The sequence below is a fragment of the Tubulanus polymorphus genome, chromosome 6 (assembly GCF_964204645.1).
Source record: "Tubulanus polymorphus chromosome 6, tnTubPoly1.2, whole genome shotgun sequence".
In the NCBI taxonomy this organism is placed as follows: Eukaryota; Metazoa; Nemertea; class Palaeonemertea; order Tubulaniformes; family Tubulanidae; genus Tubulanus; species Tubulanus polymorphus.
Window position 1 is genome coordinate 4,144,874 of NC_134030.1, and position 136,838 is coordinate 4,281,711.

The 136,838-nt window shown below is 39.0% G+C and overlaps 16 protein-coding genes and 2 non-coding genes across 21 annotated transcripts; 8 read left to right on the forward strand and 10 right to left on the reverse strand.

Moving 5' to 3' along the window:
- Window positions 1-12,579: 12,579 nt before the first annotated feature.
- On the reverse strand, window positions 12,580-14,823 carry LOC141907212 (membrane-associated transporter protein-like). The gene is made up of 3 exons (XM_074796792.1): window positions 13,380-14,823; window positions 12,932-13,107; window positions 12,580-12,807 (listed from the first exon to the last, which is right to left on the reverse strand). Exons 1-3 carry the CDS (start codon window positions 14,821-14,823, stop codon window positions 12,580-12,582), a joined length of 1,848 nt encoding a protein of 615 aa, XP_074652893.1.
- A 2,320-nt stretch (window positions 14,824-17,143) lies between these two features.
- Window positions 17,144-19,678, reverse strand: LOC141907650 (alanyl-tRNA editing protein Aarsd1-A-like). The gene is made up of 12 exons (XM_074797364.1): window positions 19,635-19,678; window positions 19,208-19,333; window positions 19,099-19,116; window positions 18,873-19,014; window positions 18,687-18,744; window positions 18,391-18,550; window positions 18,188-18,304; window positions 17,935-18,065; window positions 17,795-17,861; window positions 17,570-17,716; window positions 17,392-17,486; window positions 17,144-17,307 (listed from the first exon to the last, which is right to left on the reverse strand). The coding sequence occupies exons 1-12, from the start codon at window positions 19,671-19,673 to the stop codon at window positions 17,166-17,168; spliced, it is 1,242 nt and encodes a 413-aa protein (XP_074653465.1). The 5' UTR covers window positions 19,674-19,678; the 3' UTR covers window positions 17,144-17,165.
- Window positions 19,679-19,914: 236 nt separating this feature from the next.
- On the forward strand, window positions 19,915-22,605 carry LOC141907651 (D-ribitol-5-phosphate cytidylyltransferase-like). The gene is made up of 7 exons (XM_074797365.1): window positions 19,915-20,363; window positions 20,477-20,637; window positions 20,889-20,989; window positions 21,232-21,381; window positions 21,468-21,618; window positions 21,905-22,269; window positions 22,352-22,605. The coding sequence occupies exons 1-7, from the start codon at window positions 20,197-20,199 to the stop codon at window positions 22,439-22,441; spliced, it is 1,185 nt and encodes a 394-aa protein (XP_074653466.1). The 5' UTR covers window positions 19,915-20,196; the 3' UTR covers window positions 22,442-22,605.
- A 173-nt stretch (window positions 22,606-22,778) lies between these two features.
- Window positions 22,779-26,372, reverse strand: LOC141907658 (uncharacterized). Of its 2 annotated transcripts, XM_074797377.1 has the most exons (6): window positions 26,221-26,372; window positions 25,652-25,708; window positions 25,464-25,532; window positions 24,617-24,675; window positions 24,199-24,411; window positions 22,779-23,849 (listed from the first exon to the last, which is right to left on the reverse strand). In XM_074797377.1, exons 1-6 carry the CDS (start codon window positions 26,261-26,263, stop codon window positions 23,721-23,723), a joined length of 570 nt encoding a protein of 189 aa, XP_074653478.1. In that variant the 5' UTR covers window positions 26,264-26,372; the 3' UTR covers window positions 22,779-23,720. The 2 variants fall into 2 exon arrangements, with proteins under 2 accessions (XP_074653478.1, XP_074653479.1); XM_074797378.1 differs by lacking the exon at window positions 25,464-25,532.
- Window positions 26,373-31,614: 5,242 nt separating this feature from the next.
- Window positions 31,615-31,687, reverse strand: Trnav-aac (transfer RNA valine (anticodon AAC)). Its single transcript has one exon. It is a non-coding gene; the product is annotated as a tRNA-Val (tRNA).
- A 9,198-nt stretch (window positions 31,688-40,885) lies between these two features.
- On the reverse strand, window positions 40,886-43,564 carry LOC141907653 (aquaporin-9-like). The gene is made up of 8 exons (XM_074797368.1): window positions 43,511-43,564; window positions 43,124-43,242; window positions 42,870-42,999; window positions 42,638-42,775; window positions 42,330-42,448; window positions 41,977-42,197; window positions 41,649-41,782; window positions 40,886-41,539 (listed from the first exon to the last, which is right to left on the reverse strand). Exons 1-8 carry the CDS (start codon window positions 43,521-43,523, stop codon window positions 41,448-41,450), a joined length of 966 nt encoding a protein of 321 aa, XP_074653469.1. The 5' UTR covers window positions 43,524-43,564; the 3' UTR covers window positions 40,886-41,447.
- Window positions 43,565-44,327: 763 nt separating this feature from the next.
- Window positions 44,328-54,074, forward strand: LOC141907649 (glucose-6-phosphate exchanger SLC37A2-like). The gene is made up of 16 exons (XM_074797363.1): window positions 44,328-44,530; window positions 44,963-45,044; window positions 45,809-45,893; window positions 45,975-46,053; window positions 46,784-46,919; window positions 47,836-47,912; window positions 48,096-48,262; window positions 48,901-48,941; window positions 49,284-49,406; window positions 49,886-49,987; window positions 50,287-50,383; window positions 50,516-50,664; window positions 50,901-50,949; window positions 51,110-51,262; window positions 51,680-51,780; window positions 53,050-54,074. Exons 1-16 carry the CDS (start codon window positions 44,460-44,462, stop codon window positions 53,152-53,154), a joined length of 1,617 nt encoding a protein of 538 aa, XP_074653464.1. The 5' UTR covers window positions 44,328-44,459; the 3' UTR covers window positions 53,155-54,074.
- A 6,058-nt stretch (window positions 54,075-60,132) lies between these two features.
- On the reverse strand, window positions 60,133-61,200 carry LOC141907660 (dynein light chain Tctex-type 5-B-like). The gene is made up of 3 exons (XM_074797380.1): window positions 60,852-61,200; window positions 60,427-60,643; window positions 60,133-60,336 (listed from the first exon to the last, which is right to left on the reverse strand). Exons 1-3 carry the CDS (start codon window positions 60,890-60,892, stop codon window positions 60,133-60,135), a joined length of 462 nt encoding a protein of 153 aa, XP_074653481.1. The 5' UTR covers window positions 60,893-61,200.
- A 1,558-nt stretch (window positions 61,201-62,758) lies between these two features.
- On the forward strand, window positions 62,759-64,618 carry LOC141907659 (uncharacterized). The gene is made up of 7 exons (XM_074797379.1): window positions 62,759-62,810; window positions 62,949-62,985; window positions 63,463-63,561; window positions 63,656-63,706; window positions 63,838-63,867; window positions 64,050-64,082; window positions 64,211-64,618. The coding sequence occupies exons 1-7, from the start codon at window positions 62,808-62,810 to the stop codon at window positions 64,429-64,431; spliced, it is 474 nt and encodes a 157-aa protein (XP_074653480.1). The 5' UTR covers window positions 62,759-62,807; the 3' UTR covers window positions 64,432-64,618.
- Window positions 64,619-64,734: 116 nt separating this feature from the next.
- Window positions 64,735-66,919, reverse strand: LOC141907214 (uncharacterized). Its single transcript, XM_074796794.1, has one exon. It carries the CDS (start codon window positions 66,917-66,919, stop codon window positions 64,772-64,774), a length of 2,148 nt encoding a protein of 715 aa, XP_074652895.1. The 3' UTR covers window positions 64,735-64,771.
- A 2,213-nt stretch (window positions 66,920-69,132) lies between these two features.
- Window positions 69,133-80,558, forward strand: LOC141907216 (uncharacterized). The gene is made up of 26 exons (XM_074796795.1): window positions 69,133-69,373; window positions 69,509-69,643; window positions 69,769-70,069; window positions 70,174-70,306; window positions 70,556-70,690; window positions 70,784-70,887; window positions 70,969-71,093; window positions 71,302-71,414; window positions 71,567-71,695; window positions 72,066-72,165; window positions 72,558-72,658; window positions 72,758-72,925; window positions 73,034-73,114; window positions 74,845-75,082; window positions 75,752-75,886; window positions 76,026-76,326; window positions 76,419-76,551; window positions 76,776-76,910; window positions 76,993-77,096; window positions 77,178-77,302; window positions 77,379-77,491; window positions 77,633-77,761; window positions 77,936-78,035; window positions 78,293-78,393; window positions 78,767-78,934; window positions 79,034-80,558. The coding sequence occupies exons 1-26, from the start codon at window positions 69,145-69,147 to the stop codon at window positions 79,181-79,183; spliced, it is 3,786 nt and encodes a 1,261-aa protein (XP_074652896.1). The 5' UTR covers window positions 69,133-69,144; the 3' UTR covers window positions 79,184-80,558.
- A 250-nt stretch (window positions 80,559-80,808) lies between these two features.
- On the forward strand, window positions 80,809-85,769 carry LOC141907648 (sodium- and chloride-dependent glycine transporter 1-like). The gene is made up of 13 exons (XM_074797361.1): window positions 80,809-81,208; window positions 82,265-82,399; window positions 82,496-82,796; window positions 82,901-83,033; window positions 83,176-83,310; window positions 83,394-83,497; window positions 83,565-83,689; window positions 83,773-83,885; window positions 84,100-84,228; window positions 84,500-84,599; window positions 85,002-85,102; window positions 85,212-85,379; window positions 85,551-85,769. The coding sequence occupies exons 1-13, from the start codon at window positions 80,974-80,976 to the stop codon at window positions 85,653-85,655; spliced, it is 1,884 nt and encodes a 627-aa protein (XP_074653462.1). The 5' UTR covers window positions 80,809-80,973; the 3' UTR covers window positions 85,656-85,769.
- A 700-nt stretch (window positions 85,770-86,469) lies between these two features.
- On the forward strand, window positions 86,470-89,844 carry LOC141907217 (sodium- and chloride-dependent glycine transporter 1-like). The gene is made up of 10 exons (XM_074796796.1): window positions 86,470-86,701; window positions 86,879-87,013; window positions 87,082-87,382; window positions 87,488-87,620; window positions 87,828-87,962; window positions 88,043-88,146; window positions 88,222-88,346; window positions 88,580-88,692; window positions 89,030-89,158; window positions 89,839-89,844. The coding sequence occupies exons 1-10, from the start codon at window positions 86,470-86,472 to the stop codon at window positions 89,842-89,844; spliced, it is 1,413 nt and encodes a 470-aa protein (XP_074652897.1).
- A 2,696-nt stretch (window positions 89,845-92,540) lies between these two features.
- Window positions 92,541-95,357, reverse strand: LOC141907218 (acid-sensing ion channel 4-B-like). Its single transcript, XM_074796797.1, has 5 exons — window positions 95,209-95,357; window positions 94,515-95,067; window positions 94,295-94,393; window positions 93,920-94,094; window positions 92,541-92,749 (listed from the first exon to the last, which is right to left on the reverse strand). Exons 1-5 carry the CDS (start codon window positions 95,355-95,357, stop codon window positions 92,541-92,543), a joined length of 1,185 nt encoding a protein of 394 aa, XP_074652898.1.
- Window positions 95,358-117,547: 22,190 nt separating this feature from the next.
- Window positions 117,548-123,270, forward strand: LOC141907219 (allene oxide synthase-lipoxygenase protein-like). The gene is made up of 15 exons (XM_074796799.1): window positions 117,548-117,783; window positions 118,272-118,521; window positions 118,611-118,742; window positions 118,844-118,944; window positions 119,265-119,397; window positions 119,656-119,751; window positions 119,934-120,030; window positions 120,169-120,286; window positions 120,661-120,753; window positions 120,842-120,902; window positions 121,170-121,275; window positions 121,393-121,487; window positions 121,756-121,929; window positions 122,015-122,178; window positions 122,263-123,270. Exons 1-15 carry the CDS (start codon window positions 117,548-117,550, stop codon window positions 122,375-122,377), a joined length of 1,971 nt encoding a protein of 656 aa, XP_074652900.1. The 3' UTR covers window positions 122,378-123,270.
- Trnav-uac (transfer RNA valine (anticodon UAC)) lies at window positions 120,526-120,598 on the forward strand. Its single transcript has one exon. It is a non-coding gene; the product is annotated as a tRNA-Val (tRNA).
- A 257-nt stretch (window positions 123,271-123,527) lies between the features above and the next one.
- Window positions 123,528-125,709, reverse strand: LOC141906968 (transmembrane protein 45B-like). Of its 3 annotated transcripts, none has more exons than XM_074796475.1 (2): window positions 125,581-125,709; window positions 123,528-125,256 (listed from the first exon to the last, which is right to left on the reverse strand). In XM_074796475.1, the coding sequence occupies exon 2, from the start codon at window positions 125,208-125,210 to the stop codon at window positions 124,314-124,316; it is 897 nt and encodes a 298-aa protein (XP_074652576.1). In that variant the 5' UTR covers window positions 125,211-125,256; window positions 125,581-125,709; the 3' UTR covers window positions 123,528-124,313. The 3 variants fall into 3 exon arrangements, with proteins under 3 accessions (XP_074652576.1, XP_074652577.1, XP_074652575.1); XM_074796476.1 differs by having other exon boundaries at window positions 125,491-125,694; XM_074796474.1 differs by having other exon boundaries at window positions 125,539-125,693.
- Window positions 125,710-128,610: 2,901 nt separating this feature from the next.
- On the reverse strand, window positions 128,611-132,471 carry LOC141907221 (uncharacterized). Its single transcript, XM_074796801.1, has 2 exons — window positions 132,165-132,471; window positions 128,611-129,030 (listed from the first exon to the last, which is right to left on the reverse strand). Exons 1-2 carry the CDS (start codon window positions 132,469-132,471, stop codon window positions 128,735-128,737), a joined length of 603 nt encoding a protein of 200 aa, XP_074652902.1. The 3' UTR covers window positions 128,611-128,734.
- Window positions 132,472-136,838: the final 4,367 nt, after the last annotated feature.

Genomic DNA, 136,838 nt, shown 5'->3' on the forward strand with positions numbered 1-136,838 from the left:
CGTTCTCATCAGACAGGGTCACGTGTTGTTGGTATCGCCACGAATCAAGGTTGTTCACCTGATCACGAGTTTATGTTGACTCTCGGCAGCACAGATTCATTAACGGAAACCGCTGCAATTACTTCAGCTACATCAAAGTCTTTCGGTTACGAGACGACAATTTCTGTCTCGGCCGCAGCGTCAGCCTCATTTCTGGGTAGCGGAGGTTCGGTGTCGTTTGGTGTCGCTCAATCGCTCGGCGGCTCGACTACGTGGGAATCGTCGTACACGAAGGACACTTCGACCGGTTCAGAAAGTTCAACATCAACAAAAGTAACATTCACCGGTCCCGGGGCGGCTTTGATTATGGGGGACGTCAAAGAATATAAATTCCAATCTGACCAGGTCGATGTAGAAATTGACGTGTCGTGTGACGACGGAAGTCGTTTTAAGCAAAAAGACGTCGTCGATTTGAAAATGAAAACGTACGGTGTTACGCACTTTTCATCTTACACTGGAACCTATAAGCCGGATGAATGTTCAAGGAGAACTAATGAATGCATCAGGAATCTCGAGGGAGATAAAGTAAACACTCCGTATTATATTGTCGACCAATTTAAGCAATGTTTCGATAAAATCGGGAGTGTCCAGAGAGTAAAATAAAACATTTATACAAATGAACACATATTTTGATTTAGATATGCTTAACAATAAAGTTCTAGAAATAAATTTCAATTATAGTTTATGTAATTATAAATCTTGGCTGAGTTTTTAAAGTACTTTTGTGAACATCAAAGCTAATGACGTGCTGGTTTTTCGCATCCTCGCTTGCCGGGGTTTGATTGTCAGCCAACAAAACTCCCGCCAACACAAACCCTGCCCAAAATCCTTCTTTGGTTTATTACATTGGCCGAGATTTCTTGGGCGGAGAGATTGCCGCTAAGCAATCTCCCGGCGGTTTTAGTTTGGATATTTGTAAAATATGCGACCACAATATCATTCTCCACGCTAATGAGGTATATTTTTGGGCAAGTTCGTAGACAACGAAGCTGCTCCGGAGTCATAGAATACATTCAGGCAGCAAATGACAATAAGCATGGTAGAGACGAACCAATACAGACGAATGACATGCAACATGGTACATTTATTACAAATTTCAAGACATGGATATCAAATGATTTCAACATGCAATATGGACGCAAACACGGAGTCATATACGTAGGCCTATATTCATTGAATTGATCTATTGATAATATTTCGTAATTTTCATGAGCGTTCACAAAACTTTCAAGAACATGTGTATAGCCGATATATGAGGCTATACCAGATTTCAGCTGCCCGTTTAGTCAGGTATCTACAGAAATAAGCCTCTTTCTTGTAGGTTATTCGGAATAGAGCTTGATTTAGGAAACTTATGTCATACAGGTTGTCCACGAAAAATGCCCTTCCATAGGGCCATATTGTCTTACTACTTAATAGTTTGCTAGCCAACTTAACAAAAGGATTTCATTGCGTGAGATGTTTACCAGCAATCTTGAGGATTTTAAGCAAATTAAACGAAGGCATGACGTTTCAGCATCCATTGACCAACTTAGCAATTTTCCATATCATTTGAATGGTCAAAGTGACCTCCCAATGACAGTAGTTAGACTACTAATGACCATTCTTGTTTGTTGTAATGAGTTCCACAGTGATGAGGCATCACATCAGCCAAAGAAAAAAATATGATTGGTGCGCAGTTTACACCTCGCGAACAGGTGTGTATTGTTCTAGCTTGCGTGGTAACAAGTCTCCGACATCCACGACCACCAAAAATACTGCTACGAAACTCAATAAAATGACATTTATATCAGATCCAAAAGTGCGAAATAAGCTGTTGCCGGGGTTGATAAGATCTTAATAAGCGAAACAAGATAGAAATTATTATAATCATAGTAAATCCATTCTAATGACCGGACAATGTTCCGGGGCTACGTGAAAATCAGATAAGGTTATCAGAACATTATTCAATTCATCATTTTGTCTCAATGTTAACAACGCAATGAATTCATCTCATTTTGTCTTGAACCATTTAGGAAAATATGAAAACTATCTTTTCATTCTCAATCACTATACGTGAAGTGTTTTATTCTAAATGATTATAATTGGCAAATGGTACTTTTTACGTTTCTCGGGCAAAAGCCTCCCATTCGTTCAAGCTCCAATAATTTGAGCGAAAAATTGTATTGGATCTGGCAACAGACAAAACCTCAGGCCTGTGTGAAAATGAGTCAAATGCCAATCAATATCTCTGAATGAGAAGGACACGAGAAGGACAACCTGTATATATGCATATGTACTTTCCTCACAAATCCCCGCCCACTTTCGACAACTTATCGTCCTTCAAACTTGTAAACAACAGGAAATTGTGAAATGTATATCCTGAACATTCATTGTCAGATCATAACCAGTGATTTGATTAATTTTACTCATCCGTTAAAATGTGTAATGATAACATATTTCATCTATTGGTGATTAGATCGGTCAGCTGGTGATTAGGTCGAGTAGATAGAGTAGATTGGTTTTAGGATCGCGGTCATTGAGACACGTATGGAAGAACTTAATCTTATTCAAACGATGAAATTGTTTGCGATAGTGTTGGTGGCTTCAGCAGCGACAGTTTGCAACGCCTCCTATAACTGGAATAATGACTGGGATCAGCCTTTAGACTTTCAATGCCCTATCGGTCAGTACATTAATTTCATAGCGAGCATACACAACAACAAGAAAGAAGATCGACGCTTTAAACTCGAATGTCAACGAGGATTCGTCGGAAGTGAATGTAGTTGGGCGAATTTTCTTAACGACTGGGATCAGTCGCTGCGTTTTACGTGTCCGGACGACGGTATAGTGACTGGTTTATACAGCTATCATAGCAATCATTATGAGGATAGATCGTGGAGAGTGCGATGCTGCAAGGTACGTTTATAAGTATAATTCTTTCGAAACTGTTTCGTGTTTTATTCGCATTAAATCAAATCCATATCGAATATTGACAACGAAGAAAGAAAGATGAGTTTCCATTATCAGAAATGTCTTAAAAACATGGCATATGAATGAAATGTATCTTAAGGATATTTTTTGCTAAATCCTAAATCTGTATATTAGCAAATTTGCTGATGATTGTAATTTAGAATTTGGTGTGCATTTCAGTTGATGACCCGACCGGGGCGAAGCTGTTACTGGACTAGTTGGCTCGCAGATTGGGATCAGGAGATTAATTTTCGTCTAATCAGCGGAGCGGCTATTGTCGGCTTAGCCAGTATCCACAATAGTAGAAAGGAGTAATTAACAGTCATTCAGTTACTAAATTGGAAAAAGAATTCTCAGAATTATCTTCTCGTAGAGCGGTAATAAATCAATCGTAAGATATTGCAATAACGTACTAATACATGGATGTTTTGTTTCACTACAGGGACCGTCGTTACAAGTTACAAATATGTAATTTTGCCAACTGCAAAGCTGTTCATATGAAAATCCTGAGCGAGATACGTTCTCGTCTCACAGGGTCACGTGTTGTTGGTATCGCCACGACTCAAGGTTGTTCACCTGATCAAGAGTTTATGTTAAGTCTCGGCAGCACAGATTCATTAACGGAAACCGCTTCAATCACTTCAACTACATCCAAGTCTTACGTCTACGAAACATCAATTGCTGTCTCAGCCACATCCTCAGTCTCATTTCTGGGTAGCGGAGGTTCGGTGTCGTTTGGTGTCGCTCAGACGTTCGGCGGCTCGACGACGTGGGAATCGTCGCGCACGAAGGAAACGTCGACAGTGGCAGAAAGTTCCGCGTCAACAGAAGTGACATTCACCGGTCCCGGGGCGGCTTTGATTATGGGGAACGTCAAAGAATATAAATTCCAATCTGACCAGGTCGATGTAGAAATTGACGTGTCGTGTGACGACGGAAGTCGTTATAAGCAAAAAGACGTCGTCAATTTGAAAATGAAAACGTACGGTGTAACGCACTATTCCTCTTACACCGGCAAATTCAAACCCGATCAATGTTCGAGGAAAACTAATGAATGCATCAGGAATCTAGAGGGAGATAAAGTAAACACCCCGTATTATATTGTCGACCAATTTAAACGGTGTTTTGATGAAGTTGGGACTTTCTACGGTAAATAAAACGTAATTTTCTACATTGTGTAGTTAAGGCTTTTACCCCTGTTGCAGAAACCAATTCCACACACATTTCCATCATGAATATTTATTCCATAAAAATGTGTTATATATATATTTTTTTTCATTATAAATCATTGGTGATAGAAAAGCTGAATATTCATGTATTCTTACAACAAAAGGGAATTCATAGTATTTAACATATATTATAAATTTCACTCCAGCAAACACATTTAGACATTAAGACGTGTGTCTAGAAAATATATTTTAAGATCTAAGGAATTATTGAGGTGTAGAGCGGATATGTTTCTGCTGGACGTTCCAGTGGACGGTTAGGAATACATGAATGACATAAACAAGTAAAACACATTATAATGAATATCTTATTTGATGTATGATTCCATATTAATCTTTTTATAGAACTTCAGATACTTCCATTTGTGCTTATATCTCGAATGAATAAAAAAAAAGAAAAATAACATAATAAAATGTGTTATATCATATTAAATCAAACTATTGAAAATGAAGGGAGAGGACTCATCATTTAAGAATCTAAGATCAAACAAAATCAAATGCAATTGTTAGCGTCCTGGGCCCAGTTTTATAGTTGTAAATTAAGAGTTAAAATCAGGTCATTTTCTTTGCTCTATCGTCAAATTTAACTCAGAACTGTGGAACTTGATCCAGTGTGCCATTTATTTTTACTACGATACAATCATTTCCGTGAGTGATGTCTTTCCGGAAAATGTCTGAACAATGTTTCATCCAGCTTTCGAAACTGGCAATGATCATTGTCAAGCCCAATGCCAAGAGACCGAGAGCAGCAAGCGCGTTGCCGAGGAAGGCAAGACCTGTCACACTAGAACCCGTTACTTTCCCGATGAAACCTGAAATTTAGAATAAAACTATAATGCGAGAAAATGAACATTTTCATCAAATCCTTTTAACCGAAATTTCACTCTTGATCGATTCATCATCTTTCATAATAACTACGAAAGAAGATACTTACTTATGGATGCTGGACCGATGAAGAGGGACAATACATCCGATTTGATATTACATACGTAAATATCGTAGATCGTAACGACTTGATGAAGACGCGACGTTCTAGAGTAGTGAAAACCCATAACTAAACCAACGAACACGCCGCAAATACACGCCATAATAACAGTCGAAATGAAATGCATATGTAACACGAAATACAAGATGGCCGACATGGACGCGATCAGCGCTATCCATAGATAGCCTTCGTCGAAGTCTGCGTAACACGTGGCTAAAGTTTGTCCCAAAGTTCGGCCCAGAAACTGCGGTACGTGACTAACGAAGACCATCACAATCGTGTAGAATACTGGAGCACGTTCGGTCAACATCATCTCTGACATCATGTAGTATAGAATGATAGCGTCGACCGCCCATAACGTTTCAGCTATAGCTATCGGGCCCAACGAACATGTTTTCAACGAGTTATTCCGACAAGTATCCGTATAATCGAAGGAAACGTCAGCTTTCGAAACCGCACTTTGCGCCTTTTTCGACCATTTCCAAATGAATATTACAGAGAAAATCATCGATAAGGCCAAAGGTATGAATATATGTCCGTGCCATCGGTGTCGCTTCTTCGCAAGTTCGTACACGTAGGGAAGACCGATTTGGGCAGCGCCGCCCCCGGATAACACGATGCTGTCGGCCGCCAGACGATATCGCTCGTCTACTGTGCGCAGTGCTGATACGACGAGCACTGGTAGCATTACGACTGCTGCTCTCACGGCTACAAACATAACGAGATAATTAATCCACTGATGAATAACTCCATATTGCTTTAATTGTCATCAACAAATCTTAACGATATTAAAAAAATTAAATCGAAATTCAGCAATACTGACAGCCGTAGCACATCGAGAAAAAGATATATACTTACTCAAAATTATTATGTAAATTGCATATTTCCAAACGTGAACCTCAAAACTCAATCCGATGATGAGTACCGTATATGCTAGTATTACGATTAAACGTAGCCATAATCTTTCAGTATGATAAACTACAAAAACTGAAATCAAAATGTCGATACATCATTACGTACCTTCCAAAATCATTTTAAATGTACATTCTGGTTGATTGGTTCAGAATTGCATAATCGGTGTCGCGCAACTTACCAAATAATACTGGGATAACCAACACCAAAGAGTTATACCATATTTCTGTCGCTGGAATTTCTAGATATCTATCCAGCCATTCCGTCTGTAGTATCCCCAAGAACGAGGCCACTATCTGGAACGTTAGGGCTATCAACTTCGTGACGAATATAATACAGAAACTACGCCAAACCATAGCGATTCACATCACAAAATAACAGTTCACGAAAATTACCCTAATTTGCGTCGAATATCTTTAAGGATTTATTTCTCCACCCGCAACATCATATCCGCATAATACTTTATGTTCTCCAAGGTGATCTGTTTCCAAGCTGAGATCGGATATATTGTGATTACCTATGTATTGACAAGTACAGACTGACGCGTATATTTCATGTATATTACATAGACTAGCCTCGCTAACAATTCATTGTAACCATTTCCCACTGACCATTGTATATTGTGGTGTTAATAAACCTGTTTGTGGTGATTTTAATGCGCGCTGTGCCCAGCATAGCGATGTGAATCATTACGGATTTTCATTGTAATTATCGAAATATTGTTCGTCCCCAACGTACATCTGAACCCTCAGGTAGCGCGTATGAACGTGCACGGTCTTTTATCTGCCTGTTACCGGGCTAGCAAAGAAATGACTCTAAGAAAATGATCTCAATGTCAGTGACCATTCCATATTATTGAATAACAAATGCCACGACCCAAGCGCCAAACGTGGAAGCCATAATGATGTTAATATTTAAGATTTATATAAAGCGCATGTTTTATTTTTAAAAAAATGTTCACCAGCGCACCACAGAAAAGCAGCTGTTTTAAACTGTGTTTAAATGTGTTCAGATTTTTACAAATTTTCCGAATTTCTGAATCCAAAGGGTTTCAGGGGAAATAGATTGGAAGCAACGTCCACCAAATCTTTTAAGACGGTTGGACGGGACGTGCATATGGAACTATCAAATCTTGTATGTAACAGGAGCCAGGTTGTTCAGAAACTTGAACACAAAAAGGAAAATTCTAAATTTGATTCGCTGTTGCACAGGTAGCCAGTGAAGGGAAGCCAACACTGTAATGTAATCGTAATCTCCTTGAAATTCATTTGTGAATTCATTCACTGTTTTTCCAAGCAGATGATGTTACTAGGATATTTTTGAGTGATTGTAATTCTTTTCCATCGCAAAATTCAGTGAAATACTCGTTTTGGTAAAAAACTCGGATATCTTTGCTGACTGTATCTCAACCATTGCACTCGGCTCGACTACGTAATTCTGAAATGGACGATTCGAAAACAAAGGCTATAATGTAAAAACTCGGTATATTTACTTATAGATTCTATCTCTTCTGAACGTTCGACAGTCTCTACCATAATGTCAATACGCGGGTTACACGGAAATAGCGCCGCTATAAATCCGTGTGTGTCAATTACTAGTATTGATATTTTTGTATTATGTAATTAACATCGTTTCCTCAAACCTACAAAACTCCTTCGTGCTAATGCAATATGATACAAAAAAATATGCTCATTTTCATATTATAATAAATGATTGTATAATTGTTTTGATAAAGTGACTCAAGCTGTTTGATTTCTCCCGAGTCCAATTAAAATCATAATATGGAAATGAGGAATAGATTGTTACTAAAAAGAGTGTATATCATGTCATACGTTTATAGCCATATGCGAGAAAGACATCGGAGAACGTAAAAAAACATCTATTAGCGGCTTAGCAGGGAAAAGTCTTGTTTAAATATTGACGATGACAATGTACATATACAACAAATGAAAAGTACGGTTCTCGCCGATATTAATTGGTTACAGCGCGCGATCAACTGCATTGCGAGTAAATCGCGTCGTAGCAACAGTGTATGGCGTAAATCGGGTTCAAAGTGTGTTAGAAAATGCGGAAAAAATTCTCAATGAAAGGTAGGTCTATTTGATGTTTTGATCGAATAAGTGAAGAAAAAAAACAAACAGACTGGGAGAGTGATACCTAGTTAAAATGTTAAAAAATACTAAATCAATGATAGAGTAACAAAGTGACAGAGAAACAAGTTATGTATAGATACGAGATCACCGGGGATCGAACCTGATACGCACAAGACAATCGATAACCCATTGGACCAGTGATCAAATAGCTCGCTCGATATTGTAGCATTGCGTAACACACACGACGCTTGAGAAACACGGAAACAGAGAACAGAATCATGTTTCCAAGCGTTCCCCTGTGTCGTGTGCGTTGGGCTCCAGGAGCCGGTTGCATAGTCATGGCTTAGACTTAAGACCAGTCTAAGACCAACTTAGTTCTATAGCCAATCTAACAACTTGAGACCAGTCTTAAGATTTAAGACTACTTTCGGACTTAAGTCACGACTGTGCAACTGGCTCCTGGAAAGTTTGCTTTTCATTCAAAGACTGACTTCTAAGTTCTGTACATTTTAGACGATGACAGAAACAATGTTGCTTCAAGTCAGAGGCCTTCCGTCTACATCGATTGAGAATCATACTAATAATCCCGAACAACAACAGGGCATCGAATATCTTAAATCGTTCCTGCAATCACCCAAACCACAGATTCCAATCTCTAAATGTTTCGATTTGTTTAAAGCGATCGTCAACGACGATGGCGATTACGTGAGGAGAGTTTTCAGGCAACTTTCCTCGGATGAAATATCCGCCATACGAGACGCGCGGTTCGTTTACGACCCCGACGACGATAACGTAATGAATTGTGGAGCGAACAAGCCAAAGATGGTCGAGACCGGATTCAGCAGTTTCGTTGTACTGGCTGCTATATTCACCGCTTATAACGTGTTGAAAATACTGCACGATTACGAATTCGATTTTTCTGCGTCGGACACTGGCGGGAATAACCTGGCGCACGGTCTCGTGCACGCCGCTACCGAACTGCCGCAAATTGAAACCAAACTCACCGACGTTTACTGTTGGTTGGTGCGCGAAGAACTCGTCCTACCAACCGAGCTACTTCTCCGCGAAAACGAAGCCGAATTTCGACCGTTGGAACTGGCCGCTAAATTCGGCACGTTCGAATTATTAGCGAAATACGTTGACGCGGATGGTGTGTACAGACGCGTCGTGTCTAGACGCGGCTTCATCACCACGTACGAATACGATTTCTCCGACTACGAAACGTTTCAATGGTCGAATCGTCGCAAACATTCGCCGTTGCGTCTGTTGAGTTACATTCGAGAATCGGAGATCGGCGCGTTCTCTCGTTTCCTGATCGAATGTCCGGCCGTCCAGAAATGGATGTCGCGTAAGATAACGCGATTCCTGCCTATATCTATACCGTTCTCACTATATACGTTAGTGTCCGTGTTTTCCTATATTACGGTCGTGTTCGGCGTCGAAGTGACTATCGACACGGCTGATAAGCCCGGCCCCAGTCCGGTGAGTTACCTCAGTAACGCGAGCGCGTTTTCCATCGGTTCGACGTATAACGCCCGCGTGGCCATGTCCATATGCGTCGTCACTAGTTTCTTTAACGTTCTCGGATTCATTTTTGTCGCCGTCTTCATCATCAGAAACAACACGTGCGCCACGACATTCAGACGACCGAATATCCGAACCGGAGGATTAGTCGTCAAATCGGCGTTTTTTATCGTCTGCTCGTTTCTAGTCAGTCTGTCGATTCTGTACACGTTCATACCGATACTAGTGCAGGGCAGCATCAAAATTAACGGCCGTTTAATGTTGACCTTGTTTAACTTATTGCTCGCATTCAATACGACCGTTTGTGTTTGGGATCTGATGTCCGTTTTTCAATTACTGCCATTTTGCGGCCATTTTATCATGGGCTTCAAACGCATGATGAACGAACTGGCGCAGTTCTCTATCGTCGCCGTCCTGCTGTTCGTATCATTCGGGTTCGCATTTTACGCTATGTTGCACGGTCTTTCCAGCAGTTTTACGAGGTCCGATTTCAACAGCCTCCAGAACAGCCTATACTCGGTATTTCTAATGATGCTGAACATGATCGACATGAAATATTATTACGACCAAAAAGCGTTATCGACGAGTATCGCTTTATTACACGTCGGCTTCGTTCTGATCGTAAGCGTTTTGTTGTTGAATTTTCTGATCGCTGTCGTCATCGACGCGTTTGGTAAAATACGCGACCACCAGGAATGCCTGAAGCTTCTACTGCGGTTCCAATTCACGACCGTGTGTGAACCGTTCATTTCCGTGCTCTGCAGGCGACGAAGCTGGGATTACGCGAATGACATCGCCATTTTCACTTTGACAGAGTATACTACTGATATAAGAGACTGATCAGCCATTTGAAAAATCTAGATCTCAATTCCCCTGTTTCGTTCCCGGCAAGTGTGGTGGGGTTGTAAAAGGAACACAACACCAATTCATGTATCCATATGCACATTTTGCGCCATCCCTTTAGCCATCTGGTATGAATAATTATCTTTGCTCATTAGAGTATTTTGTAAAACTATGTCGCAAATAATCTTTGAAACTTACCACTCCCCATTTCGCGATCAAAAAGTCTGAAATTATGCGAACGATTTTTGGCCGGGGCCACAGTTCATTTGAGTGCAATCGTTATTATACTGCGTGGTATCAATTAAGCTGTTTCTTAAGACAAACACGGATATCACTGTTTTACCGCTACGGTCGATATATCGGTGTATTAACGGATCTGAATTAATAGGCCTCGATGACAGCAATTCAAACAAATCCGCATTAACAATTGACAATATTAACTCGCGACAGAAAAACACGCTTCGATGCCGTTAGAATTCGAAGTCTATTCAAAAGGTTGAGATTATGTTGCCATTTTTATATCAGTGCCGGGAATTTTTTTTCTTTTTCCACACTGCTGCGCATTCACCGACAAGTCAATAACATACCTCACACATAAAACACATATCTGTGAATATAAACTCGCAATGATTAACGATATCAACGAAGCGTTTCAGCTGGAAAGTTAATGTTTGGCTACGTCAAGTGGCCCGCGAGGTGAGGTTTAAGTGGCACGGTTAGTTCATATAGCAGAAAGGGATCTCTCGCTCTTGAAGCACTCTCGAGTATCGCTGTGGATAATGTACACTTTCCGCGGACCGGAAATTCTACCAGAAAAACTGAAAATCGAAAAGTTCAAACGGGAATTATGCGCGAACGCGGAAACAGCGCGAAGTAACAATTATCTAAATGTGAATCAGTTAAAGTTCAACGCGAAACCGCGGCAATTTGACAAATTGCCATCGATTCATCGATGGACCGATTGTGAAAGCAACGTTAGCCTCGCTAGGTCGACGGATAGCTCCGTACAGTTAAACCGACAGAACAGTCACTCGGAGATAAATACTGAACCTCTAACACAATCGACGGACAAAGCGATATCATGGCGTCTACCAGCTTTGAATACTCATCGCTCAAATAATATCTTGTCTGATAGTTCGAGCTGGATTTTCAACAGTAAATACAACCACAGTTTCCGCAATTTTCTACACATCACCGAAAGAAGTTGCCCCGTTCACACGAGGTCGCAACCGGTCCTCGAGCGACTCATCACCAAACTAGATTCGCCGACCGCCGTTGTCAAACGTGACGTCATCAAGGTACAGTTGCCGAACGCGAATTATCCACAGAGCGATGACGATACCCCACCGTCCGAAAATATCGGGCATCAATCTGCGAACGGTACTGATGAAGGTGCGCAAGTGATGAAATCGGACAACGTGGGCGAAAACCCGAAATTGCTCGGCGTCCGTGGCTACGTCGGGCGTCAGGGGCGTCAGAAAACATCCATAGAAAAAGAACTATCCTTTAAAGATCTGTCGTCGATCAATCGGGAAAAAAGAGTTACGCTGCAAAATAATTGGATATTGTACAACAAGAGGGAATCGGCGCGGAAGTCATATAACGGAAGCAAATTACCGAAGGTAATCCGCGGATGTCGCCAGACGTTGAAAGATATCGACACCGAACACGGAGAACTTAATAAATTACACGATTTGGTGAAGAGATACGTAAAAACACACTGAAAGACAGAGTTTTTATCATGCGAAGCGATACTCTGTTTATTCAACTAAAATTCGTGTTTTATTTCATTCATTGTTAATTAACGAGACGAAGATGTACGTATACAATGTGCTTTATAAGTATATACATTTAACCGCTTGCTGTTTATCGTGGTGTGCATACGTAACTAGATCTATTTCGCCTATACGCGCATACAAACATCAAATCTGTGTGATTTAATTGTGTAATATGTTTGAAATGAAACAAACTACAGCGCGTATTCTTCGTTTGCATGTTCTTCGACCTACATGTCGATATATTTGATACCGAATGCAGAAATCGCCGCTAACAAGCTGAATAAAGCGCTCGCCCAAACAACGACTGCGGTCGTTCCGACTGCGTGAATTATACTTCCCATACACGCCGATAGGAGGCATTGTCCTACAAAGACCATACTTCCGACGACGGCGACATCAGTTCCTAGGCCTCTCACCTGGCGACCACTTTTTGACTTTTCTAGCAACTCGCCAAACTGCAAATTTAACCAATTGACTGATAATAAAAACATCATGACTATGTACTTGAGCACACGTGTATCTGAAATTATTACCCTTGGAGTTCGACTCCAATGATTACTCCAAGGTACAACAACTTACCTCCTGGTTGCTGTGGTAGTTGGCTAGAATGATATACGGCATCGTAAACAAAGCCGCATATATAATACCCACACTGGGAGACAGTATAATTACCGTTAATCTTGAAGGCATTAACGACATTAAAATCATTCCAATTGTCGTCGACAACAGGCTCAAAACATATACTTTCTTCGCACCTGAAATACGTGTCAGAAAATGAATTGAAGTATAAATGTAAGTAACGAAATCCGTCGCCAATATGTAGATTGTTCTTCGATAATACGGATGCACATCACATGGGATCGTTTGAAAATATAAGTTAGCATCGCTGGCGTAACAATAAGTGCTACTGACCAGGGGCCGGGTGCTCGAAGCTTGGTTAAACTCTAAACCGTTGGTTAAGAACTAAGTCCCAGGCTTCAAGTGAAACTTATAAAAATCATGGGATCCACTTAGTTTTAGTACTTACCAAAGCGTACTACTAGATACTCTATGGTCAACGAATATAAAGAGCAACTTAATGAATACAACGACATGGACCCGGAGCCAAATCTTACTCCGGCGGCGTAAAGTTCTTGTTCTTCGCTGCCATCTGGAGCTGTGGGTAGCCCTCCAAAAACTACCTGACCAACGTAATCAGTGAAATACAACGAGTAGCATAACAAACTCATCCAACTGAATAAGTTCGTAACGCACAACATAACGAGCGATTTGGGCATTTTGATTATTGAAATTAAGTACATTTTCAGGGAAACCTCTGATTCTAACACAGGCCCGGGAAGTGTAGCCTGTAGATCGGTTTCTTCAGTGACCGGAGTCGGAAGAGGAAATGTTCTCTTCTCAACAATGTCGGTATCCGCTTGTGTTACGGTCGTTTCTGTTGCAATTTTCGCGTCTGCCCGATTATCAGAATCGTCCGAATCATCGTCCGTGAATTCTTCATAACCGAATTGCGATTTGGCGGACTTTGATGATTTCTTCGTTTTGACATCTGATGATTTTGGCTCTATTTCGGTGAGGGATATTTCGGCAAAACTAGTTATCGATATTCCCATTAGAGCTATTAGAAGAATCAAAACTACTGTGAATATAATACGCACGTGACTCATAAATGATTCTCCTGATTTGGACACGGTGCCCCAGTTAACAGCCCCCAAAAGGTACCCGATAGCGCCACCTATCCCTGACACCACGGTAAACATAGTTAAACCGGCTTTGTGGTCTTCTGGTATGCAAATATCCAAAAGGTACGTCCTAGCAGGTGATTGGCTAGCGTCACAGCTGAAATCTAACAACAACACTCCGATTACTGTAAATAGGACTCCCCACACACAATGTAGACGTGTAATCGCCAAAACACCGCCGCTAACCTCACTGGGGTTTACTGTATCTTCAGTCATATTTTTGGCGAAAACGTCATCATCCGTGGTGATTCTCGTGTGATTTGTGACGAGGGTAACATTATTCGGAGATAATCTGCAGGTATCGCCCAGTAGCAGTCCGATATCGTGACTGTTTGCTACGAGGGCCAGTCCGATTACAATAACCGCGGTATACGCGATGAGGAACGGTCGTCTGCGACCGAGACGAGAACGACACCGGTCGCTCAGAGATCCTAACAACGGGGTTAGAATAAGCCCTAATATCGGACTTAGACACCACGTCAGTGTCATATAACGATAGGGCACGTGAAGCCGCAACATGATCGGGCTTACGAACGCAGTTTCAGCCGCGTAACACAATTCAATACCGGCAATCATTACACATATCCGTACCAATTCAAATCGGGATTTCCTGCGAGTCAGATGTTCTCTTTGTTTACGAGATCCGTCGTCGTAAACTTTTACGATATCAGTCGCGTTTATGTTTCGTAGTTTGTTTTGCAGGCAAGCCAAAGAAAGCGAACCAACCATCTTAAAAAGAAATGACGACACTATCAAATAGCTTTAGGACCGGTTATGATAATCCTTTTAGGTTTTTCAAATTTCGCTCAGAAACGAACAATAGCTGTACACATGTGTGGAAAATCATTTTCATATTGTACGGAAGCGATAAAGGGCCTCGAGATGTCGCGTTCCAACTCGACAAGTCGTCATATTTATGTCGATATATCGCGATATATCGCGTCAAGTCGACATGAATATGTCGACATATCGTGACGTTTTGACGACATATTTCGTTTTCTCGACTATTTTCCTCGCGACAAGTCGACATATTCATGACGACTTGAAACTCAGTCGTCATATTACTGGCGTCCTCATCTTACATTTAGACGTGTCTTCAAATGACGGCTTGTCCCGTGGAAAATGAGCAAAAAAGCGAAATTTGTCGACGATATGTCGACATATTCATGTCGACTTGACGCGATATATCGCGATATATCGACATAAATATGGCGACTTGTCGAGTTTGAACGCGACATCTCGAGGCCCTTTATCGCTTCCGTAATATTGAGATATAATAAAAATAATCCGTTTAGAATTCCTGAAAGATTCGTAGAGAATTGAATTGAAATTTGTTACAATTTTTTCGCGAGTTCATTACTCGAAGGAAAATGATTTTGATTTATCTTCCACCATTTTTTCATACTTTTCTTGACACATGATATCATTCATTATATTACGTCCTACTTTGACACCATCAATCATTTCAAGATGAAATTTTCAGCCGTCACGACAAATTGATGGCGCCAAATGATAGGACATAAACGCCCTTCTTGTTTCTAAATCGGAGTAAAATGGAAATTTCATGGAAGATATTAGTGTCCCCAGTTTCCTAAAAAAAGAAAAACTACCCTACCTTAAATGTTTTGTTACAACTCCCAATCGGAAATACTAAAACTTTGTTCTTTCTTGATGTAGATTTTCCGTAAATGAACAAACATCACACGACGCACTGTCGCGACCAATCGCCCGATGCATTTTCTATATTGTTCATAAATGAGATTACTGCTACGTGACTTGTTGGATTACTGATGATTACAGGTGGTACAGTTTCTGATGACGGCGACACTACCGCCTTCAAATCCGTTCAGTCAATAAATACTCTACAAATACATCGACGAAAAAACATCGCGTTCCAACTCGACAAGTCGCCATATTTATGTCGACATATCGCGATATATCGCGTCAAGTCGACATGAATATGTCGACATATCGTGACGTTTTGACGACAAATTTCGCTTTTTCGCCCATTTTCCACGGGACAAGCCGTCATTTGAAGACACGTCTAAATGTAAGATGAGGACGCCAGTAATATGACGACTGAGTTTCAAGTCGTCATGAATATGTCGACTTGTCGCGAGGAAAGTGGTCGTGAAAACGAAATATGTCGTCAAAACGTCACGATATATCGACATATTCATGTCGACTTGACGCGATATATCGCGGTATGTCGACATAAATATGGCGACTTGCCGAGTTGGAACGCGACATCTCGAGGCCCCTTATCGCTTCCGTACGAAGGTATTAATCGAATAGAAAAGTAAGCGCGAATCTATCTTCACTTATTTTACTTTTCTATGCTGGAGACTTATTTGGTCAGCGAAATGTGCGTAGACTTCAGACAGTGTTCTTAATCTTAATGCATGAAGCTTAGAACTACATGTAGCACGCTTGCACGACCTTACTGTCCTCTTAGTCAATTTCACATTTCCGCTAATCAATTATAGTAAGCAAAACACCAAGGCGAACATTTCAAATCTTTCTTTTCTTATATTAACATAGAAATATATTGTTGACATGTTTCGGTTTAACGCATGTTGCCTTCATCAGAACCAAATCAGAACTTGGTTATAAACCATGAGAAGAATTTGACAGAATAAAAGACAAGGTAATATAGCGATTAGAAGATTAATCTTGTTCATCTTTGTTCAATCACCTATAACTCATATTGTATATCTGCTATGTAGCAAGTGGACGCCTTGTCGTTACTATATTTCATCAGGTTGCGTGCGGCGGCCATCAAAAACAGCGCGGCTTTCAGAACACGTTCAATATAATCTAATCAACTAAATGCATTTGTCTTATTTATGTACACCGAACGGATTTGTCACCACCCGAAGAAATCAGCGCCGTGTCGTGAAACTGGCGACTACATGTTGTCTATCGAATTCTACCAAGAAACAATTCTTTTACGAGCTTTGTACGATTTCCAATGCGTGAATTCCTCTAGTATTGAATCCTTTTTTGAAAATAAAAAGGAACAGAAGTCATAGTTAAACACACGATAAAACATAATTTATTTCGTAAATACTTCATTGTACGTCTACAGATGTTTTTGATTGTAACAATTCAGTCACTAGTTTTTCAGCTTCGATGCTTTTTGAGAGTTTATTTGCTTTTCCTTGAAAACGACCGTTCTTGCCCGCCCCTTTACCATCCAATAGCTCGGCGATCCTGGAAAATGAAAACGGAACCAATTCCACCAATTACATTTTCTTTGATTAAATTTATGGAAACACAAGACACGCGGTAACATACCTCGGGGCGAGCTCTGAGACATGTTCAACAGGGCCATCGATCAAAAACATTCCTTGACCTTTTTCATCACCAGTAGTAAGAAACTTGAACACATTCTGAATAGAAACAGATTTTCTGACTCACACATGAATTGAAAAAGGGGCTGTGCAAAAAATCGACCTAACGAAATTGTTCACACCTTATCATTTATTCCATTTGCTACAGTATTCATGAATTCATTGTCACCTTCTTTCCTATGAATCCTTAAGTATAACGGTTTTGGTGTTTGATTCTTGAATCTTTCGACTTCTGCTTGAGCTAGTTCTCGCAGCAGAATAGTAACATTCTGAAAACGGAGAAATCATATGAAACATGAGGTACCGTATTTAACCCGATTCATCAATTGTATTATGAACAGAAATACCTTATTGGCAGCTCTGTAAGACTTCTGAACTTTATCAACAAGTTCAATAAACTGTTCTGCTGGACCTCTGAAAGAAAATATCTAGAAACTTAGACATCATTTATGCTTAAGATTGTTTCATTTATGATCAATTAAATTACTTCAGTAATGATGTTAGTTTCTTTTCAATTTCATAACTCTTTCCCAAGTATTGTAAAACGCGGTCACCGGCAACAAATGTCAAATTTGTTTTTCCTTTCTTTCCTTTTTCAAATGCGAGTAATTTTATAGCCTGAAAGTAGAGTTCAGATTCCACATTATTGGAAATAACTGGTTACATGATTCAGTCCATATCCATGTTATCAGTTATATTTTACAAATTCTACTTATTCATTATTTACAGTTTGATCTAACCTGTAAATGACTAAGATTGCGAACATGAGTTCCGCAGCACATATTAGTTTCAATTCCTTGTATTGTGACAACTCGAACTGGTCCGCAATGATCGTCTGGTAACCCACGAGTTCGTACCTGAAAAATGGATAAAAGCAAACATTTTCAGAGAAAAAAAGGTTGACCGCGTCCAAGTGATCGTAAATCTACTTATAATGCAATACCTCATTCAGAGCTGGGTCATCTTTACTGTCGAATAACTGCGGAAACATTTCTACTGATTGTCTGATTTTTTCGTTGACCACTTCCTCGAGTCGTTGCATTTCAGTATCTTTCATACTGACAGTATCTAACTCGATAAATGAAGTGTTTGCTCCGAGATTCCTGAAAAATGACACCATAAAATGATGTACGCTTTGAGTAATGGAAAACGATAGTGATAATAATTTTCCCTTTATGAAAAGGCTGAGAAGCCTACAACATAAAATCGATGACATCTACCTTATCTTTTAGTACGTACCAAGATGTTGTTTTATATCCAAACATGGAATCTGCTATGGCAGTCACAAGATGCTGTCCTAAACATTTTAACAAAATAAAAAGGCTCAATTATGTTTTGGATGTCTCAACTCACTAAGCAATCATCAGCAGGTACAAAGTCACTTAATTTATGACTCCAAAGCTCTAAACACTTGGCAAATTTTACCAGAATGTTGTTGCATGTGGTCGAAACGTCGCGTCCAATCAACAGTCACTGAAACATTTTCACCGACGCTTAATGGGGTGGTGCAGAAATGAACGGCATCTTTTCCTCGACGCGATACTTGTAAAACTTCAATACCATTCAACTGCGAATGCAAAAAGCGTAAAGAAACTATCAGGTAATGACATGAATTTTCAGTTAATTTTCAATTATGACCTTAAATACCTACAGTTCCTCTATCATCCGGCTGAAAAAAATGTTGAAATTTTGTAGTTTCTTCATTTGATCAAAGTAAAAGCGACCATTAAAATCGATGCTTCGATCCTAGTAAGACCTACTTGCCCTCCACCTTCAGGAAAAAGCACTGTATCTTCCAGTATTATTTCATATCCGTCAATTTTCTCTTTCTTATTACCATTCAATTTCACCGATGCAGCTTCGCAAGATACAACTTCAGTGTGCAACTAAAAAACACGGCATATTGATGAATAGAAGTGGGTTGCAAAAACTGTAACAAATAGTGAAATGGTCGAACTGTCACGGTCCTGTGGTGTAGCCCGCAGAAACGGGACAAATAAGTCTGTACCGTTCGGTGCTGCCACCAAGCGGAATAATAGGAAATATCTAGGCAAATAACGTTTTTCAGGACTTTCTAGGACCAACAACACAATGACAGCAGCGATATGTAATGATCAGTAATTCCTTAATCATTTGCTGAAGTAAGACAAATTTTCTATGAAAACCTGTTGAGATATCATTACTTACTTCACGTAAATAGCTATCTTTTTGACAAGCTAACGCCATCTTGGATCTTGAAAATCCAGCTGACGAAATATAATTCTTAACCGATTGCTAAACAACTCATTCTCAATAAACAACAGATAATTTAATAGAAAAATACAATATACTACATGTATGTATTAACATATGAAATATTCAAATGTTTAAATAGACATTTTACCTAAAATTAGGCCTATAGTACATATCGTCTTTTCATCAATCTATATATAATCCGCATTTCAATTCAATAAGAATTTATTACGTCCACCAAGAAAACCGCGATCTACACTGGAAAATAAATAAAGTCTGGAATTTAGGTATAATACCCTTTTACAATTTTACCAAACTGAAACTGGGAAACTGGATACAGGGATTGGTTTACTGGTTTTATCTGAGAATTCTTTCAAGAACAGACCAGGAATCAGACTCCACACGGGCCCAGAGGGCCTGTATTTGTATAGAATAGAAGAGACTGAAGAGAGGGACGCAAAAAATGACAAATGTCAAAAATTATCCTCGGACGGTGTGTCGTTTTTAATAGGTGAAAATGTCCGGTGAAACCCTAGAACAAATGCCCGATATGTCATCTATGCGGAGTAATGTCATTTTACCAGCCGGCGGAACTGGTCAACGGATGTCAATATCGACCCCTAAACAGTATTGTTTATTGCGAGGCAGACCGCTAATCAGTTACACAATTGAACTGTTTGAAAGGTACGAAAATATCGCCAGCAGCAGATATTGCGGGCTAATTCATACTATTATCAGCAATTGTGATGAGTTGAGGTGTATTGAAAAAACGATTTGTTTTACATTTGTCTTTATAGGATACGTTGGATTGATTGTATATATGTTTGCGTTGCTCACTCGTGGTTAGACCACACCACTGACATCTTAATGAAATACAAGCACAAGAAAGTTCGACTCGTGGAAGCTGCTGAAACGAGACACCTTTCGATTTATAACGGCATCAAAGCTATTGATGAAGGTATAATCGAGTCAACCCTAACAGTTGAAGTTAAAACCAGACCTACTGCTAATGGTCACAGGGGCTGCAGTTGCTCAAAAGTTGGTTAGATTTCAGTAATGGATGGATAGTTGACATTGTGAAAATTAAAAGTTGATTGTTGCTGTGGTATTTATCCGCCAATTATCTTCAACCAACTTTTGAACAACTGGCCCAAGGACTTGACTGATCTTGATGGTGGAAAATGGTGGTTTGCTCTTTTTCATTCACAGATGACAGTGAATCTAAAGTGGTTATCATCCATGATGCCGTTCGTTTGTTCGTTGATGAACAAATTATTGAAGATGTTGTAAATGCTGCATTTACTCATGGTGTAAGTGTATTTGTGGTGTCTTCAAAATGTCTTTGAAGTGGCTTAATCCCGAAAGATTGATCAGAAAAAGGCAAATTTTTTACCTCTATAACCTGGTATTACCGGGGTAACCAGGCCCTGGATTTAGTTTCCATAGTTCTGAGTAAAATTTGAGCAAAAAAATTGAAAAGGAACTGATTTAAACTCGTACAATGAACTGCGGAACTGTGTCCAGTATCCTAAGATGTTTCATCTTTTCTCAGGCCGCTGGTGTTACTAGACCTTTGATCTCAACCGTGATCGCATTAGATAAAGATGACTTTCTCGATCATTCCTTGGATAGAACGAAATATCAGGCGAGTGAGATGCCGCAAGCGTTCCAGTTCAACATCATTAAAACTGCCTATGAGAAGGTAATGAGGACGATATACATTTCATGTACCTGAGAATCCTATGAGTTTGAACTTTAATAACACACTTTTATGTATCATTTTGTAAGGCGACTGACTATGATTTTGAATATGGTACGGAATGTCTCCACTTGGCTCAGAAATACTCGGAATGTAAAGCGAAAATCATTCGAACAACTGGAGATTTATGGAAAGTTACTTATAAACGAGATTTGTACGCCGCTGAGGCTTTACTCAAAGGTAGAATTTTTGAAACGATTTCTCTATTCGCAAAAACTAGCATGCCAGTCTCCTGTTACTGTCATCCTCCCTGGTAAGGGTTCGAACCAGATGGTATTGCGAGTCATTGTCACAGCATGGAATATTGTTTGATTCGCGCGAACGCATAGGTACTAACAGGTACTAATGCACTCGGTTCAATCAGGCAGGGGTTCATGCTGTGGCAGAGTGTCTCGCGATGCTATCAGGTTCGAATCCCCGTTGGAGAAATATGGCTACCGTATGTATTTTGTCATATGTATTTCAGAGAAGTCGAATTCGGTTGCTTTTGTAAATTGCTGTGAGGATAATCAGTCCCTGGTCGGTGAACTCAATAAATCATTGGAAGATATGATACAAGATTCTGCGAATAATTACGTATTCATCATGAACTCAGTCGACAAAAACGAGTTGAAATTGATTCTTGAAACGTATGAACTTGAACTCACAGGTGGTGCATCTCACGCAGAGTCTGTAGTAAACGGGTTTTCTGCCTCGCATGAAAGGAGAGGATGTTTATTGTTTCTGTTTCCCCGAGAAGCAGAATCGTTTTTCCTCGAAATACGCGATGTATTCCATGAATTTACGAACTCGTCAGCAGTTGTGATGTGTCTAGCAGTGATAATGTCTCAGGTATTCAATGAAGAATTTTCTCTTTAGTTTCAAATGTCCTGAAGTAGCTCTATGATGAATGCTCAGTTTGTTCTCATTTCAGAACTATTCTCAGGTTGCGTCCATGGTTCGAAGTCTGATATTGGATGGTAATTTGTCGCTAAATGGACAAGTCTTGTTTGCTGCTGGATGAATATATACATTCTGCATGAAAACGAATGCGATTTGTAGTTAGATATTGTGTAGATTCAATCTTGGACACAGGGTAGTTTTATTTTCCCTTTGTCTGAATAGTGCCAAATGTTTGTTTAGAATCTTAAAATTCTCAGCGTACTTGAATACTCAATATATATCATTATTTTATCGATATCTATGTATTTGTTTTCTACAATAAATTTCAATCTACTCTATAGAATATGATTCATCTATTACTTAACGAGAGTTTTTGCTGCACAATACAGGGATTTCCCTGGATATGAAACAATTTGTCATCGAGAAATGCTCGAATCTACTAAACACAAGTAATAATATATAATTAAATGTATTTATTTCGGTAAAATGTGAACATTTAACAAAAAGTAGACTTTACATAAAGATTTGTGTTACATGATATAAATTTACAACAGCTTCAATTTCGGATCTTAATTAATACAAAATGAATAGTCATTATTGACATAAACTAATAGATCTTCAAGTAGGCTAGATCTTAAATTCTAAAATAATGTGATTCAAAAGTAATTCTTCAACATATTAACAGCATGCATGTTTTTAATGTGCATATTAATTATAAGGTATGCCATGTATTTACAAATGTGGAGGTATTGCGGAATGTTACAATATTGTAGTAAGGCAAATTCTAGATACCGACAGTATTTTACCAGGTAAGGTGTGAATGGGGACGGTCTGCAATTCGCTAGTTTTCTTCATTTACAAGAACATTAACAAGTCTGGTGCAAGACATCGAAAAACTTTCATGTAAATTTGACCAAGTTTTTTTTTAGTAAAATGACCCATTTTAGGCTATCATTATCACAGTGAGTGCTCGCAAAGATTACATATGAACGAGTACTACATTGAACATCTAAGGGATCATTCATTTATTACGTACGCATGAATTTTTGACTTGAATTTTTTCTACCCCCCCTCCCTGTTGACCATTTATTCATATACATTAAGCATTACAGTACGCAATTGCACTTACCACTCCCCCTCCCCTAATGCGTATGTAATAAATGAATGATCCCTATAAAGAAATTATTCTCGAAATATGTAGTACACCTTTACCATGATTTTTAGCTTGAATACATCAAAATATATACTGTTGTATACATAAAGTTACATTAGGGTTCCACAATAAATCATATATAACGAAACTCACGTGCTATCGGCTAACAAAATAGTCAAGTAGGTCTGCTATTATGAAACTCAAGTTCACCAAAAATTAGCAGTATCGTATCTGTCATCATCCCACCTCACCATACAACATAACCAGCATCAGATCCTCCTGTCATCCAGTCACTCGGGCGCTGAGTAACAACCACATTAGATCCTGACTGAGCGGCCATCTGAGCAGCGTTGGGCATGCATCCCGGAGGAGGAGGCTAAACAACAAAATACATACGTTTATATCTATCATGAACAATTCGATCCTTCAATATAGAGACAGACCTTGCAACCATGAGCTTTTAGACTGATTGGCAAACACACTGCACAAGTTAGTAAATCCCCTGAATATTTTTTGTTGTTGTGTATGCAATGTATCGGTAAACTATCTGTAATGTCATGTGCCAGATCTCTTTAGCAAACTACAAAAGACCTGACCAACTCCAGAGATAAACATTTTACAAGGAGGATGTTCCCGGTACCATCCAATCTCAAGTTGATGCACATTTTCAAATCTATGTGATTATCAAAATATTTTAACTGGTCAATGATAAGTATGATAATTACCGGTATTCTTGGTCCTGACATGTCAAATCTTGCTCCGGCATCGAAACCACCGGGCATAACTACAGTCTGGGCCGGTTGTGGTTGGAAACCGCCGTATTGTGTTTGGTATCCTGTGTTCGGAGGGGCTTGAGCCGCGTAGCCGGGCGGGTATTGAGGTTGCTGGTGGACCTGCTGAGGAGCTCCATATGGAGGGTAGTACTGCTGTTGGGCAGCCTGAAAATAGAGTCATTGGATTAGAGTTCAAACTAGACCTGTAAGGAAGATACGTACACACTGCCTAACCCACAATAAACACATCTCAGCTTCTCATAAACTTACCAAAAACTATTAAACTATTAACTTGCAACTCCACATTGTGGAGGACATAATTAGTTATTTGTTCATTGTTATGAGCGAGATGAGAGAGAGGTATACTCACGGCTGAATATGGTGGTGGAGGTTCATATTGTGCAGCAGCGGGTGCGTTCTGAGGATAAGCTGAAACAATATCATAATACAACCTTTATTACTTTACAAGGAAGGATATCATATACCGAAGAAGAGTCGTATACATGTATAGGCTTATTAATCATCTTTTTCTCGCTTATCTGTACATGAAATTCCAAATTTTCATTTAATTATTATCCATGTTTAAATACATATATCTACTCTATATAATCATGCATCTGACTAGCTGAAGAAATGAAAAGTACAGAAAAGCAAGAACCAGATGCCTGTTCTATTTGTTACTACAGTCAAACCCGCTTAATTCGGATCAGTTTCATCCAGTTTCTGATCTTATCCGGAATAGTATTTATAGATGTATGTAAAATATGATGTTGAATTTGGATTTCTCATTAAACCGGATGAATTATGTTGTTCCCAAATGATCCGGATTAAGTGAGTTCCACTGTATTCTATATCGTTCAGCGAACATAAAAGCTGAAAATGAAGTCTATGTATTGTATGATTACTACAGCATAATAGCTCCGTAATATATTGAGACACCTTTCATAAATGATGCATAAAAGTAATGATGCTGATAGGGGTAAGGCATTTCCGGGTAAGGTGAAAAAAACAGCATGCCTGAAAGATAATATCAGAAATATCATTCGTTTAGTCCTTTATTAATAGTTCTGAAAAACTGAGAAAACACTTTCAATCGTTAGTTCATGGTGTAATTAACACGTTGAAACAAAACTTGAGTGAGATATTAAACTCATTGATATGTTATTCTTGAATATTGTGCAAATCAGTAAAAATGCGATATATTAAGATCTGACCACCTCTGGAAGCGGGGTATGGGCTATACCCATACTGTCCCGGATAACTGGCTACGGGATAAGGCGCAATTCCTGAAAATGAAGAAAGCACTCGTATGAATATCGGCTTGGAATCTCAGCAGGGCAGTTTCCAACGCGGCGGTCAGAGAGGTGGTTGAAAGACTTGTTACATTTGAAGAGCGTGAACTTACCAGCTCCTTGTGATGGGTACGATCCTGCTGGTGCCGCTGTTGGATACGATTTCTTTTCTGAAAACATAGAACAGACCATAAGATTCTAAGATTCAATTGCCACCGTTTTTACAGGGGTTCATATCAGTTTTGTAGGTAGCCTAATTGTCCTAAATGTAAAAACGCTCCGACTTATGATACACGCTTTATAATTTGTGATTTGTAAAGTAGTTAACCGGGTGTAAAATAAATACATATAAATAGATATCATAGACACCGATAGTTAGTTACCTAATCGTTGGTGGTAAGCTTTTTATAATCGGATGGGCTTATACCAACTGTGGTTTGTGAAAATATCCGATCGTGAAACTAAACCACAGTCAGGTTACTGACTAATAAGACACCGGATTAACAGATTTTCGTTTTTAAAGAACCAACAACTCTGATACAAGCCCCAGTGGATGTGATCGTTTTTGTTGTTCTGTCGTGATGGAAAATGAATTGATTTGAATTGACATTTTGTTTAAAAATTTTTCTCATCACTCGAATCGAAATGAAATCACTCTTTTACGCTACGGAAATATATTTACCCATATCCTTTTTATCGTCTTTTTTCTTGCCGAAAAGAGGCATCTCGTTTTATCTTATAACCAAGCGAGCGATAGTTCTAACGAACGAACGTTTGGGCTTTATTTATTCCTATTTACGTCAAATGACATATGCGTCATACCACGGCATCATCGACCTGTGACGATTAGATGTCAAAATGACTCATGGATCGGACGTTAAGGCCGGCTCATTGTCCGATCCGGTGCGGTGATAGCGGGCCGGTCGTCACAACCAATTACGTTTCAAAAGTTTTTAACAAGAGATTTTTCGTCATTCAGGGATATTTTGTCCTATTTCCTTCGACTCATTTTTGATTCAACACAGACCGTGTCGCTGTCAACGATGCGCCGGCGGGCGGCGGCGGCCCGGCGCCCTGACCTTCCCCGTGTGTCTCAATTGTTTAAAAACATTTACAGACGTTGAGTCCATAATGTAATTCACTTATCGAATTTCTAGTGATTTAATTTATTGAATGTTTCGATACATAGTCTCTAGCCTTCTGGGCACCTTCACGGCCCGGGAAACTGTCAGGGCACTAGAATTTCCGGCGTCACACTTCAAATAATCAGCAAATGCCGTGCGTTCACCTACATGGCGAATCATAATGCAATTCGATTTGTTGCGGTATTCAATTACCTAGTTCACGTTAAAATAGAAGTAATTTTTGTGGCACGCGCGCGCGCGTAGCGACCGAGTTTCAGTTCCGAAACCGGACCTCAAGTAACCGGAGTGACTTCGCGTGATTGGCAATATTTCAAAAGGAACGCCATAATTGAGTCTCTTGTCTTCGAATTTGCGTATCGTGGAAGGACGCGCATCCAAAAAGCTGGTGATTCTGACATTTCAATAGAACATCTATTATCAATAAGATTTACATTGATAAGTACCAACACGGAAACGTCTTGCATGCGTTGAGATTCATAATTCGATCACGACTTTTCAGCTTCTTGTCTCAGTGTTAATCCGCATGCGCGCTGTCTCAAATACCAGTTCTCTTTGTTGGTGTAACTTTGATTCCGTGTTTGAAATCTCTGGTTCTGTCAATCTATCACGCAACGGTTTGAACGACACAACCTAGAATGAGCTCTATCTTAGGAAAATATGTTGAATTTCAGTTTAGAAATGAATGTTCATTTTATTTGTTGAATTTGTTGAATTCACGATTGTTTTAAACAGAAAATCTGAAAAAATGGATGGAATTATTATTGGAATATTCTAACATGTAATCCAATTTCTAATTTCAATCTACACATGTTTGGAATAACTACTCGGCAATGAGTGTTCTCGTTGAGTCTAGCTGATGTCATAGGTCACCCGTGACACGGGGAAAAATCTGAATGCCCCGAATTGTTGAATCTTCATTTGGAAATTGATCCCTAAGAGGAAGTTCGAGGTAATCTTTAAAAGCGCTCGTTTCCTCCATCAAAAACCTCGATTGTATAAGGAGGAAACACCGCGTGTTTGCACCTGAGCTTCAACTACTTTATCGAATCGTCTCAATGGGAGGCAAGCGCATCAAAAAATGCTTTTCAAATCTGGCCCGATGCTATAAATTGTGACTTTTCTGTTATCAGAACCAGTTTGATAACGAATACTCTCCAAATATCCGACTGAAAAGGAAACATTGTCGACAAGCGACGACGCCCAACCCGAGGTCACGTGGCGCCTTGTCAACGTGTCGTAAGGTCGCTCTCAAAAACCTCACACATTCTACATTACAGACACGCGCATCTGACACTAAAAGCCCTATAGTCATAATACTGACTTTATCCCATGCATTTACTACAATGATAAGGGCAATCAATTGAAAAATGCTATATCGTTTGAGCAAAATACACACTTTGTAATTGTTTTGTTTTGTTTTTTTTTTAAATCTCAATGAATAGAGCAAGGAGCCCTTGGTTTCTTTAGAGCAATCAAGGTCTCAGTGGGAGAGATTAGATAAGATCTCGTGCGATCTTCTCTTGAAAGCAACGATATTCGGATACGAGCAACAATGACAAAACAACTGTAGAAATAGGGTCACTTTCATAGCGCTGATTAAAACGCGACGGTTGGTCGTAGAAAAGCTCGCTGTCTTGGAAAATTAAGCTAACATCTTTATGTTTAGAGCGATGAGAATAATGAGGTATGTCAATCAGCTAAACGAACGATTCACTGAATGATTTAAGTAATCACCTAAAACATCATACTGCAAATAGATATACAGCCCAATATTCTAAAATACGCATGACTTATATTTCTGAATCCTGAATTGTTAAGAATCGCGTGGCTACATACACACCGTGTGGCTACTACACACCCTTGTCAAAAGCAGTGTTTCTACCAAAAGTATCCTGAAAGTATTGGTTGATTGGGAGCGAGCGGGAGTATACTTTCCGAACAACCTTCGAGACAAAGCAATCTTTCAAAATATGATTTAGTGGTTCGTTGTTCCAAAATCCCTCATTACAAATATAATGGTATCATGGTGTAATAAACACAGGCACGTAATCACGAAGATTCGTACTCTTATTCTTAAAAAAGGGAGATTTTCTTCAAAAGGCTATACAACAAGAACGGCTCCAAGGACTCGAACCTTGGATCGTGCGCTTGGAAAACGCTACGGCAGAAAAGTTTGGATGCTTGTAATAATGAGCGTAGACCAGTATAGTGACGGACTGATTGTTCTGATTGGTTCACTAAACACACGAGTTTCTCATCACGCACTAGTGAAGCCGTTAACAAATTAATAAAAATGTCTAATATCATTCACGCCCTTCTCTGTTTTGTTTTGAGACCTAAAGTTTCATATGTTTTTGAGCTGATACAATAAGTACCCAATCAAGTTAAAAACCACTTGCCTACTACAATAACTCTGTATCAATTTCATAAGTATTCATATCCATTAAATAAGCTGCTTTAATCTAGATAATAGATGCGCCGCCGGTGGGCCGTGTTATCTACGCTTAATTATCAATAAGTTTACACTCGAATTCAATATAATGAATTCGTATTCTGGGCGGGGATTCGTGCAAGTAGCCAGGTGAACCGACCAATATTGTGCCGGAGGGGTTCGTTGCATCTAAAGGTGTGTATGTATTGCGCATTGTTTTATGCCGATGCGGGTTTTTGAATGTATTTTGATGACTGGTTTTTGTTTAAGACCGGCGCGTAGAATCACCCACTGCGATGCTCTATAGACACTCGAAAATAAAGAACCGCGGGATGGCAATATTTTTACTACTGACGATCGAATTTTTTCCGACGCCAGAAAAAAATGCGAAACAAAACCAATAGCTCTTTCGGCATATACCAATACTGCACCTGATCTACGTGTTCTCGTTTATTGAACAATCGCACAATGATGACATTTCAATGTTCATTTATCTGACAATTTCGAGATTTATCTGAATCCAATTTTCGGAGAAACAGTAAACTGAGGTATCATCAATGTGGGATTCATCACTGAAAATACGTCGTTTTATTTAGAGGTGTCTCATTTATACAAGCAGTTTTCTTCTAACGAATCCCTACCACAGATATCGCAACTAATTACATCTATTTTATACTTTGTCACAATTTGGAAATGAATATTCTAATTCATTTATTCGTCCCGTGGTAGTTTGTTTTGAATATGTTGTTCTTGGAGGTCATGTTTTGATGAGGGCGGTCCATGACCCTTCCAGGTGTAGCAATTAGTTGAGAGGAGAAATAGAAAAAGTACTTGAATTAAGTATAATCGAATGTTTAATTTATTAGATCATAATTTATTCAATATTTACACATAAATAGTAAAATAAGATATTACACGTACCGGTACATACGTTAGGATATACACATATTTCCTTTAACGGTGGGGAATTTATCAATTAAATGAAATTCACGAATAACACACGGAGTATTAGTTTTCTTTTTAAACCACAGGTGAAATATTCACTTTTAATCCCTCAAACCGCTGCTGAGCGCCAACCAACCATCATCGAATCACTACGAACAGGTTCAAGGTTACGCTGAAATCTCTGTCTAGTCGCAATAATGTTTGTGAATATATTATCTAATATTTCTTCTATTCAACACAGCTCAGAGAGATTCAAGAAGATTTTCAACTTCTGTCACTCGTTTCTCTTTATTTTCGTGCATCATTTAATTTTCACGTAATACATATAATACGTCCATAGCACCATAGAACCGTAAATAAGATGATAAACGCAGAGTTTTTAGTTTAAATCTTAATCTAATTCTAACACGTGATTTAGATACGATATATAACAAATAGCTAATCGTAATATTTCGATTTTCGATAGTTTTTTATCAGGAGGTAAGGTCGGTAGCAGTTTACGTAGTTCGGTGAACGCGACATTGAACGCTTCGACCCGTATGCGCTCGCGGGTAGCGTGCGCCGTGCGATATTTTTGGGTTGCCCTGCGCCTGCGTCGGCGTTCCTCGCGGGTCAAGTTTTGGTTTTCCTGGTTACAACGTCTGCCGTTGCGATTCGCGGTTCCGGTGATCGTTGGACAGTTGGGGTCCTCTTTATAGTCATCGTCGACCTCCATATCACCTTGAGATAACACGTGTTCGATCATTTCATTACCCCTCCGAAATAAAAAACAGCTTCCTGAAAATACAATGAAAGTTAAGTAGTTATAGTAGTACTAGCAGTTCGGCGCATGCGCTTTCAACCTCATTGTACTCTTCTTGTCTTTGGTCGTTAGACCTTTACAATGTGTACATTATTTGAAATACATAACTTTTGATTTAGTTTAAAACCTTCGATAATTAGTAATGTAATCATAAAATAATTCGACAAATATTGATCTCAGCACTAATTACTGGCCCCAGCTCCGTCGTTTTTCGGGTTAAAATTGGATTCAAATCAAAAAGAAAACTTTGGAACCGTTTTCCGTTTTATTTTGCTATGATAGTGATGTACACATACATATGCAAATCAGATTTATAAATGTCGGCTATGTCATTAGTGAAACCACATTTTAGCACGCAATTCTCAAAACTGAATTTAAACCGTCGAATATTCTGCGACGTTGTTAGTTCAATGGGGATTTTATGACCAATTTGTGCGACGAGTATTCCCTCAAAGTAATGGGATTGCAATTGGGTGTCGGAAACTGTAAATTCAATTAGGCGATTGGAAGGTTTACCTACTAAAATTCCCCTATCGATCGAACTAATTAGTTAATTCTACAGCTAATTAAATCCAATTATGCTTATATGACATTAGAACATGCGATATACTGAAATGAATCGGGTCTATTTTGCATGAAACAAAGTTAAAATAGTAGACGCATTCGTTTTATGGAATACGTTTAACTTTAGAAATCCGAGAAATTGATTTCATACATAAACGTCACTGATTCAAAAATAACTTTTCTAAAATTAGGTTCCATCGGGTTTCGAACCCGAGACCTTCTGCGTGTTAAGCAGATGTGATAACCACTACACCATGGAACCGATATGTCCAAGACATTTTGCCTTGAATATAGATCGTCAAATGAGAGACCAATGTTCGGATAACGCTGGCCTTTTTGACTGCGTTTAAATCATTCGCCTTTTGACGTTATTTGTCAAGTCCTTCTCCACCGGGAGTGCAGTAAGCTAACTTAAAAGCTAATGAGACAGGCTTGGACAGAAAAAAAAACCTCAATCTCTGAAACCTCAATCTCAGAAACCTCAATCCCTGGTGTAACCCTTCACAAATCATAATCAGGATATTGTGAGTTGTGTTGATTTTCATATCAGTTGCATCGTCAATCATATTCTGCATTAGCTTTATTCATTTATAAGCGTAACTTAATGAATTCTTCTGAAGAACTTTCTCATGAGCAGAATATAGAAACCAATTTGTAAAATGATCCTCTTCATTACCGGATAGGTGATGTATACACGTATTGCGCTATATCATAGTTAAAATTAGTTTCAACGACGAATTAAAAGTTAATTTGGGTGTGACTTAAGTAATCAATATGTACAGAGTGCAATGTATTTGCCAGTAGCTGTAAAATCTTCGACAGCTAAACGATTGAGAATCAACCCTTTTAATCTCGTCGTTTATCCTAAAATCCTTTGTTAATGTTCTGTTAGACGAATTTTAACGAGGCACAAAAACAGAAGACGCCGTGACGTCGACAGCTTCGTTTGACGGGCGCGAAAAACAACCTGCATCAATTAAAACTGATCCCTTTATCCGGTTCAGGATTTTCGCGTCTTTTCGACGACTTTGCCGACGAAAACTCAGTGAAGTCGCCAGAGACGCAGATGGCCTCTCGGAAACACTAATTAGGTTCGGCTCGAAACTGCATTACAGAACGAAAAATACTTGCACAATATGACGCTCGTAAAAGCGCTGTGAAAGTCATTACTTCGCTCATCTTTCGTTAGTCACGTGATCGCGCGATCAACGTTCACACCTGCGACCTCAGGTAAACTTTGGGGACGACTTAAAGAGGTAATTTTCAGACAGTTCATTAATCAGACATATACCACCATCGGTATTGCTGTTGGGATAATTTGTAGAACTGATATTATCAGGGGGCCTCGCGTTTGAAACTTTCGTCGAAAATTAACATCCACTGATGAGAGAGACTTTGCTCGATTCTGAAGCGTTAGGAACCAAGAATTGTTCCTTCTAAACAGATGGCATCTTGATAATAAATTCTGATATCTTCATTACTCAAATCTCTTCGGATTCAGTCTAATGCACGCGCGCCCGCCAAAAAGCCTTCCGGTCGTCTCAATAAGAGGCCATATTGTTGACACGTGTCCGCGGTAATTTACATATTTTGTCGTGCGACTAGCGCGTCATAATCCGTGTCCGTTGCGAACCGTGTCATCCTCGCGCATGTCGCCGGAAAATAACAATGCAGTATAAATTCAACCATAAAACGACAAGATTTGCCGTAAACCTCATTAAAGACGGTCTCTTCCGATAAGGAAGGAAATCGTATTGTCTATTTCGAGTACCCTCAACTTCCCATAAAAAATAGTGTTTTATTGTACGAACGCGTACACCTGTTATCGCCGTATTTCCTCCACATAGTTCCGTATTTATCATCTGGCGAAGAAGTGTCAATTTTAAGCGAAATGCCAGATTCATCCGTCGCCACCGAAAACAGCAATGAAGTTTTTAAATATAAAATAGGGCAGTGCGCGCTCCGCGGCGACGTCGGTGCGCCAAAGGTCGAAGTGCGTCGTCGAGCACGAGGCCGAGATAAGAACAAAGCCGATTTGTAATTCTCGCGAGAATTGGCGTGAAATATGTAGAAGTAAAGCTACTTATTCTGGCGAATTTAACCGACTCTTTGATGAAACTCCAGAGCGTAAAACGACTTTATCTAGTCCATCGTGAATAACACGATTGTAAATTCATTAACGAGTAGAAATGATGCTTTAGTATTTACGTACATATAGTGGCTTGCTGGCGATATCCATTCAATAATTCAAACATTCGCCCATCTTCAATTCATTTTAGTTTAAATTCAAATAAGAACCGAATATTGATTTATCCGAATTTTAGAAAAGTTTTATCTTCAGTTGTATTTAAACACAATTTTTCTACGTGTGTCATAGCTGTAACGCGATGACGATGCAGTCGGTCTATTAGAAGTGGCCCGCGCGATGTTCCCCACGATGCAGTACCAAACAGAATTAGCTAGAAGTGTCGATGGTCTTGGTCATTTCTCGCGTGTTGGTGCTGCGAGAATCGATAGGACAAATTAACCCCTGTCACGGGTAATTGAATCAGGCTGGCAATATGATTACGTTAAGCATGATTCAATCAGCTCATTGCGCGACTGCCGAATAAACGTAGTCATTGTGCAAAAGCGGTGACAACGTCACGGTCGTTAATTCGACGGCTATTGATGTATATCTGCTTCTACAGCTCTTCGTGTGGTGAACCAGTTTCACATCGCGTTGTTATTTACATGAGGGAAAGAGAGAGAAAAAATGAGTAACGCTCTCGGAAGAAGTAGCGATTTCTATAAATGATTTCAGGATTTGATAGGTCAATCGACTTAAGAAATTCGGATGAAGAGTATGTTTTTGTTTTCACTGTAACAAGGGAATAATTCACATTTCTTTATAAAAAATGAAAGAAATTTTCCGAAAAATTTTGAGGACACTTAAAAAAATTAGGGGGGCTCGTGCCTCTGGTCCCCTCGGATCCACCCTTGCTTCTATGTAAGATACTCATCCCAAACACAACTAATCGCTGCCGTCTTTCTCAGAATAATTCGACTAAATATTCCGGGCCATTTTGACACAGCACAAAGTAACCGTAACCGTAGCGGATGAAGCCCCGAGAGAGAAACCAAGAAACCAAGAGATCAAGATTCTAATACGGTTTGAACAGCTAAACGGACTCATTTTCTTCGGCAAACAATAGCACTAGTCGATAAAGTCGTTAGCAGATGCGACAGAGAGGAAGAGAATAGTGGTTAATTGATGCGGCCGGGGGACGTTGCTGTTTGTGAATGTGAAAAAATTAATCGCGATACACGGATTCGCTATCGTCTGTGTTGACACGAGAAATGTCGCCGATTAAACGTACGATTATCGTTTATCTCTCGCCTGTTTGTTCAACCGACGCACGATTAAACTTAAGATATTCAACATCACGCGTTTAGTTCTCGACTCGTAGCTCTGTAAAAGTAACCGAGTACATTGATATTTCGATGTGACTTTTTCCGAATAGATACGCGTATATTTGAAAACACGAATGCCCGTCGTAAATGATCGTCCTTAAAACTTGCATTAAATATTCACGAGAATACATATATCTCGAATGAACTGCCCCCTGGTGAAATATTTCTATACGCGCGTCCCCTGGTGGCAATAGGCCGACGGCGGGACGAAGTTGGAAACAATGTCGGAGTAGAACTAGTCGGCGTCCGTCCACCTGTGTTAGCGCCTCGGGGCGAATCCATCATTGACGCGCTTACCGCTGGAGCTCTTCAGAATGAGAGCCGTCGAGAGACTGTTGTATTTATTACTGATTTCGGTCCACGGGGGAAAATTGATAGGTAAATGCATATAAAAGTGAACGGAAATGTAGCAATCCGTGGACCAAAAAGTGTTCACGCGAGAGCAATAAAAACTCGATGTCGTTGTTGTTATTGTAGCCGATGGTCATATAGAGAGTCTAGCGGATTTATAGGTGTTGGAATCTGAGCATATTACAGCTGTTCGCGCTGACTGTGCTCGCGTTTGCTACAAAAATCGTGCGCTCGCTATTAACAATAAATCAGAAATAATGATCTACTAATACGCGCAAAGAATTCTCGGGGAATGTTTTATTTGCAAAGGTGCTGCGTAAGTAATCTACATCGAAACGACGCATCGGAAACTATGAAAGTTCACGAGCGCGTTCACTCTATACTCATTGATCTACTGGCAAATTTACTCTCTTGAAATCAAATAAACCAACGCGTCAACGCGATTTCAACTTATTTATACCGTAGATTTCTGCACAATTTGTGGCGATTGATTTTCGTTCTGTCGACAGTGTAAGATAATGAGAAACCTTTCTTCATCAAAACGCGTTCCTTCATTTTTGCCATCGTCGAATAGTGTACGTCATTTTATCGCTAAAAAGCGTCCTTGATGAAGCTCGGATCAGTTTTACTCGCATTCCTTTTTCGAAAATTGTGAAAAATTCCCTCGGAATTTCGGTGGGGACTGTTTGCGATGTATAGAGGAAGGAAAGATGTCAAAATCCAGAAATGAATGAGTAATTAAAAGGCTCGCTTATGATAATTTGTTCAATTTTCAATATACTCAATAAGACAGTGAATTTTAAAATGTCAGTGCGCGCTTTATATAGGTTTGTCAAACATTTTGTCTTCTGGGTGGTTAAGTGTTCTACTAACTCAGGTCATTGAGAAAGAAGTAATTTGAAATTGTTTTTGAAACTCTTTCTGTGGTGAGTAGGAGACGGAGTTATAAATCAAACAGTCATTTCCCTCCGTCATCCTTTGTAGAATAACAATCTCGCGATGTCTTTCTGAAAATTAGTTTGCGTGTCATAATGACATTTTGCAGTCAACGCATCGAGTTGGACACGGAGGACCTATAAAACAACGTTAAACCACACGATGACGAACGACATTAGCGTTAGAAAATATAGAAGTACGTGTGAAAATTCATCTATAGCTCATTAGTGACTATAATTCTCAGTGAATTAAATTCGTCATTCGAACTAATATACCGCACGGCCAGCATTGTTACACACCTAATAGGGGATGATTCCCGTCCGGGTACCCACAATCCATGAAATTACAAGTTTTATGAGAATAAACTTTTTTTTCTAGCTTTTGCTCTAAACCGAGATATCTCGATCACGTTCAAGCCAATTGGCGATGCGTAATGCATACACACATCTCCGTAATGAAGAAACTTCGAAGAAAATTGCGATTACAAATTTTCACCAACAGAAGAAAGTGACGGAATCAAATTTACTGGCAATCTGCGTTGAGCCACTGTGGGGTATTGTCCACTGAGAGGATCATTGATCAACGGGAAATAAGTCATAGATGGCTCACGTTGTCAGCTTATAATGACTTACTTATTCGATCGACTTAAGAACTACCTGGCGATGAGCCGGCAAATCTATTATTACATTTTTGCTTTAAAGCACGCTAGCCAGTCAATCTAGTACTTGAGAAGTAAACTTATAAATTATGTCATTTCAATTTTGACAAAATGTTGTCTATGGTAGGTATCTTGTGGATTCATCTTTTCATACAATATTTTTACGTACGAGCTTCATCGAAAACCTCCATAGAAAATTGATTCCAAATTGATACAAGAGCATTTCCATTTCGGTTCGCCAGATATTGTCTTACATCACATTGAAATGTTCAGTTAATACGGGCAACACCTTCAGAACAATCGACTCCCAAGCGACGAATGTGGAAATTGAATTCAGACGCTATGTAACGGGTATATCGTGGGCAAAATTTCCCAACGGTGAACGGTGTGTCGCGAAACCTTGTTGTCAAATTCGTGGATTGCTTTCGAAATTAATTTGTATTTATGTTCGAAGATGATTTTGAGTATTTTTGCAATTTCCGCAACAAAATTGCATTCGGGAAAGTGCTACGTTAAAAGAAGAGCGAAGTCTTAATACGTTGATATCCGAAAAAGATCTTCGAATAAACGGTAAATTGAAAAATTATTTTTGATAAAAACTAAAATACAAAAAGGTTTGCTGCAAATTTATCACAACGCATGACACATCTCATTACAGTACTAAGCTTAGTAATTCTTATGTAAAATCAGCTGATCTATTCTTACCTGGTATTTTGTTACTGGTGACGTTTCCCTTTGTGATTCAGCGTGAAACTATACGAGATCAAGTTCTACGTCGAGTTTAGAGCATTTAGCAGTTGTAGCCGACTAATCTACCGGCCACATGTCCGTACAATTTGTCGTCTTGGGTTGAAATGAAGAGAAGAACGCTTGTACGCAGCTCTCAATTACCGTACCAATCTAATTTGCAGCTTGTCGTCCGTCTTCGGGGAATATTCGTCAATTCGGCACAACCTGCGCGTGAATTTCTCTTTTTAGCGCGCGCTATTCGGTGTGGCCTGCGCGTGTGTGTTCGTGTTGTCAAAATTCGTCTGCGCCGGTGTTTATATAAATATTTCAAACGCGACAAAGACGCTGCGTGTAGTTTTTATTCGCCTCCTAAATGCTTCGTTATTATCATCGTCATAATCTGATCTGGTGGGAGGCTTCAATTATTAATGTTCGGTGCTCATTGGTTGCCGAGCGCTGGCGAACAATGACGAATTTCGTTCGGTCGTTCGTCGAACCTGCTCTAGGAGGCTGGATTCCTGTAATATACACCTGTAAACGCGAGGCTAATGAAGTAGCGTTTGTCTTCGTATTACTGTCGGCAAATACATTGTCAACCGCTCGAAACACGAGACTTCTAATAGCGATGATGGTGGTGGTACATTATTGACGATCTATAATAATAAACGAAACAAAACGATCCAACATCAAAAAACACAATGATAAAACACTATACTTTTGTCGTCGGACGCTCACAATAATTTGATTACGTTCAAAAACCGCGCAGTACAATAGTTTATAAAATATTTAGCACCTGAGCTCGTTTTAGGTATTCTATATGGGGAACAAAAAAGAACCACTAGATTTACTGAAGATAAGCTAAGTTGAGAAGTTTCAAATAGGACTGCAAAGCATTACCAGATTAACTGGAGATAAAGCCACGAAATTGCATGGTGCTTTTCCACAATTTCGATATTTCAGCTCGAGGCGATAAGAATTATTTGATAATGAAAAGTTCGATTCATTAAAAATGTTGCAAATATATTCTTACCTCCGCAACTAGTTGCATACTACAAGCATTATCATCCCGCGGTCGGAAGAGGCATTGCCTTTACCGGAGTTGGCCGCACCTGTTCCGACCGAGCCAGAAAGAAACAAGTGAACTGGAAGAATTTAAGTATTCATTGTCGCAAACGCTCGCTCGTCCGATGCCGGAGGCAGTAACGGACGTTTGAGATGAGTCTAATTACGAGACCTCATGTTTCTCGCACCGCGCACGCACCAATTATTGCAAACAACGTTTGATTGTGGTACTTAGGACACTTCCGCGCACCTATAATTTTCATTCGACCTGACCGTGCGCACGAGCTGGGTTATCGCGCCCTGTTTGTGTTGGACTACACAGTTAAGAACTAATTAGTTCTCATTTCTTACATCGTTATTATTTACGCGTTACTATCAATGTTTGGGATTCGAATTTCTGCAGTTAAACATTGAGGTTCTGCCCATAGAAACGTTCGATATTCCTTGAGATGAAACCGTTAACAGAAACGACTTTTTCAAGAAAATCTCAAATCAGTCAAATAAAGAGATACCACCAACTGAAGTGGGTGTTAGAATATTTATAATTAATCTTTGCGCGAATTTTATTGAAATGACAATAGAATTGAAGTTGAATAAAGCACGTCTTGCTAATTATCGGAATTGAATATGTTTAATTTTTAAACACGTGCACTATGTTTGCGTTTTCCTGCTGATTTAATTATCTAGTGTGGACCTGTAGCCCTTGAGCACACGCAGAGTTCCACAACGGTTTGTTCATTTTTATTTCAATCATTATAATAGTAACAATTTTGTTGTAAATTTCTGCTACGTTGTCAATCGATGAGCCGAACGCTGCTGCTTGACTGTCTTCGTGTACGTTACCATTTCACGTATTTCATAAAGATAATTCGTTTTCGATCGAAAATCTGGTGGTGCCTTGCGAACCATAATCGTGTAACCGAAGTTGAGTTAAAATGAAATAAAATAAAACGTAAATCACAGTATTACAGTAGAATAGCCACTCTCTGACGTGGAGAATAGATTAAGATCGAATTTTATTTATCAAAATTTAAATCTTTGATTTCAGTTTTTTTATTCTTTTGAAATCAAGTTTGAATAAAGTTCGCTTTTACAGTTCTCTTAATACACGCACTATCATAATTGAACTAGAATATTCATTAAACACAGAAAAAATCCCAGGTTGTAACTATCTCCATTCCTCAGTCTAATCGTATATATATTTTCATAGTTTAGCTTAATCATAATAATTGTGTAATTTTACATTTTGTCGCAGATGTTAATATTGTGTTACTGTAACATGGATATTGTGTTTCAAGTGATCCATAAGTCAAATGAAGCCCACGAAACGTCTATGAAATTTTAGGAGTTTGTTCAATTTGTTTCATACGTTTTGCGAATTACCGATTCGATCGACCAGTCTGTTTGATGTAGCAGGTGTGTGGCTAGAGAATAGAGAACTCGGACTCGACGGGTTGTCAGCCCCCGCCGCTGAGTGCAGAAGAACGGACAATATTCTATGCTGGTTTTGATCAACGATCAACGATCGCGTATCAGAGGAGAATGATGTCATCGTGTCACTGAAATAAGATATCATCTGGAACACGACACTGATTCAAAATATCCCTCTTAAATGAAGGTCTTTTAGATGCTAAGAAATACAAGTTGAAATAGAATTTGTTTCGTCCTACGAAACTAGTTTTGGCACTGCTGAGGAAAGTGGGCCGGACGCCATTCTTAACCCGGGGATAAAAGAAATGTTGCTATTATACCCGATTCATCGGACAACAAAGACCTGTAAAAATCTGAATCGACAGTTAATGGGTTTTAAAGTCAGGGGCGATATCGAGTTAATGTATGGCTATTTGATCTTTTAATGAACACACGTGGCCGGCACACAAAATGCCTTATAGCCCGTGAAACAAATCCAAACAATTGAAATGTAAGGTTTTTGTCAAAGTTGTGTATCTTCAATGTGAACAGCTCTTTCCATGTAAATGTCTTAGGTCCTGTTTCTTAGACATTTACATGAACTTACGTAGATTAAAAAAAACATCATATGTACTAACAACATAACGAGAGTGGATATGAATAATTTTCCCGGGGATTGTTCCACCGTCCTCACGTTCGACTTTGACATCAGTCCTACACAAAGTCAAAGCAAAAAACAACTTCGCATTCGATTCGGTTTGATTTGTAAAATACTTTAATATCTTAATATTAGTATATATTAATATAATAATGAAGCTACATATTTATCACTATATGATTTTATCTTTGAAATTAAGCTCAAAAGCGTTCGGATATACGTACTAACAGTGCACGGTCAATGCACGTATATGCGTGGAATAATCATTTGGAATTACTCAAACGATTACTACACGGTATATTATGAAAACGAAGTAAGGTTTTAATTTGTTTAACTATAAACTGTTCATTGTCGCGCCTTTCAGTCAAAACAGACAAACATTCCCCGTTTACAATGACCAATCTTAATCTTGGAAATTCAATTCAGAGTTTCCCAACTGTAAAAAAGGGGTTAATATATTCTCTAAAGCTGGCGATTGTTATGGATTGTGAACCCTAGCGCAAATTAACGGTGTACATGATTTATACATGACCTTATCTATGAAATTCACATGAAATATCAAAAATGATTATTTCACATGATGTTGATGTTATCACAACGCAACAAATAAAATAATCTCTCTCGCATAAGTAATACATTATGTCATCAATAACTCTTTGAAATAGAAGACATTTTTCATCATTGAAAAAGTATGAAAATGTTCTAATCGCGCTAGTTCGAGACTAGAATTGTATATGAGAATCTATCCACAAAGCGAAGGAATTGTTAGCATTGTTCACACGATTCCTCGAAGTTATCATCATCAGCATCATCAGCATTATGAGCCAGAGCTTTGAGTAAAAGGCCGTCAGATTCAACTAAAAATATATTGAGAATGATACATATGTTATTCTATGCAAGTGTCAGTTGGAATTTGAGAATTTCCCTAGGTGACTAAGCAATTTGAGAAGTAATTCAAGCACGCACCGTTTCCGTCGGATTTTTCGTAATTTTTCTGTGGCCAGTGCAGTTCGACAAGTAGTTCATATAACAGCCCACCAATGATACAACCAATGATGGGCGCTACTATACCTATCCAGAAATAACCGTAATTTCTTATACTGAAATATCAAGGATTAAGATGTCAGCTTTCTTTAAGATTGTGAAGATTTGTGGCTGTAACTCATTTTACGCTGGGCAGAACATGGACAGAGTTTCGAGTAAAAGAGCATCGGATTCAACATAAAGTTATCATTTCAAAAGTTTCAGTTGTGATCACTTTTCTTTCTAATTGAATAAAGTAATTGTCCCGTACCTAAATGTTTCAACACCCCATCCGGCCATTAGCGTAAACAATCTCGGTGGCAGATCTCTGGCCGGGTTTAGGATAGCGCCGGCATTACCGACGAATCCAGAAAGAAGAGCTATGATTGAAAATCCCAATACGAACGGGAAAAGAGATTTCGACGGTGCAAATTCATTCCGTTGGTCGATTAAACCTAGAATAACATAGGCTAGAACTGCTGACGATACCACCTTTTGAAAAAGAGAAAATTATGAATTCATTACATGACAACATTTATTCATAATGCCGACCTACGCCCGGCTTTATGAATCGTATGAAAGAATATTTTTCAGATGTTTTTCCAAATCACTTTAAAAGGTTACCGTGTCCCATACGCAGGTACCGATGCTCGCATCTGGTCCCGGATATGTGGCAAATATGCCTGCAGTGGCGAGTGGACCAGTCACATATCGTGTACCATTGTCCAGTGCATTTAAATCATCTACGAAATAAAAATGTTATTTCATGTATTTCAATAATGCTATTTCAATTGCAAATTATTGTTAAAGAGGTGTTAAACAAATGCTTAGTTGCAAGTTAGGAACTGATCTCTAACAATAAAGAAGTGATGATTCCACTATGTTGTGGGGAGTTTCTCCAATTCAATTTTTGTCCGGTTTGCTCCACTCACCTACGATGTTTATGTAAATAACCGGACACGATAAAAACGAGCCGATGAGTTGGGCGCAGATGTAAACGAGAACTTTCTTCCAAGGAAATCTACCGAGAACAGCGAACATGATTGTAACTGCCGGGTTGATGTGGCCACCTGTATGCACAAAATAACCGACATTTCATACACATTTCCGCTGATAGTTTAAAATAGGCTTCATTTAAGATTTCAAATTGATAATTCAGCTAACCTGATACACCGGCACACATGTAAACCCCCATCGCCACTCCAATCCCATAGCCCCATTGAACCGTGTTTATATTACCGATGTGACGATTTTTACCTAGCACCATTTGAGCTACCCCGGAATTTCCTAGAAGCTATATAAAAGAAGATTGTGTTACTTTTAACAGTACATGTAGACCCTAAAACTAGTTTTATTGTGAAACGTCTAATTTGACAGTAAAAGTATATATAGGGAAAACTTGACAATATTGTTCATACCATTAAGGTAAAAGTGCCCAAGAGCTCAGCTAAAAATTCTCGCACATATACATTCGATATACGAAGCTTGGAAACAACTTTTTCCTTGAAGGATTTCTTCCTTTTACTGCCATCTGAAACTGGAACGACAACGTGGCTTTTGCAATGAATTATTTACGTTATGAATTTATCTGCACAGAAGTGAATATAATAAGCATTGATTTTGCAGGGTTAACAAATATGATGAATCTCGCTCATTCCCTCCCGCGGAGAGAGGCTAGCATAGACATATCTTATGATCAAAATATTACGATAGATAGAATTTAGATGAACAATGACATACTTAAGCTAGTTCGCAGTTTGAAATTATTAGCAAATGAAAATATTCCGAAAATAGCACTGGCCTACCTAAGTCTTCCATGGCTGGCCTGGTGTAATACTGGCAGTCTAATGACTGGTGTCTTCTATAATCTTTACCGAGCTCGTATTCAAAGAAATGGTTATTCTATTTCAATTATAGCCTATGTGTCTTGTCGGCCAAAACTCGTTTTCTGTTAGCTTTACTCTTACAATGTTTGAAAATGTTTAACCAAGGTGTTGAGTTCCATTTCTTTTTGAATTCAACGTAATCTTTTGTTAATTTCATAATACATCAAAAAATGTCGATGAATTAAAATATGTATTTTGTATCATTCACAGCAATTCCAGAGCCTTCATTCCAAAGTTGGATTTTTTCCACCAAAAACAGGACACCTAGACAAGGCTGGACTGTGTCCTGAGATTTTTGAATCCGATGTTCCAGGGTAGAACATATTCAACTGGGTACCATCTGGCTAGCTCGGAGCCTCTATCTAGATTCAAACCAGGGGCAATGAATCTGGTGCCAACCCACCGGCCCTCGTAAATTTGTGTGCATGACTTCCCGAGTGAGTGACGCCCGGCGTTTCACCGCGGCTCTTTTAGTTCATTGCTATATGAAGCTAAACGTTTCTCGGTGGCTTTCTTCTGTTTTTGATTATGAGTGAGGCTAAAAAATGTGATGTTCGTTCCGATACGTCACACCCTCGAAATACTGAGGACTCACGAACCTATTGCATCCCGTGAAAGTTTGATAAGTTATTTAGACTGGCAACCAGTCTAATTTTCTATGCGAATAAAGTTTATTGTATTGTATTGTGTTGCGTTGCTTTGTACCCTGGTGACTAGAATTGAGAACTCAGTAGCACTGGAACCAGGAAGTGAAATTTGAGGAGTCTGCTGATCTGTCAGTTTTCAGTTGCTGATGTTTGTTCTAGTGATTATTTCAGCATGATTTAAACGGCGTTAATTTAAGTGAAGTCGACGTAACCGTCCAGCTATGCCTTCCATACCGATTGGAATACATGTGGTGCAAAAATGCCCGCCTCCTTGTTGCAACAGAACTTTAGGGTAAGTTTCGAATTCGAGATTTTGGGACGGATCAAGGAGAGTTCAAAAGATGTGACGTGTTAGAATTATTCATTTCACCGCACCCATGTTACGGGGTAAATCAGGAAAACTATCGGAAAGAATATTTCCCGGTTTGGATATATTTAGGAATGTGATATATTTCTTCTCCGTCCGCTCTGGATCGGTAAATTCTTCTTCAAAAATAAAATCACGTAGTATAGTTCTGGAGAGTCATTTGCTCGCTCAAAAGGGCAACTTTCTTCGACAGCAATATTTTATTACAAACCACCTTCACCATTAAAGTGTTGATATCTCTGTCATATCGTTAATAGTTTGTTCATTTTAGGTCCAATTTCCATTCGGAAAGATCGAATTTTGAATTAGGCCTATGGGAATAATGTTATAAAGTGTTTCTGTTGGTTTTTATTTCAGATATCGCGTGTTCATTCTGGTGCTTACATTTCTTTGTTACATGTCATACCATTTATCTCGAAGACCGATAAGTGTTGTCAAGGTAGATATCATATAAATCTCAAGAATTTTAGTCTAAAAATCTTAAGAAATACTTTGGAGGGAACTGTTTGTTTTTGTGTGTGTACTTAATGACCCGATCTAGTGAGTAAGCTCAGGTATGCGTTAGGTGTATTTAGGAGTCGCGATACTTCCTTATTCCTGGTATTCAGTTTGATAATGAAAATGTATGAATTTATGCTTGTTGTTAGACACCTACTAGGCATACAAAGGAACTAGATCTTTTTATAGATTGGTTGTTTGAATCAGAATCGAGAAGTGGTGGTTTGGAACCCAGTGAAGCCTATTCAAAAGTCTATTTTTTTGTGTAAATTCGTGTTAAGACCAATATTGTATGTGTTCTGAAGATTATGCGAAATATTCCAAAAAGTCAATCCCAGACAAAAATTGATAGAATTTAGTATCAAACCATTGGTCTTAAACATAAGTGTTAGGTGAATCTGTACATCGTCTGGTATCCAGATTACAGCGAGACCTAGTTAGTTACTTAATCGTTGGGGGTAAGCTTTTTATAATCGGATGGGCTTATACCAACGTGAAAATATCCGATTGTGAAACTAAACCACAGACGGGACTGAGCGAGATCATGCTATCCAGTCAGGACATGTCAGTGAACTTCCCGATGCACTGATCTAACAATAAAATCTGAGGCGCAAAAACGTCAAATTTGATCTCAGCGGTTGATTACAGCGAGACAGGTGTCTATATCCTACGTAAGCTTTATGATTTGATTTATCTGTTTTTCAGAGTGTTTTACACAGAAACTGTTCGAAATTGATACCACCACCGCATGTAGCAAACAATAAAACATGGTGCGAGTGGCCGCCATTTGGTAAGCGACTGAATCCGTCTCAAATGATTCAAGTTTCTCGAAAGCCGTAGAAAATACTCCGTTGTGTTATTGTTATTTCAGATGGTGAAAACTACCATCAGTTGTACGGTGGCCTCGACTATGCGTACTTGTTCTCCTATGCAATTAGTATGTTTTTCTGGTAAGATTTTTCATTTTAAGTGATTGATAATTCTTTATAGGTCTAGACCGTAATTTCTATTTCGATTCTGCTAATAGCCTACCGTACAATTAACTACATTTATGTCCCGTGATTGATACCTATACGGTATTTCCATAAGCTATGTTAATTAATTCATTTGTGAACATGTCACATGCACTCAGTGTAATATATATATATATATATATCAGTCAATATGTGCACCTAATTTACGTGTTGCAATGGTTGAATTAAGTTAATTATTCCTAGCTCTTCCTCAGTTCATTGAAATACGTACACTGTTGTCCTGTACATGATTTTGATTACAGAATTCCTAATGTCAATTGGCTCTTATGTATTCATGTGACACTACTTTTATTACCGGGTATAGGCAATACTTTAGTTGTCCTAGATTCCTCTCAGCATTAATCGATAATCTTCCTATTCTGTTTTATCTCGTCCTAATTACCACTCTGCGCTGACTCGGTATTGTGACAATAATCATTTCCAATGTTTAATAAGTCGTAAACCAACTCCGATATGATGTCCGATAGATAAAAACATGTGTCTGTCTTTTTATCGACTACGGAAGGTAGTCAAATTAGACCCTTGGATTCACGACCCCGGTCGAAGAAAAACATTAGAAATTCCCGGGTTTTTTTAAATGAATGCAAGACAATTTGATGTTAAAATATGAGATTAGAACATGAGATTTTTTCTGATTTTTTTTCAGTGGACAAATTGCTGAACGAATGAATCTTCGTCATTTTCTTGGTTTTGGTATGCTGCTCAGTGGGGTATTTACAGCTGCATTTGGAATGGGTTATTTCTTCCATTTCCACTCGTATGGATTTTATGTCGGTGTTCAGGTTGGTGTGAAAGGAAAATCATTCATTTTTACAGGTTCAATTATTCAGCAAAGTTTAAAAGGTGCTGCAGTCAAATGGTTTAAGCCATCATCGCCTTTGTCAGTTCCGGGTTCATGGGTTCGAATCATTGTAGCGGCAACATTTTCTTGGTCGGAGGTTCTTCTCTGGCCTGCCTCCCCTTAATTGAGAAGAAGAACCCTTGACTGGTTGACAATGGCCCAAGGAGGGTGGGTTGAAAGATGAAAAAGTGAAATATTTCTTACCGCTAGTCAAATAGGTAGAATAAATGTATTTTGTCCCGAATTGTTTGGGATAAACAACAAATCAATGAACCAATTTCAACCGGTATGTGTGTTGTACCTGTATTTTGGATACTGGTATTCCTTACAGATTGAGTTTCACTCTGAGCCATCTTTAACAAGTAAAACATCCATGCACTGATTGTATTTTATATTTGCTAATCAAAAAGCTTATCAATGCACTGTCAGGATATTTTATCGGTAAAAAAATTACTTGTTCAAACCAAGAAGTTTTATCTTATATTGACCAAAAATAAGTCCGATTCGTCAACCTTGACTGGTGTGTTATCTAATCGTGTAACTTGTATAGTAGCTTTTAGAATGGCAATTATCAGGGTCACAATACAAAAAAAATAAATTCCACTTCCGCATGTCTGTCATTCATATTTTTTGAAATATTTCTAAGCCCGAAATGAGATCCGAATCAATTTTGTGTTCTTATGTATAGATATATATTATATATATACATATATATATATATATATATATATATATATATATATATATATATATATATATATATATATATATATATATTCTCAAAAATACGTAGTTTTGATATCCCATAAACTTTAAATCTGTTTATAATAGGCCTATTTTGATTTTGTTTTTTATAGGTACTCGGGGGTATGTTTCAGGCTACTGGTTGGCCTAGCGTTGTCACTGGTGTAGCTAACTGGTTTGGTAAAGGAAAGTAAGTTCATGTACTATTATACCCGGTACTCTTTTTTCTACAGAACTGTATATTACCACAAAACCAGTCATTCTAATACTTGTTTTCTCTTAAGCTTGCGTACGCTTTTTGCCTTCTCGATGTAGAATATGATAGAATAACTAATGAGTGTATGTGTAACGTTTTTTTCTATTTCTTGTGCAGACGTGGTTTCATAATGGGAGTATGGAACTCGCATACATCTGTCGGCAACATTCTCGGTTCAATAATACCGGCAATCTGGGTGAATGATGAATGGGGCTGGTCGTTCGTCGTACCCGGAATTATAATCTTCACGCTCGGTGTCGTCGTTCTACTATTCTTCATTCCATGTGAGTATGCTGTCACTATAAACTACGATCCTGCCTCGCTCGGCCGAGATTCCAACCTGATCGTATTGCGAGACTCGTATTGCGAGGCGATATGACCTCTGTGCGTATAGCTGCCAGAATAGTCCTTCGAAATTATTAGTACCAATCAGATTACCTGTTCAGGGTGGGCACGCTTATCTTGAAATCAAGGAAAAGTCGGGGCATTTTGTAAAAAAAGCTAAAAATTAGGGATAATTCAGAGAAATTTTTTGTTTTAACTAAATTGCTCGTAAAATTAACAGTTACTGTCTATGTTTTACATATTTGACTGTGTTAATCGATTGGATTCTTAGCAGATCAAGTCAGGGAAAACAACGTTCATGTCAGGGAATAGTCAGGGAAAAAAGCATCTCTGATAAAAGTGGACACCCTGCTGTTGTATAATCACTTAGATAAATCCTAGAATAGATCGACCCGGGCTGAAATAAAAATAAAACTTGATTGATTACTTAATATTGGCTGAAAATGACATCAAGGCAACTATGTGCGCACTGGAACTATTCAGGCATGGGTTCTACGATCTGCCGAGAGCATTTTCTGAAATATATTCCGAACATTGTTTGTCACACCCTGTGTGCTAACTAACCTTTCTCTTACAGATCCGGAAGATGTAGGTTGCATACCACCCGACCATCATAAGGTACAAATCTTATTCCCATTCTACTGTCCACAGTTGCTTAAAAGTTGTTTGAAATAAACCAGATATCAGTATATGCCGTAGTTAAATTGCAGTTTTGATAGCTAGTATGTCAGTTTAGTTTACCACTGGTTAAAATTTCTGACAAAGTTTGAGTAACCCATATTTTTGCACCCGTATTTTTAAGTATAAACAGTCTTTATTTATTCTATACGTTAACATCTCCTCTACATCTCCTCTGATGGGGTATAGGCTATTTGGTTTGAGCAACTTGAGACCATTTTCCATCACCTGCACAGGTTGTGGGTCGTATCTCATGTATATTCACATGTCTGATTATTTCAGCCGGTGTCTACTTACAATATCAATGACAGTACAGCAGCATACAGTCACGCTTCGACGTCTGCTGAGAATGGTGGATATACAGTTGCCGTGAACACAGATGACTATGACTACGATCCGAATACTGTACGTGCTTAATCGCGTTATAGCCTGTCGTCATGCTTCCCATGAAATGAACTTGAACTTAAATAAATTCCCGTTTTATTGAAAGCAATTTCGGTAGATTATGTTTACCGCGGGTAGATTGTTTACCGCGAAGTTGGCTATTTTCTTCCAATTGTCGTGTATTCCGGACAAAATGTTTAGAATTTACTGCCCGAGGTTGAATTTATTGCACCATGTCAAATCTGAGGCGGGCGAAGTCTACTGTGCATCTATTTTCCTCAAACATTTTACCAGATACAGAAGTCAAATTGACTCATGTATTTATAAGGATGAGCTTTTGATCTCTAATATCCAAACATTATTTTAAGTCCAGTTTTAGTTAAGTGCATTCGCATTAGGTCCAGGAATATTGACTTGCTATGAATATTCGAATCTTAAATAGTTTTCTATTCTGATCTATGTGTATACTGATGTATGTATTTGTGTTGTTTTTCGTATAGACTGAAGAAGACAGACTGATCAACAATGAGATAGCACCACCTCTGTCACCTAATCCTGATCTACATCAAGCGATTTCGTTTCGGAGAGCTTTGACAATTCCGGTTAGTAGAATGTGTCAAATCATGTGTAATTGTGGTATTACGCAATAGCGGGGCTATGAGACTACTACAGAAGTCATGCAGCATATCAATCTTACTATACATAGACCGATCCTTATGTAACGGGTATAAAAAGTAAAATATTGAACAGCTTGGCACTTGTGGATAAATCAATAAATGAAATTGAAAGTGCCTTTCATGTACGTACCAGATTTCCGAGGCCAAGCTGTTAGTACACTTGCAATAAAACGAAGTATTTTATTAAGCAATTGACATATATAGTTTTTAACTCTTTTTTACAGGGCGTTATTGAGTTTGCGTTGGTTTTATTCTTTGCGAAGTTAGTCAGTTATACTTTTCTGTTTTGGTTACCAGAGTACATCAATGAGAGTAGTAAATGTACGTATTGAAGAGCGTTATAAACTAGATTTCTTCGACTGGGATTAGCATTTCTAAATATAGCGTCAAAATGAGCGTTACGAAAGTGTTATTGAATTTGAAAATCAGCAAAATTTTCTCATCTTATTTCAGCGCATTTCGATGCACAGAAAGCGGCTGATTTGTCAGCGTTGTTTGATGTAGGTGGTATAATTGGGGGAATATTAGCCGGTGTAATCTCTGATTTGACGGGAGCTCGTGCTTCCACTTGCCTAGTCATGTTAGCATTAGCTGCGCCTATGGTTAGTACTAATGATCAGGACCCAGTTTTACCCTTCTCAATTTATAGTATTTTATTTTAGGGTTAAAAGATTGGGAATTAACTTATTGTAACCTTAACTGGGCTCAATTTCGCCTTAAACTGGAATTTTGAATTGATATCAATTTGAAGTTTGAAGTGTTTTTCCCTGGGATTTAAATATTCAGCCGTTCCTAATGGATTTTACATCAAATAAAATGTATCTTTCTATCTTTTCAGATGTTTTTATACGAACAATTTGGTAATACAAGTATGACGAGCTTTGTGGGTAAGTGCATAGATTATTTGTATGAAGTTCAAGGTTCTACAGAGTCAAAAAAAGTTCAGTTCAAATGTTTTAGCCCTGGACTAGTCAAATTTTGGAACAAGGTCCAGAATAGCGAATGAGCATCAGCTAGTTCACTGAATTGATTTGTCATTATTTTCAGCACTATTGATGGCGACAGGTCTCTTAGTTAACGGTCCGTATGCGCTCATCACAACAGCTGTGTCAGCAGATCTCGGAACTCATAAAAGCCTACAGGGAAATTCTAAAGCACTGGCTACAGTGACCGCTATAATCGATGGTACAGGCTCGATGGGTATGTGTATCATCATATTCATACTCAACACAATCTAATAATGTTGAAATTGTTTTGAAACTTCGAAATAGTCCATCAACGTCATAAGGTAGAGTGAAGCATCTCCCAGGCACATCGTCACAGCTGTGACAGGTCTGACATGTGTGGGGCCATAATTTAAGAATAAACATTTCATAGATAAGCTGAAATATATTTTATGTAATGGGAGGTACCACTAAGCTATCATTTGCACAGATGATGGGATACTAGTCTACAACACTTCTAGTAAAAACAACTACTTGTCAAATATAAGTTCCAACCCTATTGAAATATAAAGGGGTGATCCATAAATTGTGTATAAATGCATTGAGGGTGTCAAAAAAGGGTTCGCAAATGTCTAAAATGAGATATTGAGTTTTTGTGTTATGTTTTATTTAGGTGCTGCATTGGGTCCACTGGTGACTGGTTTTATTTCTGATTCACTTGGCTGGAATTGGGTGTTTCGTATGTTAATACTAGCCGACCTACTCGCCCTCGTTGTAAGTGCTTATATCCTCATTTCGAAAGAATACCCGAAACTGAAAGCGAAATACTTATCGTATCAATCTCGATATCAAATCTCAGCTGCCGTCTTACGCCGCGGTCTTATTTTCATCAGCGTCACACTCTTAATCATCGTTGGCATTTACTTTGCACGTTACTATGAACAGAAGCAACGTGTTAACAAAATAGTAGTTCTAAAGAGTTAAAGCTTAAAGCGATGGTGGAACTAGATGAATACAGTCAAACTTGGTTAAGGCGCCAATGTGATCACATCTTTAAAAGTAATCAATATTTTCGAGTCCCAAATGTAAGTCGTCATTTGTACAAGTCAACTACATGATGATGATCTCAAGTATGATCACTTTGACTGTATTTTCTCTTAAAGAATATAGTTGCCATGGCTCCAACTTTGGTCCGAATGTAACTGGAACAATCCTTGATATGAACGTTATGTACTTTATTTACTTAAAATACTAGGGCAGTCCCCTCATTAGTTTTATGGATGCTCTGCTCACCAGAGGAATCTATTTTAAACATTACTAACACTTAAATCGTCACTTCGAGCAAAATAATACATTCCATTTACAGTAGGCTCCGTTCTAATCGGATCTGATCAACTCGGATGATAACATTTAGCTCATGAGATTTCTGATCCTATACATGAATTATGTACAATCCATCTCTGAAAAATGTTCACAGTCTAAAAACATCCAACTCAAGCGGAGTCTACTGTAATTTATCATTTCCCAGTTTTAAGGTCGCATTTGTGTTTACTGAATATTTATTAAAGTTGAGTTGAAATAGATTTTTATATATTTGTTTAATCTTAATGTTTCATCATATTCTGATTTTAACATCTATTTATTTTATGTTCATCGCTCTTTGCGCAAATTAGTCTTTATTTTATCTGTGAGATTTGTTTACTTTTTCTGCCGCTCTTCTAGATATTTGTGTCCGTGAGACGTTTTCACATTTTAGCATATTAAAAGATGGTTTTATATTTTTATCAAGACCAAAGTGAATGATCAATTTCTATCAAAGTTTAATAGCATGTATGAGGGAACTTCTTGCGCCTTGAAAGTGCCATTAGCTTTTCGAATATAAACAAAACTTTTGTACCTTATATAAACTTGGTTAGAGGGTCTATTTTATATAGGAAAAATATGAACTAAATGCTATGTATTCACATAACTTAGGAATAAAATCGGCGTGTTATTTCACAAAACAAATTTGTTTGACCTTGTTTTATTTTTTCTCTTTCACAGTGTCTCATACGATTGGTTGTTAAGGAATTCATGCACTGTTGTGGTCGCAAGGTGCTTGCGGTTTCCGGACCCAGATACGGACCAACAGAAGATCACTCTGAATAGATCGGTCCCTACCGGAGATTCAATTTTAATCGACTCTGAGCTCTTGTCGTTAATGGAAATCTATGACAAACCTCGCAGGGCTGAAACGCGTAGATATAAGATGGTTTAAAAAAGATTGAATGATATGAATTTTTCGTATTTATGGTACAATCCAGATCAATTTAATCGGGTATCTACTGCCGTGGATTCGGGGCAAATTTTACGCAACGACATTATTAACAGACGTCACGGTGATCACACGCGGCATATTGCCTGTCTTAATTGGCGGTCAACCGTTACGTCAGATGTGACGTCACGTGAATAGGGTCTACGTCTGGTTATAAGCTTGGACTCTTTCTTTTAAGACTCCATGATATAACTTAACTCATGTGTACTATATATACGACATGCTGCTCAGTATTTACAGCGCAAATTGTGATATTCATTGACTTTCATTTTATTATAAACTGGCCGCATTAACGTGTAGACTTCGCTTCCACGTAACATAATGTTTAGATAGTAAGGGGCCGCATTTGCCGGTTAGGTTTTATTTTCTTAATTTCGATGATAGCAAATTCTTTAACTATTTAACGTCATCAACATTTTCCGAAAGATTTCGTCACTAATTCAGTGATTTTTAGACGGAATAAACCTTAGATTACATTTAAAGGTTTACCGAAAGGTTTTTAGCATGTGAATGATTATGAAATGTCAGCGTTTAATCTGATGTTTTATTTATTGTTGTTGTTTTTTTTTTACGTCGATGTGATTGTTTTACTTCCAACAAACATAGAGGATAAACATCTAATAACGCCTTACGTGAAAATTAATCAATGACCCTTTTACACGTACAATGTACCGGTATAAATCAGATCGAAACGTTCTGATCTACTTGTAAGATTGTATGTATATAATACAAATCTTTTTTCTAAAAATTCAAACTTGATCTTGTTTATTTCAAACTCGGCGAGATCGCGACGTTGCTGCTGCGCCGGTGATGATCAAACGGAATGAAAACAGTGTTATCTTTTTATCTTTTGACATTTCCACTTTGTTGGCGTATCGATTGAGAAGCGAATCCCTGGAAATGTGCCATCGGTGAAAAAATTAACCAGATGAAACGATGTCGATTCATGATGGGTTGATAAAAATGGCAGGTTCGAAAGGTAATGATGAAAGGACAGCCGCGGTTTCACTCATGAATGTGAATTAACTGGTGACGTCGGTCGGTGCGTAACCTCGACAATCTGTGACGTTAAAGTTACACTGATGTTCAGCGTAAATCAACACTGAATATACAAAATTGAATTGTCTCTTCTGAACCCATCGCGCGCTAATGTCGCTGGATCTATGGTTTTCTATTATCGCTACGCGGGACACCGGACGATCTATTCATATCAGAAATTAAGATTTTGCTAAGATCTGGTTCTAAAGGCGAGGGAGATACTGTTGAAGCGGTTAACACGTCTTTTTGTCCATTGATTGATTTGATTGATTGATACCACGAATAAGCACCGGTAGCGAGCCGGCGATTGACTATCCATCAGCGTGGATATGTCCTAATTTGTACAGACAGTAAGACATGAAGAAATCAATCTCAAGATTGCTTTATCCGATCGATAGAAAAGTTTTCACTACCCTTCATATGGATTACATCAGACTCGTTGCAAATCCCATTAAATACCTTTGTTAATTAAGTTGCTTATTAAAAAATTTATCTTGTTCTCATTACATCTACATATATTATATACAAATGTATTTGATTAACCCTAAACCTTTCATACACAGGCAAGAATACAGCGGTTCGAAGCATCATTGCATTGTGATCGTCGTAAATCGATAAAAAACGTTTCTTTCAATTTTTGATTGAACCTTGGCGGAATCGTTCGAAGACGGTTTCACTAGTCTGTACCAGATCCGCCAGGCAGAGTTTAGAGTCATCGCCGACACTTATAATACGTGACTGGATCGAAGTCGGACTGTATAATTAAAGGGCAACCCTTTCAGTTGTTTGTGTAGACTCGGCGGGTAAACGTCGATAGCAAAAAAATATTTCTTTGCGTAAATCGTCATTAGTGCAGTAGTAAACGAATGGATTCACAATTACAATCGATTTGGCGAGAACCGGAGCTAGGATCGACCATTGGCTGTCGTGAATTGAATTGAGTCGGAACGCGCCTATAAACGACACGACTGCGTACGGAGTCCAGCAAACCAAAAAGGCACACACCATAACAACACTCATCTGAAAAGAAATATCGACACACAATCGATACGCACACAATTGAAGTGAAGTCAACCTTATTTTCAGAGAGCGGCTGGTGTTAGATAATGATAGCAAATTTGTGTTCTGATTTACTGCATATCAACGGTACGACTTACGATAGTGATTTTGTTTTCTGAATTTCTGATTTTTTGGGTCCTTTGTGTAGTTTTCGCGAATCGGCAATTACGACGACGAAGCCAAATGATGATGGACGAATAGCAGTAAGCCATGACTGTTATGGGTATCAGGAACACGGCCAAAAACATTGAAACTATGAAGGCAACGTTAGCAGGCTTGTCGTTGTGCCAGTCCACGCTACATAACGTCTACCATGGAAGAAACAATTGAAAACAATCGTCGAAACTAGGACCTATGATTTTTGCCAATGTTGGCCTTTGTTCTTACATCGCCGAACAGTTTATGGTAATGATCATTGCGACATGAATTGATTAAAAGGGAGGAGATAGGCATACTTACTTTCTGCGGTTCGAGTTTGTAAGAGGACCACCCGACAAGTGGAAACGTACTCCACATGATGCCATATAACCAAATTACTAAATTCACTATAGCAGCTTTCTGCATTGTATCCAAACAAAATACTGAAAACAACGAAAGGACGGAGCATTTACTGCAAGTAAGTAGATATACCACCCACATCGGTGCAGAACAATTTTGGCGGTATAGAGAGTACGGCGGTATAGCGGGGATGTTTTACTATGTACTTGTATAGAGGTACATTGAGAAAACCTGGCGTAGGCGGGGGTGGCGGTTTATAGGAGGGCGGTATATCGGGGTTGACTGTATATGTAATCTCAATCTAAGATGCTGGAGGAAGGAAGTTACCGCTGAATGGAAGTCGAACTCGTAAGTATCTGTCGACACTAATCGCTGTTAGATTGTTAATGGATATATTTCCCACGAGAAAACACAAGAAGCCGTAAACCTGGCATCCTTCATCGCCGAAATACCACGACACCTGAAAGAAAAAAATAAAAGAGGATCTCAATTTTTCTTTCATTATGGCATATTGTTAATCACGTCGGTCTGAAATAGGGATTCAATTTCAAAAGATTAGTTCATTCACCACGGATTTCTAATTAATAGTAAAACTATTAATCCGGATTAGACCCATCTATGCGATTCATTGATACGTAGAAGTGATCTTCTTACCCTTAATACTTTGGCAAAATAATTAAGAAGTTGCAATTGGAAAGCGATCCTACGTAATGATGTAACTGAAAGTGATGATATACACGCTACTACGATCAATGTCCCCGAAAGACAATATACCTTAAGTGAAGATATGGCTGTCATTGGAATCGCCACAACGCAAGAGAACAAATCACCGATTGCCAAGTTCGCTAGGAATACATTCGTAGGCGTTCTCAGGGACGGAGTTCGTAACCATGTTATCAGAAACAGTCCGTTGAAAACAGTTCCAGCGATACCTTGAAATCATTAAGTAAATTATCTGGAATGCATTTTAGCTCCTCTATCCGAATGATACGTAAATCATTAGATTTTAACATCGGAACTGTCAGAAAATAAACTTTTTCTTCGATCTACTTTGGATTTTTATTTGTTAGCTATACTGAGATTTGTATCAGTTCACTACAGTCACGAAACTCACGTACACAAATGACAGAAAACCTTTTAAAAATTAATCTTTGCGTAGAGTCAAAAAGGGTTAAAAATTCTTAAATCTTCCTATCGCTTGAAATTTTGTTTTCTTATCGCTAGAAATCAAGAATTTGCTGCGGATGTAAAAATATAAAGCACTCGTACAGGTATTAGTTATATCCCTTTTTCAGGGTCCAGAAAATGTGCCAGAACTGAGTGCGTTCAACATTTATTTGTAGCATCTCATTATCGCATATTATTATTGGTTTGAAGCTGATAGTAAAATCTTCAATCGACTTAACAGAAACTATGAGATCTTACCTGTTAACACCATATAAATTCCTACAGCAATGCTCAATTCTGTACTCAAATGAACATCAACTACTGCAGATGAGTTATTGTACATCGCCGACTGAACAGATACTGCTCCCGGGAGACGAGACAGGTCCCCGCTCAATGTCAATTACCGAGAAGTTACGGATTGACTTCTATATTACCCGCAGGTGTTCCCGTAGTTGAATGAGTGTTAATGTTTTCGTCATGCTCGGTCTCATCTAGCATCGATAAGATGCGTTCAATTCGTGCGTTCAGATTGTTGTGGCGTCCCAGTGTGCCGGCTTTGTGCTGTGTCGTCTTTTCTTCAGACACTGCAGATATATGGAAAGCCTACGCAATTTAAGTACGGTATTCTTCTTACATATTGGAAACTAATCATCACCTCCATATTTATGAAATGCAACGATAATTGAGTATTTACTAGAACTCGAGCTTCACAGCCAAGATTGGATTACCCTTACCCAAGTCTAAGATCAGTCATAGGTTCACGGTCCCCGCTAGAAGACTTGATTCCACGCGATTTTTCTATTTTCCAAAACCGTTAACCTGAAAGTATTACTTACATGTACAATAACACTTAACCCAACATGATATATGCGTGTATGTAAAATTTATTCATTTATTTAGACCTTCGTTAAATCAAGAATTAATCATTTAGAAGCCATATCAGAATCCGCGAGTAAAACCGAATTCAAAACTAGTCTTTCTCGCGCTATTGGCCTCTGGGTTTGGCCATTGGAGATAACGCCCTTATATGACCATTTTGTTTGGCCCGATCTTTAAACACATCATTAATAGATACATCATCAAACTAAACCTTCTTACATTCTTACATTTTACGTATCCGAATTGACCTTTTGAAAATAAACATTAGATGATTTAGCTGTGAAGTCACGTAGTATTAGATACTAAGTGGCTAGTGGAGAATTTCTTAAATTACAATTACACGTTTTGGGCTCTAAGTATAAATGAGTGTCGCACGTTCGAGGAAGATTCTTCATGATATCGAAATGACTGCGTGAATTAAGATGGCACATTGACGTGACAGGGCTATTACTGATGAATACTAACTTACGTAACTCTAGTTATTCAATAGTAGTTTCACTCATACTTTCGTTGCCTTTATTATGATCCACATTTGCTGTATCCTTTTTCGCCGGCTGACTGTAATCGTACACCTTAGTTTTCTTTCTCTTAGATTTCAGAAAATCCCAAGCCTTCCAAGCGCCTACAATAGGCAAACCGATTAATCTGTTTCTTGATAATACACCCATAACACAATACATACGATATAATGAATCATCGCTATTACGTTTGATTACAACCATGATGTGGTAAAATAACCAATTAAGACAAGTGTCCCGGGGTACATAGATTTTTTATTGTTTTCCTGGCTGGCATTTCGTTAAAACACTGACTCCTGATAGGTTAAAAGCACTGATATTTATTCAAGAATTTTTCATGTTCGTTTCGTAAAAAATAGTGTGGACAACACGCTCTGGTTTTGCACACTCTCTTTATCATGAAAATACAGTTATGATAATACATTTTTGTAAGTGATTTGATGTTAAACAGGCTAAGCTACGTATATATCATGACCAAGATTTGATAACGAACCTCCATACCCCACAAATGATAGATGATTTTTGAATATTTATTCAAAAAGATTTACCAAGACGTATATACAAGCTCGAAGTTTAAAAAACAGTTTTAACATTTACCTGTCGTCAATGATTCTCTGTTGTTTTCTTTATTCGTGATACATTTCACCAAAACACCGATGATTATCAAAATTTTCACTGCTGCTATTCCAAGTATATACAAATACAAGCGATCATTTGCGAGCGATTCCGAACCGTCTTCCTCGAGCACAAGCGTCGTATTATTTGTTGGTTTTACCATCTCTTGTATCCTTTTAATGAGAAAAGAGCAGTCTCGTCAAAAATAACACTTATCATCACGCAATGTTGTAGCTTGTCTGTGACGCCGGACAGTTATCACGAAAACGGAACACAATTCCTCAGCCTTCAGGAACCTGCGAAACTGTGAGCGGTCAAATAGTGTCATGAAGTTAGTTTACAGGTGATTACTAGCACAACTGATTACAGGTCAAGAGTATCAGCCTCGAAACGCTCACGCGTCGTAGACTTGGTACCACCAATATCTGGCATTTTCTTTTCTACGCACCGAATTTCAGAGCAACTGGCGGCCGCTTTATGACACCGTTTTGCAGGACCGATGTAATAAAATTAACTCAGCCCTAACTCACCTTGTCAATAGCGAATCTTGTAAGACTGAAGAACATCTTCCGTTTTTCTTACGATTTGATAATTCGTCGAGGAAAGATTAGGTGATTAAACTCGATCGATCGATTTTCACCGAATTTGCATTATAGTGTACGAAGGGATACGATACGAATTTCCTAATCGGTGATTAGCAGACATATGCTAGTTATCTTCGCCGCGTCTTGAATCCACGATTGCTTATTTCACCCGGTGTGTCACCTCGACCGAATAAAAGCGGTGAAAAAAATGCGTACCGAATCGTGTGATAGGCGGTCCCAGTTTTTGTACTGAATTCGGCTATTATATACGCCGAAGAAAGTCGCCTAGCCGGTCTCAAGCAGGGATGTCATTTACAGAAATGACCTACCATATTCCAGCACAGGTAATTTCTAATTTGCATACGGAATAACAAGTGATTATCACGCATTCATATAAGCAAGTTACTACGTTACTACTGTTGAAGTTACTACGTATGGTGATTTAAAAGCAATTTTATTCCATATAAATAGTATATACAGAACCAACAGCGAACAAGGAATTGTTTTTAAATGTGTAATCTGCACATGTATCCACATTGGTGTCCCACATACAGCGACTCCCGATGGTTAAACCCTGGTCTTCCAACTGCCCGATATTGACGAGACAAATAATCTTATACCGCGGGGCTTTGATATGTTTCACCTTGATCTTGATAGCCTGAAGAAGGTTATAAAAATAAGCATATAACTGATAAAACAAAACAACTACAAAAAAAGAAATCGATTCGCTCTGACAATGTTCGCTTACGTCTGCTATAGTTTTTGAAAGTTGTTTGCATATTTCGGGATCGTATGGTTCATTTTGTAAATAGTGTTCCATCGTTTCTCTAATGATCTCCGTTGCGACGGTGTTCGGTACTTTTTTCGTCGGTTCAGTTCGGTAGTTGTTCTCGACGACGCGAACGTTCGACCGCAATCCCGCTTCCGATGACGGCTCGTCGGCGAACGAAACGGTGCTAACTGACCTGAAAAACAACGTTGTGGAATTTTTTAGAATATTTTCAAATTACATTGATGGTGGAATGTTCAATGTGAAAGATTTTATCTCACATTTTGCAGAATGCATACAGCCAGGCGCACTTCTTTGTAAGTACGTAGTCTCACAATCTTGAGCTACTGACTTTATGCCATATATAAATGTAAAATTATGAAAGTGACCAGAAAAGTTATTACCCCAACTGTTTGATATCCATTGGGTCGAGCATAATGCACATTAGTAGATTTTACTTAATCCAATAAAACGTTTGTAAACGTTGCAAAATGCGCTACACAGGAGACCGCAAATGCTATCCATTAACATCAAGAGTGAATCCAGTTTGACCGATGCTGGTTGCGGCTCTGAACTATTCATGCTAATGTTGTTACGAATTCAAATGAAGCCGTTTGAATTGTCATTAATAGTTTACGCTATAGAAACCGTAACGGAGGTTAATTTCCCGTTAGCATTCACTCGGTTATTGATGCGACGACGCGGAGGAAAGTGTCGCCATGTGAGGCCATCGCCATAAAATATCGGTATGAATTTTGTGTACCAGGATTTCGATCGATTGCCTGGTGGTCGCATTGTCGGTTGATAAAGGGACATATTTAATCATTGATGATCGGAATTATCAGACATGATTACATGAGACATGAGAGGGTCGTTAGCTAAGATATTTATACCACCTATATTCATCGGTCCAATATAGCAGCGACAATTAGCGTACTGATCAGTACTACTTCTATATGACAGGCACCGACGCTTCATTTGGGATAAATTGCAATGCAACGAATGACTGAGCAAACATGTCAAATCTTAATCATTAGAAGAAAGAGTCAACTAGGAATAGTTGGTTTTTAACCAATATTATTGATCCCAAACTCACCCACGTTTAGCCGTTTGATGTCGTGGGTGGTGGTTATTATCGCTCGTCTGAGATGACACGTGACTGTGTCTGCGCCTGCGCAAAAGCATGGCAGCTCGGTCACGTGCCATGACGTCGGAAGTGGAAGTCTTGATAGACGATCGTCTTTCAGCCACTGAAATAAAAAGACACGATAAAAGAAAAAGGCGAATGCCTGAAAACTACGAAATGCCTGACGTTTTTCCAACGATTTAGATTTTGTCTTGATAACAAGCATGACCTAGAATCATGATCTTTCAAAATTATCGACGTTAATTTCAATAGAACCAAAAACAAATGAAAACACGGAAAATATCAGTGCTTATGCATTCATAATTTCTAATCATTTTGCTAACTATTACATCACATCACATCACATCACACATGTCGCTGTCTAAAACTTACTTTCTGCTCCCGACAGCAAACGATGACGGTTCACTCTTCTCTGATAATGTCACGACAGCAGTACATATGAAGCTTTGTTTGTAGCTGCTTGGGGGTTGTTTACATATTGTAAACATCGCTGCAGTAACCTTTATTAGAGTTTAACAAAGAAAACAAAGGTCTTTATTAGGCGGGTTCGTAGCAGCGTCATAAACAGTAATAGTGCTCGCTACTCGTTTATGGCCTCTGTATATGATAAAACGAAACAACTATTGTGGCCCTAATGAATTATTGCCGGCCCTGAGCTAATTATTAATAGAGGTGTAACCAAGCAGTTCAGGCGTCATAAGCAGGGTTGATTAATGTCCTTTGTTGATACCGATAGTTTGAAATATAATGTTTCTCCGGACGTTAGTCTCTTAGAATACTTTAATACCCAAATACAATCGAAACTTCCGTAATGTCAGTTATTTCTGGCCTTGCGGTAATAATGATTCGATCCAGTCAGTGCCACTTGAGCGAGAAAGATCTGTCCATCTTTTTTTTCTATTACTTCATTGGGCTTTTTTTCTAATCTAACTTGCATATTTGCTATGCTATTTTTTATTTGCTTTGAAAAAACATATGACGTTATTATCATTACCTGTTTCTAGTGTGCCACGAACCGTAACGTTAAGATATTCTTAGATTTCAATAAGCTGTCGTATCAAAGTAAATCTTAAGCCGTAAACTGACCCCGTTCTATTGACGAAACATGGACAATTCCACCAATTCAAAAGAGTTTTAACTTTATCAACGAGGTATAAACATTTACGAGACATTTTCAGTTGAAATTCTACGCTGCGAAGTCTACTCGTTCACTATGGTGGGTATACGTAGTTTCGACCAAATATATATTCGCTTAAATTGACACTGAATCAAAACAGACTGAATTACTTTTATTTTGCACTTGCTTAAGGGGTATTGCTTTGTAAACAACATAATTTCTTTTTTTTACTCATAGGATCCAACACGCATTTTGGTAATTGCTTGCGCCATACGTAAGTATTGGCTGAGTTCATGTTAAATTTCAACATGAACATTTTAACATTATTTTATAGATTTTAACATTATTTTATAGATCTGCGCTATATAAGAAAATATATTAGTATTATTATCATTATCATTAAATGATGTGAAATTATGAATGCGTATAGAATGAATTGATATTACGTACGGATTCATCGGGTCATACGGAAGCGATAAGAGGCCAACAACGTGGCGACAATAATTATGCCCACATATCGCGAAATATCGAATCAAGTCAACATTGATGTGTCCACGTTTTGACGACATATTTCGTTTTGTCGGCAAAACCCGTACATTCACCTCAGCATATTAGCCGTCAAGAAGACCGTCGATAATCTCAGTGCACCAGTTCCGTGCAAACATCAGCCCCCTGAAGAAATTATCTCTTTTTCCTGCAAGGCTCACAACCCTCAAATGTAAAACCCTAGAGCTGCGTTTATGTTTTCTAGTTGGTATTGGTCTAGCCGCACCGTATGTAACTTCTAACGAAGAGGAAATCTATCGTCTGCTCGCCGAACAAATTCTGGAAGCTCGCCTGGCTGAGGAGGGTAAGCCTAGATAGTTATTCCTAATGTAGCGATCCGGATATGATGGTGAATTATTATGAATTATGATGATGATGATATGAATTTTCTTTTCTAGCCTTTGTGCCACAACTGAGAGATGATAACCCACGTCTTTCTGATTCTGAAGGTGAGTGAGAATAAAAAGTTAACTCGACTTGTGTTCTAATGCCTGTATTCATATATACGATATGAAGGACCCAATATCTGGGTAAACATAAGTTAGTAAATCATTGACAATGAAATTCTCTTTTTCACAAGTTGAGGCTGCCCTTGCTGATAGTTTCGAAGGTACGTACAATCTTGGAGTAATCATTTGATAACGATTACTCCAAGGTACGACGACGCTAAAAAAATACGAACAAAATTACGATGAATATTCAACTGCGGTTCTTATTTCGGTCCGTAAATATTATATTCATGAATCCTCTTTTTTCAAGAACTTTGAATTATGTTTTACTTTGTATTTCTAGATGATGAATCGATCTCTCGAAGGGAAACCTTCAGTAAGCTTAATTTTTTTTCTATCCCATGATGCACCGCATTCAAATTCAAATATGCGACGGACTTAACGTGTAGCGTTTAAAAGGTTGAATCAATGTTTTGCATAAATCTTATTTCGTTCGTTTTATAGAATGCGGGTTTGCGGATAAGGGAACTATGAGTGGCTCATCTCAGCTGATCAACATCAATGGCTCGGGTGCTAATGTCTGTCAGCTTAGGTGTCGTAGAGGTAGCCACGCCGCCGGTTGCAAGGGAATGATGTTCAAGGATGATAAATGTTACCTATTTACGGAGATCACTGATATCACGCCGGTTGAGACTTCAGAGGCTACCATATACAAGAAATGTTAAATACCTGTTTAATACCAAAGTATATATGTATAACTCCTGGCACCTTTCGATGCTGCAAACTTCACTTATTTTCCATATCGTGAATTGTGAGTCTACGTTCTTTGATTTGAATATACATATATGATTGAAGTTACAGATGTTTATGTATTCCAGACAGTGATGTATCAGTAACTGAAGTAAAATATGCAGAATATATCATTGCTTCGTTGATATAACATACGTTTTCTTTTCTTATGGATTTTATTTTCGTTGACTAACAATTGCAAGGGATATAACATGTTAATTCACGTTAAGTTGTGCCGGTAGAAGGATGATGCTTATGTTTCAAGTTGAATTATTCTCAACTTTCCGTCCAGTCAGTCTTATCATCGTTTTTTACGTTATTTGGTGTCTCCGGTAAAGCTGTAGTATTCGTTTCGATTGGACGATCACTCACCGGCGAATTCTCCGCCGAATTGCACGGTGCGGATTGCTGCCTTTTTTGTCTTCCTGTTACCATAGCGAACACGTCGTTTTTACACGTGAACGCAACTAATATGAAAAATCCCTGTGAAGTATTAAAAATCACGTAAAAATACCAGATGATAATGCTATCGACGGCATTAGCGACGTATACTAAAATCCACGCGGTTCCCATCAGTAATGTCAGCGTGAAATACATGCAAATCTCAATTCTGCCGTTTTTCGCAAATGTCTCATTTGAGTGCTTGTGTTCCGAACAGATTCTGTAAACGCAAAGACCGAAACAACTAATATTTATGAACAGAATAAATCCCACAGGAATCATGAATAGAAATACATGTCCCATCGCGTTGGCCATCCAACAAACGTGTCCATTACCATATGAGGGACTGAAATGTGTTACCGTGGCTTCGTAATAATCTAACAAAACGCCTAAACTGACTAAAGCTGCCGGAGTAAGCCAGGCGTACGCGTTGTATTTCAAAAATACGCTCAGATTTTTTGTCGGCGATGGCGCAACGCGATGTTTGAAAGCACGCGTAGCGTTCACGGGCAAGCAGCTCAACCAGAAAAACGCCGCTAAGAAGAAATAGTGGGTAAGTATCGCGAATATCTTACAAGTCAATCGTTGTCGAGTCCAACCGATACCGACGATTAACAATATTTGGGCTGTGAATAAAGACGCGTCGAGACACATCAGACATTGCCCTCGTAGATTCCGTAACGTCGGAAAACAGGTGTACATGATGAAATTAACTAGCAACGCTACCACGGATATTACACTGCAGATATTCCATAGCAGCGTCTGCCGCGGATCTTCGCTGGAGAATGTGAACTTTTCAAAAATCGTCTTCGCTCGTCCGCCGCATAATTTCAACGTACCGTTAACGATCGTATAGTTTTGCGGCGGAAATATCGCCTCGGTTTTCAGCAGTTTGGCGCTTTTATTCCGCATGACGACGAATTCCGATGCGTTAAACGTCACGAGGGCGCAAGGCGCGTCGTCGTCGCCATCTATCGGCAAGCACCGTCTGTCCACCAGACGGAAGCCGAAAGGACAAACTAGTGTCCGGCAATTATTTGAGAACGGATCGTATATCTCATCGATGTGCGAACAGTTGAATCGTTTGCTATTCACGTCGTAGAGAAACGATATAGAAGTTTCATTGTTTGGAGTGTTAAACTGAATATACGCAGATCGCCTGGGATACGCGCAAGTGAATCCTGCTGTACGTAATCTGACGAAGTTGCACTTGGCGCAGTAGGCGTTTTTGTAACTCTTATTCGATGTTCTCGACGTCACGATAGCGGTGCCGTTGTTAGCGCATTTCTGCTTCGAGATAGGCTCCCTCCAACGATCGTGACATTTTTCTATCAAATGATCTCGACGATTCTGGCATTTTAACGGCGTTATACCGATATTTTCCGTAGAATACATTTGTACGCATTCTGATTCGTTCGCGATGCGTTTAATGGTCGCATTTCCGACCATTTCAGTTTCGACCAAGCTCACCACGCATTTTTTATCGATAGTCCAGAATTTGATGTTGTAGTCTTCCCAACACAAAGCGCAGAACATATTTCTATAAGTCACGCCCAACTCGTCACTCATTACCGGCCATAACGATAGCCGGAAATCATAGCGTCTTCTCAACACGTTGAACAAATCTCGGTCGTAACTCCCGCTACATAACGAATCAAGCTTTGGGTCGTTAACGCCAGGGGGACACTGATTCACGACATATTTGCCAGCCTCGCACAACGCGTGTCCTCTATATCTGAGTAGCCGAATATTTTCAGGTTTGTAGTCGCGGCAACATGTTCCCTCGATCAGGCAAGAGTCGACGCAAGAGCAGGTTTCCCTATTCGCCATCGAGTTGTCGCCGCAACGCGCGATTTTTTCGCATCTGCTGCCCAGCAGTTCGAAGGTCCTGCGTCCGTCACAGAAACCGTACATACCAAACGTTATTAGCAACATGAGTAAAATTCCACCCGAAAAAACGCCAATGAACTTGATACCTTCCATCGTTTAGTATGCCAGTGTTTAGCTGGTTTCAGAGCGTTCATCAGTAGCAGTTTGTGTATTCACTTTTCAAACAACGATATAACCCACTTTCCTGACGATGGTGAATTCGAAGAGAGATGTTTAGATATATCTATACTCCCCTTCCATCGGTAGTGGCGAGTTTTCCCCGGTCGACTGGTTTGAATGAGATGCTATACACAGTAAAAGCGCATCGTCTACGTACATCGAGATACCAAAAAAACAGTAAAACAAAATCCGAGATAAACTTGAGCAGCAAATAAACGGCGGAGCAGGCCTTTATTGCGCATGCAGCGCCTCTGTAGCCTGGTTATTAGGCATGTTTAGATGTATAGGCCTCTGCTGATGTGGGTAATTGGCCGCGTAATGAGGGGGGCAAAATACAGAGTATTTGGGCCATTAAAACAACACCGCTTTTGATTCATTGTAATTATCCCCGTGGCTCCACGCTGTGCGATAATATTTCATCGAACGTCGACTGCAACGCAGACTAGTTAAGTGTTTCGCCGGATAATTTGATAATATTCGTGCCATCTATTTCCACGCGGCGACCCATTTTCGCGTCAACCGGGTCGCCGTGTTTATATTACACCGAAATTAGACAGCATTGTGATGAGCGATAATTCATATTCTGAAGCGGTGTTCTATTATGTCACATTCTTTTTTCACCAAAATTGTGGTCTTGATACCTTTTGATCCTCCGAGGCGTTTTTACGAGCATCCGATTTTTGCGATCGATTTCGTGAACGATTTGCTCCGATCGTACGATCGAATCGAACGTTCGTAAATATGGCGACGTTGAGAAAAAAATGTATGAGGCGTTTTTACGAGCATCCGATTTTTGCGATCGATGCTCGTAAAAACGCCTCGAGCGAGTTGGTCGATTTCAAAAATCGATCGCAAAAATCGGATGCTCGTAAAATCTCCTCCGGTGAGAATCGATCGGTCCTTGGGGAACCCAGCTTGCCGCAGCCAGTGTCATATATTGACTGTCAGGTGCTGCCCCTAAATTAATCGTAGGCGGTGACCATATTTGTGAACTAACCCACTAATACAACATTCTGGGCCAAATTCGGTTTTCGTATCTAATCGACTAGTGGTCGGAACTAATAACCGAATGCGCTTGATTTTCGAACTATTTCCGGAACATAGCTCCGACAAACGGACATTCGGTTTCGTTTAGTTCGACTATAGTCGACTTACTCAGATAACCGAAGGCGGCCCCTTATGTGATGTGCGAGTAATAAGTTAGTTCACATATTTACAGTCAATAGGGCGCCGCACTTGGCGGTTAAAAATTGTTTACAATTTTCCCTAGGGAATTTGAGTCTAAGCTATCATACTGTATTATCATCTAAAAATAATTTAAACCCATACTGCAATATAAGAAATCAACCTTTTGTTCTAACAGAAAATTATTTTCGCCGATTGGGCCGAGCCGAGGCAAGTTCCCGTTCGCCTTCGTTCGCAGCACTGTGGGATAAGGTGAGAAAAATTTTCCGTTCCAAAATATATTTTCTTCAATAGATTAACATAATATAGGAATTCTTACGAGTCTCTTTTATATTATTGCCTACTAGAGAACAGGTTGAAAAGAGTGGTAAAATGAAAAGCTAGCGTGACTCAAACAATCCAACCGTACTGAGCGAACTTGCGCTTGTTTCGACCCTTTTGGCAACACGCCATGCTTAATACGCTTCACACGTGCCTCGAGAGAAAAATGATCGCTATATCGGAAAGCCTTTTTTGGGGAACCTGTACCACCCCCCCCCCCTCCCCAACACACACACACACACACACAATTTTGATATTTGGTATTTGATAGCCACAACTAACAATTTTCAGCTGCTACGTTCTGGAATTGACGGATGGTATTGGTAATTTGAGAGGATATAAATTTTTTGTATTGAACTGGAAAAATATGTTAATGTTGAAAACAATATAGATTCGTAATCGATTCTCTTTTTCGTACTGTTTGTTTAACTTGTGCTTAGAAATTACGATATCGAGTTATCAACGAGCTTTGAAAGAAATCAAACGCCGTCCTAAACGTGTTTGATGTGTATTATATTCGCCCGAATGAATTCGAGGTGAACTGTACTGAACTAGTTATAGGCGTGCATTCAATCTATACAATTTGGGTTTTCAATACCAGTTCAAGCGTCGCTTGTCATATCAGTTCTTTAAGTTGTAAATGATCGACGAACATGGTTGTCAGCAGTTGTTGCGGTAACCGACGAGAAACCGTTTCTAAAAATGTCAACGGTGCAGCAGCAAAGAAGCTGATGATACAAGAGGAATCATGCGAAGACCAAACAGAGCACAAAAAAGAAAAATGGGGAAGCGACGTGGAGTTTTTTCTCTCTTGTGTCGGGTATGGAGTCGGTCTTGGAAATATTTGGCGTTTTCCGTATCTGTGTCTACGGAACGGTGGAGGTAAGCAAAAATAATCTCGACGATCTTCTTTTCGAAACATAACTGGAAAATGATAGAAACGCTCATACAGATTCACTATTCACGCGATCAATTGAAGTTTTATGTTAAACGTTTGTGATATTGTCATATTTGCAGGTGCGTTTTTGATCGCATATTTCACGTTCATGATCATTGGAGGAATACCGTTATATTTTCTTGAACTCTGTATCGGTCAATATTCCGGTAAAAGTCCGATAGCAGCTTTTGAAGCGCTATGTCCGATGGCAGCAGGTAATAATAATTTCTATCGTCTCGGCGTTACTTCTGAATAGGATCTAGAAGGCCTTTCATGTATATTTGTTGATTTTACTGACCTAACCCGAACTTATGCGTGATCTATTTTCTATAATATATAGGTTTAGGATGGGCAATGCTGATACCCTCAGCAATATGTTTAATCTACCTGCATACAATTATGAACTGGATCCTGTATTATTTCGGTATGACATTTACAAGCTGGGAACCGGTTTGGGGGCGCTGTGATAATGTTTGGAATACCCCGAATTGTGTGATTACCGGGAAGCAGTCGGTCAATCAGACAAACCAAACAGCGATGATGAACGAAACAACCACCAACTACTCACCATCAAATATCAGTTTCGTGTTGTCGAATGAATCATCTCTGAAACCGATGTCATCAGGGGAGGAATTCTGGCAGTACGTTTTCGGAATGATACATTATCCCATCTTACAATTTGGAGAGTATAGAAATATATATCAGGTGATATTGATATTTGATAGCCACAACCAACAATTTTCAGGTACAACGTTCTGGAATTAACGGATGGTATTGGTAATATTGGAGGATTTCGTTGGGAGTTGATAGTCTGTCACATAGCCGCTTGGATAATCGTTTATGCGTGTCTGTGCAAAGGAGTGCAATCTTCTGGGAAGGTAATTATCATAAGGTGAACGACCACTGTTAAACACTGCGGGAATACCAATCAAAGGCATGAAGTATGTACAATTGTATGTGAAAGGGTCAACTTACATTATAATTATAGCAACAAAATGCCTTTTGTTATAAGTTCACATCGACTAAAAATCGTATTCAATGTGTTTTATACATTGATATTTGATGATACTCTTTTTCAAACCTTTAACTGATTATTCTGGTAATTTGTTTTCTTGTCTGCTATTCAGGTAATATATGTGACCGCAACAGCTCCATTTGTTTGCCTAATCGCCTTATTAATAAGAGGTGTTACTCTTCCGGGGGCTCTAGATGGAATCATGTATTTTGTCGTACCCGAATGGAGTAAACTTCTCTCCGTTAAGGTAAATCATTTTCATCACAAAACCTATGTTGAAACGTATCTGCTGTTGAATATCTTAGATGTTAAAGAAGAGAACTATATTGTATTATCGTAGATCTGGGCTGAAGCTTGTTTGCAGATATATTACTCAATCGGTCCAGGTTGGGGTGGTCTGATTACAATGGCAAGCTACAATAGATTCAATCAGAATATCTATCGGTGAGTTATTTTTCTGTCTCTATTTTCTCGTTATTTCCTTTCTTTCGTGCTGTCAATTTGCATTTTTGTCATTTCTCACAGAGACGCTATAGTCGTTCCTGTTATCACGTGTTTTACTAGTTTATTCGCCGGATTCGTTACTTTTTCAATCATCGGTAACCTAGCACACCAGGCTGGTGTTACAGTAAGCGAGGCCCTTACCTCCGGTAAGATATGACTCCACATTTACTCTAATTCTTTCGGCTGGGGTTGAAACAAAGCATACCTGCGTCGACGGATCAGGAAGTTAGAAGTCATTCGGTTGGATGATATGAGAAATTCGGATAAATTCTATCTGTTGTTGTTATAAACTTTTACCTCTAAAGCGCGTACTGCTTATCATTCTTATTCTAAATACGTTTGTTTATACATTAGGTCCCGGTCTAGCGTTCATCGTTTTCCCGATGGCCCTTGCCAAAATACCAGGAGCGGCGATCTGGTCGGGTTTATTTTTCATCATGCTAATGACCGTTGGACTCGATACACAGGTACGTATACGTCTTCTGAGCAATAATATCGCTATTCATAAAAGATCCATGAGATCCGAACGTATGAAGCATTTTTTCATGTTAGCATCACGTCAACGAACTACGGAACCTAATTTCATAATTGTAGTTTGTTATTATTTTACAATGTATAGTTTGTAACGATGGAAACGTTGGTCACAACGTTGACGGATAAGTACCCGATTTTACGGAAGCGAAAGTCGCTGTTTATATTTTGTATCGTGATCGTGTGTTTCCTGCTTGGTCTTCTGTTCTCCAGTCGAGTGAGTATTCAATATTCCTGTTTTATGCTCTTACGCCTTGCTGAGTCTAGATAGAATATAGGGAGCTCCGGGAGTTACAGGGTGAAAAATGAATATTCTTCTTTTTTTTCGTTGGATTTCCAGTCGAACGAAATATTCGTTTCTTTACTTATTTTTCACCATGTCACCTCCGGGGCTCCGTAAGAATACGCCGTTAACTACATTTTGAAAACAGATGATCGCTTCTTTGTAACTTTTCTTTTCTATATACCCGAACGACTTTTTCAAACACATCCGAAATGAATTTTTAGACAAAATACACTTTCAACAGGCATTTTGCTTGAAGTGCTGCACCCGTAACCTGCATGGAAAATATGTGATTTTTTCTTAGAGCGGAATGTATTGGTTTCAACTATTCGATTGGTATGTGGCGATGGTAGCGTTATTACTAGTATCAGCATTGGAATGTATAGTTGTGACTTATATTTACGGTACGCTTCGTTTGGCCATGCGCTCACAATTCGCCTCTTCACTCGAACTCGCAGAGCCAGGACATGTTTGGATACATATGTCACAAACAACGATGAGAACTACATGTTACTAGAAAAACAACCACGCATAATTCTGAATAAGCGATTAGTTAATTCGTTGCGTCATTTTCATTTATACAAATATCTCAGTCAACTATGAATAAATGAATTACTTAACATTTTACGAATTTTTTCACATACATATAGTAATACGTACTTTATCTAAAAACAACAGCAAGTATTAAAGATTTCAAATCGGATTGAGCGCTAATTATGGTTAAAGCGTCACTTCGATAGCTACGTATACTTGCTGGTTAAGTATTAACGAGTAGATTAATTTAACACTATTGCAGGAATAAGCAGGGTGTATAAAGATATAGAAGCTATGATTGGATACCGTCCGTCGTGTTTCATGAAGGTATTATGGTGTTCCGTTACTCCTCTCGTTACTGTGGTGAGTGTATTCGTAGATGTCTCCTGCAAATCGTTACTCCACCAATGATTCACTTTTGAATATTCATCATGAGATTTTTGTTTTCATTATACAATCCAGGCTATGCTGATCTATGTTATGGTACAGCAGGTTCCACCCTACTATGGTGACTATTTCTACCCTGATTGGGCTGTTGGTATTGGCTGGTTGATCGCCACAATTTCAACCGTACCCATACCATACTTCATTTGTAGAGAGCTTTATCGCAATACGGGAACACTGAAAGAGGTAATTTAGGTTTCACACTTTGCGAGATATCTGTCAATGAATGTTCACGTAATTCCTACCAAGACTTCACTTTTACACTTGGGTATTTTATCTATGTTTTTCAAATAGCGATTCCTGAAAGGGCTCAAATCGACTGAAGATTGGGTACCTGCAAATGAACAGAACAAAGCGGATTCTCAAATACCGATGGTGAATTTAAAACCCGGAGTATAGAGTTCGCTATATCCTGATGCGTATTTTAACATTGATCTTTCGACGAAAGAACTAACTATTCGATAGCAGAATCGATTTACAAATGATGTATATTACATCAGTAATTTGAAAGACTGAGCTTTGGACTAGCTTTGTGTAATGTTATCAACCTGATAATATCATTATGCAATATGGATACTGCTGATTTGTGACAGCCTAGATTAAACCATGGACGTGTAATCTCCCGATTCAAACGTCCACGATCTGAAACTGTGGACCCATTTTTCCGGGTCGAAGCTACACCCCAAGTAACTAGCGCTGATTATTCAACGATTTCTTTTGTGTACGAGAAATGCAGCCTCCGTCCAGCTTCTAGAGATCTCATGTTATATAGTGAGACTATTTTCATAGTTTTATGTACCTACATCGCATCGTGGGATGAATTTTATTTTGTATTTTATCATTATTATCAATATCAATATTATTACAATACCATATCAAATATATTATTTGAGGTTGTTGCATTCGAAAAATATACATTTTGAGCTTTATCATATCATTGGTTCATTTATTGGTGCTATTTATTCTGATCCTATTCTCGAACAATGGTCAACGTCTGAAATCCGGAACAGATCGAACCAGTAACGATAGAACTATGCGCTCGGAATACCAAAACTGGACTGACTTCATTTTACACAATTTTACATACATTGGAAACAATACGAGTAGAAACAAGGGAATTGATGTACAAACAAAGGTGATGAGTAATGACACGACAAGAGAGACGAACAATAATCAACACGCAGAACTGTCTCAAAGGAACATAGAGTAATTACATACAGCCATTTAAAAATTAAGAGAATATGAATATAGATTATACAAGAATTAGTGAACTTTGGCTTTGCTATACTATATGAGGATCCACTTCGGCGACGTCTATATTATAAGAAGATGTACACATGACACAGACACAAAGAGGGATTCCTTATATGATAAATGATTTTATTTTAGAATTTGAGATGATGATTATCATCAGTATTCAAGACCCAGCAGCTTATTCTTTGCGGACTGGGAAGCGAGTGGCCCCTGGTTCGAAACCACCTTTGGCGTTGACGTTAGCGTTTTAGATATATACGATTTAGATCAGAGTCTTATTGCGTCGTTGACTATCACACCAGACTACCAATTGACATGATATTCGAAACCATGAAGTGGTTGCGTATATCGGCGAGCGGGTCGATTTGAAAGATAATTCCCATAGGTGGAATTTATTGGCAAATTATCAGATTGGCAAATTATCAGGTCATTTTCAAACAAACTCATCACTTATCATGTGCCATAAGTAAACAAATCCAATAACTTTGATATCATGAAATTTGGTGGAGTAGATCATATACAATTTTCTGTCGTCACTTATTGATATTAAAGCTACATTAAAAGGTTATCATTACCTAGGTCATCTATATCCTATTCGAAGATTAATTCACATTCTTCAAACTTCTGTCGATAGGTGTTGATTTTGATGATATACGTAAACAACCGCATGTGTCACAGCTTTGGTAAGTAATATATTCACTAATGCTTATTATTATAACATGATCATCATATATTCAAATTCCATGCATTTCGATTATGCACAGGTGTTTTGAAACAACTGCGTACACTATAGATATACTCATGTGCATCAGATGTAGGACCGATGATCGTGTGATTATTGACAAATCAAGATTATGGTTGTCCGTAATTGCTGCGGGGCTCGACCAGATATCGTTGCCGATAATGTCGACGAACCAGGAGCGGCAAGTGAGCTAACGATACATAATGACGCATCTAACGAAAAACAAACAGAGCATAAAAAAGAAAAATGGGGAAGCGACGTGGAGTTTTTTCTCTCTTGTGTCGGGTATGGAGTCGGTCTAGGGAATATTTGGCGTTTTCCGTACCTTTGTCTACGGAACGGCGGAGGTAAGCATTTCAGTAAAATACCACATATTATCATCTATTGACATTCAAAACGACATCGAGATAATTCATAGATTACACAATCGTATAGATTACAACAATGTGGGCTGAATAAAAGAGCCATAAAACAATGAAGTGGCTCAACGTAATTAGGCAGCGGTAGGTTTCATTTTGGTTCTTCCGAATCGCACAAACTATCGGGTTAATTCTAGTATAGAATAGAATATGGCGGCTGATTCGGACCACAAAATCGCCAATTGATTTGAAGTAAATTAAAGTAATCTTCATCATGCCGCTCGTGAAACAACTAGTAGATTTCACCTAAAACACTGAAATCATCTTTTTAGTCGAGTAACAACTTTTAGGTAATTTCATCAGGGTCTTTAGTCTGGAATATATCTTACTCGGACCAATTTCTTTTTTTTTGTTTAGTTTAAAGTTGGTTTCTTTATCAAAATTGTTTTAAGGACCTAAAACGTTTGTTTGAGCGTTAGTGTTCCAAATCAGCCGCCATAGTATACAGCCAGTTCGCATGGAGCACATCGGCTGGTATAGAAATTATGTCCCTCCCGTATCACCCGATGTTAAATTGTGATCAATGATAACATAATATCTTAAGGATCGTGCAAGGATTCATTTCTATATAAACCTATTCAATTGTATCATTTGCAGGTGCATTTTTGATCGCATATTTCACGTTCATGGTCATAGGAGGAATACCGTTATATTTTCTTGAACTCTGCATCGGTCAATATTCCGGTAAAAGTCCGATAGCAGCTTTTGAAGCGTTATGTCCGTTGGCAGCTGGTAAGAATCAGTCGGAAAAATAGAATCAGCGTTCTTCACTTCTATCTTCATCATAAGTATTATATTATATATTTGTACGCTGTCTCTATGGGAGAAATTGCTACTCACAGAACGTATACATTAGAACTTGCCATTACAGGTATAGGATGGGCAATGCTCATACCATCAGTAATATGTCTGATCTACCTCCATACAATTATGAACTGGATCCTGTATTATTTTGGTATGACATTTACTAGTTGGGATCCGGTTTGGGGGCGCTGTGATAACGCTTGGAATACCCCGAATTGTGTGGTTACCGGGCAGCAGTCGGTCAATCAGACAAACCAAACAGCGATGATGAACGAAACAACCACCAACTACTCACCATCAAATATCAGTTTCGTGTCGTCGAATGAATCATCTCTGAAACCGATGTCATCAGGGGAGGAATTCTGGCAGTATGTGGTCAGAAAGACTAGTCATTCAAATAGAAAAACTTCTAAAAGATATAGTTTCATTGATGTATTGGACTGCACCTTATAATTTTCAGGTACAACGTTCTGGAATTAACTGATGGTATTGGTAATTTTGGTGGATTTCGTTGGGAGCTGATAGTCTGTCACGTGGCTGCTTGGTTAATTGTTTACCTATGCATGTGCAAAGGAGTAAAATCTTCGGGAAAGGTATGTCTTCCTGTGATATCTGATAAAAATTCGGTCAATAAATCTGAAATGTAGGCCTAAGGTAAATGTGAAGAGATACGTGTTATATCCACACCGTAACGCTGAGGTTATAGCTTCCAATATCTGCGGTTCAAAATTATGGGAATATTCATATGCTTATACTTTTAGAATTGATCAAGTTGTTCCATATCCTCTATTAAGGTAATTTGTTTTCTTGTATTCAGGTAATTTATGTGACGGCAACAGCTCCATTTGTTTGCCTGATCGCCTTATTAATAAGAGGTGTTACTCTTCCGGGGTCTCTAGATGGAATCTTGTATTTTGTGGTACCCGAATGGAGTAAACTTCTATCTGTTAAGGTAACTTAATCATTATCGAAACAAATAGAGAAAAATAACTGCTTTTAAATATCTTACATAAGTATATATTGTATTATCGTAGATCTGGGCTGAAGCTTGTTTGCAGATATATTACTCAATCGGTCCAGGTTGGGGTGGTCTGATTACAATGGCAAGCTACAATAGATTCAATCAGAATATCTATCGGTGAGTTGTTTTTCAGTCTCTATTTTCTCGTTATTTCCTTTCTTTCGTGCTGTCAATTTGCATTTTTGTCATTTCTCACAGAGACGCTATAGTCGTTCCAGTGATAACGTGTTTTACTAGTTTATTCGCCGGATTCGTTACTTTTTCAATCATCGGTAACCTAGCACACCAGGCTGGTGTTACAGTAAGCGAGGCCCTTACCTCCGGTAAGGTCATTTCGATCTACATTTGATGAACAATTTTGGTATAGGTCATGTAAAAAATTTGCCCATTTGAACACAGGTCCCGGTCTGGCGTTCATCGTTTTTCCGATGGCCCTTGCCAAAATACCAGGAGCGGCGATCTGGTCGGGTTTATTTTTCATCATGCTGATGACAATTGGTCTCGATACACAGGTACGTCGTATAAATACATATGTGGTGAAGAAATAAACGCAAAACAACAATTGGAGATTTGATAATGCTGTAAATCATTATCTATCCAGTGATCACCATAATCAATGCTTTATCAAGCCTGATTCCCTTTTTTGATTCCAGTTTGTCACGATGGAAACGTTTATCACAGCTTTGATGGATAAGTACACGATTCTACGGAAGCGAAAGTCATTGTTCATTTTGTTTAACGTCACTTTCTGTTTTCTATGTGGTTTATTATTCTGTTGTCGGGTATGTACATATGTGATTTCATTGTGCCTCTGTTTATTTTCTTGCTTTCTCCTTCGTTTGCTATGGGGTCCTATTATGATTTTTTTACGTCGACAAAAAGTCATAATCATGGCTACGTAAATACTTATATATTTTTCTGTCAAAAACGTTTCATTTTTCGTTCTTATTATGTAGAGCGGGATGTACTGGTTTCAACTATTTGACTGGTACGTGGCTATAGTTGCATTGCTTCTAGTATCAGCACTGGAATGTATAGTAGCGACTTATATTTACGGTTAGTCCTTTAATTCGTCGAAACGCGATATTTTGCAGAGTAAAATTAAAATATCACGGCGTATAATATATACGTAACTTAATGTGTTGCTGCTATAGTTTGATAGCGTTTACTTAACCCGCTGGTAATGCGATATCCTTCCACAGCAGGCATTCGAACCTGATGACACCGAAGACACCTGCCACGGCAGCGATGCCATCGGGTTCGACACCCTGATGGGGGAGATTATAATGTGAATTTTCTGATATGATATCTAGGTGTTAACAGATTGTATAAAGATATAGAAGCTATGATTGGATATCGTCCGTCGTGTTTCATGAAAGCACTGTGGTGCTCCATCACTCCTATTATCACTACAGTAAGCTGATCTTGTTCATGATGAATCGATTGATTTGCTTTAAGTCCATCGCACCCGCCATCTATACAAGGCGTCTGAAAAGCCAAGGCTAAAAAATGGATACCTTGTTTCTCCGCTCTGCTGAGCTTAAAAGTTGACCCGGCTGGCCGCCTAGTATCTCCCCTGTACATTACGTTTTTTTTTTAAATCGTGATAAATTTTACAACAACTGGCCCGGCAGCCATAGAAATGATTACAAATTGTATTATATTTAACAAAAATGGCCCGGCCGCTGCAGAGAAACAAGGTATCATTTTTGTTTAGCCTAGGCGGATTTTCAATGTTTCTAGCTAATGAAAGCATTAAGGCATATATTCGTATTTGTCTATTTTAGGTTATGCTTATATATGTTATGGTGCAGCAAGTTCTGCCTTATTACGGAGACTATTTCTACCCTGATTGGGCTGTTGGTATTGGCTGGTTGATCGCCACAATTTCAGCCGTTCCCATTCCCTACTTCATTTGTAAAGAGCTTTATTGTAATACTGGAACACTGAAAGAGGTAAACAAGAATTAAGCAGATATTGACTTGTACATAAATATGATTAGATAAATGGTTTGCGCAGTTTTTTTTACAAGAATTTTTGTATATTTTACGTAGCGATTCAGGAGAAGTTTAAAGCCGACTGAATCTTGGGTGGCTGCAACATTACAGAATAAAGAGGATGCTTTACTACCGATGGAGGATTTGAAACCAGGAGCCAATTACATAGTCGAGGCATTTAGTCACGATCAGACTCTTTCATGTTGATTCTATGATAAAAACCGGTTCATTTGGACTTTTGATTCCCCCTCCTGGAACGGGTATAGAATATAAATTGTCGTCATAAAACCTCATATATACATGACATGTTTAACACTGACGAGAGACAATATTATACTGACCCAGACATATAACATGTAATGGAGAAATCTAAATCATTACGGAATGTCGAATAAATCACTACTACTCGTTGATTATGAATATTCAAATTAGCAAGGTGGATGTTAGGGGGCTATTTTGTAAGACATAGATTCGTCGGACGAGTTTCAGTTATCAGTTGATATTTCATATCATTTTAGACTGCAGAGGGTGGTAGTTACACCCGACATATTTCTACTTGTAATCAATGCATTAGTTTAATTATTTGGGTTTTACGTGTTTTCAAATCTAAAGATATACAAGAATTTTACTCGTGCTTAAGTAGGATACCCGTCACAAGGAAATGATAATTTTTTTTCAATGATTCATCAGCTAATTGATCGTTATCCTTGTTGTGTTCCCTTGTGCAAAAGAGGTTTCCATTTTCTATTGTATATAATCACACATTCACGATGCTATTGTATATATATCTTTTTATCTTGAAAATTGGATAATTATTCCCCATTAACTTTGATTTGATTTGATACTTTGGTGTCTGGGATTTTTTTCACTTTGAAATCGGAAATCGAAGTTATAAGGGCTTATATTGGCCAAAATGGGGATACTGTATATATTAGGACATTTCAACTTTTCACTCATCAGAAGAAAGTGTAGAGACCCGCTAACGAAGCATTTCTGGAACGAAGTACACAGCGTTGAAGATCATGATATTATAGGCCTGGATAAAATGAATGGTGGATGGACGTGCAGAAATATGTCGAAAATTTGTGGATAGACAATTAGCTGAAGACATAAGCCTTGGAATAAACATATAGATCAAATAACCCAATTAGTGTCCCTAGTTTCCCCTTCAGGATCTTGGCAACTGTTTTGTATTTTGTATCCTTAAGCCGGGCGTAGGTCGGCCTTGCGACGCGACGCGATCGTCGCGTTGCGTCACAAGTGACCGCACAAGTCGGTTGCGATGCGGTTGTCAGCAACTGTGTGCGACTAGTTGCTGCCAGGGCCCGGTTTCACGAACAGGGATTAAGTCCGTAATTCGAATTAATTCTCTAATTCGAATCAAATGTTAATCCCCGTTCGTGAAACCGGGCCCAGTCGCAACAGCGCGTAGGTCGGTTGCGACGGTCGCGTCGCGTTGCAGAAAGTAGAACATGTGCGACTCATTGCGACTGGCATCGCTGGCAGTCGCAACCCGTCGCTGGCAGTCGCTAGGTAGCGTAGGTCGAGTTCATAGTGACCTTGATGATATATATATATATATATATATATATATATATATAGTTAAATGATCGCACTAATTTGATGATACTTTGTTTAGATCGAAGTACATTTTGGAATTTCGCTTCCGGGTCCGGCAAGCGAGGCCTTTTTCGGCCGCTTATTGGATACATCTAAATTTGGCAATAGCTATCAGGTTTTAATATCATATGTTGCATATGTTCTAACATTAACAAAGATGTTCTGTCAACAGAAAATTATTTATAAAAAACCAATCGATAAGCTGAAAAGAATAAAAAAAACCTGTTTGAACAGCTTGAACGAGCTTGTTACATTGATATAGAGCGTATACTCTAGCGTATGTTGTCGTACGCACGACTGACTGCTCCAGTCAAGTTTTAGTCGATACCACTTCACGTTCATCGAGCCATCCGTAGGTATGTCGTGAAACCGGCGAAATGGTTTTCAGTAATTGTTGCGGAACTCGACGAGATGTCGCCTCGAATAATGTCGACGACTCAGCAGCGACAAAGGAGCTAACGATACATAATGATGCATCTGACGAAAAACAAACAGAGCATAAAAAAGAAAAATGGGGAAGCGACGTGGAGTTTTTTCTCTCTTGTGTCGGGTATGGAGTCGGTCTTGGGAATATTTGGCGTTTTCCGTACCTGTGTCTACGGAACGGTGGAGGTAAGCATAATAAGCACCTACAAATATACGCTGATGCATCTATATTGCATCATTCAATGACTGATCTGAATGTTTTATTCAATATTGAAAGATTTCGCAGAAATGATACAAATCTGGTTGATATCTAAAACTCTATTGCTTTAATTTCTGATTACACTGAACTCTGGAATCGAATTCATACGTAGCCTAACTAACTGCATGCAGAATGTATGGCCACTGTTACGAGAAAAATATCAGGGTTTTTTAGCATCAATTGAGAAATAATAAAATGAGTCATTTTTGCTGAGTAATTACAGTATGCTCTAATCACCCACATCTGTTGATACTGGTAGATACCAAAACATACCAAGGGGCGTTCGCTTATGTACCAAATGTAGCTTAAACAAAATTCAGTATCCCTGTATGATAAATATACAGGGATACTGGGGTTAGTTAGCCAATGATACTGGTTTTGTTCATTCTCAATTGCGACAAATCCCTGTCACAATTGGTGACGAATTGAATAATGTTTTTGAAAATTTATGTATAATTTGGAGCAATGAGGAATAATCTAATCTAATCCGCATGCATGGATTTTCCACTTGTAGAAATTTACATCAGCTAAAAACGGCTGCATGCAAAATAGGCAGCGCAGTCGTAGCCCTTCTCTATCATCGAGCCGACTACTATATGTAGTAACATTTTTTCTTACTCCGGTTTTTGTCTGGTTTTTGTGTTTGACGAAAATTTTGAAGGCCGTGTAATTTTCCATTGCATTCAATGCAGGTCGTGAATTATTCTAAACGATCGCTTATTCATAGTGTAGACACTATTCATAATGAAACGCGACATGTTACCGCACATTAATCATGATCGGAATAATCGTTTTGAATCTGTTTTATGTAAAAAATTACTAAACTTTTTTCTAGTTTTGTATGAAGCTCTTTTTGTAAGTGATTTAATTCATTCAATTCCTTCGAATGATCCTTTTTTTCGTGAGCGTTTGCTTAAACTTAATAAAAAGAAAAACGACCGATATTTTTGTCATTCATTCATTTTCTCATTCATGAATTCTAGGTGCATTTGTGATCGCCTATTTTACGTTTATGATCATAAGTGGAATACCGTTATATTTGCTTGAACTATGCGTTGGACAATATTCCGGTAAAAGCCCAATAGCCGCTTTTGAAGCGCTATGTCCAATATCAGCGGGTAAGATTTACAGTATATATTATTAACATACAGATTGTAAATTAAACACAAAATGCCAAAACCGTCCAAGCTTTCACCAGGTCTGTATCATTACAGGTTTAGGATGGGCAATGTTGATACCCTCAGCATTCTGTCTAGTCTATCTCAACAGCATCATGAACTGGATTCTGTATTATTTTGGTATGACATTCGTTAGTTGGGATCCGGTTTGGGGGCGCTGTGATAACGCTTGGAATACCCCGAATTGTGTGGTTACCGGGCAGCAGTCGGTCAATCACACAAACCAAACAGCGCTGATGAACGAAACAACCACCAACTACTCACCATCAAATATCAGTTTCGTGTCGTCGAATGAATCATCTCTGAAAGCGATGTCATCAGGGGAGGAGTTTTGGCAGTACGTGGTTAGAATGAAAAAACGTATTGTTTGGATAGAAACACTTCCAAGTGATATCTTCACGGTTCCATAAGTATTTGATAGCAACTACTTATCATTTTCAGGTACAACGTTCTGGAATTAACGGATGGAATTGGTAATTTTGGTGGATTTCGTTGGGAGTTGATAGTCTGTCACTTGGCTGCCTGGTTTATTGTTTACGTATGCCTTTGCAGAGGAGTGAAATCTTCAGGAAAGGTCAATAATATATGGTGAACATTGTAATAACTATTCTCAGCTCAGGAGAACTAATTGAAGATCTGAAATATATATGATGCTTTTAAGATATCAGGGGCTAATTATAATCCATTTAGAACTGCTCACATTCTCGATTATTCAGGTAATATACGTGACGGCGACAGCTCCATATGTTTGCCTGGTCGCCTTATTAATAAGAGGTGTTACTCTTCCGGGGGCTGTAGATGGAATCATGTATTACATCGTACCTGACTGGAGTAAACTTCTCTCCGTCAAGGTAAATCATTATCATTAATTGAAATAGAGCAAATACGTCTGCTGTTAGATATTTAAGAAGAGAACTATATTGTATTATCGTAGATCTGGGCTGAAGCTTGTTTGCAGATATATTACTCAATCGGTCCAGGTTGGGGTGGTCTGATTACAATGGCAAGCTACAATAGGTTCAACAATAATATATATCGGTGAGTCTTATTTTTAAACCAAAAACGATGTCTCAAAATCTGACTAATTCATGATGGTTATTTTCAGAGACGCTATAGTTATACCAGTGCTGACATGTTTTACTAGCTTCTTCGCCGGGTTCGTCACATTTTCTATTATCGGTCATCTAGCACACCAGGCTGGTGTAACGGTTAGTGAGGCCCTTACCTCCGGTAAGACACAAGCTACATTACCTTTTACTAACATGCATATTTCATTCCGTACTTAAAATAACTAATTTTACTTACTATTGCAGGTCCCGGCCTGGCATTCATTGTTTTTCCGATGGCCATCTCCAAAATACCAGGAGCGCCAATTTGGTCGGGTTTATTTTTCTTAATGTTGTTGACAGTCGGGCTTGATACACAGGTAAATGCCAGAATTCTTAGAACGTCTTTTACTACTTCAGAATAGAACTAAAAAGTGTTTGAATAAATTCGCTTTCTCGTAAGAATGATAATTAGTTTTCAATATGGGCCGAGGAATGAAAATCCAGCCCTAAAAAGGTGATGAAGATAAACTTGTTTTATTTGTGGTTGTGGTAGCGTCTATTCACAAAGATCATTGTTATTTAAATATATAGTTCGTTATGATGGAAACATTGGTCACGGCTTTGATGGATAAGTACACGATTTTACGGAAGCGAAAGTCGTTGTTCATATTGTTTATCGTCGTTGTATGTGTCCTGGTCGGCCTTTTGTTCTGTTGTCGGGTAAGTGTATAAAGTCAGATATGAAAAGTCCATTTTCTCCTCGACTAACGCGTCGTTAAGTGAAAGACTGTTAGACCCAGACCAAGATGACGCAACGTTGGTGGCATAACGTGTGTGTAGCAGTGCTGAAAGCAATTAACGCCAAATAACGACATTTTCCAAATGTATTGTATTGAAATTTATTGTATTTAAATTCTATGTAATGAAATTTAGGACCATTATGGCCTATTTCAATTAACAAAACTTAGAATTTATACTTTTTCTCTCCCAGGGAGGCATGTATTGGTTTCAACTATTGGACTGGTATGCTGGCATGTTCACGTTACTGATAGTATCTACTTTAGAGTGTGTAGTTGTATCATATATATACGGTATGATATGTATCCGGTGAATTCAATTTTTTTCTAGATATTAGAATTGCACGTACATTTATCAATTAGCATTGGCATGAGTTACGTTATTTATTAGCCTGTGATTAGCGCGTTGAACAATTTTAAATCAAAATACACAAAATCAACAGGATTGTAGAGAACCGAATGACAAACTGGCCTATTCTCTAAACCACAGATACAGTATTTCCTGGATTATAGATGAATAATCACGCGTCTGTAGTTTCGAGAATATAGGTCTGGCCCTGGTCCTATGTTATGTTGGGTTTGATTATAGCCTACAGAGTGAAAATGACAACATATTTCACTGGATGCCTGCGAGACAAAACTGTTTCGAAAATTCTAGAAACATGTACAAATGAAAAAGTACGATCTGATCTATAGGAATGAACAGAATGTATGACGATATAGAAGCTATGATTGGATATCGTCCTTCATGTTTTATGAAAGCACTGTGGTGTTCGATCACTCCAATTATAACTACAGTAAGTGCGTTTTGAGTACCGGCTTTCGGACTCTTCTAGCATAACAATTGAAATACATATTGATTCCTAATCCATTCAAATGACATATTTTCACTTGCATCCGTTGTAGGTTATGCTGGTATATGTTATAGTGCAGCAAGTTCCAGCCTACTATGGTGACTATTTCTACCCGGATTGGGCTGTTGGTATTGGCTGGTTTATCGCTACAATTTCAACCGTTCCTATTCTGCTCTTCTTTTGTAAAGAACTTTACAACAACACCGGCTCATTGATAGAGGTAAATATTATCTAAATGGAAGGTTTTTGCTATAAGGGTCCTTGCAACAAAGAATATACATGATTAATACTACTCCCATCCCAACCACCACCCCCCCCCTCACTCCACATCTAAAAACATCCTATTCTTAAATGCTCTTAATTTCGTGTTGATTTGATTTATTCTGCGCAGAGATTCAAGAATGGTTTAAAGCCGACTGAAGCTTGGGCAGCAGCAACTCTACAGAATAAAGAAGAAACTTTACTACCGATGTCGGACTTAAAAATAGGAGTATAACGCTATCTAAACTACCGGTTATCTAGGCTAACAAACTGCTGAACTAATTGTAATAACTAAAATCAATAGATACATCGAACTACCTTTTGAATAAAATGAATAATTTGATTTTTATGCGAAAAAGAATTTCTTGTGTTCTCTTTTATATTGGATGAAGGACAATTTAACGAAGACAGAGAAGAAAAAGCTAGCTTTTCCATGATACATTATAACTTCCGCTTACTCTATGACGTGATATGACATTGTGCTCACGGGTTACAGGGATGTACCACCATATATTATGTACGATTATCAATATTTGACTGAAATTATACTGATTTCGCTGATAGTTTTTTTATATTTAGAAATGCAGCTGAAGTCCCGTTTAACGGATCAACTTAAAAAAGAAAAATTATGGAAATTAATTGAAATATTTAATCACGTTCTTCTGCCAAAAGGGTAGATTGGGAGTAGACGGCATTTTATAGTGGGCCCTAAATTGTAATGATTCTTATTGCATTGTATAAAAATAGTTCAATTATACCATTGAAGGAACGTTTCCATTCAAGACCTGCTTGGTATATTATCCCTTCATTAAGTCATTATATCCAGTAAGCTAATAACTCGTTTAATTCGAATCGGTATTTTTTATTCACTTAGTATGGACTAGAAATCCTGTCTACGCTATGTTATTTCTATCCAAATGAGAGAACATAATTCGGATTTCGTTTAATTCGGTAAAAATTTCCCAGTCCCAGGTGATACGAATTGAGCGAATCTACTGTGCGTGTGTATGATTCTACGAGTCAGTTCATTAAACAGCTGAACAGCGAATATGGTTGTCAGAAGCTGTTGTGGCGTTCAGCAAGAAATCGCTTCGGAAAATGTCAACGGTTCAGCAGGAAAGGAGTTGATAGTACAAAATGAATCGTGCGACAGAGGAAAAACAGAGCATAAAAAAGAGAAATGGGGAAGCGACGTGGAGTTTTTTCTCTCTTGTCTCGGGTATGGAGTCGGTCTTGGGAATATTTGGCGTTTTCCGTACCTGTGTCTACGGAACGGCGGAGGTAAGCAAAATGAATATATATATAGTTGGCCCCGTTGATTGAAAGATTTTATCTATTTTATTTCTAACATTACTCGGCGAATTTAACCATAAAAATGGTCGGATACCGATTTCTTATAAATTTTGATATAGATCGCTGAATTTGGAGTTAACTCATCGTAATTTCATTATAATGTAGGTGCGTTTTTGATCGCATATTTCACGTTCATGGTCATTGGAGGAATACCGTTATATTTTCTTGAACTATGTATTGGTCAATATTCCGGTAAAGGTCCGATAGCAGCTTTTGAAGCGCTGTGTCCGATGGCTGCTGGTAAGAACTGAGTCATATTTAGTGTTTTTTTGGCCATGGTCAGATATTCAATTAGTTCATTATTACAGGTTTAGGATGGGCAATGTTGATACCCTCAGCATTCTGTCTAGTTTATCTCAACAGCATCATGAACTGGATTCTGTATTATTTTGGTATGACATTTACTAGCTGGGATCCGGTTTGGGGGCGCTGTGATAACGTTTGGAATACCCCGAATTGTGTGGTTACCGGGCAGCAGTCGGTCAATCAGACAAACCAAACAGCGATGATGAACGAAACAACCACCAACTACTCACCATCAAATATCAGTTTCGTGTCGTCGAATGAATCATCTTCGAAACCGATGTCATCAGGGGAGGAGTTTTGGCAGTACGTTGTCAGAAAATATTCGCTGTCTCATTTGCAATTTGTAGAATATATGAAACATCTTAAGAGTTTTATCGGTATTTCGTATCCATATCGCACTGGTTTCAGGTACAACGTTCTAGAATTAACTGATGGAATTGGTAATTTTGGTGGATTTCGTTGGGAGTTGATCGTCTGTCACGTGGCTGCTTGGTTTATTGTTTATGTGTGCATGTGCAAAGGAGTAAAATCTTCTGGAAAGGTAATTTGCTTATAAAAATTAGAAGCCTACATTCTAGTTAGTTAAACTATGTAGACGTCACTGTTTGTTGAAGTCAAAATCATTGAAAAAATGGAAAATCATCACAAAATTACTGCCATATTTTGCCAAAAATGAAATTTCATTACGAGGATTCTTACGAAATGATCAATTTCAGCGATTTTGCATGGTTTAGAGTTTTCGATTCAGGTTATTTATGTGACGGCGACCGCTCCATATGTTTGCCTGATCGCCTTATTAATAAGAGGTGTTACTCTTCCGGGGGCTCTAGATGGAATCATGTATTACATCGTACCTGACTGGAGTAAACTTCTCTCCGTCAAGGTAAATCATTATCATTAATAGAAATAGAGCAAATACGTCTGCTGTTAAATGTTAAAGAAGAGAACTATATTGTATCGTAGATCTGGGCTGAAGCATGTTTGCAGATATATTACTCAATCGGTCCAGGTTTCGGTGGTCTGATTACAATGGCGAGCTACAATAGATTCAATCAGAATATCTATCGGCGAGTAGTTTTTTCTATTTTAATATATTCCCCACATCACTTACATTTTACTAAAATGTTCGTTACATTTTACAGAGACGCTATAGTTATACCAGTGCTGACTTGTCTAACTAGTTTTTTCGCCGGGTTCGTCACATTTTCTATTATCGGTCATCTAGCACACCAGGCTGGTGTAACGGTTAGTGAGGCCATTACTTCTGGTAAGTTTTTCTATTATGCATCGTTAAGACGAATGCTTTACTAACTCAGTCGCCGACTTGCATTTAGCAGAATGCAAATATACGGCTTCTGTTGAATACAATTTAGAGAGCTCTTCAACCAATTGTTTAGATTTCTTCACCGCAAAAATTGTATTGCTTTTTATGTGGGGCGTATACCGTGCGAAATATGCTTACATGCTTGACATTGTGTTGACATTTTGCTTATACATTAGGTCCCGGTCTGGCGTTCATTGTTTTCCCGATGGCCATCTCCAAAATACCAGGAGCGGCGATCTGGTCGGGTTTATTTTTCATCATGCTGATAACCGTTGGACTCGATACGCAGGTAGATTGTGTCCTCGGACTGAGTAGCATGTTTAGAAAAGGAATAACGGATTCGTGATAGCTCTGTCAAAGGCGGCCTTCTCTAGTAAAAGGGGTCTAATAAATCTGCATTTTTTAAGTCAACGTTTAACAAGACCTACGATATGTTCTAGTATCCATCAATACGCATTCGTTTGATCAGGATTCCAAGACAAAAAAACTTCATCTAAACCAGAATTTGAACAATAGTGAAATGATTAAAAACACATTTTTTTAAGCCTGTATGCCTGCCATCTGATTAATCAGCTGTTCAACTTTTTCATGTGATATGTTTGCAATTATTATTTTTCAATATTTAGTTTGTCATTATGGAAACTCTGATCACGGCTTTGACGGACAAGTACAAGATTTTAGGGAAGCGAAAATCGCTGTTTATTCTGGTCACCGTCATCGTATGTTTCCTGATCGGTTTTCTATTCTGTTGTCGGGTAGGGATTCTAAGATCTTCATGTATGAGATACTTCATTTAAAGGTTTAAAAAAGATATTCAGGAAATGTAATATGTCCTTTAATCTGCAACCCGTAGAGCGTTCACCATTCTAGCATGGAGTCTTTTTGAAAGCACATTCATTGATTAAAACATCTAATATTTGGTGGTCGTAGTTGATTCCCAGTTATCATCAATGTCCTCTACGATCACAAATTGAGAGAATGACGATGAAGTATTGAATGTCTTAATCGAAAAAGATTGGTGCCAAAATTTATAAAGAGATCTATTTCTTTAAATGGGAAAAATGAAAATAAAATTTTTTTTCGCAGTTTGAATATTTTCCACACGAAACCATCAAAACATTGCAGAATTCCGGGAGGCGCTTCCGTACGCCAATATATTAAAAAGGACCTTAGTTGACATGCTTCGTAAAATACATATTTTCTCTTAGGGAGGCATGTATTGGTTTCAATTATTAGATTGGTACACTGGTATGTTCACTTTACTCATTGTATCTGCGGCAGAAAGCATAGTTGTAGCACATATATACGGTAAGCCTGTTTGGCTAACTAGTTATAATTTCCACCGTGATTGGTCAAATTTTGCTCGAACAATTTTGAAATTAGCCTCAAAGGAGAGAATGACCGTATATGTAAATCACATTATCTAAAATTGCAGGAATGAACAGGATGTATACAGATATAGAAGCTATGATTGGATACCGTCCGTCGTGTTTCATGAAGGTATTGTGGTGTTCCGTTACTCCTATTGTTACCGTGGTAAGTTTGAAATTTTCAAAGGGATTTGATGTTTCAACTGCATATGAATGTTTAATTAATATATCGGCATATATTTTGCTAGGCTGTGCTGGTATATGTTATAGTACAGCAAGTACCAGCCTACTATGGTGACTATTTCTACCCTGATTGGGCTGTTGGTATTGGCTGGTTTATCGCTACAATTTCAACCGTTCCCATACCATACTTCATTTGTAAAGAGCTTTATCGCAATACCGGAACACTGAAAGAGGTAAGACAGTTTAGAATCACAATTAATTTTTGGAATTCCGGACCTTGTCCTCTTTTGGCTCAACTGATATCTCAATATTCTGCATCGTTTTTCCAGAGATTCAAGTATGGGATAAAACCGACTGAAGCTTGGGTAGCAGCAACTAACCCGATTGAAGACGATACTCTCCATTTATCGATGGTAGAAATGAAAACGATACCGGTTTCGAGCAGCTGATAAAAAACAGCCGCATCGACGTTTCGTATAAATATATAGATATTTATACATGTTGCTTTATTCAGCAAATGATATAATCATTCAAATAAATTATCTCAAAGTATTAACAAAAATCATTTAGTCATTTCTACAGAGGTGAGCCTGTCCAAAGATGGATAAAATGTAGCGGCATTCCGACAAAGAAAAGGTTTTTACCTGTGTACAAAAAGATAATATCGCATGTGCCGTTGGGGACCTCAGTCTTCTTCTTCTTCTTCCGATATCTGTCAACATCAACTGGTTGATGAAACACAGTGTATAGGTGTGCGCAAATAAATATATACAAACATTACTAATAAATTTAGTATTAATATAATAATAATAATAATAATAATAATAATAATAATAATAATAATAATAATAATAATAATAATAATAATAATAATAATAATAATAATAATAATAATAATAATAATAATAATAATAAGAGTTTTTAAGCTAAGCGGTGTTGGAGAGAAGAGTCTTAAAGGCTTCGATACTCTCCGCTGACACAGTATCTGCAGGTAGAGCGTTCCAATCCCTGACTGTTCTGGTAACATCTTATAACATCTGGTGACGGGCGAGTATGAAAATTACATATATATCATTGAAATCGATCATCATAGGAATTTTACGAAAGTTTGTGACGTAGAGACGACTGTAGCATTGAGTAGTCTGTCTTCAGAGACCCTTAGTGCCTGTGATCACTACCGTGGTCCCTCATTCAAGTGCGTTAGCACGGATTGCCGGATTAGGTGAAGATCTAGGATATTCAACTTGAAATGTCAGGCAACAATCTTAACAGTTTAGTTGCTATGTGCCCTACTCATATTAGCTCATGTTCCTTACTCCAGACCCACCGACCCGGGTGGCTGATTTTTTTTCTTTCAGCATGAATATTCTTGCGGATAGCTTCAAAAAAGCTATAAACATATTGTCACTGAAGAGAGACGCGGACGGCTCCTCAATAGAAACAGATTCCGAATTAAATCCATATAAACGAGATGTGAGACGATATGAAGGCATTCTTCAAGATGAAAATGCATCTTTCAAAGATAAAATTGATGCAATTCGACAAATCGGACATAACGCCTACACCGGTATTATTCACTATAATGAAATTATGAACTGTTAGATACATTAATTGAAATGATAAAAATGCAGTGCTTAGTGATTATCTATATAAACTATTTAACACACAGACCTACTATACTTCATTTTGTAAAAACATATTTAAGGTGGTACGGAAGTGAGCAAGTTCGTTGGGGTGCAGGTTCTGAATGATTTGCTGAATATCATGAAAGAAGGTGACCCTCCGCTTGGCAACGGCATCAAAATACAAGTCATCAAATCGCTATCGGAGATTCTTCATCAGTGTAAGGACAATCAAGAAAAACTTCGCAAGAACGCCGGCGCTTTGGAATGTCTGATCGACGCTGTCGGAGATCGAGGCAATAAGAAAATGTGTCGCTGGGCGTGTTACACGTTAGCCACGATAATGGCTGATAACGTTCCGCTGATGAGGGATATCCTGCGTACGTAGAGTTTAGTTCGGTTATTGCCTGATTTATAGGATAAAGTTATATATCCTGAATTCAGTGATACCGATTTCTTTTGCGCAAATTCATTACTGACTAATTGTATTCGCAGAACTGGAAAATGTGGAATTAAAGTTGCGTAATGCGGCACTATTACCAGAAGAAGAATGGGACGGATGGCCGGAAAACTACGCCGAAGTTATGCTACGTCTATTGGGGCTTCCACTACCGACCAAACTGTCAGCCAGCACTGAAGAACTACTGCGACAAAAAGAAGCCATGATTCGAGAAGTTCGTTCGAATATTCGAGCAGGTCGTAGCGGCGAGGACACTGACGGCAAAGTCTCTATTCCGAAAACCGCTGCTGAAGCTTCTGCCGGTGCGACCCTGCGCACACTGACACCAACCAAAGGCATGAATCTACTTCATTTGTAAAATCATTTAACACAAAACTGTTGAAAACGTCGCTGCTTCGACTTCGATGTATGAAATGTTGATTTTTTCTAACGTTTAATGTCACTGACGTAAATTATCAAAAGTGTTACTTCAATCCTGTTACGCCGCTACGTGCTGTTTATGTTAGTAGAGTTCTTCTAAATATAACCCGGTTTTCTTTTCGTTACCTTCTTGTTCGTTTGGCCTTTCATTCGCAACACCGACGCGCGATGCTGTCCTCGTTTTCACCTTAGTGAACGATTTTACCGCGAAAACAATAATGAACTCCAGTATCTCATAAAGGCTCAGAATACTGGCTCCTAAACAAAACCCCAGCTGCCCACCAATATCACCTGAAATAGATAAAATAGGATACATCCATGACATAAACATGAAAATCTTAATCGTACAATGCAGTAATGATTGAACTTTTTTACCCTAAACTCACTGGGCCCCATTAAGAAAATGTTTGCAGGTTCAATGTTTCATTTGCCCTGCTAAGGAGAAAGAGAATAAAGCTTCGACTAAGAAACTCTGTCACCACTAGGATTCGAACTCATGAACCCTGGAGAAACCAGCGACCGATGGTTTAAACCACTCTACCACTTAGAAATCATTCAACCGACTGCTGAGACTAAAGTTAGATTCATTCTTAGAGAGGATCGATATCATACCTATAAGTTGCTGCCATTCGTATTCCGGAACCTGTCGGATGCTATCGTAATTCAGTTCTTCGAAATATACCCTCATATCAATGAAATTATTCCTAGTTATGAAAATAAGACGTTACATACAAACGGTAAATACAAAACTAGTAGAAAACGCTGTACATTCAGCCCTCGAGATATACCGCCCTCCCATTTACCGCCAACCTCCCCCCCCCCCGGGCCTACCGCCAGGTTCTTTCAATGTACATCTATATACGAATACATAGTTAAACACCCCCGATAAACCGCCATACCCTCTTAACCGCCAAAATCGCTCAGCATCGATGTGGGCGGTATATCGGGGGCTGGCTGTATATAGTATTTACCTGGCAAAACTTTTTGAGATATTTCTTGTGTCGGAAAAGTACTTCGCAATTCGATTCGAAGGCATGAGAGCTGAGGAGACTTGAACACGATAGTTGGTCACAGTACACGGTGGGATGCAATATGGATTGCATGCATAATCAGACACTTCTGAAATATTGATGAATGAAATGTCTATATCTGCTTCATACGTACATGTATTTCAAATATCAATCTCGCCAACAAGTTCCAACCTGGTTTTGCGATATCTACACAAGTCACAAACTGTTCCATGGTGCATGGTTTATATTCTGGAACAGAAAAATCGAATTTGATGGAGAAAAAAAACTGTGAAAAAAATCTCATAGATAGTAATATATAAACAATCAAGCAACGAAAGTATTTCTGACAATAACTTAGGTAAGATGATAACAGTGGCTACCCTTGGCTTATGAATTCAATACACTCATGTACCTATCTGAAAGACAAACAGCGCATCGACTATATGCTTACTTGGGTCAGGAACGTTGTAAGAGCAGTTACAAATTTCGAATATTTTCTTGAGGAAACATTCCCGACGACATGAGCTGTGCGAGTAGTGCTTGAAATATTTCAACGGATTCTTGATAGTCGGATCGGACATATTGCGACACATTCCACCTTCGTAAGGAGCGGGAAGATAGTTTATCTACATCGAAAAAAATATTTATAGTTGAGCGTTTTTCTCTCTTATCCCACAATACTTACTCATAATTCAGGATTCATTTATCTGAGAGAAATATCAGGTTTGATTTATACGAAGAGGAGAAATTAGTTTCACGTGACAGGTTGACAGCGCGCCTAGCGGATCATAAATTGCCACAGTAGCATCCACATTCATACACGCACCTTCTGAGCGCGAACTGCCGCTAATAGTTCGACACCGGGTTGAACAGCGAACCCAAACTCTCCAATTAATGGTTCTTCTATTTGATTGTGTACCAAAACCTGAAAATGTTAGACGATCATACATTTCATGAGCCCAAACGTACTCGGTGTTTTTCTTAATGCGCACGGTTTCTAAAATAAGAAACCAAAAAAGAATTTCTTTTGAATTGATAGAGATTACCTTGATTCCGGCAGATAGTCCAACGGATGCCGCGTATTCATCTTGTTCTACGAAAACTCTCAACCATAAACCGTGATCGCTACCGGAAGATGTCGTTGTTAATAGCTTACCGCCTTTACGAACTCGCTCCAATGAATTAAACGTGTAGCACTTACCGAACGCTGTTAGACGTTCAGTAAAATATTCCGAACAATTGATTAATGAGTCTAACCATGAACACCTGTTAAACAGAACATCCATTTTGTGTCCGCCCTTGCGCAGCACATCGTCGTAAGTAAAGTTCCGAAAATCCTGCAAGGTGGCGTTGCTGTACGTATATCGAAACCCGGCCGGTGGAAAGTCAGCGATGATTTTGAGGCCCGGCTCGGACATTAAGTAGCTCAAACGTAAATAATTTAGGTTACAAACCGTAACAGCAGGGAATTGCAATGGACTTTTGTATTCTAGTGTTACTTTGGTACTTACAGGCCTCCTTTGGAATACTTGTACGCGCGGATAAATCATGAAACTGCAAAAAAAGATCGACAACAGAATCGCCGTTGCCCAAATAATCCTGAAATAAATCATAAAGAAACATTATGTGAGGATGTATCGTACTGGCCTGCTCTATGAAATTTAACATCAAAAAAGATCGAGCAAAGACGTTATATTTTAAATCAAAACAGAAAAATTAACGGATGCATTTCGAACGTACTTTCGCAGGCCCGCTATCTGATAGCCACCGATATATTTAACCCCGTGAACCGAGCTTTCCTGACTGTAGTTAGTGAGCGTTTCTTTAATACTCGTATCTGAACGCTCATTGTCGTCGGTGATCTTACGACGATCATCGGCATCTTCCATTATAGAGTACACGAAGTAACCTCTAGAGTAATCCACGATGAAGTTGAAATCACTTTATATACCAACAGAAATAGATGTAATCTGCAAGATCGTGCCTGATGTGACCCTCGAAATTTCCGTGTCTTTTTTACAAGAAAAGTAAAAACTATTTCATCCTCATAAAACTTCCACTTCCATTCGAATTAGTAAATGATATCTAGTGTGCTAACGAATGAATAACAGAGATTTGGAGAAATGAAGTTTACACCGACAAGAGCTGTACTGAAATATACACTATCTGTGGTTAATGTCACTTGTACCTCGAATACATATAACATTCGATGCTGAAAATCACACCGTTACAATAGACGTGGGTGATTTTTCACGATATGCGCAGAAACATTAAAAGCATGGTAAATAACGTCCATCTATGCGAATAAAACAGAGTTCATGTAGCAGAGGGCAAAATACACACCTTATTTTGCGGTTGCTATGCTATGTACAAACAAAGAGGAGGCCCAGTGGATATAGGAGACATTGATGCTAAAATGTTTGAATGAATGATCACGGAAAACTCGTGGTAAAACCTTTTAGTTAAACGACAGAAAATACCAGCAATAATTACTGTGGATTTTTACCTTATGTCGACAAACAACCCGAAAACTAGAATTGAAGAGTATACCATTTCCTGTCAGGCTCAACGGGATGCTAGAAAATACATCTGGTTCATCGCATACCGTGTCGCTTGTCGGTAATTCAGTAATTACTAGTTTCTCATGTGTCGACTACAAACAAATATATTGACTGTCCTTCAGTCGTTTCTAACCATATCTCCGACGAATGGGCGGAAAAATTAATGATGCTCTTTGGCTCGATTATAGGCTCGATTAGTAGACCAGGTCGTTTGCAATATAACGGGTTGCTTCACACGGTGTGAATACCTACAGATGATACTGAAAAAATGCCATGAAAGTAAAACAAACTGAACTCTCTCGGTCTGTTTTGTAAGGTGGCCATGCAAGCCACGTTTACAGTCATGAACAACACGCACACACACACGTGTTCGCATTGGTATGCAACGAAAATCTTTGTCTTAAAATCATGTTGAAGCAACTCAGATTCGTTCAGAGACCCATTTCACAAATAGATACATATTGTGTGGTTTCGATAGAATCGAAAACTAAGTAGGGTTAGCAATTTGTGATAGCTTGAAGATTCTCCGAGTATCGACTACAAAAATTATCAATTTATAAAGCGACGCTTCTGCGCCACTTGAATTTTCTACTCCATCTCAACTGAACGTGCGTCGTCGATTGCTCTCGGCGAAAAACGGATGGATCTATTTATTTCGAAGTACCATCAAAAAGCGCGTAAGATGATTCCGAACTCTGAACTACCCTCAGCTCACGAAACAGAATATTTTCTACTGAAGATCAGCGAAGATTCTAAATGCGATGAATGACATAATTTGAGTGCGAGCAGATTAAATTCTCGCAAAGCACATTGATGAGTAGACTCTTCTCAAAATGGATATTGGAAAATTTTGCAGAAAATGATGCAACTGTAAAATTTAAATAGTTTAGTTTTTAGTTTGCCATAACTTCGATAATTCTATGAATATGAATATGACATTTCAAATTGACAAAAAAAGGAACTTGGTTTCAGTGTTTTTTGAAAATGATCTGCAGATAACGTGGATCAGCTCCTTTGATATATCATGTATGTCATAGCTATAGAAGAAAAGTTAAAGAAGTATTTAACCAAGTTGCCGATAATAAACTCTTGATTATTCGAAGTACGTGATATGATGCGTGAGTAGATTATTTACGGCACCCGATCCGATGTAATAAATAATGTAACGGTTTTTATCGTTAATTTGAATATTGGATTTCACTTTTCGTTAAGGGTTTCGAGTCGGTAGTTAATGCATTTTTGTCGTTTAAGTATCGGATATTACTGAGCGATGATATTCTATGTGAGAGCATCGTTAAACGCATTTTGTCCGTTCTGAGAAATGGGTAATGGTTAACACAGCCGATCGATTTTGCTGAAATAATGCTGGCTAATGGAAAGACATACAAACAAATTCAGAAATATGTACAATATGCACAAGGTTCCAGCGCCTATTTCTATGTACAGCATGTTGGCTTGCGCTGGATGCCTCGTAACCGTATTAGAATAAGCGAATAATAATTTATTTTCGTAAACCGGTTATGAGGTATCCAGTGCAAGCCAACAGGCTGTACATAAAATTAAGGCGCTGGAACCTTGTGCAGAGTGCAGGGGAATGTGCAGTGATACTTATAAATAATGCTATTAATAATCTTAATTATAATCTTAATCTTAATTATTATGTAATTTATTAAAAAGTATTAACTGTTCATGTGATTGTTTGCATTATGGTTCACGAAAATAAATCATCATTATTAATTCGTTATCTACGCCCTAGGTTATGGCGTAAGGGTCAGTCGTTGAAATTTGATATCTCGTGACTGGCAGTCCATTCAGATCATACCCACAGATGTTTTGTGGTTAATACTAATCCCATTAACGTTAAGACCTATCAATGAAACGTTTCCCCGAAAGCAATTACCGGCGTAGAAATGTCTGGAGAGTTCTGCTCGTCGGTCCGCATTGTAAATTACTGTTGTAGTCGGTTCGCTTCGCAGATTAGCATCATAGTTGCCGTATTCAATTTATTTCCGGGCTCGATCATCGATCGTATCATCGCTTCGGTTCACTCGGGATAATTCATCGGCCAGTTGGTCAGACGTGACACGCACGCACTCATTCGACTTCACCCCAAAAAGCGAAAAGACTAATTAGATTAATTAAGGACTCAACTGCGTAGTCGCGTTTTTAAGTCCAATGAAAAATGAAGTAGAATGGATGTGGTTTCAACTGGCCATAAACGCCTCGACCGTCCAACTGGCCATAGAGTATCCAATAGAATCAATCTCCAAGTCATCGTTAACGCGTCTCAGTAGAATAAATGTCGATTCTTTGTGAGTAGTACGGTATCGAGCTGATATCATTCTATTTAAATGGATTGGAGTTGACGCTCAATTGTAATGCAGTGTCTCTAAGCGCCTTTTAGCCGAGTTGATGATATACTCGTGGAGCACGCAACTAACCCGTACTGATATTTTTAAGACGGTAAACATAACTCAATCAGACAATATTTGATGTACGAAACGACTTTCTTATTTTCGTTCACGTGAGGTGGATCTTTTCACTATGATAATAAACAGTACCGCCGTGTGAAGCAATATATCCATAAAATATCAGCAACATTACGTAAAACACTGATAGAACGCGGTGCATTTCACTCAGGAACATTATACCGCAAACAAATCAGTTGACCGTTAATATAAATGTCCTGACCTTGACCATAGATCCTACGACACCTCGTTAAAAAAGCGCGCTATAGAGCAACGCGCAATTAGGGATCAAGTTGTAAAACTACGGTGAATTAGTATTCGAAGCAGAAAATCGCTTTCTCCGCTGCGGCGCTAAGATGCTTTACCGGAAATATTGACCACGAAAAGATCTGATGATTAATCACGAAAACTGCGTTCCCTCTGCACTAGAACCACCGATAACCTTGAAATATATATGTATGTGTGTCTTTTAGGTAGTTAGATATATACATAGCAAAGGTCGGAGGTAAACTTTTCGTAAAGAAACTTTTTCTACTGGAATTCGACGTTTCATCTCGGTGATAATTGCACCTTTTTGATACTGTAATTACGATCGAATGGTTCTGGTGCTTCTAGCAAGTATCGAGTACTTTGTGTGTAGCCGAAATAACAAACACTGTGCGTGCATTTGCGCTCTCGCGAAATCGATGAAAAACCCTGGAAATGTCAGTTCCACTGGTCGGCCAATCAATCAGGATTGAATACATCAATAATCTATCAGATGTTGTATATGTCGTAATGCTGAAAAAATACGTGAGAAAAAAGCACAAACACGACACCACTAGCCGACGAGAACGCGCGTACATAAATAACACTCAATACGTAGAGAAATGAATTGATGCACAGCAAAAACTGCAATTGTTTCCTCAAGATCTGTACTAATTGAAGTTTTATGTTAAGATAAGTGGACGCAAAGAAGTGTATATGAAATGACCTGTGGAATGGTAACCCCTACCAAAACGCGACTGGTGATATTGTTAGTGTGGTGGCTGACGGTGTAGTGGGTGTACACCTCTTTAGTTCCAGGAGGGCAATAATTTATTTCGAGAATAATCTTACGCCGTTTTCTTAATATTATTCACCACTGATGAGGTGAAATATAAATGGATAGTAATAAACTACCTGTAATTTTAGCAGATGTAGGTATGCCTATTAAAGTCGTGTTTGAAAGTGGTGTTTTTGTTGTTTTTGGTCCATCCTGTTGTGGACAACGCCGAAACCAATACCTTTTCCCAAAGAAATAGACAAAGAAATGGTTTTTCCGTGTTACTGCCTTTCAGATCATTTCAGTACAAATGTCAGGTGCTCCAACCTGTTTTCCATATTGCCCTATTCAGTCCCGTTTCGGTTGCAACAGCCGTCGAAGACACAACATCGCGCGCTGTGCGAGCGTGCCAGCGTTTCAGCCGTTACGCCAGTATCTGCCTCTGTTTCTATCTGTATCAACGAGCGAGCCGGATCGGTCGCTGTTTCAGTTCACTGATCCTTTAAGACGTGATTTCGAACGATGTGGAAATTATGTAATCCTGAATCACACGAAAAGCTTCATTGAAAGGGTATGTACAATATTTACTTTTTATTCTTATTTCTCTAAACCTATGAAAATGGTTTTCACCTTTTTATTGAAAAACGTTGTTTCGATTGTTCCTTCGTTATAGCGTATAACGCATGTATTTAGCAGTATTGGAATCTATGATCGATTCTCGACGAGAATTTCAATCTGTGCACGTTCGGTCGTTCCCGCCTGACTCTTCCGTGGTCCCCAGAAGCGAGAGAAATCGTGCTGGTTCACCGGGTCATTTTGTTGTACGCGAGTTGTCTAAATGTCATTTTTCTCCGCCCGATGTTATCGTCAGTATATTGATGCGGAAATAATTTTCCGGATGATTTTCAAATGGCGCTGATAATTTTCAAATACGAGTTCGTTGAATATTCAACGGTGTTCCAGCTTTAAGTCGTTGGAGCGTTTTAGTATTGGTTGATTTTTCGTATTTGGTGCATAAAAGCTTTTCGCATTTCATTCAGTACATCGCGCAAGACCACGATCGATCGATCGTTGCCCTAAAGAAATAGTTAGAAAAACAGTTCATGACTAATTCATATTTTGCTACAGGTTACGTTTCATAATATACGTATCACGGGCGGCGCGATGTTTCTCGTGAATAAAATATTCAATATTTCAGTCTGGAATAGCGAGTTGCAGCTGTATATGCCACCGCATAAATACAATAGATCGAAAGAATGAATGAATTGCACATTCGTTGAATAGGTCTAAACCTCTTGATGAATTCCCGACCAACGCCGCGCATATAGCGGCTGAATTGATAATTTTCTCTGTGTACATAAAAAATCAACGAAGTTAGGCGCACATATACACGTACATACAGATCTATCACTCGATGAAACATGTCGAATAGATCGAATATTAATCATTTCTTCTGAAAGATTTTCACTCTCTTAAAGACTCGACGAACCGAGAATTTCTGAATAAGATGTACGATTTCGCGATACGCTGCCGATGATAAAACGCGAATCATATTTTCCCAAGACTTCAAAAGGACATAATGAGTGGAAACTATAGGCTTTTAAGCGAAAAACCCTCAACAAAATTCAAAAGCTGGAAAAGTCTAACTTTTCGACTCAGATTTCTTATAATGGCTTATAGAATTGAGTCGAAACAGATTCACTTCTATTTTTCTTTTTTCATTTTATTGTGTGTTTTTCGCTTTATTGATAGGCCTACCAGGCAGTCACTTATCCATGGATACCAACTATACAGGGCTTAGCTATCGCGGTATAAACATTTTATAGTGTGCTCCTCTGAACTTGGTGATGGAAGAATTATATCCGCAGGATGTTGTCGTATAAGAGGGTTAAAGTCGGTTGTAAATTGTTCATTGGGCATAAAATTTCCTCACAGATTTTTAATGTGTATCCGCCTGCTCTGCCAGGCTTTAATAAGAGGTATTACGTGATGGAACTGATGGAAAAGACGGGTTTCATGTCGTGAAATTCTACCCCGGAGACTGCTCGGATAATTTGCTTTCATGCCTGGTTTGATTTCGAATCGTTTGATGTGAAATCACGTTCCTCGCGCGATGATCATAGTTTTATTCATATGCAGCTAGAAGGAAAAAGGATATTCGCTATCTACGAACAAGCCCCCAGCGAGGAAAAAGGGGCTCTGATCTTTTTGATCTCGATAGCCGGATCGCTTTTAGGGAAAGGAAAGATGATGCGTTGAAATTTGATATCTCGACATGGTTGGAAAAATATCGCAACCAATTCGCGCCCGTCATTACGTACGAAATTCAAGCAAAAATCTGAGGGTTTTATGGTTGATTCCTATTTCTACTGAAAACCTTTATATTTCATGCGATTACTAATCTTTCTAGTGTCTCTATAAAGGTTATGTACGTCACGCGGATTTGTTCACATATAACCACGTCATCATCGCTCTTATGAACTGTTGGACTTCTAACTTCAGTTAAGCCGCCTGTGAATGCGATGACGTCATCGTATGTTTACCTTGTTTACGTGACTCTATCGGATGAGAATCATGGCATTTAGATTTTAGAGCTATATTTATACACGAAGAACCTTAGAAAACGACGAATTAACCAGACAGCGACGTGAGGGGAAATGACTGTAAGATAGTAATACGGACGAAGAAACTACTGGATTCAGTCATATTGATCTTTAAAAAGGTTTTGAAATCGGAAATCGAAGTACAGATATAGTTGCGTGACTGAACCGGCAAACGGCCCGATATGGTGCCGTCATGTGAAAAAGATTTGATTCCTATAGAAATAGCTCAGTAAAAATCCCGTGTTAGCGCGTGAGTAGTTCCTAAAACTATTCGTGTTCGCTGAGACGTTGGTTAACTCGCTTTTTCCTTGGAACATTAATTTCGAAGCGATAAATAATTTTCCGTCAGTAGCGCGCCGCTCCAACCATAAACGTCTTCGACAAGGCGGTTTTATTTACCTCGTCTCTCGTTTGTTTCCTTATTGACTTTCAATTCTCTCGATAATTGCTGACAACAAATGTCGCAAGTCGACGTCAAACAGTCGTCTGACAAATATACAGAGCAGCGGTCGTGCGTTGAATTTGACGTGCATTCTATGCATATATATGCATGTGCATATATATTTTTAGCAGACTCTACGAAAGGACCATTGCCACGCGGATATTTTTTTTTTCATGGAAAAAATTTCCAAATCTCGCCTGCCTTGTTAGGAAATACAACCCAACTTTCTTTTCTCGACACTCGTGGGATCTGAAAGACAGGAATGTGTCACCTATATTTTCGACACCTTCCGATATTTCAAATTCAGAAGAAGCCGTACGAATAAGTCAATCATTTGCATACACGTACACGCTTCATTTTATCCTATTTTCGATGTTGTCTGGAGCAGTGTTTTATCCAGTTTGCCGATTAATCGGTTTACTCGTCAGTAGACACCTGACGTCGGCATCAGCTTAGGCAAGAAAACGATTTATCGGATGTTCATCAAGATGAGATCTTTAGCAACATATGTAGCTAACTACCCCGTTTATGTTGAGCAAGAGCCAGGCAAAGAGTTGACTATTGCTGAACTGAATGACAATGTGACTCGACTATTAATATCACTCTGTGTACTTCTTGCTGAAAACTGATACATCGGCAAAGCGATGTTTCATGGAGACAATGCTATTATAAAAGCTGACATTAACGATATTAACGATGTATGATATCAATAGCATAATAGTTCTTGTATCTTAATACTACTTTATTCATAATGGACATGGCTGAATATAATAGATGTGAATTGGTTTCCGATGTATGAATGTCATATTAGTAGGAGATTCCATCCGAAAATATTGTTGTATTGTTGTTAGTAAGTAAAATGTTTGAAATCATTCCATTCTATTATATCCAAAAATTTCGCGAATGTAGACCTACAAATTCAAGTTAGTTTTAAACTCGACGATCGGTTCATCGGTTCACCTGTTTAACCTTGCAAAAATATTTCACGGTAGCTTTCGCACTCACAAAAATGACGGTCGTATCGATTATCGCATAAAACATTGACGGTATATCCTATAGCGGAATCCTACTCGTCAAACAAAAGAGGCAGCTGCTTCGAGTCTGCAGGTGAAAGCCCTTAGAGTGGAATTCATAAATACTTGATTAAGTAAGATCTACATTGTGCTGATAACGTATCTAATCGACCATCAGACTCCAACTGGGAATAATAAACGCTGACACACAAAACCGTACCTGGCAGCCATCTTAAAAAGCCGTAACCATCATCAAACACACAGCCTTTAGAGTAATGATATAATTCATTAATCTATTAGAAAATTCATTAATCAATGACTTATTTATGTTGGATTTCTTCTTTCTTTCGTAACTGCTATATCAACCCATTAACGCCGAAGTTTCAACTTTGATATACATGACAAATTGCGTGTATCATCGGAGCCGGGCATAGTGATCGAATTACGCGACTAAAGCTTCTGGAAATTGCACGAATTTCATGATTTGGTAAGTTTGTTCCTTTGAAGGGTTTTCGACCAGCAAAATGCACCTAATCGTCCATAACTATATGAACGAAATTATCACAAAGCCACGAAATGACGAATTGTTTCTGGACATCGCGACAAATTACGATACAAATTCAATCCACGACGTTATTAACTACGTCAGATATTTCTCCGCTGTTGCATCTATCGTTTTTTTTTCATCAAAAGGAAGAAAAAACACGTGCGCAACAACAAAAGTTTCCCGTAACTTTTACGAATCCATTTATTACGCGTCGGTATTACATAGATTCATAAAATCAGATTTGCGCTGGCAATTCGCCGCAACGAAATCGAATTGCATATTAAGCTCGGGTAGAATCGCGCCAATTTGCTCGCCTATTCGTCGGTGCCTTTCGTGCGCTTGATCTCATTTCTAGTTGGCTAAATCTGACATGTTTCACGCGGTATCTGCGCGGAATACCGGCAATTTGGGCCCCGATTTGATTTCGCCGTGCGCCTAAGCCACTAATAATCGCCCGTTGATGAGGCACAAAGCGATCGATTTTCAGTCGTTCACCAGTGACAGATTTTGCCGGCCGGCGTCTCGAGAGTCGCCGTGTTGTGGCATATTTCCCACGTCTAAAAACGGGAAGCGAAATAATGTCACCGGTCATGCGCAAATAAAAAATTGACATGTTCTTCGATGTCTTTATCTCTAGTCGATTTTTTTTCTGCCATTCACAAGTCCTGCAGCATTTACGATCACTCTACTCAAAGTTACCCGGAGAAATCATGTGAAATTCTCTTCATGTGATATTCCGTCGTAAGGCTAATCGGGCATCTTGTTGTTTTTTGGAGAGCAAGGAAAAAAGTCGGTGAGTTCTACAACTTTTCCCTTTCAGTTTGTTGTTTCGTTTAATTCATTTTTCTATCTAGGCGAAACTACAGTTCTTATCTGGGATTTTGGAAACACGTCTGGCTTCTTCTGAATATTTCCACTTTCGCAGCAGTCATATACGTCCATTCAATCTGTATATATTAGTCATCCGAATTTTAATTATTCACGATGTCTTGGTTAAAACCCCCCTGGGGACTTTTCATATCAAGATACGGCGCGCGCGAACGGAATTCTATCAGAGTAAAATGATCAACTAATAATTACTGAAACCAGCCCTCGAGCACCAGCTGAAGATTGACGTCAATCAGTATAGTGTCCGTGTTTTAGTGTTTCGATTATTCAAAATGACGTCCGCGAACTTCGAGTTCAGCTAGAATGAAAATTGTTGACGAGTATTGTTGACGAGTATATTTGACGAGTGTAGACATTCTTACATTAAAGAAACGATGGCACTTTAAGCACGCTGAAAAAAATGGCGTATACTTTGAACGATTTCCCGAATCTGGATCACGACAACTGCAGTTGCACGCTTATTGATTAGCCTTGTTTTCAGAAATGCGCTAATGAGAAAATCCGGTATCTGTTTCGCGCGCCAAGCGATTTTCGCTCGCGCTCTGAATCAATATCATCGACAAGTTCCAATTATAATGTTTCACAATTTTGAAATGTCTGATTGATGAAATTTCTTCGTAAGAAAGCCCTGAGCGCTCCTCGCTCGGTGCGATCATTCAAAATTGAATATCTTTTTGATGTCTCCGAAATTGACTCGGGCGTACAAATAAACTGAACAAATTAAGTTGCTTAGTACCGAATCAAAATCGTAATAAAATAAATTCTTATAATTTTTCGAATAAAACCAGCGCTTTATCGCTGTGCGCTGAAGCATACACATAAGATTTAACCCCTATACCCGATTCTACAGCCAGGCGTGTCCTTTAAAACTGGCTCTTGATTTCGCTGAAATCATTTTAGTATAATGCACGTCGGTTTCAGTTTCTACATTTAGCCTACCAGTTTCTGGTATGCAGTCCAAACCGCATAATTCGGATCGGCTTAATCCGGATCTTAGGTATAATCCGTATAATTTTGCAGTCCTTTTTGAAATTTGATACAAGAAAATGACTTTTGATTTGGATAAACCGGATGGATTTTGTTGGTCCCAAATGATCCGAATTAAGCGGATTCTACTATATACATATTGCCCTTCACTATCTGACTGGAAATGGTCGTTCGTACTGTGGAGCTATATATAATTATGTATAGCCTCCACCGCTGTAGATGCCGTCAGGAACACTTCTTAGTTAGATATGTAAACATAATACGTATATTCGCGAGTCTTCAGAATTCCGATTATTATACTTGAAAGAGGCTTTAAGACAATATACCAACCAGCTTTGCGTATTCGTCTTCATGTACCTAGAACAACAACAACAACGGCAACACAAACAATGATGGAAGATATTTGGTCTCTATTTTTTGCGAAATTCTAAATTGCAGCATCTTTTAGAAAAATTATTTCAGCGGGATTTTAATGTTCGTGCGTTTTGATTGGTTCGCCGTTACAACGTCAATCTGTATTAGGACAATGGCGGATTAGAGGATGTTGATAAATGTCATACGTGGCTGACATTTATCTTCTGTCTACAAGTTTTTCATACGATAACAATTCTCAACGGCCGTAAATAATTCGTTAGCCCCGAGACGCTGACAAAACGACCGTGAAATCGTCCAAAATAGAAAATAACCAACGACCTTTTGTATCGCGTAATAAATTGCCCGATTTCTCCATGCCGATTATCGGTAACTATAAACGCATCGGACAGATCATTATCTACACGAATAATGATGACCCGAACAGTCTGTTGAAGCGAATGTTGTACGGATGGTTAGACCAACGATTCATAAACAACCGATCAGCTATATTCTCTTAATGAATGCCTCATTAAGCTTCCCCGAGAGCTGTATCGAGAAACTATCATCCCGAGTAGCGAGATATATGGCTGCAATGATTAGTCCAGTAAAAGAATCTGTAATTGCCAATTTTGTACATACGTTTCCATCTATACACTATAACCACGAAACAGAAATACGTACGTAACACCTACATAGTATCGATAAAGCGAGAGCTAACTAATTAGTCAATTAAATGGCATATTGTATCCTTACATAAATGCAGTAGAAAGCTGGCTTCGTTTCTATTGCTGCTGAAATGGCGTACGAAATATGGGATATAGTTGCATATATTCACTCATACTCACACAAATAAACCTCACTAGAGGGGACTTGTTGTTTATATTTTCACTTTTTTATTAAAGCTTATAAGAAATGTTATCTCATGTTATAAGAATCTCCACAATTGGCCGCGGGCTGATAATAGCTTGCAACACGTGTATAACATGGAATTGCTTCTTTGATTGACGAGATTCTTCCATTTCCAATAAAAACTATCTCGCGCGCACTACAACGATCAGATCCATTAGAGAATGAAGCAGTAGTAAAGAGTAGCCATAAATATCGGACGGTCAGTTCACGCAGCGCCGGGTCAAAGTGCGATATTAGTCAATGAATATAACACACATTTTTATTTCACTCATTCTCGACGATTTTATCGTTCGCCGCGTAAACTGGGTCGTAAAAATCGTTACCGTTGACAGTAAATTGATGTCGTATTATGATCTGCGAGACGCTGAAATCCCGTCATAAATCCACGCAATCATCGTAATAATTCTTCGTTCTCGTCAGAAATGTCGCAGAATTAACGATAACTTGTCACCATCGCGTTATTCCAGCAACGAAAATTGACTAAAACGTAAAACAAACACTAAATTAAGAATGTTCTGTGTTCAAAGACACATAAATGGAATTCTTAATGACGAATATAATTTGTATGGCTTATCATAACCGAGTAGTGAAAATTATTGTTAGGACGTCAGTGTTAAACCGTAGTTCTGTTTGTTTCATTGAATCTCAGATTTCGAATAGTTTGACGTGGGCCACGTTCCGTAATCTCATCAGTTCTCATTTCAGTAAAAGATCGGTTCTCATTTCAGTTTGAGATCGGTGTTACCCGTCGACTCGTCGTCATCGATCGAAGTTACATGTTAATAGAATTAGAACTGACTCTCTACCTCCATACCTCATCTTTCAGACAGGAGCTTGCTCACTCTCGGTGCTCATCTCTTTAATAGTTTTTCCGTGTTTACCGTATTCTTAATACGACAGATATGCGCAGCTTAAATCTCTATCAATCCGGTTGTGGATTATAAAAAGCAACTGCAATCTTTTCCCAGCAGAGATTACGAAAGAAATGACGAACAAACAAACTGGACCAGTTCTAAATATTTTTGGATTCAAAATCTAAAGAATACACCGGAGCAATATTGGATTATTTAAGATGTTCACATGCTATAAAACATCTTCAATCTATAATGATATAACGTGGGTGGTTTAGAAATTTTTTGTCAGTTCAGTGAAGTCGTTGTACTCGTTTGATGTTCGGTACAACGTCTGAGCAGACGGTGATTATATGAACGATCATTTGCGGATTCCGCAGAGAGATAGGCAGTAGGGGGATTGTCAATCACTCGCTCCACTCAATAATAATCCACAGACATCAGATCAAACAGACGACATCTCCGGACAGTAAGTAGTGGAGAGAGAGAGAGAGAGAGATGGAAGCCAGCAGATTATCTAATATAAGTGAAGTATAGAGAAACCTCTGAAGAACGTGCAAGGCGAAGAAGGCTTTCAGCTTCGCTGCTTAAGGGTCTTAGCGTAAGATTGTCTTAAATTTGAGCGTATAAGTAGATCGGATTATCAGGCTATTAAAAGTAACATATATCGGTGTCGTGTCACATTTCATTTTATCTCGCATGAACAAAACTCAATTAGTTTTGATGTATAAAACCACTGGCGATATAGTCCATTATTTCATCAGATCTGACAGATTTTTAATTTCCGGTTCGCCTTTCCATGAACATATCTAACTCACGTTACATCTACCGCATTTTCCAACAACAGGACAAAAATATTCGCCCAACAATGATTACATCTCGCTCCCGAGATGCTCGAACGTTGCTTAATGTCAAACTATGTTAACGGTAGCAACTCCAATTATGTTGCATGAATTTCGTTTGAATAAAACGATTTCGGAAGCTGGTTCCGCGGGTTTCAAGTTGAATACATGAAAATGAATGACTTCAACTGTATCTACCCAGTGAACTATTGTACCATATCCATGATCTGCCAGCCTAATATAATGTGATTCTTGGTACAACTACGCGTAATCGCTCATAATCCGATGGTAATTTCAATTACCCCATAGCTAACGGAATTTGATTTAGCACAGCCACAGTAGGTTGGCAGATGATCGATATTGATTTGATTATAGAGAAAATTAGATATATCTTATTATTGAAAGTCCACCACTGTACGTTGCTTATTGAATGTATAATCGTTTGATATATACATCCATTCGAATAACCAACTCTGTATAGGGTATTTTTGTAATTTTAATATTGTTAGCAAAATGTATCTAATTAGTCTCAGTAGTACATCAGTCTTATCAGTGCGCCTTTATCAAGAGGTATCGAGAAATCTGAGGTAAACCTTCCTCAGTACTGAGAACTCATGTATATAGGATGGCCCCTCGCCAAGTCGTTTGGCATTTGTACAAAGTTCGATTCTATAGATGTATTATAACAGGTTTCGAGAATTGATTTCACCAATAATACGAACGACAAAGCCGAATAGTATGTTCTACTGCCCACGCCGTATCGAACATTGCGAGGAACATCATTAATTGATAATTCGCAGAAAGGGATAGCTGATTGACAGGTTGACTTCAACGGTCTTATATATATACTGCATTGGAATATTGAGGAGAATTATCGACTTCATCAATTGTACATGCTCGATCGAATGCAACAAGTGGATCCTATACTTGCTCTTGACTGGAACCGTCTTACTCACCCCATCGATCTGTTTAATTGAACATGTTTACCGACTTGTAAATTATCTTAATACGAAATCGACACGGCTGTGTTCATCGCTTTTCGCCACGCGGAGTGCAGATGATATGCAATTTCCAACGAGAGCAACGAAAGTCCACTCTATATCGACTAGTTCGATGTTTGTTTGGAGGATGGTAGCGACTAGTCGGGCCTAAGCGTAGAATCCGGTTAAGTAGTTCCAGAGCGAATCACATATTTATATTCATCCGCACTACTAATATGCACAGCTGACTGGTTGGATGACTGGGCGACTGGATGACTTGCCGACTGGTTGACTTGCCGACTGGATGACCTGATGACTGGGCGATTGGATGACTTGCCGACTGGTTGACTTGCCGATTGGTTGATTTGCCGACTGGTTGACTTGCCGACTGGATGACCTGATGACTGGGCGATTGGATGACTGAACAACTGGTTGACTGGCGGATTGGATGACTGTCGATAGTCATCTATTCATCCAGTCGTCCAATCGTCCAGTCGTCCAGTTAACCTGTCATCCATTCGCCCAGTATACTGTTGCTGCTGAAGATCCTTTCATGATATATGATGATTATTCAAAGAATTCTGCTTCTGGTTTCTACAATCCGACATGCAAACCCTGTTACCTTCAAATAGTACGGCCTTTAGTGAATTCTACACAGAAAGTTCACTCGTGGCAGCTATATCTTACCGTGCCCTGTCTAGTATAAATTAATCACCCAATGACGAAGAAAATGAGTTCTATGATTAAAGTAAATAAAGTTTTAGACTATGGAAGCGTTAAATCGTGTTCGAGGTGATTCGACTACCGACGTTAAAAGGTTTTTCTTTGAGTTCTTGATTATGGGTTCGTGGATTGTAAAATAAGACGCCGACCAATTTTCCGCTTAAGTTTAACAACTCCTATTCACGGCACATATTGCCATCGATTATGCGTCAGACTTTTATGTTTTGAATGGTTAAGAGCAGAGTTCATTCGAAAATACTCGAATTTAGAGTCTATACGAGACGTCAATGCATTAGGCGAAGTCCGGAAAATGAGCAAAATATTGAAAATTCGTTGGTCAGTGGCCAACGATAGAAACAGTATATACGAGTGTACAATTTGTAGTTCAGATATTGCATGTTTTTCCTCCGGTTCTGAAGGTTGTGGATTTCCGATATATCGTTAATTTGGATGTCGTTAAAATGTCACACTGTATTTTATCAACGACACTCTACGCGTGTACGGTCGTGTCGACTTCGGAATCCAAGCTACGCACAACTCGATGTCAACGAATGATATTGGATAGTTGGATATTGGTTATTGGATATCGGACAGAATAAACACGAATATGATAGGCTTATTTTTCAACTTGACCTACATCCGAAGAAATGGCAGCATCCCACTGTCGGTCGTTTCGGTATGAAATCCGATATCACTACCCATTATGTGCCGTGTATGCGCAGGACTCCTACGAGGTTTTTTTGGTCAGGATGGAAACGAGAATATCAAGTGACACGTAGACCACGTCACCGGATGTGAGAAGATCAGTCAACCGAATGCGTTCACAGATTGTGGAAATATCATATAATACGAAACACGTGGTAGAGTTAACAATATAGAAAAATTCGAGCCAGAAAAAAAACAATAGTACACATAGGGCGCTGGGTTTAGAAAGGATGAGGTTGATCGGAACTAGAATTAAAACAGAATCGATTGGGGCCGAAAACGTATTCTTGAGAAGATACCCGATACGGTTTCTAGTGCTGAAAAGAAATTCTGCAAAGGAATCTGACATCAGGTCGTAACGTATCCGTACGATCGGCGCCATTTTCTTTTTCTTCATGATACGTCTCATCCGGTTACCTCGTAAAATCTCAATAGACAAAACGATTCTGCGCAACACACCGGGTCGATGCGCGACGTTCATGACAACTTCCGACAAAAATCAATGAATCTCCTGTGTTATTCTAGTCCCCAGTTTTATTTTCTATTCAGACGCGTAACGTATCAAGTTGATGAATCCGTATTGATCCGCGAAACTGCGACGATTCGTATATATAACCTACTTGTTTTTCTAAAACCGAATCTAGTTAAATACGGCCCGTATTCTCAATTCAGAGCTCAAAACCCTAAAGCCATCTCTCCAGCAGGCGAGCCAAATACATTATCTAAAGATGAGGCAGAGAACAGCCGGGTCCAGTGCACAATAAAGTGTTCTCCATTTTATACAAGTTGCCGACAACTGGGTTTACAGGGTTTATTCAGTTGAGAAGAAAATACGTTTCCCACAAATCACCCTGTATATTTATAATACTGGCAACTGTTATGATGATAGAAAGTGGCAATGGGTTTGCGATAATGTTTTCAGGACTATACAATAAACATCCAGCTACCAAAATGACTCGGCACAATTGCTACTCGCGTTTGCTTGCTCAAGAAACAAGAAACAAATATCGCCGGCGGCCACAACTCACACAACTCACATGAAAAAAGGGAACGCTTTAGTTATTACTGCTTGCTGAACGTGAATGGAAGAAAACCAACCGTCCGTAAACAAAACGCGCTGGAAAAATGGCCATTTGCTACATTACCATATCCGCCATTAGAGCCCCTGTAACAGTGATTACGATTAACGTTAGTTTGCAGTGTGTGACGATGGTAATGGCTTCATCAATCCTGACGGATGTCTAGTGTATTTCCCACTTTTCCGACACGCGCTGCAAACACGGGGAAAGAGAATCAAACGTTAAACGGTGTACGAGGCGTCAAATGTCGAAGTTTAAGCCAATTTGATGAATAAACTCTCGAAATCAAATCATATTCTCGAACGAATTGAAGTTTTTTGACAAGTTAATCGAAATGTAGCGTCGTTTCGTACGATACGATACGACATAACGCTATTAGAAGTCTGCGTATAAAGCGCCCGCGACCAGAAAGTGCGGGCTTTTCATAATGAAATGTTTTTCCGCAGAGAAACAAGACCGTGAGACATCGACGAATGTTTCAACGGAGCCTCTCACCGCTTTTGGCTATAAGAAAAAATCATCGGTTATTACTTCTCCAAAGCGACGTAATGTTGACAGTCTATCGGAACATATTGATGATTTTTCGTGGCGAAAAAACTTTGAATTTGTCCACGGAACTTAACGGGAGTTGTAGGGGTGTGGCTATTGAGGAAACCCGAAATTAGTTGTTTTGCCAATCATTGGAATTCGGTAGAAGTTTTTGGTAAAATCGATGACGATCTTTTTAGAAGAATGATTCTTATTCTAATACGATGGCTTATCCTATACCAACATGCTTATAGCTTATGAAATATAACGGTGAAACTAACATCTCAAAAATTATGTTTTTCCTCTCATTTCAGGTGGTGTTGGTTTCTATTTTCTGACTTATTACAGTACCGTGCACTCGTAACAGCTGCGAAAACACAACCGAGCCGTAATACTATACTCTGCGGAGGCGCTGGACCTACTGCAAATATGAATTGTTAAATACAGTAAAATTGATAACTAATTGCATAGAAAAAACTCGTGATAGTAGAAAAATCGAAAGCTAATTATAACACTTTGCGACGATACGTTTGTTTACACTTGTCGATCTCGGTGCCTATGTTGCATCATAAATAATTCAAAACTCGAATTCGCGTTTAAGTAGCAGCAGCAGCAGCAGCAGCAGCAGCAGCAGCAGCAGCAGCAGCAGCAGCAGCAGCAGCAGCAGCAGCAGCAGCAGCAGCAGCAGCAGAAGATATCTATCATTATTATGGGTTTGCCGTCTGAAATGCGGGAATTCTTACGCGTCTCGTGAACATGGATAAAGAACTGTTGACCTGCGCGCTATTGCCGATATTTATCGTGATCGGGCTGTCAGAAGGCTGGAAATGTATGCACGACTGTTCGTGTCGTCTGAAATGGTACCCGAGCATCAACCGAACGTTGGACACTTTGGACTGTTATAACGTCGATCTGCATTCGATACCGCGTTTGACCGACGATGCCCGTATCACGGGCTGCCTCCTGAGAGGCGATGATTTCTCTTCGCCTGACAGTCTCGCCGCTCTGGGGACTTATAAACATGTCATCGCACTTGTGCTAACGCATAATAAAATCAACTCGATGCACAAATGGCCTCTGGTCGGAGACCGCATGCGCCTGTTGCGCCTAGACGGCAATCTGTTCGATTACCTGCCGCGTAACGCGTTCAAAGACGTGCCCAACTTATCCGTTTTGTCTTTATCGCATAATTCGATAGAATCTGTGCACCAGGATGCATACGTCGGTCTTACCAATCTGCGACATTTGAATATATCGTCTAATCGTCTGACATGCGTGAACGGAGCGGCTTTGCGCTCTTTGACTCAGTTAGAAGTCTTGGATCTGACCGGAAACCTAATAAAAGACTTAGCCGGTGGCCAATTCCGCACTTTGGGTAAACTGACGCACATTTACTTAGGCGGCAACGATATTCATTATGTATACGAAGGTGCATTTGCGGGGCTTCATCGGCTGGAGGTGCTCAATCTGGAGAAAAACCACATCAAGATCGTGCCGACCAGAGCCTTGCAGATATTCCAACTGTTGTCCGAAATTCGATTGAGCGCTAATCATCTATCTCGCTTTCGCCCGGGTGCATTCGAACGGATAAACGTAACGAATTTATTCGTCGACAAGCTGGACGATTTGGTTCTTGTTGACAAAGGTGCGTTCGTCAACATGCCGCATCTGCAGTCGTTAGCTTTACACGGCAATAAACGACTCGGTTACGTCGACGTCGATGCATTCAGCAGGACTCCTAGATTGGAATCGCTGACTCTTCACGGCAACAATCTGAAAGCCATCGAATATAAAATGATCAGACATTTGCCGAATCTGAGTTTCATCAGTTTTCACAGCAATCCGTTGCGTTGTGACTGCTCGATTTTCTGGATCGTCAACGATATTTTCAAGAAACGTCGCTTCACATTTTCACGTTTAGAAGATGCCGTTTGTTCGTCACCGAAAAGCGCCAAAGGCAGTTTGGTCTATCGACACAATCCACAATTCATTCAACGACAATGCAGCCCCACGATAGTCCCACTATTCGAAAAACGAATAAGCGTTTTAGTGGGCGACAACTTCACGATGGATTGCCGTGCTGTCGGTGTACCCAATGCCCAGTTGACCTGGATAGACCCGTCCGGCAAAGTATATAGAAATATGACCCACTTCGAGAATAAAGCCGTTTCCCCTTCCGGGACATTGATGTTTGATCGCATACGCGCTAGCGATCAGGGTATCTATACTTGCGCCGCCGACAACGGGATAGGGGACGATAGACGAAGGGTTCTCGTTATCACGAACAAAATCCACGCTAGCCTACTGGTCCTCGGTATCCAGGCGACGTCTATTACCGTCACGTGGAACGGTACAACGCCGTTGCTTAGTTACGTGATAATTGTAGAACGTGGGATGAAATCGGAGAAATCGCAACGAATTCACATCCGTCCTTATATGCGTGAATATACGCTCAGTAATTTGCTGCCGCTACACCAGTATCGAATCTGTATCGCCGTCCTTGAAAAGTCCGTAGCAGCGCGCTATCGTCGATGCATTCAAATAACAACTAAATCTATCAGCTATCTTACATCGGGTGTGTTTAATTTCCGAAAATACGTTCTGGGCGGCGTGTTCGGGGTGCTGGTCGTGGCCGTTCTGGTCGTCATATCTGGATTTTTCGCCTATCGTAAATATCAAAGGAGGCAACGACTTCTGAAAGAACTGTACGGCGATAACTTGTCGCAGTTGTTTTTCTCGAGTGTCGACAGCTCGTCGGGAATGACCACGCCAGTGACGTACGAGAACGTCACCGCGCAGGCGTACCAAGACGAGGAGGAAGACAGCGCAGACGACATAGCCAGCACGTCGAACTTACAGCTGTCCTGATGATGACGTCATGCACGAAGTTGCAGGCAATGAAATAACCATCGAGGCGTATGAGTTGTCACCGTAAATCACAAGTTGAATTGGTTCGATTCTCATGAGACTTTAGCTGTTGTTGGAATTTAACTAATTATATAAATAATTTTGTTCAATTACTGTGATGCGAACCCAAACTCGAAAACTGTGGTAACACGAGGGAATTATATCTCTATCATCTTACTTATTTCTACAGGATCCCCTATCAAGGGGATGTTTCGGTTTGCAGTATACTGGTACATTGTGTCGTCACTGCAGTTATAAGATCCAAGAGGTCACGTTATGAGTTCAGCTTGTGATGCTCGCTTATTGAAATCTACCGTTGGCGGTAGCGATAATTGCTTACATTGAGAACGACCTTGATTGCTGCTATTGTGAAGAAAATTAGTTTTTCATATCGATATTCAAGTACAGCTACGATTCATCTTATCAAAACTCACACGTTTGGATCGCAGAATATGCGAGCTGCTTATTTTCACGTATGAATCGTTTATCGGCTGGTAATTTCTGTGGGTTTAGAATTTCTACAAAATTTCTAAATCAAGCGTATTCGTGTACATTGTTGAATAAATATTGATTAGTTCTACGTATTTTAGAATAAATTCTTTGAACATCACATTTTGATGTAGATTTTCTATATGCTGATGTTGTGTACATAATATATATTGTATATTATAATATTGTGTGTAAATATGATATAATTGAAATTGTGTAAAAACGAATCTCCTTCAATAAAGAGGTAATATCGAGAATATCAATTCTATATTCAAACGTTTTCATGTTAGGAGATCGGTGACAATCAAAGATTGAGATAAAAAGGGAATCGCTTCATGTCAGTTCAATAGTACATTCATGCCACCATCTAACTGAACTTCAGCTCCCGAGTACTAAGGTCATTTTCAGTATCACCAAAATTCGTTTAGTTCAACCGTTGCTTCTCCAATCACCCGTTTCTACGACAGACTGCGTGTAGGCTACCACTACTGTACGTGCAACTCAGACCTCCTCTCCATGCCATTTTGTTTTCGCGACATCATAATGTTAACTTATCGCAGATGCCATCTATCGGTAATATGGCATTAAAAGTTTACAGAATCCAACGATTTGATAATAAACCTGACCGTTTAAACAGTTCACGGGTAGCTTATGAAAGTTACACATACAGTGGCAAATAATTGCCGGTCGTTTGGTTCTAAAATCGCTCAAGATGCTCAGAAAATGATTCAATTTTTTCAAACTTTCTTGGGCCCCCAGACCTTCAAGACTTTGTGCCTACAGCGCTCCCATTGATGTACTAATTACGCGTAGGTCTTTGGTTTGTTCCGGGTTTCATTTGTACACCATGGACGTATAAACTAGTTTATACGTCCATGATAATACAAATTATTTCAATTTGGCCATATGATAATGTCGAGGGTTGGCCTCATATGGAGACATAGTATATATGCATAGTCATTACTCAACGAAAGATGGAATGTAATTAATCGCATTCGATGTCCAGTTGACAATCCCACGTACATTTTTATGTTGTGATTATGCTGGTGCACCGGTGGTCCAAATGTATCCTTGATCTAAACATAACGATCGCATCGACCCTTTTCATTTGAGCCGTTCAACTCGTTCCGCGCACATTGGACTCTCTCGACTCAGTTCCGAGTAACATCTCAACTTGTCATGGGTAATATCGTAAACGCGGTGAAAGTATTTCGCTCGCCGGTCGTCGTGACCGTGTGGACGGGTGAGCGCCCGAAGTCCGGTACCGACTGTGTGATCAGGCTGAAACTGTATGATCAGGCAGGTACAGCCCTACCTGAAGTGGAGCTCGATAACTTTTTGCTGGATGATTTTGAAAGAGGAAATGAAGATGAATTTGGTATACCAGCTGATTTTCCCGAATTCCTTGGAATCAGGTACGACTTATAGATAGCAGTTTGTTCATAATAATTGATGAAGTGAATTTAAGTCAAACAACGTGTTCAAACTCTTTATGAGTAAGATGATAATAATTAAAGTATTTAATGCCAAAAAGAGGCATCAGAACTGAAAGGACAAACTTAAAGAGGCACATGATAGACACTGAATATGAAGTCACTTGGGAGTCTTGATTTAATTTGACTCTCTGAGTTTAAACATTGAAAATGAAGTGATTTATCTCAATAGGTATCTCTCACACTGTGGAACATGACTTTATTTCACAGTTGTGAGTTAAACTCTGGTTAAAACAAGTTCATTTTCAATGCGTTAACTTTGAGTCATTTTTCAATTCGCCGTGGAACCTAGATTCCCGGCACTAAGCGGCCATTTTCTTGCTTTGATTTATTGTGAGAATCTTACACTTCAGCAAAATGGAGATTTTCACTCGGGCCTCGGGTTTCGACCCTAAATGGTTCGCCAACAGAATCCAAATACACGACAAGAGAACGAGCAAGTTTTACGAGTTTCCTATTTTGCGTTGGATTCAACCGGATGTGACCTGGAATGTTTCGCTGTACGACACGTCACTTCCGGTCGCGGATAAAAATCCGGAGCAGCGCGCAAAGGAATTGGCGGAAAAGAAGGAATTGTATAAACTGACCGTCAAGGTTGAAGGTATGCCTGTCCAAATCGATACATTGACGGAGGACGAGTTTTTCGATGATAAAGCTAAGGTAAATATGATTTTGTTATCAATGAGAAATTGATAATGGTATGAAGGAAAAAGGGACGAAAAATGACTCTTCTAATGAATGTTTTCTAGGCGGCGTCAGCGTGGACTAAAGTCGGGGTGTTTGGTGAAAAGGCGGCAATGAAAGTGATGGCTAAAGATAGATGGGAAGATCTTCATCAACTGGCCGCTGTTTACAGAACGATTGGACTGGATGCACCAAAGGTAGCGAAGAATCAAGCTTAAAACATCCCAATCAACCATGTTTTTTTAGATTTCCATTTGCGCTATTGTTCAATTTATGCACTACCCTTGTATTTACACAGAGTTTAACAAACTGGAAAACTGATGAACACTTCGCCGCTCAACGACTGAGTAGTTGCAGCTCAAACTTATTAGCCCAATGCGCGAGCGGAATTCCAGCTAAGTATGTTATGATGCGAAGGCAACTGGCAGCGAAATGTGCACTGCCAGTTTTTGCCAGTGTCCATATAAACCGCGATCACACGGAGACGATTTGGCCCGGGTCAAACTGGTCCGAGAGTGGGTTCACACACATCACTACTAACCAATGTTGTGGCAGGCTGTGTTGTCTGACGTTTTCGGTTGGGCCAAATTTGGTATCAGCGAGAACGGATGTGGCCCGGGTCAAAAATGCTCTTGGGGCGATCGCGGTTATATTTCAATGCACGTCAAATATATACACGCAGACGAACAAAATACATATAAACGACCATTTTTTTCAAGTTTCCCGGTAACTGAAGATATGGTGAAACCGCTACTCGACGGCGAAACATTGGAAGACATCAAAACACAGAACCGCTTGTTTATCGTTGATTTGAAGATTCTCGAAGATATTAAGTGTCCAGACGATAGACCAGTTAGTAATCAGTTTCCTTTGGCTTTCGGTAATGTATTGTTAATGTGCAAGGGATCACAAATTGGTCATTGCCGGAACCCGGTACAATTAAGCTGGTACCCATTATATCAAGACCAGCAGATACTTGCCGAAATAAATAGACATGGCCGGTTTATAGGGTTTTATTTTAATGTGTGTATGTAGGGGCGGGTACATATTGCTTGTCGGAATAAAAGGTAAAACGTTATGTATAACTTTTCTTACTATTTGTTATTGCAGCTATGCGCTCCCATGGCACTTTTCTTCCTGAATAAATCCAAAGTTTTGATGCCGCTTGCGATCCAGCTGTACCAGAAAGAAGGGGATGATAACCCCGTAAGACGGCTTCAATTTCACCTTGCAAAAAATGCTTTCAATTCTTAATTTCAATTTGATTACGAAAAACTCTTAGGCACAAAGCTTCATGCAATATTGACAAGCAAACATGAAACTCATTGATAACTAATTAGATTTAATTGTTGGTTTATGGACATATGGATATATATTCAATCTTTTAGATATTTTTGCCGACTGATGACCCATACGTGTGGCTTTTGGCGAAAATGTGGTTTAATAACGCCGATTGCGCTTATCACCAAGCACTGTCGAATATCTGTAATTATCGATGAGTCTATGAAAGATGAGAATATGTCGTTACATTGATAATAAAACGGATCGGTCATAACTAACTGATTTTCCAGTTAATTCTAATGTAAATGGATATTACTTATCACAACTTATATTTTTTCACAGGTTTCACCCATCTTGCGATGGAAAGCGTCGCGTTGTGTACAAATCGTAATATATCACCGTCGCATCCGATATATAAACTACTGGCTCCACATATCCATAACCTTCCTATTGTCAATGGGTTAGTATTCAACGGTTCGCGTAATGGCTTGTTCATTTTTTGGCAGGATCCAAGTCGCTGCGCTGCAAAAAGAACGTTTACTTTCTCTAAGAATAAGATTTCCAATGATTTGAAGAAACCATCCAAATATTATTGTTTTAGTAATTCAAAGTCTACTGTTGCCTGCACATGTTGAATCTTAATGAATCTAAACTTTGACGATTGATATTAGCCAGCCGGTCATTCGACTATGTCAATATGGTTCCATGGTGTAGTGGTTATCACATCCGCTTTACACGCGGAAGGCCTCGGGTTCGAGCCCCGATGGAACCTTGTTTTTACAGCTATTTTTTCTAACATATTCCATAGTTTCTTTTCTTTTTATTTCATTTCAGCTTGACACGAAGCAAGTTAATGGCGGCTGGTGGCTGGATTGACAAGACGATGACCATTGGCCGAGAGGGAGCGCAACAGCTTATCATAAAAGCGTAAGTGAGGGGGTACTCAACCATCATATCTCAAAAAATGATGTTGCCCTGCCAGTTTCATAGTCAGGTTATTATTCTATTTTGATAGTTGGAAGGAATGGCGAATTGACGCAGATGGAATTCTGATGAATTCTCTCACATTCAAAGGTGTAAGTAACATCGTATGGTAGGTCCAGGTAGAACGTCATTCCCGTACAAGATGAATATGTAGAAAATCCCACAATAGGTCAAGAAAAAAGATATATTGTCTTATATCTAAATCTTCTGATAGAACATTTCGTCTTTTTGTTTGGACTAATTGTGAGATTTTCTTCACAGCGGTGTTTGATTCATCTCTTCCGTTGATACATAATCATCAATCACACAAAACTTTTCCGTGCTCAGTAACGCAATGATTATATCTCTATTTTCTACAGGTGGAAAGTGAATCAGTTTTACCTGATTATCACTATCGAGATGACGCGGTTCTGATATTTGACCTCATCAAGGTCTATGTCGAAGAGATCGTTAACCATTATTACAGTAAGCATCGATATCTATCCAATACGTCGCATCAGATTTTCAACTTTCGATTCTCTTGGAATTAGAATACATAAGTGTTATATGCAAACCTGATGAATCTCTTCTGTATTGCAAAAGAAACGGATGATGCTGTAGTTGCGGACCACGAACTACAGGCCTGGGGAGCAGAACTTGCAGCACCTCACGCCGACGGAGCAGGATGTGGCATTCAGGTACGTTGCAGCAAATTGTGTGGCCCATAAATGACGCTATCTTTCAGAACTTATCGCTGATCTTTGTTTATAAAATGAGCCTGAATTGTTTCTAAACGTTTTTGTTTAAAATGAATTATCATCATTTGCTAAATTCATTTAGAAAACGTCGCACATCACAATATTATTTCCAGCAGATTCAGTGTCAGGCAAGGAGTTTCTGGCCTGCCAAATTAATTGAAGTTTAAGCGAGTAACAAAGATTCTGTTGATTCTATATATCTTTCTAGGGCGTTCCCGGCGATGGTAAGTTTGAAAAGAAGAGCGACCTCGTACAATTGTTGAATACTATTGTGTATATCTGTTCCGCTGGATACGCGGCCGCTAATTATGCCCAGTACGAGACGTACGCTTTCCCGCCCAACTATCCAACGATTCTCAATGGAAAACCACCTTCAGATAAGGTAGGTAGATTGATCGATGCGCCATCGGCCTTACTGTTATAGATACTAAATCTCGTCGTAAAATACTGGACGTTTCTTTAAACAGAAAGCGTTGACCGAAAGAGCAATAGTTGATGCGATCCCGTCGATAGAGCAGTCGTTAGACGTGATGGTAGTGACGCAATTGTTGAGCAAACGAGTCTCGAAAGCACTCGGTGACTTCGATGTGCTATACATCTACGAACCAGAAGCGCTGAAAATCGTTCAAAAGTGAGTAAAACACCCCGATACATTTCTATGAAATCGACTTAGATCTCAACAATTCTGAACGCCTTTTGTGTTTATCCATCGCAGGTTCAAAGATGGTCTGAAGAAAGTAAGTGTTGCGCTAAAAGAACGTAATGCCAAGCGGGCCAGGCCTCACGTGATATTGGATCCGGTTGACATACCGAACTACATCAATCTTTAAAAAACCCTCCCTTGCAACTAAAACTATTAACAAATCGCAATATGCAACGAATATATACATTATTTCCGAGTCAAAAACAACATGATATATATATATTCGACTTGAAGATTTAATATCGTTTTTCTCATACATAGGAAATACGTATGTTAAATTACTTAGAAACCAATGATATATTCGATAACCAGTTTGTATTCATCGAACGATTACCAATTTTTTTTTCAATTTACGCAGTTCTAATTCACTAGAGAACATTCTGTTGTTGATCTTAAAATAGGGATTGTCCCCATTATTTATTTATTTGGCTGATAAATTTTGTTTGATTTTTCGATTGAGTGTCCCTTACAGACCCACCACACCTGCCGGGAGCGAAACAGGGGGAACATTCTGTTGTTACATGTATAGGCTTGCTCCCACGATGAAAAAATTCCAAATGATAAGAGATTTTTTATTAGAGATAGGACATCTGTTTATTCTTGGTCGATAATGTAAATGTAGATTGATATCGTCAGGAGAACTCGTCACTATCTTTGGAAAAAATGTATATACCCATGTAAAGACTCTTCCGTTCAAAATGGCTACCCGTATATACACTGGCTTGTGCCACGTGTTTTGATGTGTGTTGGGATCTAGGTTTGATTTTTAACGTCTGTCATATCATTATTCCATGCGGCCAATCACTACTTTTGTACCCAAGATTACATTTCACTTTGTCGTCTTTCTAGGTCAACGTATAAAATGCATAAGGCTTATTCTATTCTCACGAATAGTATTTAGTATTAATCGAAAACTATATATTATTGAATTCTTTATTAGTTTTAGCATTACATCTGATTTTCTTCAAACGAGTGCGGTTTAAATAGATTAACGGTTATCAATAGTTATTATTGACGTAAAAGCGTGTTGTGATACTGAAGTATGAAATGCATATATATTGTGAAATAAAATGTTCTTCTTGGTTGAATTTATCTTTATGTATCTTACATCTTGGATCAACCATTAACCACTCCATTTGGAGCATCAATCTGCTCGCCATTTGTTTCCCCGAAGATAGCATAAAATGCTGGTTTTTGCGATCGATCCGAATCCGTTTCGAAAAAGGTACGTAACCATATAAAGACAGAGCTCTGTGAATATATCCATTGTATTTAAAATCTATATTAAAACATTGTATCTAAAATCTATATTGACACATTGTGTTTAAAATCTATATTGAAATTTATATATCCATATGCATGAAGTTAAAAATATTAATGATCAAAATTATAAATATTAACAAAATAATCAACGAGTTCTTTACGTTCAAATGTAAGCAGTACCAGAATCTATTTACTACACGGTCGTAACACGCAACGAAATATACATTACTTTCACAGAGTGCTATTATAGACAGGCCCAAAACTATTGAAATGAAAAATCTAAAATATCATATCTCACTCCCATCTTTTGGAATTACTGTAAGACCATTATTTCATTTCTAAATATATTTAAACTATACATACGTGTAAATACATGATTAATTCTAATGTAATCCATCAAAATCATGCGATATAATGCATAATGTCCTGTAATTTACAGAATGTGTATGAATGTGCGTTTATAGGCTACTGGACGTTTGAGGCTAAAAATCATCTTTTAACTTCACCAGATGTGCTCAGCGTTTTGTTCACAAATCCAAAGATTACGAATGAGACGAATGAAATATTATACAGTTCGGAAATATAACTGTCGGTGTAATTCATTGTACAGTAAACGTCACCTTACTCAGGCATGATGCTATATCCGCACTTTCGACTAACTCGGACAAAAACGATGGCACTTTTTAATTTCCAACATTATGTTTCTGACCCTTAAACGCAATCGTTGCCTTTGGGCCTTTTTGCAAAATCCTTTCGTTTTCTTTGTCAGAGGCTCGGTTTAGTGTAAAATGAAATATGATTTAGTTTGACGAAAGCAGTATGTCGGTCTCCGAATCGCTTTCACCTGGCTGTGGCGCCAACAAAGCGCGTTTAAACTCGCGACGATCATTCATATTTTCTAAGTCGATTTCTTCGATATTCGTCTCGCGTCTGTAGCCAAGAATTCTACAATAGAAAACATTCACAATCGCTCCAATCGTGAATATAACTATCAAAATTATCAACGCATGCCAGCCGAACATGATTGTCGTGATCATTAAGTGCTCGTGGTCTTCGCTGGACCATCTTTCGCCACTTCTCCTCGGGTTGTAGAGGATGAAAGCTACCTGCCAAAACCAGGTACCTTGTAGCAGGACGAAAAATGCACTAGTTAGTCCGGCGAGGACGTTATTAGGGAATCGCATCTGGACAAGTATGGCTAGGGCACTGCAGAATATGGCGTATAGCAGTAGCGTGTGTATTTGAATATCGATAGCATTTCGACCGAAAAGGTGGAACTTGAACAAGAGTCCTTCGACTGTAAAAGCCAACGCCAAGGCAATGTAATCACTATTCTTCGGCACGAATCTCACTTTGTGATGCAGCAAGATATCCACGATACCGCTGACGATAAAAGGGGCATACATCGTGGAATGTTGTTTGTTTCCAATATACACAACGAACCTTCCTCCTTGCATGTAGCTATTGGTCACTTCACCGAATATTCCGATGCTCGCCACTAGAATCTTTATGACGCCTTCGATTTGGTACCTTTTGAAACATCCACAAAGACATGCTAGCGGATACGTGGCGGAATTGCGGTATGTCGAGCTTTCGTATTTTGATTTAAAGTATCGAATCCATATTTGTATTGTCCAGTGTAGCGCGAACACTAAGAAAAAACTTCCCGGCAAAACGTGACCCTGGAAGGATCCCATCCTAAATTCCTTTAAAATGTGACACTTGCCATTACTAATCCTAAACCTAAAATGTATAGAGAAAGAATTCATGTGTATTTATATTTGAAAACATTAGGCCACGTAGTCTGGTGAGTTTCTAGCTCGAAAATCATGGGGTTCGACGCATTCCCCAACACAGCGAGCTCAACGAGCAAAAAATCTGCACAACGCCCAAGCAAAGCTACATGTGTAATATGATTGGTTGACCCTGTGTCTAAAGTATACGTAGTATGATGAGAGTAATGAGAACGTGTCCTACTGATGAGATTCGGTATATAATCCTCTCCGCTTCTAAAACACCACTTACGTAATGCCAACTAAGCTTAAAGCTTGGAACGATTACCAGTACCTGTACTGTCTAGACAGTGCGCATTTAAACGCCGCAGGTACGGAACTGTACAAAGGCAGGTTTAAATACCATGTAGTTCGTATAGATCTAATACGTAGCGTGCATATCCGCAGCGCTATAGATAGATCATTAAACTACAGCGCAATGCACTATGTCACGTGTGCTTTTTTATTGCTTTTGTGACAATTTCAATGGATCTCAAAATAGGGACGCGTTCATGGTGTAGAGGTTCGTGGAGATGGTGCTGTGAACCAGTATTTATGTTGGCCTACGCAGCGGACCTGTGGATGTCGTTTTAATCGTGCTTAGTTCGTTGGACTCTATCTTCGTGCGAGCGATAATTCATGATCATTATGACAAAGTTGTTGTCGCATAGTCGTTTCTGATATTGAAGACAACCGGGACAGGCAGGAAGGAGTGAACCACCTCACAGTAACTTCCCGCTATAGATCATTCGGATTTAACACGTTACTTGATTTCCGATTTCAAAATCAAACCCCCTGTTTCGTTCCCGGCAGGTGTGGTTTGGTTTGTAAGGGACACAGCATCAAAAATAATCAATCTATCCAATTAAATAACAGGGTCAATCACTATGAAGTCGGATCGGCCAAAGTCGAATGTCGCTTATATCGGATGGATAGTGATGGTCCCGATTTTTCCCTCCCTTTTTCGAAGTATACATTTTAAAGTCGGGTTTCATCTCGTACCATTTTTCTTGGCCCCAAAATAAAAAATCAGTTAAGATCACTCAGTCGCAGGGCAATTTTCATCACATTGCAGTTTGATTTCTTCCCTTTCCGTCCCCTGTTCTCTGGTTTTAAATCGATGAAAAATGTCACGTCAACAGTCGTTATTTCAGATTCGGTAAGTGTATTAGACTAGAAAAATAAACCCGAAATATTTCAGTGTTTTAAAATCATTACTCGAAGATGTTGATTTAATTTTTCCGTTTACAGAAATTAATTCTCGAGTCTAATACGTATCCACTTCTCGCCGTCGAGCTCTTTCACTGAGAATGAAGATGAAATTACCAAAATATATTTTTGTATTTATAAAAAGACAACTTTATTTTCAAATAGTACATTTCCAGCCGGCGAACATCGATCAGCGACCGACCCCAATGGGGCACCCGCAAAAACTTATTATCCCGCCAGATGGCGTGACGAGCGATAGGTGGTTCGTTGTCTAAATAATGTCCGCGTCATTTTCAATGAACTTTGAACTGGGTTTTAGACTCCCCAATCCATATCATCACAGCACCCACCAAATATACAATACTTTCATCCTTCTACTCAGATATCGGATAGTCTTCTTGAATGATTGATTCATTTAAAAGAAAAGATTTTTAATTGAAGAAATTGCACGCGGACGACCAACTATCTACTAGCTTAACCCGGCGCATCCTCGCCTGCCATACGTGGAATCCTCGTTTTGCCACAGTAACACTACGGGTACCCAATTCTGACTCGGTGTATCGATACACAGGTTTACAAAAAAATACATGCACACAATATCTTATATAATCGTGTCTTCATTATATGGTCACTTCAAATTATTACAATTTTCTTTTAAATGCGGAATAATGCATATACTAGTACACAACTGATCCGAGTTTCTAAAAGTTGGTGTCATCACAATAAGGCATTGAACATGTTGAAAAGGCTGTATAGGCCCTATACATGACTCCTGCATCCTATACGGTACCTGATCTACTACGGCGTGAGTCAGGAACACGATTAGGCGCGAAATCTGATTACTCGTTTTTTTCTGAATGAATAGTAATGAAAGAAGACAGAGGTATTTCATGAAGTGTACAAAACGCTAGATCGATTTTCATTTTCAATGAGCGTTTTTAAATAAGGAAAAGTGACCGAATAAAACGGGTGAAAGGAAATCGCCTTGTTTTAGGATCCATGCATGGATAGAATTCCGAAGTGCAGTCGTTTAAACAGTTACAGTTGAACCTCGATAACACGATTCCGTTTAAGACGAAACCCGTTTATATCACGATGATTTGCAGCATGTCTCAGCTAAGATAACTTATAACAATCAAGATTTGGATAAAATACGAAACCCGTTTATTACGACAAATTTACTTCTGTCCACAAGGTTCAACAGTATATATCTACACATGGAAATTGAATCTGGTTCCTTTTGATTCCATAAAATATTTTTGTATCTGTTTCCTTATTAGTGGGTTACCAGATTTGAGACAAAGTAACATTCTATATACATCAATATACCAGCTGCAAAAAGAGATCGAAATAGGAAATATCAGATATCCAATATCTAGATTTCATACATTGAATAATACCCTGTCTTCATTCCTAGTATTGAATGTTATCGCTCAGGAAATAAAAAATAACACACACAATAGGCCTACTTGACTGGTGTAATTTCAGAATGGACGTGGAGACATCTGGTTAAAATTGCTTTTCAAATTCGGCTTCTCGTTACATTCAGTATACGTACACGGATTGTTGAGCAAATAAACATGTTCGTTTAAGACTGAACAAGGCTTTCGACTCAACGAAAAATGGGAAAAGTCGTTTTGTCAAAATTGTTGTTACTATGAACAGCGAGATCGCGGTATGAGGAGCAGGGTCATTTAGGCGGTTGGGGGTCCTCCCCAAAACGGCAAAAAGAATGAATCATCCACTCTCAGTATCTGGACACATTTTTAAAACAAAATGACCTACAAAAAATGTTACCCACGCAAAAATAGGGAACGTTTGGGTCCCACCCCTCCAGTAAATCCGCCCCAGGCAATATCATCGACATTATCATTTCGGTCATGACGTAAATCATAGCATATATAAATAAAATAAGATAAATATTTACTTATGTTCATACATTCTGACAGAATATCAATGCACTCATAAATTCAACGATAGTCGTGAGCAGATTTTCAGCTTATCATGTAAATAATGGGACTTCCCAACACGATATCCTGGGGTTGTTTTTATGTTTTCGTTACATAAAAATGTGTACATGTACATTTATTAGATAAATCAGTTACACAATCCCCGCACGAAACATCTGTTGATATAAATATATATGATAGGCCAATATACGTATATACCTGAGATTGCAAGTAGATATGTTTAAAAAATAGGCAAAACCACAATCAAACACGCGATGATAAACGTCTGTATCAAGAAGAGCGTTTCTGTAACAGTAGCTGTCGCAACGAATTCGCCTCCTCTCGGAGAGTTGCCACCTGAGCTCGTAAAATGGCGTTCTCTTTCTCCAAAAAGCTGGCGCGAATAGCGATTTCATCCTCACGCGCCTTTCGATGATCTCGAGATTTTTTTGCCGCTAGATTATTGCGTAAGCGTCGCTCGTAGTAACGACCATCTTTTTCGTTATCGGGAATCGGTTTCTTCGAGCAGCGCGGACGCTTCTGACCAGACGAGATGGATCGGCCAATCGTCGCCGAACCGTAGCCACCTGCAATTAGAGATACATATATTATTTGATATGTAATCCCGCCAACAAGTACACCTGAAAATAGCATAATCTTCTGTTCTAACCACTCATAGACCACTCTACAGAGTTGCCCTTGACAATAAACTATGGATACATATCTAATATGAATTCATTTTCTAAAAATCCGGCATACTAAATGCGATGCGATGCACCATTTACGCGTGGGCGCATTAAACATCGATATAGAATGGTATAATGTTTAAACCAGTTGTAAACCATAGATTCGTCCGGTGTGCTGTATACAATAAAGGGCTGCTCTTTTTCCAGCAATGACGCAGGTTTGATAACTTTGACCTTAATAAACTAGAAAAACATTGCAACGCATAACATAACAGAAAATAGCGACCGCAAATTTAATAGCAGTCGATAAAACCGATTCTAACTAAATTACAACTTTCTGAAGATTTCTGAACGAGCGTGGTCTGTCCGTTCGAATATTACAAAGACGGCGAGATATCGATGAAGAATATGGCTGCGGCGGCGGCGGCGGGCACACGCGACAGATGAAACGACAGACGTCAGAAAATAACGGTCAAACAATGAGAAAATACAACTAGTTACACGCGAGTAAATAATCAGTCAGCTTGACCAGTGGCTAGTCTCTTTGTTCGACGTGGTAACTGACCACTCGATGACCAATTCGAAGCTATTCGGATAATAAATCTGGTTTACAATCTCTTCTGGCACTCGCTTAATCTTCCGCCATTTCTTTATTTGATCTCAAATTGTCCATCTGTGATGCTAAGCCGTCCATTCTTCCGTGACATGAGACGCTCGCCGTTCATTATCATACGTTTAACCGAAGTCGCCCGTTTATTAAACACTACTCGAGGCATGCAGGGAGGTGCCGCCCTTGCATCCCGCTGTAGGGTATCGTTGTCTGTGTAAATAGGCCTATATAATCGTATACAATCAAATAACCGTGTTTCAAAAATGATCGGTGTTTGTGTATGTTTAACGAATATTTCTATTTTGAAAGGAGTCAAATTAGCTGTAGGAAATAATGATCATTGAAGGGAACATTATTCCGCTCAAATCAATTTTTTGACAACTTAGTCGGATATTTGAGTGGAAAATCCCTATATCGAGAATGGGCACCCTTTAAAATCATTCCTTCACCTTTATAGAAGTATTTTCCAGCTAAAGGTTAAAATGACACGTTATCTATATTATATACGTACTTGCATTTTTATCGCACGGTAAAACATGAAATAAATAGTTTCATCTGATTCAACAAATATGTTTATTCTAGGGTAATCGGATCGCTGCCCATGACGTGTACAGTTTACGCAACTGTTCGGCTTCGATTTTTCTGCAACCAACAGAAGATTAAACACGTTGGTGAACGCTGGCAAACCAACAATTCTATTGAAAAACAGATGCTTCGCTATATGGGAATTTTCAACTCCGAGGAAAAAAGACTAATGGACATTGTTCATCTGGTCCGTAGAATTCGATAATTCCGAACTCGTATTTATTTAAAACGGTTGATACAGTTTTTGATGATAACTCGAGGCAATGCGGCATCAGCCACGCGTCTTTTCTCTTGATTCCAATCGAAGAAACTATTTAAAGACTCGGCAGCGAATGATTATGTTTTTCTGACATTGTTTCCATGAATATCAATGTTGAATGCGCATTGTTCATTTATCGGATTATAACATCGACCGCCGCTGCCCGCTGATGACCAGTCAGTCAGCAGCCCATAAAGAAAACAAAGAACAGAAGACTCACTTCAGACTGAACTTGCAAGCTGCGTTCGCTCACCACTATAGCAAGACTGTTCTACGAGCTGAGATGATTGCTCGTAGGGCTGTTCTAAACGGGTCCGTACCAGGAACGTGCCAAATCAGTGTCCGTTCACACACGCGCGTTAAGATACCTAGCAACGACTGGCACCACAAGATGTCGCCATGAGTATTTCACCCCAGAATTTATATCTAAACGATAGATTTATACGAGTCCCTGGCTGTTATTTATCTTTAAAATTTTGATGATCGCAGCTTATATCTGGACACATCAATTTGGTGAATTGCATGATATTTCCAAAGCAATAAGAGCAGATACTTCATGCGAGCGAAACACGTGCAATAAACAGATTTTAAATCAATAATAATTTAACACGTGCAAAGGGTCCGTTTCCAGAATTTGTAGAAGAGTATTTTAAAGAAATATTTTGAAGTATTCAGAAGTATTTTGCGTCGGTTCAAGTTGGCTCGGTCTAAAATGGAATGGTGCAATTTGGATCGGACGTTTTGCAAATTGGAACTGGCCAAATTTAGACTGGTCTAAATAACGTCGTGCGAACGCGCCGACAATTTCACGAGAAATTGATAAACTACGTTTACACCCTATAATATTTACTCATACAAAAACAAATAACTATAAAGAATATCATATTCAATTCATTCAATCGTTAGAACGGCGTCACTTAACATAATTCCACCAATTTACGATCGAATAAGAAAATGTTATTTTCTCCTTAATTTCCCCAAACAACCAACCATCAGTCGGCTTCACGCCTTAGTCAGTGACACGCTGTGCGTAAAAAAAGAGCTTCGAATTTTCAAAAGCCTGTTTTAAAAATGCTTTTTTATGTAACAGTTGAAATATAAGCATATATGTATATATATATCATTATCTGGTGTTCTTTGGTCGAAGAGTTCAGAAGCCACAGGTGCAAAAAACAGTAAACATCTCATTTCAAACAAGTAAATAAATTTATTGCCGCTTACTTTTTCGAGAGTAACATTTTCCCCTCTTTTTGCATAGTGCAAGTGATGACAACGTATGAATATCGGGTCAGGTCAAGTAATGAACTCCACTTGTTAATAAGCAATTCAAATAGTGTGCGATTAACTTTTACTCTTATTACATATTTGTCGCTCAATAATTTAATGTAGTTTGTTATTAGCATTATTCATATATTACATGAATACTTAAATAATATCCTATTCAACGCTGGTATCATACATGAAATAACTCCCGAAAACATTTGCGGCAATGAATTCATTAATTCATTTCAAATTGAGATTGCTACTGTTTTTGCTTTTATGATTTTCAATTATCTGAACTGTTGATGAATACATATTTACCCCAGACGTTATAAACGGACGATCTAGATGAGTCTAGCAGTGGTAGAGTTGGAAACCGCGTCGGCGAAGAGGAAATAAGAGCCGGATCACAACCGGGAGGTACCATCAGCAGTGCCGGTGGTGTCAGCGAAGAATCGTCGCTGGATCGAGCCATTTGCTGAGATTGGTTTACCGATACGTTGACGGGAGCCGTACCGTTACAGTTGAAGAAAATGTTCCGCGTTCTGTCCAAAATTTCCATTGCATTCGTCGTCGTCGGCAGACGAGAGATGTGACGGTTACCATCGAATCCCGCGCAGACGGCCATCGAAATTCTGAATTGTTTCTTATCCCGTACGATGAAAATAACAGTGGCCGCGGTGAAACAACGATTACTAATGAATTAAAATAAACCGAAATATCCTAAGCCATGGCCGAATACAGTCCGATTGGTTCGCCTTTTCAGAGATATGGTGATAAGTCCGAACTTATTTTTCTAAGCTTCAATAATTCGGATCAGTGAAATTCCTGCAAGTGTACGCACACGCACGTGGATTTTAAGAGAAATGAATAATAACGTAATAAAGTTATTATAAATACTTGCGACAAGTCGTAATGTTATTGAAAAAAGAGCTAGCTGCTTATATCCAACACTATTGATTCGCTGTGTACCAGCTGATCAATTCCAGTTGACAATAAAAACACGTGTCGCGCTTACTACTGACAATACAGGAATGGGATCGTATAGTGGTTGTGTTTTATAAAAACAGAAGTAGATGGCGGTGCTCGTGTCGTGTGTCCGTCGTGCGCCTGTTCCCTCGTCGGATTTTGCTGCCGCTTCTGATTCCGCAGCTACTGTTGCCCCTTCCGATTCTGCGGCTACTGTTGCCCCTTCTGAGTTTCTGCTGCTTCTGACCGCTTTATCTACGACGATGCCCCACGATTAGCCATGCTTAACCAATGTATAATCGATCAAAAACGTATATATTACCAGATGACAACCTCATAATCAACCGCGCGATTTTCATGAATCGAATTGCTTAAAAGAGTTTAAGTCGTTTGGACAAAAATAATAAAGCTATGCGAAATTAGAAAAAAAAAACTTTATAGTTAATCGTTCATCAGTTCATGTGGTGTACATGACATTTCTATTGAATCGATTCTTATTGGCTGTTATAACAACTGGATACTAGACAATCGATATTCGCCTTGATAATTCGATTACTATTATGAATGGAATCGTTATCGGACACATACATGATCCCTTTGTCCTCGGTATTTTCACGAACACCGTTCAGAAATAGAGAACGCATATTAGCCAGAAAGTTCGCTTTCATAATTCGTAGGCCTATAGGGTTTTATATCGCATTTATCGTGAAGATTTATCCAATCCAACACACGTTGCTGCCGCACCTGCAGCGACGAATCACGCCGCACACGAATTAACGATGTCGTATGATAAAATGAAAATCGTAGTTTCAGTAGCGGTTGCAAGGCTGCATCCAGCTTTTGGAAAAAAGGTGTATTTTTACAGAAAAGATGTGCACTGTGAGTTGCGGGAGGTCTTGACTTCCTCCCATAAAATTATTGAAAAATTCTATACACCATGGTTGCGTTCTGGGATCATTTTACAACATAATACTCGTCCTCGTATTACCAGCAAATCAAATATAAAATCATCAATTGAAGGACTTGGCCGATATCTGGTTCATGGAGAACACTGGCATTGGGAAAACAATTTTAATAGTATTTCAGCGATCACATTTTCCAATGTCGAATAACTCCATTGAAATAACAATTTTATGACTATTATTACGGTTTACACGGCTCTCCTACCATAATCAATCCAAAAGCTAAAAACCATATGATTTAACCAGTCGATTATTTAGACTTAAGTTATAAGTTATACGAATGGATGGACCTTGAAGCCAAACTAGTCCTCGATTTTCTATCATTGTCAAACTGATTTGACATCATCGATGACGGACGGTTTACCGAAACGTCAGGCCGAATAAGAATGGCTTCTACCAACAAAATACTGACCGGATTCCTCGCAATCGTCACCACTCGTTCTCGATTCCACCATCGATACCCGAGCTCTTGAGATCTGTTTTTCCGATAGTCTCTTCATCGCCACCGGCTTCGCTACTACCAGGTTAAATTGTTCGTGAACAGTAGTACTATCGCAGGACACTCGTGGACTGCCTGAAACGATTCGAAAACAAACATTTCTCCAATCTTTTTTTCGCGAATACGGGACCATTCAAAAAGAGTGATTAATCACGATACGTAAAAGTCGTCGACGCTTTTTGCCATGAAGTCAATTTCAACCAACTGATTTTAGACATAGAATAAGCTGTGGCTAGGCCTATGATTCAATCGAAATCTAACTAAAAAGTGTCTATCTATCGCTGTCTCTATCTATGTATACCAGGTGGGGTTAACAGCGCGTTTCGCTCGTTCGTCTTCATCTCGATGAAGTTACCCTGTTCAATGGGCGGCTCCGCGCAGAATGATGATTGCAACATAGATAGTTCGCCGTGGTGGTAAGCCGCTGGATGGAGGACCCGTTGGTCCACATAGTTTAACTGGTCGCAACGCGCCGAGGAGACCGCGTGAGATGTGGGTGGTAGTCGTAAAGGTCCTCTATGCTGCTGACCGTCGCCTCCTGCGTCGAACGGCTGCGCGTGTTCATAGTATGAAGCGCTACTATCCGGTTGTAGCTGATGTTCCGGTTTAACCTGATGCCCACCTGCAAAAATCACGATAACAGTATATTAAGTGTGTTATTTGATAACACGATCAAATGGTCAAATATGTTTATAATTACATAAGCTGAGGTGTCACAAAACCCGAAGCCCGTGGGTCTTATGAACGGTAGGGGTGTCAGGTAAAGTGACAGCATCGCGGGAGCTAAGAAGCAATTCTAAGTAAAACAATCAAACGATATGACTCGTCGATCAGGTTTGCGACACGCGGGCTTGAGTTTGGCAATCAAGTAGTGGCTGCCTCACTACACCGTAAGGTGCTGCCCCTTTGCTCATCGTTAGCGGAATTTTCCAACACTAACATAAATCGACCAGTGGCAATCAAGATGCACCTCAACGGTGTCACTCCCTCGTCATAAGCGGATTTTCGTCATTGGACTCGAAGGGCAGCGCGTTCATTAGCGATTCCCCTCATTTTTCACACAATAAAATGCACCATGGTGTTCCGCTAAAAAATGCGCTAATGCCGTGTATGGCAGTACCACCCCGCATTGCGATAGTTGCCAGGGCTGGTTTAATCGAAAAATCGGCCTACTTATAAGTATAATATCATATAGCGGCACCGCCTGGTTATATAGTTAGAATATTGGTCTTGCGCTATGAAAAGGGCCCGTACCATGGAAAAACTTAAAACAAGGGTTTTTATTGTCGAACCCAAACAAATTTAGAATTCCTATTCCTTTTAATTCCTTAAATGTATGTAAAATATATTTATCTTTTTATATTTCCAGAAATATCATCTCATTTTAACATATTTTAGTTAATATAATGAGAAAATAATGGAAAAAACAATACTGGTTGTCGTGCAAAAACTAATGGTTAGCGGCATTCCCGGCCCAGTCACCCCTGATGTGGAGCGGGTGCCTTTGGCTTTACACGCCTAGATACAACATACATATAATCGCTGTTTATTCGAAATATACGCGGATAAACGCGGAATCCGATTAAAAATGCAATTATCATTGCAAATGATTTAAAACATGTAGGCCAGATTTAAGGAAGATACACGAGCTTAACGTGCTCATAACCATTTTCACATTAATATTTGACTTACATTTTTTAACCAACGAAAGGCAATGAATTATTAATTTTCAGTGGATATAGTAAATCAAAACCAGTCCATAGATCAACACAGTTCATTCAAGTAAACAACTACTAGGGGTAGCTGCAAATCTGTATAAATATATATATTCAATGGACAGCAGTGACATTACATTCGTATGAGAGCCGCGGCTCTAATCTTAACAATTGCTGCCTTTTTAACTCTTCGGCAGGACCCTTCAGTTGGAAAAATCCTTCAATGTTTGGGGTCTCTCACTCTACACTCCTAGCAAAATGGCTGACCTACAAGTCGACGCAATTAGGTCATTCAGACTGGACATAGCGCCAATTTACTCACCGAATCCGCCATTCCTTAACTTTTCGCGTAGTCCAAACGGCTGTAAGTGGATGCCGTTATTTTGTTGAGAATTCTGAAAATTGTAAAAGTCCGTATCGGTCATGGCTTATACGCGAAAATGTATATTTCAGACATTTAGTCACATAGAGATAATACAATTTCCTCCGCTGACCACAAACACAACGGGTTATTCCAATGCGTTGCGTAGGGGTGACGCAATTAGCATTACGTAATTACAATTAGGTATTCGCTGTATGAGGTGGCGAATTCCCCCCTTAGTAGCGAACTCCAAATAGACCCAATCTCTACGCTAAGACTTCTTTTATTATAGTCCGACTTTCTCTAAAAAGATATTTAGATCATTTCGTACTCGACGTAACTCAAATTTCTCCACAAAAAGTAAGAAATTAATTGGACGTCAAATATCCCTAGCGATACCTTACGAACCTACATCTCGATTGCATCAAATATCTATAGAGAATCCCACAATGATAACGAAAAAATATGAAGTCCGAAAATGTTTCCTTA

Bases quoted from the DNA above. Each gene is read 5' to 3' on its own strand.
- LOC141907212 (XM_074796792.1), bottom strand. From the start codon at position 14,823: ATGGTTGGTTCGCTTTCTTTGGCTTGCCTGCAAAACAAACTACGAAAC. The intron at 13,108-13,379 runs GTAAGTACTAAA...CACGTATTTCAG, and splicing joins GTATCTAGTAGTACGCTTTG to GTGCGAAGAAAGTATATGTT. The intron at 12,808-12,931 runs GTAAGTTGTTGT...TTAAATTTGCAG, and splicing joins ACTACCACAGCAACCAGGAG to TTTGGCGAGTTGCTAGAAAA.
- LOC141907650 (XM_074797364.1), bottom strand. From the start codon at position 19,673: ATGGCGTTAGCTTGTCAAAAAGATAGCTATTTACGTGAA. The intron at 18,305-18,390 runs GTATTGCATTAT...TCCATTTTTCAG, and splicing joins ATGACCCAGCTCTGAATGAG to GTACGAACTCGTGGGTTACC. The intron at 17,717-17,794 runs GTATTTCTGTTC...CTCCGTTTTCAG, and splicing joins CTTACAGAGCTGCCAATAAG to AATGTTACTATTCTGCTGCG.
- LOC141907651 (XM_074797365.1), top strand. From the start codon at position 20,197: ATGTCCGGTGAAACCCTAGAACAAATGCCCGATATGTCATCTATGCGG. The intron at 20,638-20,888 runs GTATAATCGAGT...TTTCATTCACAG, and splicing joins CATCAAAGCTATTGATGAAG to ATGACAGTGAATCTAAAGTG. The intron at 21,382-21,467 runs GTAATGAGGACG...TCATTTTGTAAG, and splicing joins TTAAAACTGCCTATGAGAAG to GCGACTGACTATGATTTTGA.
- LOC141907658 (XM_074797377.1), bottom strand. From the start codon at position 26,263: ATGCCTCTTTTCGGCAAGAAAAAAGACGATAAAAAGGATATGG. The intron at 25,709-26,220 runs GTAAATATATTT...CTATGTTTTCAG, and splicing joins AGACGATAAAAAGGATATGG to AAAAGAAATCGTATCCAACA. The intron at 24,676-25,463 runs GTGGTCAGATCT...ATATTGTTTCAG, and splicing joins CCCATACCCCGCTTCCAGAG to CTTATCCTCAGAACGCACCC.
- LOC141907653 (XM_074797368.1), bottom strand. The intron at 43,000-43,123 runs GTATGAACAATA...TCTTTTATATAG, and splicing joins TGGGCACTTTTACCTTAATG to CTTCTAGGAAATTCCGGGGT. The intron at 41,783-41,976 runs GTACGGGACAAT...TTGATATTTCAG, and splicing joins TGGGGTGTTGAAACATTTAG to TATAAGAAATTACGGTTATT.
- LOC141907649 (XM_074797363.1), top strand. From the start codon at position 44,460: ATGCCTTCCATACCGATTGGAATACATGTGGTGCAAAAATGCCCGCCT. The intron at 44,531-44,962 runs GTAAGTTTCGAA...TTTTTATTTCAG, and splicing joins TGTTGCAACAGAACTTTAGG to ATATCGCGTGTTCATTCTGG. The intron at 45,045-45,808 runs GTAGATATCATA...TCTGTTTTTCAG, and splicing joins GACCGATAAGTGTTGTCAAG to AGTGTTTTACACAGAAACTG.
- LOC141907660 (XM_074797380.1), bottom strand. From the start codon at position 60,892: ATGTGCATTATGCTCGACCCAATGGATATCAAACAGTTGGG. The intron at 60,644-60,851 runs GTAATAACTTTT...GTTGTTTTTCAG, and splicing joins ATGGATATCAAACAGTTGGG to GTCAGTTAGCACCGTTTCGT. The intron at 60,337-60,426 runs GTAAGCGAACAT...AACCTTCTTCAG, and splicing joins TTTCAAAAACTATAGCAGAC to GCTATCAAGATCAAGGTGAA.
- LOC141907659 (XM_074797379.1), top strand. The intron at 62,986-63,462 runs GTAAGTATTGGC...TATGTTTTCTAG, and splicing joins GGTAATTGCTTGCGCCATAC to TTGGTATTGGTCTAGCCGCA. The intron at 63,868-64,049 runs GTACGTACAATC...TTGTATTTCTAG, and splicing joins CCTTGCTGATAGTTTCGAAG to ATGATGAATCGATCTCTCGA.
- LOC141907214 (XM_074796794.1), bottom strand. From the start codon at position 66,919: ATGGAAGGTATCAAGTTCATTGGCGTTTTTTCGGGTGGAATTTTACTC.
- LOC141907216 (XM_074796795.1), top strand. From the start codon at position 69,145: ATGGTTGTCAGCAGTTGTTGCGGTAACCGACGAGAAACCGTTTCTAAA. The intron at 70,307-70,555 runs GTAATTATCATA...TCTGCTATTCAG, and splicing joins GAGTGCAATCTTCTGGGAAG to GTAATATATGTGACCGCAAC. The intron at 78,935-79,033 runs GTAAACAAGAAT...TATTTTACGTAG, and splicing joins ATACTGGAACACTGAAAGAG to CGATTCAGGAGAAGTTTAAA.
- LOC141907648 (XM_074797361.1), top strand. From the start codon at position 80,974: ATGGTTTTCAGTAATTGTTGCGGAACTCGACGAGATGTCGCCTCGAAT. The intron at 83,311-83,393 runs GTAAATCATTAT...GTATTATCGTAG, and splicing joins GTAAACTTCTCTCCGTCAAG to ATCTGGGCTGAAGCTTGTTT. The intron at 83,886-84,099 runs GTAAATGCCAGA...TTAAATATATAG, and splicing joins CAGTCGGGCTTGATACACAG to TTCGTTATGATGGAAACATT.
- LOC141907217 (XM_074796796.1), top strand. From the start codon at position 86,470: ATGGTTGTCAGAAGCTGTTGTGGCGTTCAGCAAGAAATCGCTTCGGAA. The intron at 87,621-87,827 runs GTAATTTGCTTA...TTTTCGATTCAG, and splicing joins GAGTAAAATCTTCTGGAAAG to GTTATTTATGTGACGGCGAC. The intron at 88,147-88,221 runs GCGAGTAGTTTT...TACATTTTACAG, and splicing joins TTCAATCAGAATATCTATCG to AGACGCTATAGTTATACCAG.
- LOC141907218 (XM_074796797.1), bottom strand. From the start codon at position 95,357: ATGGAAGATGCCGATGATCGTCGTAAGATCACCGACGACAATGAGCGT. The intron at 94,394-94,514 runs GTAATCTCTATC...TAACATTTTCAG, and splicing joins GACTATCTGCCGGAATCAAG to GTTTTGGTACACAATCAAAT. The intron at 94,095-94,294 runs GTGCGTGTATGA...TTTTCGATGTAG, and splicing joins CGGCAGTTCGCGCTCAGAAG to ATAAACTATCTTCCCGCTCC.
- LOC141907219 (XM_074796799.1), top strand. From the start codon at position 117,548: ATGGGTAATATCGTAAACGCGGTGAAAGTATTTCGCTCGCCGGTCGTC. The intron at 118,522-118,610 runs GTAAATATGATT...AATGTTTTCTAG, and splicing joins TTTTCGATGATAAAGCTAAG to GCGGCGTCAGCGTGGACTAA. The intron at 118,945-119,264 runs GTATGTTATGAT...ATTTTTTTCAAG, and splicing joins GCGAGCGGAATTCCAGCTAA to TTTCCCGGTAACTGAAGATA.
- LOC141906968 (XM_074796475.1), bottom strand. From the start codon at position 125,210: ATGGGATCCTTCCAGGGTCACGTTTTGCCGGGAAGTTTTTTCTTAGTG.
- LOC141907221 (XM_074796801.1), bottom strand. From the start codon at position 132,471: ATGGCCGTCTGCGCGGGATTCGATGGTAACCGTCACATCTCTCGTCTG. The intron at 129,031-132,164 runs GTAAATATGTAT...CTCTAATTGCAG, and splicing joins GTCCGTTTATAACGTCTGGG to GTGGCTACGGTTCGGCGACG.